Raw genomic sequence first — 125,850 nt, 5'->3', positions numbered from 1 at the left:
ATAGGGTGAGGCTTGATTAGGGAGTGGTTGCAGGTGAGACTGTCTGTTAATGTAAGGAAAGGCTTGATTAGGGAGTAGTACAGGTGAGAGAGTCTAGCTGTGTTCTAAATCGTCCCCTATTCACTCACTCACAATTCCCTATATAGTGTTCAGGATATAGTGCACTATATAGGGAACAAACAAACGAGAATTCGGACACTACGCTGAACATTTCTTAACGTGCGTCAGTAAATGCGCCGGGTATTTGTGCGACGCAGACAGATGCGCCCATATCATGTAAACAAGCTTGGCACTCACGAGGAAAGCTGGAGGTTGTATTGATGTTGAATGTCATATTTCCTTGATCAAGGATTTTTTTCTTAATTTTGAATGTTACATTTTCTATGTTAAATCCCAAATAAATTGTTGACATTTCTAAACGAAAGCCGGGGACTCAATCATTAAATGTATTCGTTTTTGCGGTTATTCAGCTTCTTCTTCTCCTCCAGAAAAACACGACCGCATTGCATTGTGGAATACGGGAGTAACATGTAGGGAACATTGTATGTGCACTCAAATTGTGGGTATTTTAAGTGCACTATATAGTGCATGAAATTAACCACTGAGAATTCGAACACCACTACAAAATGGCGAGCACCCTATATAGTGCACTATATCCGTGCTAGGGAACGATTTCAAACACAGCTTCTGTTTATATAGGCTGATGGTTGATTAGGGAGTAGTTCAGGTCACATGAGACTGTCTGTTTGTGGAGGGGGGAGTTTGATTGAGTGGTAGCAGGTGAGGCTGATGGCCAAACCTGTAGCAGCTGTGCAGAGTGGTATTGATCATTAAGAACCTCACCCAGCCTCTGTCCCTGTCCTTGGTGCTGAAGTCTCTCCCCAGCCACTGTGGTGGTGCTTTTGCAGTCTGGTCACTCAAACATGCACACACACACACACACACACACACACACACACACACACACACACACACACACACACACACACACACACACACACACACACATACACACACACACACACACACACACACACACACACACACACACACACACACACACACACACCCGGATAGCAGTATGCACACCACCTCGCCGATTCTATCACAACTCTTCAATACAATAGTAAGCACTGACCACAGTAGTATACCATGGTATACACTATATGAAGCTACCACTATGCACAGTAGTTCACACTGTATATACAGCCAACCCTATATACAGTAATATACAGGGATCAAGTGAGCAATGCTTACAGGTGAGCATTTGTGTAGGCTTCTATTTGTACGCATCAATGGACCTGAGTGAAAAGAATCCAGGCGGATCAATGTAGAGAGAGGCAGAATACTAATACACACACACACACACACACACACACACACACACACACACACACACACACACACACACACACACACACACACACACACACACACACACACACACAGAAACACACAACAACAACTGGAACACTTAGGGTTTGGGTTAGGGTTACGATTAGGGCTTCTCCTTTCAAAGTCATTCAAAATTAAACATGCGGGGAATACAGCAGCAGATAACCCAGATGTGTTCCATTATGATCCATGTTTCACATTAATAAGACCGAGAGATAAAAGGGGTAAAGGGAGAGATCAAGGGCCAGAGAGAAAGAGGCGCTAATAGTGAGAGGGAGAGAGACACAGAGAGACACAGAGAGACAGAGAGAGAAATAGAGAGAGCAGACTATGCTCTCGTTCACTCTGGTGTTGCCTGGCAACCCTCGCTCTTTCTCTCTCTCTCTTTCTCTTTCTCTCTTTCTCGCCCTCTTCCCCCCTCCCCCCAACCATGGACACGCTGCTCCCTGAATGGACTTGTTCTCAGCCCGGACACGTTAATACCTAATGGGGATGTGGCTGAGAAGTATAAGGGGATGGATGGAAATCTGTAACCTCAACCTCTGAATACAATGATTCAAATCTCGGACGGGAAGAGCGGCCCCTCTAATGCGAACGGGAGAAAAATCACATCCCTTTTTTCCTTCCTTATTTGGTAAGCAATGCTGACCCCTTGTGGATGTGTCAGCACAGCGTGACAGTGTGATTGGAATATATACTGTCAGTCAACAATAGTAAACAAAATTCACCGTCATAAATTAGACTATGTGAACTGTTTGAAATGCACCGTTTAAGTGTATGTTTAATGTTGAAAGGAAATACATTTAATTCATGCCGACATTCTTGTTGACAAGATTTTTGTTGACAATGATTCCGGTATTGATTCAGGATGATCACAAAGATAGTAACAATGAGGAAGTTGATGATGATGAGGGTGATGAAGTGATGATTCCTTATCTCACCTTGGTTTCTCTGTGGGTGCATATCGATGAGTGTTGGAACACCTTTCCCTTGGTGTGCAGGTGAGTGTTGCGTATGGAGACCATGGCTAACTGTCTCTGGATCCAGGACAGCTCCATCTGAGACTGCTTCAGCAGCTCCTCCACGTTCCCATTGGACCGGTAGCCTCGCATCATCACCTGCAAATAACACTCACTGACACACACACACACACACACACACACACACACACACACACACACACACACACACACACACACACACACACACACACACACACACACACACACACACACACACACACACACACACACACACGCATGCACATTTTCACATCCGCAAACATGCATGCACATTTGCACATAAACATGCACACAAACACACACATGCAAATATATAAATAAGACAATATGAAATCATTCCTTTAGCAACGCTTAGTGCAATAGCTGAAACTAAACTTTGATATCCAGACAAATAAAACACTGTATGAAATACATACATCCTCATACACACTGGGTTAAAACACCTGCTTGTGAAACTCAGCAGCCTAAAGTATTGATGAGCTAACAAAACTGTTAACAAACTATACCCAACTTCTGAGCAAAATAAGATGGGATTTATTAATCAACAACAATGCACAATATAACATGCTACATTCCTGTACTCAAGGTCTGCAACCCACGAACAACAGTAACTGCATTAAGAACAGCAGCATAGCCTTCTCTTTTAGACATTTGTGAACAGATAAGATACAAAACAACTATATCCTACATTTAAAATTAAGAAAAGAACACTCACGTACTTACTGCATAGCAACTTCATCTTCCATGTATACAACATTTAACCTAACTTTTAACTTTTACATAATTCTACGTTTATTTATGTACGCTACGGTACATGAACAAATCAAAACCAGACTGAAATCACAACTTAATGTGCTCATCTACCATACTAGTCAGTCTATATGTTTTCATCGGCTGAATGAGATTATACTTAGTGTGTTTATATTCCTGGATGCCTGTGTGTGTGTGTGTGTGTGTGTGTGTGTGTGTGTGTGTGTGTGTGTGTGTGTGTGTGTGTGTGTGTGTGTGTGTGTGTGTGTGTGTGTGTGTGTGTGTGTGTGTGTGTGTGTGTGTGTGTGTGTGTTTGTGTGCGTGCTTGTGTGTCTCTGTGTGTGTATGCGTGTGTACGTGCATGTTTGTGAGTGTGTGTGTGTGAATGGGTTTTTCTACGTGCGTGTGTTTGTGTGTGTGTGTTTGTGTTTTTTCCATTTCCACTCAGTTACATAAGAGAGGATTATTTTATCAACGCAATCACAGAGACTCAAATTGAACCTAATCCTCCACTGACGCCACATGTACGCACAATCACACACACAAATACACAGACACAGACACAGACACACACACACACAGACACAGACACACACACACACACACACACACACACACACACACACACACACACACACACACACACACACACACACACACATACAGACAAATCCAATGATCAATGCTTCGCTTGAACATGGATTGTTTTGTATGAAAGCGGTTGACAGGGTTAATACATTTAGAAGATAAGTCATATCAACATAACATACGCAACATGGGAAGTTGTATTAAAATCTGCTTCGATCTCTTTGGTAAGTGCGGTCTTCTTTCTGCATGATTACTTTATTTATATGACTGTAACTGTAAGAAGAAACGAAATGAAGGAAATCTGTCGCAAATGCTGAAAGAATAGCACTGAGTAAGAGCCTTGTCGACCCAGAGATAACGAGGTGAAAACCGACTGAGAGGGAGAGAAAGAGACTGTGTGAGATCAAGACTGCATACAATGCTCCTGTCAGAAAATACCAGTCTTAGCAACACGACATTAAGCACTGTTTCCTAAAACAAGCCTCACCCTATCGTCGTGCCGACACACTCCCTCACTCACACACTTCCTGTTATAACTGCACTCATAAACACTTCCCCCTGGAATGACTCAACTCACCGCAGACGCCGGCTGCTTCTGCCCCCCTGCAGGGCACTACGGGTAACAAGAGGGAACGCGGAGCAATGAGAAGAACAACAAGCAGCAACAACAGAGGTCAGGTGCTCTGAGGATTGATGCACAAGTGCCCCTTCTCACAGTGTCCTCTGGAAACACTAAGAGCTGCCTGAGAGTCGGTTGTTCCTCTTAGACGTGAGGCAGGGAAGCTGCATTCCGCCACAGCACTGTTGCTGCATGCTAATATCACAGTAAAGACATTAAATAGTGATGAAGAAAGATAGTGGTCTTGTATTTGTGTATGTGTCAGTGGGGAGAGGGGGGGGGGGGTGAGTCATTGTGATGCTCCGGCTCCTGAATGCATGATATATTATTGAATAGAGGCGAGCATATTTTCTTATTGCCTGTAGTGAGCATACTGCTCAACTATTCAATGATATGCAGTGAATACATTCTACATGTTTTTGTGCAGTGAACATTTTATTTGTTGCTCTATGCCAAACACCTCAAAGGATCTGATCAATCAAAAGACACCTCCTGCTTTCTCCAGCATCCTTACGATTCATCCACACCAGAATACAAGGACTTTGTAAGGTTGCATTGCCCTCGCCTTGTTCAGCCATGTTGTGATGCCGAGGACCACAGCCCCACACCACCACACCGGCCCCCCGGAAGGATCCAACCAACCTCTCAGCTCCCTGTTTTAAGGGCCACCGTGGTGTGCGAGGGGCCTGCACACACACTAGTGCCTACACACACCCTCGTAAAGGGAGGGTCTCTTTTAAATGATGGCAAACATTCACTAAATGTTCGCTAGTTTCCTAGCACTTTTTTTTCTTTTGCTTGTTTCCTAATTTGTGCTCAGGAGGGTTCCTAACTGAGAAAAGTATCTCTTGGGGGTGGGTGGGGGGGGGGGGAGTCTATGGGGAGTTAGGGATGGGACAGAGTAAGGAGGACAGCAGTTTCAGTTCAGGGAAGGGCCTCCTTACAGTCTTCCACAGCAGCATTGGAGCCCCTCCATGCCTTGTCTTGCGTGGGGCAGCTTTCTAGATGTTGAATGGGTAACAGGTGTATCCCTTGAAGAGCAGACCTTCAGGGCTGGGTCTGCTTCCAACCATAGCCTTGGTGAAGGTCTACCGGCTATTTTGTAGTTTGATTTAGCATTGGATTGTTTTATTATAATGCTTGTTTACTGAGCTCTGTATTTTTTGTATTATTCATGTTTCTTATGTTATTTCATTCATATAGTTTTGGTATGTAACCTCAGATTGTATTGGTGTTGCAGCCTGGAATGTAGACCGGAAACCTTGATATGATTTAGTTGCAATATCCATCTATCTATCTGTCTATTGTCCCTCTGTCTTTCTGTCTGTCTGTCTGTCTGTCTGTCTGTCTGTCTGTCTGTCTGTCTGTCTGTCTGTCTGTCTGTCTGTCTGTCTGTCTGTCTGTCTGTCGACAATAAAGCACAAATTCAATTAATGAAGTAGCATTGCACCATGACTGTTTAAAGCTGTATAATTGTATATCTAATTTTGCAGCATGAATAAGAAAAATATATAGATAGATGACTTTAAACCAAGACTAAACACTGTTTATAAAAAAAAATATCTTACCTGTTTATTTGTGGTCTGACTTCTGTTTCTCTCATGCCTTGCCATTTCCTTTTTGTTCCATTCCTGAGCGAATGAAACGTGAATCCTTTTCTCTCCGGCCACCAGTGGACTTCAGGTTTGTTTGAGAGCGAGGATTCATGTATAACTCATGCATATCTCCCGGACATCCACGTTCTCTTTAGCCCCACCTCCGCTAGATAAAGGGTCAGTGTGTATTTTAGGCAGTAGATCTAAGTAAGTAAGCACAGTACCGGGGGGGTTTAGAGTCACTCAGCTCCCAAAGACGTTTACACTCTCTGTCCTCAGAGAGGCCTGCTGTGTGAACACATGGCCTACGTAAGAACACAAGCCCAGACACACAGGGAGGAAGAGGGTAAAGAAAAGATGAAAAGAGAGAGAGAGTGCCAGCCATAATGTCGTCACAGTATCTAAATTTGGACCTTTCGGATCCCCTAAACACTTTGTGCGATTTGAATCTATGCTGTGTCATTTGTGTGTTACTTTATTATCGAATGGTGAAATCCGACAAAATAACTGTCAAATATATCATCACAAATAAATTGAAGTATCCAACCTATGTGACAAAATATCAATATGTTAATTTTCTTTCAACCTTTTTATTTTCTTTCCTATTATCTATTATCTATCTATCCATCCATCTAACTCGAATAATTACCCGATACAGGAGAGATACATATGGGAAAACAACCGTGCCAGCTACCCTGACCACGCTGCAGTGAGTTCTTCAAGTGAACTCTAAGAATAGTCCCTGGCCCTGTCCGTGGTAATATGCATTGAAAAAGCTGAAAACACAACTCATACGGCGATGAGGACAAACCAAACCAGTTGATGTTGCATGACAGTAAATATATTTTTCTTGTATTTAATTTTTTTAGATATTGAAAAATATATATATATATTTATCTATGTAGCTAAGCCAGACTGCTGCCCACACCCCAGTCCAGTTATCCACAGTGCTCCGAGACCGTAAATGACGTCACAAGTGCAACTCGGAAGGCTGCGGCCTCTATGAATTCTCTTTTTTTGCACAGGAAATTTCCTTTCCTCACGAGATGATCCAGAAGTACTTGAAGGAAAGGTGGTTTGGATTCTAAAAAGGCTAAGGAAAGGAGCCTCGATGCATCAGCAACATGCAACATGCAGCAACATGCCACCGACAAAGTTTACAGACTTCACGCGAAGACGCATGCGAGACGCGGTAAAGCAGAAGAAGAGAAGAGAAGAAAATACAATTGATAATAATGGATACCAATTCCAGAAACGTATATTATTTGAAATTAATTCATTTATTGCTAGTAATTAAAGGGAGCCATTTGCAGTATCGTTTTTACCATTAGAAACCATATTTTTATCATTAGGAACCATCATTTTCCCCTGAGACGGCAGAGATCCGCATCTACCTCTGACTGCTTGCTTTAAATGACGTAAAAAGTGTCGATTTTTGCGTCATTTAAAGCAGGAAGTGTAAAGGGGGGGCTCTAAAAACTACAATCACATTACAGATCAGTGCCAGTGGCTGGGATTTAGGGGTGTATGGTATAAACAGTATAGAGAGCACACCAGTGTGTATTTGCGCTACGGTATGGATTTTGACATTTCTTCCCCCAATTCCTTCTCCACCATGCCGGGTGCAAACCGCACCCGACTGTACCCGGGAATTACATTACGCACCCTACCAGACCCGCTATAATTTGATGCCGACGCCCGACCCGCACCCGAAGGAAAACATCAAATGGAACGCTGGGTAATTACACTATCTGGTGTTTGCCATGGTGGTTTAGATTGCTGTGCAAAAAAAGCCCATGATCCACTGTGGACGGTTTTAGTTGACTCCTCCGCTCCTGAAAAACATATCCAGACCAGCGCTGTTCAGGCGTCCGACCCAACCCGCACCCTTGTCCCACACAGTATTATTTTTCACCCGTTTCATCCAAATTGTGCGGGTCACCCATCAGGTACCCGAACCCTTGCAGGACTCTGGCCGAGATAACCCCCACTAGGAATCTTTACTTGTTCTGGAAGTACCAGAGACGTACGAGAACCCGACGCAGTCTTTAAATCCTAATATCATCTGGAGGCGCACACAGCTTTTGGCCGTGATATTATATATAAATATTATATTATTTAGATATAGAGCTCCGGGAGTCCGCAAATGGCAACAATCACTTCTCCTCCATGCTGCAGTTCCTTCTGAACTGCAGGGAGTGATCGCTGATTATGTTACGTCTCTCAGGGAGTGAACGCTGAATGGCATTGTAGGAGTTGTCGTATTTAATCCACATGTGCCAAAAAGTCACTGTCTGCATTTTCTCGGGTCAAAAAGTCACCAAATTAGATATTTATGTTACTATTCGACTACATATATGACCCACTTTTAATACATATTCATGTCAGGTGAAATTGTAATTTAAGCACACAATATACACCGTAAGAAAACTAAATGCAGACATCAACATATTTAAGAAAGACTACTGGGGGCAGTTAATTCCAATATCTTAAGTTGAGCCTCTTTTTTTCCACATGTGAGTTGGGATTCAAGTGGCCTTAAATATTCCCGTTGGCCAATTCAAACCTAGGTGAATCTCACTGGTGGCGACAACCTGATTGAAATCAATACGACAAGAACGCATGGATTGAAAGAGTGCTTGTTGTAGGAGAAAACTGTAGTTCCACACTAGAGACGCTACAGATAGCAATTCTCACTGTCGCGCAATGACGTCAGTTAGGACAAGTGGAGTAGAATTCATTTTAAACAGTGCTGTCTTTTCCTATGTTTGAAAGAAAGCACCTTTTCATCTCTACTTAACCCAATTACTTTTTCGACAAAGGTTAAAGAAAGGAGCCATAAAGAGATTTGACTATTCGTAGCGGCCTCTGGTGTCCGAGGCATCTGGATCACACCATTAACTTGATCGATGTTTTCTTTCATCATTCGCTCGGTATCTCACTATGGGACACGCCCCTCGCGCTGTCCCCCAGAAGCAATTTTACACTACGCCAGTCGTGACTGGCCAACAGACGTGACGTCTGCTTGCAGAGGAGGGACTCCCTCCTACTACATAAGTCCCGTTGTCACGTCATCTCTTCAGCCTTTAACCTCTTCGCTCCTAGAAGCAGCTCTCGGACGGAAGGTTTAGACGGCCTAGCAGACTGTCCTTAGAGCGGGCTCCCCCCTCGGTCACCAAACGCCAGCCTACATCACTACATCTGACCTCTGAGAGGCTAAAGCTAGACTGTCACCATACAGTAGCTGCTCGTACCCATCTCATGAGGACGAGGAGGAAATTCCTTTGCCCCGTGCGCCAGCTCCCCGAACCCGGCCGTCAGCATGGACCTCCACGAGGCATGCAAAGGGGCAGCTGCGAGGCTGAACATCGAGTGGCCTGAGCCCCCGGTGGAGACCGCCCCATCTCGCTACGAGGGCAAGCGACTCCCAAAGGCAAAAGCCTCAACCGTCGCTGCTTCCAGCCTTTCCAGAGTGCCTGGATGAAGCAACCCGGTCTTGGAGCAAGCCTCTCTCAGGGTGTTGGATTGGGCCGGTATGGAGGAAAAATGGGTTCTCCCACCTGCCTCCGGTTGAACCACTGCTGGCGTCGCACCTCCACCCCACGCAGAAGTCCGCAATGACCTCGGCGAGCCCTACACTGCCGTCCGAAGCGACTCCTTCCACTCGTCACAGGCCGATAAGGGCTACAAGGCGATGGCCACGACGGTGAGGGCACTCAACACATCATTGCTGCTGCTACCTTACCAGGAAGAGTTGGAGGTCAGCATGTCAACGTCACCCACCCCAGCCCTGTGGGATGAGCTGTGCGTCGTGACGGACCTGTGCCTGCGCCTTCACAGGAGTGCTGTCCAAGCGTCCAGCTGCTCTGATGGTCGCCCAAGAGAGAGCACGCTGGTTGAACCTGTCCAGTGTCTTTCTGAGGGAGAAGTCCCAACTCCTCAACGTGCCTGTGGACCCTCCTCCAAGCGCACAGCAGTGTATGTGGGAGGAGGCGCCAGGTGGCCGTGCGGCTCCTCCGGCTACTCAGGGAGCCTTGAAGAAACGTCGCGCCGCCTAGGGCGCTGCGGCCAGGGGGGTACGGCAAGCCCGGCCGGACGCCATCACCGTCCCCCCTAGATGTTTCTTTCCAAACCCAGTTCCAGGGCGGTTACAGAGGGCATGTTCAAAGCCCTGCAAAAGGCGTGCAGAAGGGGCGTTCGGCCTTCACAGTTCACGACCAGGCAAAGAAGAGAAGGGTCGGACCTGCAGAACGCTCGTTGGAGCCTCAGCTGTGTCTCACAAACACACGCGAGTCCCCCTTCCCCAACAGAATGTTTATCAAAAAAAATTGCCAGCGCGCATCAAGGTTCCGAGCCGAGGGCACAGCTTCATGGGAAAACAGAAAAAAATTAAAACAGAAAAAAGGAACAGAATGCAATAAAACGGTGCCTGGCGGGCATGAGCTCTGGTGCGCAGCCCACCATGCCCCTTCGGCCCGGCACGACAGCGAAAACAATGAAGCTGGGGCCGCTGTCTGGCCGGGCTCCACCGTGGCGTGCATGTTTTGCATCAGATTGGGTTATAAAAACTGTAACCGCCGGCTATAGGCTCCAATATGCGTCCACGTCTACCCGTTTCAACGGGATACTGCAGTCGCAGGCCTGTGGAGAGAAATCGAATGTTTAACAGAAATAAATCACCTCTCTAAAAAACAAAATGGCAATTCTGCTGTGGTGTTTTAGAAAAGGCAGGTCGGCAAGTCAGGATCGCTTGTTTCTCATTTTAATTTGTAATGGTTCAGTATGATATCTATGAAGAAAAAGGAGGGTGGATGCCCTGCCTGGAGCGTTCTGGCCCCTTGGGCAATAAGATGACTTTAATAATAAGGAGGCGTGGCCTCCGTAATGTGCTCTGATTGGCTAAGCATGGTGCTGAGCTCCCGCCTCCTGGATACGCGTGTAGTTGGTGCTGACCTCTTGTGGCTTTGTGTGGGAATTACACTTGTGTTTTTGTCCTCGAGTGTCTGGGTTTCTCCGACACCTGGCCTGCTGGTATCTTCAGAATTGATGCCTGAATGGATGCACATGAGCCGGACGCCTCCCTAGTCGCCAAGGACATATGTGGCCAGTTAGTATGCGTCACAATTCCCTCCTTGGTCATCACAGATGACCAGTCTACAAGCCATATTGAAGTATAAAATATAAGGGGAAATAAAAAACGTCATGGTTACACTACCATGCAACAATCATCAACACCGCCAACTCCCTATTGGAGAAACCACGTCACGTCCCCCAAATGATGGAACGGTATTCACCTCGGTGGGTCACATGGAATACACAGTGGGCTGCAAGCCTCACTCAACAAGGAAGCAGTAAACATACAATCGTCACTAAATCAGTAGCCATAAAATAATGATGTCATGAAATCATCAATCAGAGATTCAAAAAAAGCACACATATCGGTTAAATCATAAAAAACACATCAAATAATTGTAAGTATGTGTGACACAAAATTTTACACTTTCAGCGTGCATTGAAAGTCAACACCACGAAAATAAGTGAATAAGTGAAGAATACATTTTAGGTTTAAAAAATCCTTTCAGATTTGCATGGATTTTGAAGGATTCAGGTGATCTTCATGTATTGGTGGGCTGTATGCATGTGGAGGGTTTTGGACATTGTTGTATTTTTTGCTCCTGTTTGCTGTCATCAGGTCCTCTATTCATGAGACCAATGTTCGTCCCATTTTGTCAAGGGCGCGGCTCACATGGAGAGGTTACTAGCAAGATCACATGTGAGCCACCTCCTGGCGTCCAATCGTCAGCTCGCCCGTACCAGAAGTTAGGAACATGTACCCAACCGTCCAACCGGATCAGGTCGGGCCCCTCTGGTGGATCCTCGTCTGTGTTCACTGGCTCATACTTGATCTCCATGTAAGCTTGGATGGCACCTGGCGCTCCTTGAGCGCTCACCGCAAACATTCTCTCCATCCATCCAGTGAAAGGATCATTAATGCCGGAGTTCTCTGCCAACTCTAATCTGAGGGACTGTAACCCTGCCAGTGCCCTCGCAACCAACCCCTGTGTTGTTGGGGATGAAAGTACAACATGTCGTCCCTATCATCCCACACACCCCTCCTTGCTCTGCCAATAGCATATCCAAGGCTAGCCTATTCTGATAGGTAATTCGGGTGGTGGCATCTAATTGTTCGATTGGTTTTATTTAAAGATAGTTAAGGTTAGGGACTTCAAAGTTGGTTGCACCAACGGTGTTGTTAGGAGGGAAGTAGTGAGAAATTAAATCAAAGTGTTGATACTGTAATCCAACTTTTGACTCAATCAAATTGTGTAGATTGAGAGGTTATTCTCTACCGGTGCATACCACAACAAACTTGCATATGACTTATTCTAATAAAGTAAAACCCAGTTTCATCTTTACGTATTATAGCTACACGAGTCCCTGACCTGTTTATAACTATTTCCAAAACAGTTTTGTTCATCTTTGCAAGTCCCTAACCTGTCTATAACATTGCAAAAACAGTAAAATGATTATATTTATCTAGTTTTTCGTTGGTCAACATCAAATCGATACAATATTTCCATTTTCTAATCGTAACTGACTTGAATTCTCACCGTGTGAATTCGTGATCGCCCACTGTCCCGAGACCTACATGGCAAACTCTCCCAGGACGGTCCACCCGTTGCCGCCGTCACCACCGTCACTTTGCACAAGGCTCTGACCTCCTTCATCACCTTTCTGCAGTCCTTAAAGCTACCCGTGCTGCTGGCTGCGGACAACGCCAAAAACAAACTTGTAGGCCTACTGGACAGAGCGCTACTTCAGGTGTTCCCTCACCGATCAGTCTCAGCAGTTGGGCTCCAGATTTTTGGACACCTACCTACTCAGTAAGGCGCTCTTTTTGGGGTTAGACAGCTATCAACAAAAGGATCTGTCGTACCCCTTCCTGGGAAAAATCGACATTGCCAAGAATCCATTGAGGGGTGTAACGGCTCTGCAGGGGCTGTACAGTTGTTGGAATCCTGCCCCAAGAGTCTGTGACTCAAGGTTCATTCTAGTTCATTCCGCTAGATCTAGTTGGTATTGTTGTTTAATGAACAAAGCTCAAAATCAAACAATCTTTGTTAATTGTCTCATGAAGGTCAATGGATGGCCCTATTCCATTGGTTTGTCTCCCTGTACTCTCCCATAGCCGTAGGCCTCCCTGTAGTGGGCTGTAGAGCACTCTAAATGTGGAGTTAAAAGGGTTAGTAATAAGCCCCACTAATAAGTTGCCACCTCACTATTCTTTTCAATTAAGAAATGTCGAACATTATAAAAAAGAAAAAACGGAGGAAATGTTAAAGGCACCCAGTGCAACTTTATGTAAACATTCAATGAAAAATAAACATTCAATTTCTAGTCTTTTTTACACGTAGTAAGTTTCAATAACTCCATACCATTACATATCGACATTCAAGGAGCAAAGATGAGACGTCGTTGTGTGGTGAGAATTGATAGAAAATCGTAAACAACAACAATCGCCGGTGGGGAGAAGCCATTTTTCCATTGACTGGAAGCCTGCTTTATTTATTGTAGGTTACAAAAAATAAAGAAAATGGCGGCATTGTTGTTGTTATCGATTTTTTATCAGTTCTCACCACACAGCCGACGTCTCATCTTTGCTGCTTAAATGTCGGTATGTAATGGTATGAAACTTACTACGTGTAAAAAAGACTAGAAATGGAATGTTTATTTTTAAGCCTCGAAAGTTGCACTGGGTGCCTTTAATATACCCAATTCAGGGTTCACAATCATGTTATAGATGCCTGTCTGAGAGTCTCTCCAAAGATTTGTAGTTAATTTCACAATTTCAAGTCAATAATAATAATAGCAGTTGCAAGCAACCATGACGGGGTCATACAGTATGACCGTATTGCCGACAGTATGACCGTATGACCGACAGTATAACCGACAGTTTGACCATATGACCTTAGGCTATGACCGACAGCATGAACGACAGTATGACTGACAGTATGACCGTATGACCGACAGTATGACCTATTTTGAGAAATAGAAGTCCGTACGTGGAGGTATGCTGAGCTTGGTCGGTATGGTAAGATGGCATTGGTATGCCTTAAAAACTGGTTTACCGGAAGTTAACATAACAAAACAATCAACAACCGTGTTTCTAAAGCATAGTTTCAAAATCCATTGTCAAACTGACGTTTGCGAAATTACGTGTGTACCTCTGGCCCAGCCTGCATTGTAGAGAGGCTGCAGTTCAGAAGGGAGAACTTAACGAATGCATCCATTTCAGATATAGGCTTGAAATTTGGCATGGGTATACTATGGAATCTACCCTTTGTAGCCATATTCGACAGCCGAGCATGTGTGTTTTTGACGCAATGTAGAGCAGTTTAAACATCAGAGATATGCATTTATTTCACTTTGAAATGTATGTCTCTGGCGTCTTTAGCCTTCTTGCTATGTATTTCACACCATCCAACGCTCACCTGGTACATGTGTGACGAGTTTGCAGCTTCCACTTTTAACACCAAAATAGTTTATGTGTGGGTGTTTGGTCAAGTAGTAGCCATTGCATGAAGTCTAAATGATCTGACTGTATGGGTTGTGATGTGAAAGTTGTTCATCATGACAAATGGTGCATGTATAACAAGTTTCATGCATGTTGCACCTTGGCAATGCACCATAAAGCCAACTGCCAATAACCGATACGACGAAGAGGCCATGTTACAGCAAGATAAATATTGTCCTACGCAAAACACTGCAACAAGAAGTTATCGTTTATGTTTGTTTACTACTGATTGCAAAAGATAAAAACAAATATTTTGCGATATTCAAGGATTCTGATTTGTGTAACTACTGCGTTACTATGTGATATCGAATCAATCAAATCGAAAAAACAGCTTGATATTGGTAATATTCACGGCTTCAGACTGATTTTGTGATGAAGGCCAAAATGATGAAATTACAAATAAATACATAATTACAAACACAAGTACATAAATAAATGGGTTGCTTAGTATCTTTATATTTTGTCAAATTCCATGTATTAACCCAAATAATTTATTGAATACATAATTTGGCTACAAAATATTGTATTTAGAAACAAAAGGTGTGTACGTTGCAATTTAATTTTTTTGGTATAAAGTGTATTACCCGAGTTGACCACGGGGAGAAGCAGTGAGCATATTGGCTACCAATTGACCGCTAGAGCCGAAGACGCTTCCTGTTATGCTCTGATCAAAAAAAACATGGCGCCGGCCAAGAAGCGCAACGTGTGTTCCAAAACCACATCAGCCAATGCTGCAAAAAAGGCTAAAATCGACCCGAGTTTACAAGTTCAACAAATTATTGACAGCCGAAAAAACGCTAACGATGTTTTTGACGTTCTCGATTGTCTCCAGGTATGTTTTGGTCTGCAGTGTGTCCATTCAACGTAGGCAAATCACTCCCAACAATTGAAACATACATGCTTCACTCAATACTGCATTATATGTGCTCTGTAGACATGACATTAACCACAAATTCCCACTTTTATTACAGTCAGAGAAAGAAAAGGAAGTCATATCTGCCATCAATGCATGTTGCAATTTATTTGTTGCTCTTCTGGAGAGAAAAGACCTGTTCATTGGGAAACTTATTGATGAAGAAGCGATGTTGACTGGTGAGTTGGTTTGTTTTTCTCTTATAATCTAGAAAATTAAGAACTGCATATTGCTAAACAAATGATGTGTGGCTGCAAATGAAATGTCCTACTCAGTTGTTTAACGCATGGGAGTTTCTTCAACACCTGTATGTAGAAGAATAGGCCGAGTCCTCTTGTTTCTGAGGGATGTTTTCAATTGTCTAATAGGACCGAACCCCCACCGCAAACAGCTGGTCTCAGCTGGAGATCACGCTAAATCATACATCATGTATACGTTAAATGTTCATGTGTGTTTTTAACATGGTTAGAAAAGGATTGTTGCTGCTATCTGTGGAAAAAAAACATAACATAGGATTACATTTGTAACAGATTCAGGGTTTCCTCAATGTTCGGGGCTTAACCCACATACCCACCGTGTGTGTCCATGTTTAACAGGGGAACACAATGCCCAAGATAAGTATTCCATGTTCATGCGGCATCGTTACAACGACTGTGTGGAGACGTTGCTTGAGCACCTCGTCCACAAGTCTTACGGAGTTAAGGTGAGCTGAAAAGTCTTCGGATACTTCAAGAAAATATCCCGTAATCTGGTAGTTGCGTGGTGTTGTGCTAATGCAGTTAGTCCTTTACAGGAGTGTGCCCTCGTTGCCCTGATGAAGCTGGCCGCTGCGGAAGGACAGTACCCTCTGGAGGATTTGGATTGGAGCGAACACGTCAGCTTTCCAAGAACACTTATTCTGGTATATTTATTCAAAAATATATTGCTATTCAAGGGAATAGTGTGCATATCTATAGCAATTTATTTTATAGACCGATATACCTACGGTACTAGTTAATTCCAGGCAGTGGTCGGGAGGCTCTGATGATACTAGTGCTGCAACGATGAGCAGATTAATCAAGTCGATTCAACAGAAAACTTATCAAATTATTATCTTAAAATTGATAAATGGTTTAAGTACAAATGACACATCATCACTTGCTGTTGAATTCAATAGTACAGTGTTCAAATATTTGGTTAATAATAATCCTTATAAAAAGGAATGGTTTAGTTTTTCTCGGCTGCTTGTCAGATAAAGCAAGGCCCGTCTAACACTGTTATTTGCGGTCCTAAATTACACTATGTTGACCCTGTGTTTCCAGGGGGTGGTTGGAAGGCTGCTCTCCAAGGCAGAGGACAACACTATGCTGATCTCTAGGTTCACGGAGTACTTGGAGATGGTGGACGTCCGCTACTACGTCATGAGCTCCGTCCGGGTGAACGTGGGCACGGTCATGGTTAAGAGCAAAGGGGTAGGTAGTAGCCTTGTGCAACATTGAGAGGAGGCGCACGTACATTGTGTGTCAGGCCGTGGATCTTTTCAGATTGTCAGTCTAGCGCCCATTCGCCTCTGGCTTTCTGCTAAACCTTCAGCGGTTTGCCGCTAATTGCCGTCGCATCCACTGTTATATTTTTGACTGCTTGACAAGGTGCTCATTTGGCCAAAGAATCGTGTCAGACTGGGGATACATCAGTGATTTTCCGTGATTGTGTCATCCGATACAAACGCATCACGCCGTTGTATGGCCACAAATAACAAATGGGATTTGGTTACAAGGTCTGAACGTTGTGATTGGTCCGATAATTAACAGCAATTCCACATTTATACCTTACCGCGACACTGCTGGCGCTTGAACTTAGTGCGATCAAGTCTCCGCCTGAGCACTAGGAATAAATATTGGAACAGACCCTTGTTGCTTCATGTTCTAAATAATCCTGTTATGTCCCACAGGAAGTGATTCCCGTGTACCAGAACAACGTGTTTACGTTGGTGTCTAGCATCATCATGCCGAGCCAAGAGTCTGAGCTCACAAACTTCATGGTCAAACAGAAAGGTTTGTACATAATTACTTGTTTATTGATTCTACAATAGTTATTAGTTCTAGTTCTTTAGTTACTTTATGCTTCAACCAGTTAAGAACAAATCCTACTACTACAAAACGTATTTAACTTGACCTCAATACCGCTTAATGTAAATAATATTGGTTACCGGTTTATATAAATCATTCATTGTTTTATTTCCAACCAGATAAGCATTCTGAGTGGAAAGCAGCTAAATTAAACGTGAGTATACCATTCTTTCATGTGTTGCTCAATAGACTAATTCAAAGCATTCACATTCAAAGCATTCAAATGATTGCATATCGTCAAAGCAACGATATGCAATCATTTGACTGGGAATCGCTGGACTTGTGTATATATGGAGTTGAGAAGTGGTTTAATTCAGAAGAGGTTGAACAATAGTAACCCAAGGACACCATGTGCTTCTACATCTCAGGAACACAAACGCTCCTTTGAGAGGATGTGGCTCGGATTTCTAAAGAATAAGGTATGCACCCTTATTCAAACATCTTTCAGTTTCTATACTTTCTGAAGGTAATAATAATAATAATAAATGAAATTTATATAGCGCTTAATATGGTACTCTAAGACGCTTTACATATTAGCCTATCAAAACTATGTAAGACAGACTAGGAATAAAAGAAAAACAGAGGTTAAACATGAAGAATAAGGTGGGAGTTAGGTGGGGAAGGCTAGTGTGAAAAGGTATGTTTTGAGGGCAGATTTGAAAGAAGAGAGGGTACAATGTATATACTATATTACAAGACAGTTTATCTTATGCTGTTTCCCATCTGTTTGCTGTAGTTGCCAAGCAACATGTACAAAAAGATCCTGGTGATTCTCCACGACTCCATTCTCCCTAACATGAGCAACCCAACGTTAATGATTGACTTCTTGACGGCTGCCTATGATGTCGGTGAGTAACGGCTGAGGAGTGAGCACTGTAGAGCAACTTCATCATGTCTACTTATTCAGAAACCGCCTCCATTTTAAGAGTCCCCAAGGTATTATATATTTTTTAATGCTCTGACTAGTTCTGTTAACCCCAGCCATAATGTATGGCTAACCTCTAAATTGCAATAACCCCATTACTATGACATCTTTTTTAATACTTTTACTCCACTTTTCTTCGGTCTTGAAACATCTCGATTCAAAGTAATTTGCTCTAATGTTATATCTTTATACAATGCTTTGGAAGTATAGGAAAAACAACTGTGATACCATCTATATTAAATTAACCTTATCCAAAATGACCAGAATTTTACTTTATTCCATTGAATGTGCTATGCAGGAGGAGCAATCAGTCTACTAGCCCTCAATGGCCTGTTTATCCTCATCCATCACCATAATCTGTAAGTATCTTCTTGTTTAGATCCATGGGGAATTATAAAGATCCATTCAATTCCAATTCCCTGCCTTTTAATGTCCAAACAGTGATCAGGAGATGATCTCCTTGTTGTGAATCTATAGCACTGGCTGCTGTGTTCTATGTTGCTCATTATACGTTCTGGTGGAAAGCACACCTCGGATCCATTTCCGGTGCCAACTGTGTTAGAATTACTGTATTTGCAATAAAGGTTTTTCTTATGAAGAAACACAAATAGTCCACTCATGGACATCCGTATGAGAACTGTCAATTCTTGCTTTACGGGATAATGTGTTATATTTCAGAGATTACCCGGATTTCTACAAGAAGTTGTACAACTTGCTAGAGCCCTCAGTGTTCCATGTAAAGTACAGGGCTCGCTTTTTCCACCTCGCAAACCTCTTCCTCTCGTCCACGTAAGTTAAAATTTTTTTAGAGTTCTCCCATAACAATCCTATAAACATGAGTTCAATTACATAATACATTACATCGACGTTAACAGCATTGTGTATTAGGATTTTTGTATTGTTTTCTGAGTTCAAACCAGCTACAACTCTATTCTAAATGGAGACAATCCTGTTAATTAGTTGGAAATCCACACCCCATTCTGTATGCACCTGTACCATATATATTGTCTTTACCACGTACATATTTTTTATCATTACCCTATTGTGTATATCAACCACATGTATGTCTGTTTTATAAACTGGATGCCTGTGCCCCCTCCAGCCACTTACCGGTGTACCTAGTGGCGGCGTTTGCAAAGCGCCTGGCGCGCCTGGCTCTCACGGCGCCACCAGAGTCCCTCCTCATGGTGCTTCCCTTCATCTACAACCTCATCCGCCGCCACCCCTCCTGCAGAGTCCTCGTCCACAGGCCCACCACCGCAGACGGTAGGCGCGGGTCTTCAGAGGGGCCTTTAGCGTCCCGGAGGGACTCTTTATCGAGAACTTTCTTATTGGTTAAGGTCTGCGCTTAGTTAAGCTTGGTATAGGAGTCGGCGCTTTTGTTAGGAAATGTGTTTGAAGGATTGGCTTCCACGTTTTACGCCTCGTGCCCACTGCCTCCGTCCGTTGACTGATCCCCATTGACTTTGAATGGGGACGGACGCGCAATGCATTGTGGGTCCGTTCTCTCCGTTGGAGCCTTCGGCTCTGTCAAAAAGTTGAAAAAATTTCAACTTTTTCGGCAGCGACGGATCCATCATCCAATCGGATCGTGTATGCAAATGTTCGCAATGTCTCGGGCTCTGACGACCCCGGAAAGCTCCCCCATCCGTCAGCCGACGTCCTTTGACTGACGGTGCAATGGGCATGAGGCGTTAGAGAATACGTAGTCGAGACGTTAGTGAGCCAACCGGTGTTCTTTTGTTACAGAATCTTGTGAGGACCCGTATTTGATGGACGAAGAGGACCCTATCCTGAGCCATGCCTTGGAGAGCAGCCTTTGGGAGATAAAGGTGCGCGCATGCTCTTCAATGTCCACGTGCTTTAGATCACAAGTGGTACTTTTCCCACTAAATTAGCAGTATGTACATTTAAGCCCTACGCCAATGTTTTTGTATTTCCCCGCAGACCCTCCAGAGTCATTACCACCCAGATGTGACCAGAGTGGCCTTGAAAATTAACAAGCCTTTGTCGGTGCCAGAGGAGGACATAGATCAGCTGTTGGAGATCACGAATTTTGAGGTAATGTGGCATTTGATGGGAGTCAACATTCTTAAAAGGAATGGTACAGGCTGAAAAGCTTTGCCGGCTTATCGTTCATCTTTTTAGTTATGTCTGCATATTGTCAAACTGTTCTGGCAGTGAACCAAAAATAACCAAAAGTTTTTCCATCCTTTTTAGCTAATGGAAAGAGACCTGAAAGCGACTAAGAATGTTCCGCTGGAGTTTGAACCGGCAAAGAAGCTTCTCCAGGGAGGAGGGGGCATTCTTGGTCAGCACTTCTGCCTGGAGTAGGAGTGTGTTGGTGGTCCTTCTTTTGAAACGAAAACCTTTTGGGGTCTTTCATATCTAGCCCCCCCCGTTTCGAGAACATTTTGTAGGAACTGCTGTGGAATAAATGCTGTCATCTTGCACCTGATTTGATCTGCAATATTTCCTATAATTCATTCCATTTAAAGGGGACATATTATACCACCAGTTGTGAGTGATTAGCCTTACAAGCAGTTTGGAAAATCTGCCCCATATGACATCACTAGTGGGCTTGTCCACCTAGATCAGTCTACCAGCCTACCCAGTGGACTGAAGTAAACGTTGCTCATCTATCCAGCACAGATCTCGGTGGACACGCCCACTAGTGAAGTCATGGGGTAGATTTTTCGAAACGGCTTGTAAGGCTATACACACACCCCTGGTGGCATAATGTCCCGTTTAAAGTTTTCTATTTTGTTATTTTGAAATCAATCTATCCAAAATTAGAAAATCCAACATTGCCTCCCTGTGCAAAGATAAGTCAGTGCAGAACTGGCTTGGTTCTAGGCAACTGAAACCACAAGCCTGTTCAAGAGCGCAAATCCTACTACCGAATGATCTTGTAAGTGACGGTCCATTATACAATCTTCATTGGGTTTGTTGTTCCACATTTGAGTGACATGATAAATAAAATTGCCTTGAGTAAACAAAATCAGGATTTAACAAAGAAGGCTTCTGTGTAAGTCAGTTGTAAGAGAACAGGTTTTTATTCGACCGCACAAAATTAAATCACGTCGTTCACCAAAATAAAAATAAACTTGATATTGGTCTAATCGGATTCATTCCCCACATCATTTTCCTGTAGAAAAAGAAAAAAAATAAGCAAATGAACAAATTGCATGTAGATAAATAGATCATGTATCTGCCTTCGTCCTGCCCTTTATTTATCACATTAAAACAGTTACCTGTTTCTGGTCCTTCTCCCGGCGATCCGCCGCCGACGCCTCGTAGTCATGGATGGGAAGGGAGGCCATCCAGCTGATCATCGAGTGCTCTTCCGACTCCGTGTCCACGATGCTGGGGTAGATGTGGGCCTTCTTGAAGCCCTTAATCGACTCCTCCTCCGCGGCCCAATCCAGGCGCTGGTGGAGGCCGTCCCCGCCGAAGCGCTGGTTGTAGCGGTCAAAGTGCACCCTCTCCAGCACCAGGCCCAGTCCAGGGGCCCGGGGGATGTCCACCTTGTCGTTGCCCCAGCTGCGCTCCAGCACCTCCTCCTTGGCATAGCCCTTGATCACTGCGATCACCAGGCCGATCATCTTGCGGATCTGGTGCAGCATGAAGCTCTGGCCGCGCACCGTGATCACGGCGAACTCTGAGTCGCCGCTGAGGAAGGGCTCCTCGCAGGACATCTCCGTGATGTAGCGGCGGGCGCTGGGGTCCTGGGGGCTTTTCTGCGAGGTGAAGTTGTGGAAGTTGTGCGTGCCTTTGTAAAGGGAAAAGAGCGAGTTGGCTCTGGTGAGGGTCTCTGGGTCCAAGCGGAAAGCGGCCGACTTCTGGGTGTCGTAGTCCTTTGGGGCAAAGGCCACAGTGGGAAGCATGTAGGAATATGTACGCGCATCACAGTTGTTTTTGGAGTTGAAGCCTTGGGTCACTCGTTTGAAACCTATGGCAAAAAGAAAAGGCAAAACGTTTAAAGGCATATACACATTATATTCATTTAATCAACTTAAGTAGCATTGTGTAAGATTGAGCCGCTCCTAGTGAGTAGACATCCAGAAATCAACCAATTCAGTCCACTAACTGGTGTCACAAATGTGTGACTCCAACTATCGTAACTCATCTGTGTGGCATGAGTAGGACGACTTTTGGGAGTGTCAATGGTAAGATTATTTTAAACAAAAAAGCTAAAGGTAGGTTTTTATTTGTAGAATATATCAGTATAGCATGTTCAACATTGAAATCATTATCAATTAGCATTTAATACAGATATGTTCAGGTTATTTTAAGCTAAGATCTAGTTGAAATGATACCCATCGTGAATTTAAAACGCAGGTCAGCCATATTTTAGAAGGTTTTTTTGCCATTTGTTGAAATAAGGCTTACATCCCAACGGCAATCAATAAATAAAGTCCTGATAAAAAAAACCTGTCCAATAATTTCATCCAGCCTAAATGAAATAACTGCATGGTCTGGTTGTCGCACTTATTGTGCATGGCCGGTGTCTACCGCAAGCTAGGAAGACCGTTTGCTAATAGCGAGCTTGTTATGGTTTTTGAGGGAGGGCTGATGGGAGGGTTGGCAGTCTTTCAAAATCTAGCTGACTGGCTGGTTTCTCAAAATTGCCTACCCTAGCTTCAATAGCTTTAAATGACATCATGGTGCGTTCTGATGTGAACATCTGTATAGCCAGAGAAATCCAAGTAACGGTTGTTTTCCATTAAGTGCCAACTAGTCACTCAGTACTACGACATTTCCCAGCTTGTGCCCAACTTTATGAAACAAATTGTGGGATCCCAGTAAGACCAAATAACTAACTACTACAAATCAACGCCTGAGGATTTGAACAAATGAGTGATGGATGGTTGTTCAAATTTGTCCACCAAACATCTTAAAGATGGAGATAGTATTTCAGTTGTCTAAAGTAGTTTAACATTTCGATAACATGCACATTTAATGAAAGAGCGAAATCTCACCTAGAATTCTGATTTGCGCAGGAAGATGCTTGTTGATATTTTCCATTATGTCTTCAATCAACCGCAGCTTAAGTGACACCACCTGGCCTGCTGCAGACACACCCTGACAAATATAAATGTTCACGCATTAACAAGTGTACCACTGTAGACTATTGAATGTAATACATGAAATGAATAAATCAAAACCAAATATTGTTAAATTCATTGACTCTTTTGTAAATACAAATTAATTTAATCAATTAACAAATTAATTGTTGAAGGGCTGGATACAATATTTGATTACATACCTTATCTGTTCTTGCACATCTTTGGAAAGACATTTTCTTCATTTCATCTCCATGGTTTTCAGGAATGCAGCCCGATTTAATAAGAGCGGAGACTAACTCATCTTCAATCGTTCTGAACTGCGAGGTTCCAGTATTTCGCTATAATACACAATTTAAATAAATACACTTCATCTGATTATTCTCGATTGATCTTAGAGTTTGGCTACATACCTGCATCCCATAATATCCTTTTCCAGAATACGCCACGAGTAGAACCACCTTCTTTTTAGGATACTTCTTTTCATTGTCAACGTTTTCTTCTTCTAACTTGACCTTTTTTGTTATCTGCTCATCTTCAACAGAGATTGCCTCCTCGTTGACTCTTTTAGTTGACATCGTGGTTAGCAGCTCCCCTTGGCTCATCGTGCAACGTGATCTATGTTGGAATCCTGCAATCAATAGACAATCTGGTCAGGCCAATTCTCCTTTATCTCTCCATATGACCAGTATATTTAGTTTTTTTTTTTTACCAATTAAAAGTTGAAGAATATGAGAATTAAAAGAACAGCCTACTGTCATTAACAATAAACAGGCGAGATTAAGACCGTGTATTGATTTACTCACCTTTGTAATTGAAATGCAAGAGTTGCGCGTTAGTTAAGGCACGAAGAAGATGTGGTATTTTCAGCATCACTCATTTGGTGGCCATAAGAGACATTCAACAGAATGATGATAACGGCTGGGCAAGTAGTTGCTAAAGGGTGGATCGTTTATAAAATATTCTAAATGAAAAGCATTAACACTGCTCCGTATATACTAAGTCCAGAAAAAATGATGGCGGTCCCTAAACACAAAACATAATCTGGTTACCAATAAGTTCCCAATGAACTTATAGTATACTATCTAAAGCTAACATTAGCACTTGCGGCCACAACATTCACATGGCGATGGCAGCATTCAACTTTGACCCCTGATGGAAATATCGCGTGATTTACTGTAAAATGCATTTTTTGACGGGATTTCATTGCTGTTTGACTGGACGTGTGAGTCAATGCCATATATGTTTTATAAGAACAACGGTCTAAGCTCATATTATACGTAATTTTCGATGTTGGTACAATGATGATCATTATAATAACTATCAATAATGTTGTTGTTACTGATAAAATTGTCAAGTGCATAGGTCTACTTTGATTGAAAATAAAGAAAAGTACTTCTCTATTAAACATGCCTTATTTTAGGCAAGTTATTGTCTTATATGATCATACATGAGTTATGTAAATATTATAATAACAGGTAATACCTCTATATAAATATATACATATCAAGCTATACCATAAACTTGCTTTTCTTCTTAATTTTACTTCCAATTACATATTATAGCCTATAGAGTGTACCAAATAACTGAAAGTCCTTGGCAAGGTAAATTATACTATATTTATCTCAAAAGTATTTTGTTGCAGTAGCTTAAGGAGGGTTAGTAGAATACACAACGGGAGGCTAGGATATAGCTTCCACTCATTATGGCCATGTTCATTACAGAAAGGAATCCATGTGTTCAGTTCTGGTGACTCACTGTTGACATCACAGTTGGTCTATGTGCATACCATACATGTAGAGTTCAGTAGTTATTTTGTGTTGTTATCTTTGTCCACTTGGGAGCAGCAAAAGGAAGCAAAATAGAATAAAGCAACCTCCCTGTCTTATAGAAAATAACTTTGTTAATCAATATTATGGGGAATCAATCTACACATTTAATTAACAGAACCCAATCTGCATACTCTGGTTAATGTATTTAGTTAAACAAATGTACAAGTGATCGAACACTAGCGTGCACAGTGGTTTCCACCTGAAATAAGTGGTTCAAGAACACAAGAGAGGATCCCTGCATGGTTGAGTCACTGTATCAAACATTTATATGTAACCTTTGAACTTTGCTCTGGGATGAGCTGACTTGTCGGTGTGATCCATGGTCCATACACCTTTATATGGTTATCTGTTTCTTCTGCAGAGCACGTCGTACCAAACATAGACCTGTTGTACTATGGGAAACTTTCGCAGTGCCGATCCATTAAAGCACTTGAGATACTTTTGTATGCAGAGAATACCGTTTAAAACCGTCATGTCATCGTTTTCCTACTCCATTCTGTCCGCATTCTGTTACTCCTTGCCGTTTCGCTCACATATTTTAGGTATTATTTGTTTTTTTACCGAGAAACATTAGACTTATTACAGGTTAGTTATGGCAGTATTGGTTGTTGGACAAGACAAGGGCATATTGAGGATATTTTATAACTAAAAATGTTTTACTCCATTTCAGTGTTAAGTCAAATGTAAATGTATTTGTAAAGCACATTTAAAAAACAACAGTTGACCAAAGTGCTATAAAAAACAAAGAAACTACAATAAAACCAGTAACAATCATACATTTGAGACAATGATAATAATATTAACAATAGTAATAATAACAGTAATAACAATGATAATGTAGGCTAGAGGTTGCATCATATGCAATGAATCAATGTGCAAGCAGGATCAAAAGACTAAAAGATGAGATGAAGATGAGGTAAGGTTATACTGAATTAAAAGCAATAGAGTAGGTTTTAAGATTTGATTTAAAAATAGCTACAGAGGGGGACAATTTAATAAGCAGTGTCAAGCTATTCCAGTTTAGGGCCAACGGCAGCAAATGCCCTATCTCCTCTAGATTTGTGTTTAGTTTTGGGAACAGCCAGTAAGAGCAGGACAGAGGATCTGAGACTTCTTAGTGTATTGGACGAGTAAGTCTGATAGGTACGTGTTTTTTTTCATTTAAGCATTTAAATGTTAGTAGCAGTATCTTAAAATGTATTATATGGTGGTCAGGGAGCCAGTGAAGGAAAGTAAGTAGTGAGTAAGCAGTATAAATGCTGAATGACCACCAAGTAGCCTATTGAAGCATAAAGCTATGCGATCTTTGTCAATCAACGTTATTAAAGTTGTATCAAAATAGCTTTCTAATAAATACTCTTAATAAAAACTGTCTGTGAATAAAGTAACAATATACCAGCTACCTAACCCTTTGAAGTTGAGCTGAAGTTTTAGATTTACGTGAACCGTTATGTGTTCAGGTCCAGAGCCTCTTAAAAAGGGGAAGAAGAGACAGTGACAGGTCATCATTCCAGCTTTCAATCCCATCTCTTTCGATTCAAACTTGCTATTGGATTTGTTGGTATTAACAGAGCAGAGGGATGGGGACATTGTCTTATTTCAGTAACACTGTTTGACCCCTTAAGGTCCTGGAATTTATGACTTTACACATCATCATATTTAAAGAGACCCTATTTTACCACCAGGCGGGGTGTGATTGGCCATTAAAAAACGTTCAAAATTGTCCCTGCCCTGTGACTTAGTGACATCACAGGTAGTTGATGTGATAGATAGAGGAAGCCAACAGTTGCCCTTTAACCAAATTATTATGTAGGTATATATACGATTTTGTAATAAATGTAGTAATTTCATGTTTAATTTTGATAATGGACAATTACAAAATATGCATCAATATTATTAGAGAGAGAGAGAGAGAGAGAGAGAGAGAGAGAGAGAGAGAGAGAGAGAGAGAGAGAGAGAGAGAAAATAATGGGATTTCCGGAATTTCCAGCCAATGAGCGGATTCCACATGCGGACACGAAGCACTGCATGCGACGCACGCGAGAGGTGCAGCGGAGAGATGCGATTGGTGCCCTATACAAGAAGACTCGAGCGATTCCGCAATAGTCAACCACAGCGGACGGAGAGAGAGAGATCTTAACGGGAACTTAACCACATGTTTAAATGAGCGTCTTGCGCACATTATTTAGGATCACATATTCACAGGAATATCCTGTCGTCGTTGTGGGGATGTGAGGATTCAACCATTTCTGTCAAAGATAGAAAAACGCAACCGGCGAGTTATCCCAACAACTAGCTAGCCAGCGTTTACTTAGCTAGCGTGCTAACCGTTAGCCCTCAAGCTTCGCAACCACCATTCAATTTCGGTCCGGACTCCAAATCAGCCGGCCATCCCGTGTCGGTGTCCAAAGAGCAAGCAAAGTGTGTTGCGGGACACTTCCAACAAAGCGACTGTGTCATTTAACGGAAGAAAGCGCCTTCAAAGGTGAAGGTTGGAGGCGTAGGACGAAGGGAAGCGGTGTCCTCAAGTGACCATTCACCATGGACAACGCACACACAAAGACGGTGGAAGAAGTTTACAGCTTCTTTAACGTTAATGAAAGCACCGGTCTGGGTCTAGAGCAGTTCAAGAAACAGCGAGAGAAATATGGACCCAACGGTAAGGATTGGCACTGTGGGTCAAAAGTGAATGAGTTAGAGATCCCTATCGGCCATGACTTGGATGTTTAAACGGTGACATTCTGTGCTATCCTAATTGTCAACTCAACCGGCACGATTTAATGTGGACGTTGCATATTGTAATACTCTGCGATGAGAGGTCCGACACACCGGCGCTTGTAGATGTGTCTTACTTTTTAAGTTTCTTAGATTTGTGACAACTCAAACCAATGTAAAATGATAGCTACAAATGTATTTATGTCTTGTCTCTCTTTTGTCCATGGGGTGAACCGCAGAATTGCCAGCGGAAGATGGTAAGTGCGACACTATTTTTAATTAATTTAAAATAGATGGTATTCTGAATAAATTGTTTTGAATGCTGATGTATCGCAATAAAATGTCTTCTTGTATAGGTAAATCTCTTTGGGAGCTAGTGGTTGAACAATTTGAAGACTTGCTCGTGAGAATCCTTCTTCTCGCTGCCTGCATATCTTTTGTAAGTACATATCTTTTGTAAGTACAAATATTGTGTTATTTCACTATGTGAAATGTGTAAACGTACTTCAGTACACTGGTTAACAGTGACGGCATACCATTTCCTCAAAAGAGGTACAGTTAGTTTTGTGAGGACAGAAAAACCTGGCGTTCTTCCAGATTGGAAGTGTAATTCAGTTTATCAGACATATTAATCTCATTGACTACGTGTAGAAAACAATCTATGAGTGACCTGGACAAGGAGTTGGAAGGATCTAAGATATGTCCGGTAACGGAACATGGATGATATCTGAAATTCAAATAGTCACATCACATCCTACCTCCACTTTTTCTATTTTGTCATTGTGAGTGCACTTGCTCTGGTAGCATATCGTTGGTAAATGATCATCAAGGCATTCATAGAAATCACTTTCATGTTCAACCAGTTCAAATCGTAGTATGTTTTGGCTCTAAGGATCTGTGGTTTGGCTCTAAAGAATCGACACCCACCACACTAGTTGGGGAACAGATCATCAGTCATAATTTGGATTTCTAATCATCTTTTGAAATTAACCGATTTCACTCTTTGTATTATTAAAAGAATGCTGCGTGAATTGTTAGTAAAAACGAGAAGCGACTGTTGACTACTCACTGTTCCTTTTTATTGTGTAATACTCACGCATGCCATTTGTGCCTTATTCATGATAGTGGTTTGTAATGTCAGCAATAGCATCTGATTCATTTTGGTGGTGATTTGGTCAAGGTCTTTATTGTGTATTCCCACTTCAACACCCCAAGCTCTCAGTACTAAGCTGAATATGTAGTCAATCCCCAGGGCAAACTGTCAACTGTCCTTTGTGCTCCACCTACCAGTTAAAAAATGCAGGGTAGAGTTTTCTGTACCATAAATAATTGGTTGAATCAAATCTTGACACCAGGAATTATTATTAGAATTCCCAATTCTAATAAACGCTGAAAAATTCAATATGATTTGCGATTCTGTTTTTTATGGAAAGCCTGAGGCGGTTTGGAAAATAATAGTCAGAAGGTAATGCTATCCTGCTAAATTTCAGAAAAATAGACGTGTTCCTGGAAGTTAATTTGACTGGTTTGCCTTGTGTTGTACATGCTGTATTTGAAAAGGGCATGTACGACATGATCTTAGAACCTTTGCCATCCCTTTTGTATTTTGTTTGTATGCAAGCGTGGTAGTGTGAATAATGCATCCTTATTAAAAATGTCAATATACATTTCTTTATCGTTTTATAATACAGTTGATCTACTATGATCTTGTGCAGTTCCACTGCAATCAATTTCAGAGCGAATTAGTATTTGTATAATTCTGTGGTCTGAACCATTTTTCCTGTGTAGGTTCTTGCTTGGTTTGAAGAAGGAGAGGAGACCGTCACAGCTTTCGTGGAGCCCTTTGTGATCCTCCTGATTCTGATAGCAAATGCTATTGTAGGAGTATGGCAGGTATGCATACTTTTTTCTTCTTCTATACCTTACTTTTTCTTTGTTCAATGCACAAATATGACAGACTGCCTATAATGCAGCCTCTCTCTTATCACAGACTTGTAACTGCACCACTCAGTCTCTAAGGCAGTGAGCTTGCGCAATGGCGACTAAACACAGATTCTGGATGTCCTTCCCTTGGTGGGCACTGGGCAGACAAAGATACAGCCATGGGAGCTGCTAAAAACTTGTTTGTAATATAGTGCATGCATGTCAATCGATTGCATACTACCGAATGTGTCTATACCGCAGTATGGGATGAGTTGAACAGAAATCATGGCTGATTTACATCCTTAAAAGTTCCTAGGAATGGTTCTGCCTTTCAACTTTAGTTGTATCCACATGATAATCAAATGTAAGTATGGGGTAGTTAGTTTGAAATAAGTGTCTTTCATTTATCCTGTTATGTGGGATATACTGGAGCACTCGAAGGCAACCCTTGCGAGAACTTGCAAACTCCAAATTGACATACCAGAGTGGAACGGCCATATATTCTATTTTGGTATTCCATAATTGCAATCAAAGCTTGGAATATGTCCAGTTGGTCCAAGTCCACCTTGATGCTGAAAGGCTAATGAGCTGATCCCTCATATTAAGCTCTCCAGTCCCAGCTGTTCATCTTAAGGGAAGCTATCACTGCCTAACTATGTCTACAACAAGGAGTGCATAAGGAAGGACCCGGAAAATAATTTAAAATATAATTGAGAAATTGAAAATGGGTTTCACGATACCATTAGTTTCCCCAAAGGGCTCTTCTTTGAGTTGTTGCCTTGTGCTTGAATTAATGTGATGGCTGCAGTGTGTGACTGAAAGAATAGAGGGAGAGAAGAAGGACATATTAATAGACCTCATTTGAAGGCCTGCGGGTCCACACAGCGTTCCCCATCCAGGGTAAGGATAGATTTAGTGTCCCAACGGACCCCTCGGGGCAGAGAGACCAACCTTATACATTCTGGTTTCCTTCTCTCAGTCAACGAAAGCCCTTTTCTGTCCTACTTTCGCTGGCCTGGGTTGAAGTGGTGTTATTAATTAACCCTGCTGACCTGGGACATCCTAGTCTTAACCATCCACTGACATGGACCCTCTCAAATATAAATATTATAAAGATGACTGCTTTAGTGTCCGTCAACTAACAGGCTGCCTGAAACGGACTCTTATTCTCAAGTTTAGTTTACAAGGTACTTGGGCTAGCCTGACTACCTTATATCAAGCTTTGGATAAACTATAAAAAAAAAAAAAAACGGAATTCATTGTGCTTATCTTTCCCTGCGTGAATTGCAGTCAGCGGAGACCTCTGCTGCAGTATCATGTCGATACAGTTTCAACCAATCACAATGATACCTGAGAAAGAATCGCTAAGAAAGGGCGCTCACTGGGTTCAGCGGTGCGTGTGGGCTGTGAATACTTGTAATGTATACTGCAGGACTGCTTGCAGTATACATTCATTTTAAATAAAGCATTCGATTTATTGATCGAAAAGTCAGAAAACGTACCTAATATTTGAAAGTTCAGCCTCAGCAAATCGATTTGCGTGTCTTTGTGAAATGACTAAATTATTTTTAATGCCTCGAACATGTTCTTAAGCCACTGAAAACTTGAATGTTCTTCAAAAGAAAGTATATGGATGGCCGCTTCCCAGAAGGTCCTCACAACCACCCAGAGCATTGTAGTCCTGTATTTTATGGGTCCATTAAATGGTTTTGCTAATAATATTGTGTTTCTCACAGCAAGCAGGGTAGTTGCAACAAAAGCGGTGCAGGAGAATGATAATGGCAGCGAGGTAACATCGGCAGGGGCTTTAACCGAATACCCTTACGTTTCAGATGATGAATGGATTCTAAACGGATTCTAACTGGTTATCGGCAGTTCTATTGACTGATGTGTCTGCACAGACCTGGTCGCTGGCACTTTGAAGACCCTTTTTATTTAGTTTTGACACTCGGATAAAGCACGAGCACACTTGTCATGAACATGACTGGGCCCAATATTTGCAGACTTGTTGTACAACCAAATGAGGGATGTTTAAGTGTTATGACTGGAGTATTAATTAGGCCAGTCATGCATGTGGGAGTTGAGATCCTGTAATGAAGTGGTGTCCCATTTAGGCTTTGTTGAATCCTGTGATCTACATTGTGGCACGAAAACCAGTAATTAGTCCTACATTTACATAAATAATGATCTTCCAGTCTTACCGGCTTGGGTGAAGCAAATTAAACAAATATAGACCATCCGACCCTGGCTGTTATCACAATGGTTTTGCTAGTGTATGGCTACCCACAAAACTTAATGTATACAGTGTATAGGTATATACTAATTCTTAATAATAGGCAACATTTTAACATTACAAATTGTTGTATTAAAAAATAAGGAATGAATTTCAAATGGGATTATAGAGGAAGATTGACAAATCTAGTCCATACGTTGAATCCAACACATTTTTGTGGTTTCGTTTCAAAATCTTGCTGTCTTCGCTACTTTCTTTACCCCTCTCGAATCTTATCCACATCACCCTTTTTAATTGTTTTTTTAGGAGCGCAATGCAGAGAATGCCATAGAAGCGCTGAAGGAGTATGAACCAGAGATGGGGAAGGTTTACCGCCAGGACAGGAAGAGTGTCCAGAGGATAAAGGCCAGGGACATCGTGCCTGGAGACATTGTGGAGATTGCTGGTAAGATATGTGCTTTTAGACCAATGGGAATTGTTGCTGTGTGGTATATTATCTTGACTATCGGAGGCCTTGTAACATGTTAAGGGTGCCCAAAACCTTAACATTGATGTACGGTCTTACTTATCCCCTAAAATATAATCTTTTGCATCTGTAAATAAAAAAACATTTTTGCGTTATCCCCTGAACTCTGTTGCTGCTTGATCACCTGAACTCGTAGCCCGGTGGAGCACAGGTCAGCTGAGAGTAAGAAGAGTCTTGATGATGTATGACGGCATTGCTAACGTTCAAAGTGGCCTGTCATAGCAAGCCTCTGGGATACATTTGTGGTGGTTGAGCATGAATTCTTTTTTGCTTTATTTTCCAGAAATGGTTAAACTCTAGATGTAGTATTATGTGTTGAAGGGTTAAAAGTTGGTAGCCAGATTTGGTTGGCTGTCAACCATTTTGTCCTTAATAGTTGCCAACCAGGGGAACCTATTTTTCGTGGTTCCTGTTGAAGGCAAGCCAGTTTAATATCAGGACTTCTCTGATGCATGGGGGTCCCAGGCAGGCTTAATCCCTGGGTGCCAGTCTGGCAACCACTCCTGAATGTTTGTATTGGGTCTAGTATTTTTCAAACACAGCTTTGGCTGAGTCAGAGCTGGGCGCTCCTTTCCGAGATAGCCTCCTTAAGTACTTAAAGAACTGTTTTTTTTTAATGCGTTTGTTCCCTCATATCATTCATGGTCTATTTTTGGCTGTGTTGCCGACCCACTGCTGAAAAAACTCACCTGCATTTATTAAGGTGTCTTCTGTAGATAATTCCAGACCAAGATCTGTAAGTAGGCCGTAGTGGCCTGACAAAACCAGGTTATGCAAGTAAAACGGATAGTCATATCCATTTAATGATGTAGACAGTCAGTAAAAGAAAATAAACTACCCTTTTTTTTTATGGGAGGAGCTTGACACTTGGTTGAATGCAGTTTGCATTGTTATCTGATTGTACTTGACGTCACAGTTCAAGGTGTAAAAATAAAAATAATCGTTAATATGGATTTATGTGGCAGGCACCTTTTTTTTTTTTTTTAAATGTGACGTCAAAGACTGTTATCTGTCACCCTGTTAGTGGGCCGTAAAGTTTTCTGAATCTGAATACGTAGGTGTTCTACAGCAGACAAAGGCACATGGTACTCTGAGAAGCCTATTCCTGGAAGAAAGAGGTCCCAGTACGTTTACCCTTTCAGTCGTTGAAACTAGAGAACTCCTCACTAACATGCTGCCCAAAAAACACTTTCCAGGGAGAACACCATATAAGGTGGCCTATAACAAACTAAAATGACAATGCATAATCATTTGGATGAGGCTGTTTTTTAAGCTTTATATTGCACAATAATCATGCCTGCTTAAAAGGCTTCAAGCCATTTAAAATGTGCATCCATAACGGTAAGCTATCATTTTAGGTTGATATACAGCGACCTTATTTGGGCCATTGGACTGAATTCATGTGAGGTAAATGATTGGGAAAAAATATGTTACAGAATTTGCAGGAACCAAACTCTAAATGGAGAATGTGCTTTTATTTGAAGCAGACTCTCTTATAACAGGTATTATTGACCGAGACCATCTTTCCAAATTTCAATATTCAAACGGATGTATTTATATATTGTGTGTTTCTTTGTTGAATTGGCTCCACACACACAGTCTTACAAACTCCTTGCTTGGAAGAACTAAGTGTGTTCACTAACCACGAGAGTTAAGCAAATCCCATTCATGTCATTCTTTTTCAAATTGCATAGCATGAATGCCTGGCTACAAATAGTTTTTACCGGTTATCTTTCCCCTTAAGAAATCCTTGGGAGAACCCTAGAACAGTTGTAATAAATAGTATTACCTCCAGTACGTTTTTAGTCTTTCCACACTGCAGATTTCTTTGTCAACCGCTCAGTCAACCTTGACGATCGAATGGAAGCTGTCTGTCAAAGTGGTATCTCACCGCAAAACTAATAAAGCATAACTTGGGTATTTTAACATTTGGGCCCAGCCATTAAATATATATATTTATAGCCACATCCAGTTTTGTTTTTTTTACCATCTTGGCTCCAACACCGCCTGGTTGGTGGATTTATCTTCTCAGAGGTTGTCAACGTTCACTTTGTCGCCTGGGGGAATAGAAAGGCAGGAAGTACCATTTAGAAAGGCCACAGATTTGGAATGATAATTAATTTGTCCTCCAGATGGCCACTCTTTTCCCATGTGTTTAAAGAGTGTCTGATAAGTCTGTCTTCTGTCCTCAACCAAGTTATCCATCTGTGTTTTATCTCTGTTGCCGGTCCCTTCCTCTTGTCCCCGTCTCTTGTTTTAAGCCTTGGACAATCACTCATTAACTGCATCGCTCACTTTGACTTTGCACATTTTTTACTTCACGGAGCCCCCAGTCTTCCATGGGAAACCCATAGGGGTTACCACTGTTGCTAACCGAAATCAAATGAAAACATGCACACAAAGTGTGATGTCTATTTGTGTAAGCTGGAGGTTGCTCCGATGAACTTCCTTTTCATGAGAACAGCAGGAGAGTCCCTTGAGTGCTGCAGTCTGTGCGAAAAGGACCCAGGAAGCTGTAGGCCTATGTGGTAGCATGGTCATAAAATAAACCGCTCTCTGAAGTTTGTTTTTTCAAAAATGTGTTCATGCACTTGTCGTGTCACTGTAACCTCCTGGATGTGTGGTTCTAGTTTGTTAAAATGTGCTGAAGTGTATCAGTTGGTAGTGGTGGTTCCCATTGTGTCAGGTGTCTATGGTTGTTGCAATGGTTTTCTCTGAGGCAGCCTTTCCTAACGGCAAGTCTGGAACACAGTGTTGATTAACTGTCAAGAATGCCTACCTGTCAGGAAGAGGTCTTGATCGACATGCAGGCACGACCAATCACGGCCCGCACAGACAGTAATTGCAAAAACAGACTGGTGAAACAAATGTGATTCACGGCAATTGGTGAACGCTCCAAGGATAAGATAAAACGGCCCAGTGAATAGTCTGTGGATGTAACCAACGATTGACGTCAGGATGGGTTAAATGTTGAGGAAATGCAAATGAACACAATAGGGTGAGCAGCGGTATTGAAGTGGTTGTCCATGTCATGGTTGCTATGTTAACAGATGCCTATGTGGTAGCAAGGGAGATATTGGACCCCTAGGAGTTGTGATGAGTCCAAAAAATAATAATATTGCGTCTTGACAAGCGCCTCATCTCTGAATTCTGCAAAGGTCACATGTAACGGAATCTGAAGCCCTCCACACAGTTTAAAGGTCCTTGCATTCAAACAATCAAGTCTTCCTTAGGCCATGCAGCCTGGGAGCAAGAAACATTTGAGGTGAACGAAGCGGAGGAACTGGCGGTATCTTTTAGGAACCGTTGTGAGCACATATTTTGCAGAAAAACGTTTGATAGTTTTCATAAGTCCGCTGTTCTTTTAACCGACAATGTGACATTTCATGTAGTAGAATCAGACCACAAAGCTTTTAAACCATGCGTCATTAGAATTAGGGATGTTGGCTATTAGTCAAATAGTCGTAAGTCATTGCTAGGGAAACTAAAAATAGAAGTCGGTTACAGAACTAGACGTTTTTTCTTCCTGACATTGTGTCCTTGTAGACTCGCGGTCTAGAATGTGCTCTACTTCAAACAGAAAATCATTGGATAGTGCCACAGCCATTTCATAAAGGGGTTATCAAGCAAACAATAGGGACATTTATTGAAAGAAAAACGTAACACAGAAAATTACATACAGGAAACTGAGTCCACACCAGGAGAATGGTGTAATTTATAGGCCTTTCCTCCTAAAAGACACGCAATGCTGAGACTTCACTCATTTTGCACCCTCTTCCTCCCTATAGAAAGCTTCTAGAAAGAAACTTTTTCCAACAACGATTCAACCATTAAAGACTATGTTCCTTAATTGTTCAAAGATTCGAGTTCATACATACTATACAATAATAAAACATTGTACATTAATGGGGAAATCCACGAGGTTGCGCATCCTTTTGTTGTTAATCCTGTTTGGATGATGATACTGCCACATTGGGCCTAAATGGCTAATTTAGTTGTCATTTTCATTGTCAGCTAAAAAGTCTGCTGTAAAACGGAGTGATTACCTTTTTTAAGCTGGTTGGTCTTTCCTGGTGTGTTTGGAAGGAGCATAATTTACCATTGTTTGTGAATATGGGGGTTTTGTCTGAAAACCATCAGTTTTGAGTGAGAAGTTCTTTTCACAATGAAGCTTTTGTTATGAGACTCAATCGCAATCTTTGTTTTCCCACTTTGTCACATGCTAGCAAACATCAAGTTGTGTTTTGGTATGACAAAGTGTTTGGTACTCTTTCATGACAATGTATGTGTATTGCATGTAGAACTCATGCTCTCATTGTCAGTAAATTTAGGTTAGGCTACGCCTTGACCCCCTTTCTGAACTCTTGGTTATATTGGGAATGTAATTCACTGTTACTCTTGGGCCTATTACCTGAGCTTTTTTGTGGGTTAATTGTCATGGCAGAGAATATATAACTAGTTTATATAAGCACTCTCCCGTGGCTCCAAAGCCTGGACGGTCTGCAGACTGTATATCTAGTATGATGGAGGTTGGTTAATGACGATGTTTTTGATAGCACCCAAGCTAGAAAACGCCCATATTTGGTATTAACCTTTTCATCACTAGGCCCCTTTCTCAGGGTTTTGTTGAAAATAACCTACCCAATTGTAAATGGAGTATATCTCCCCAATTATAAGGACTTTAACGTGTAATCTGGCTAACAAAAACAAGTTAGCAGCTGTGAGATTATTTTGCAAGTGAAATAATCAGTTTTGGATACTACTTGGTAAGACTGACTAAAGCTTGAATACAATCAATGTCATGCTTTAAAGTGAATACCACGTAGTTCATTATCATTAGGCAGCCCTGCGGTTATGTAGGTCCATCCATAGCACAGCGTCTGATTACATCTGAAACTAAACCCAGGGCTACGATATGAAGCCAGTAATGTCGATGAAAGTGTAGTAGGTTTAGAGTCTCGAATTAAATAAATCCACTGTTAAAGAATGCATACGTACAATACGCATGCGTCAATTAAGCCAGTTCTCTTTAATATATTCTGTGAATTGAACACATGTTGATGGAAGTTGGTGGAAGAATGGTATTTTCTTCAAATGTATGAATGTGACCGTTTCGTTGAGCCACCTTCGAAAGCCAGTGGGAGACAGTGATGTCCAGTACATTAAAATCTGTTCCTTGGCAAAAACCATTCCGCGCTCAAAGTTGTTCCTCATCAGTGGATGCCAGTGCAGTATCTGAGCATCCAAAGCCCGCACCAGGTCAGGTGGTATATTATTTCATAGAGTTTAATATAACATTTAAATTGACTTGCTGTAAGAGCCCACAGAATGAGGGAGAGGTTGGCATGTTTTCAACATTTTCTTCTTCACTCTGACAGTCTAATTTGGAGGAGGCAGTGTTTGTGTGTGAGGTCGGATTTCGTTCCTGTTTGATAGAATGAAACCTAATTTTTGCCCTTACATAAATCACAGTCGAGAGCCCCTGTACCACGAAAACGGTAGACGCACCATCCATCTGAAATGGCAAGAAGGAATGGTTCTCACAAATAGTGTACTGAAACTTCAGGCAGTGTTTTCTAATCTGTTTGAGAATTCTCAATGAGAAGAATCGTAAGGAGTATATATCAGCCATTTAACACCCTCGGGAATGGAAGCGGTTTCCTGGCCTCAGAACCTCCATTTGAAAAGCCCTGCCCCCCCCCCCACTCTCTTGCTGCGCATGCATTACAACTGATCAAAATAGTTTTCCCATTTTTGGACTTGTGTTCTGCAGGTCTTCTCTAATCCCTTGTTCTCGCTTCTCCTCTAATGCAACCCCCCTTACGTGTGTGTGTGTGTGTGTGTGTGTGTGTGTGTGTGTGTGTGTGTGTGTGTGTGTGTGTGTGTGTGTGTGTGTGTGTGTGTGTGTGTGTGTGTGTGTGTGTGTGTGTGTGTGTGTGTGTGTGTGTGTGTGTGTGTGTGTGAGAGAGAGAGAAGGTCATTGCAGGGGCCTAGGGTTTGGTTTACATGCAGGTCACCACTCTATCCTCTGTGGAGAGGGCTCTTGCCTGAGCTCCCTGGCTGATGGTTTTATTATTGTTTTTACCTTGCTGCTTTTAAAAGCTGCGTGATGCTGTGAGCAGAAGCTTACATTCTACTCTGGCACATCTTTTGAACCGCTTCACTGTTTGTTTCTGGTAATTAATTAAGAGGAAACTGCGACATTTGTTGACTCATGGTCTGTATCAGAAAAAGTAGTGTACCAAAGAAGATATTGGTTGAAAGAAATTAGACCTACTCTTTGAATCTGTTGGTCAATGGGGAAAAAAAGATTGCATCTCTAGATTAACAAAATTGGGCAGAGATCACTGAGTGCACCCTACTCTACCTGCTAGCATCGCAATCATGCAAGTGCTGTCGGAAGAATAAATTCACGTCTTGTTCGTGTTAATAAGTTGAGATAGTAGTGACTTTCTTAGCGTAAAAATATATTTTTTTGGGATAGTATCCCGAATGACAACTAGCTTACCCTCCTTATCGGTTTGATTATGACATTATCAAGGGGGGGGGCAACATAATGCCTGGTAGCTGATATGTCTGGTAAGGAACCTTTAGCCTATGCATAACATGAAAGGAATTGTCCTCTGACGGGTTATCACCTCCACTGTCTATCCTGGCATGCCCCAGAGCTGCTCTGCAACTCTCAAACAAAGCTTACAAACGTCCCTGGCTTGAATAGGCCCCCTTGTCTTTGTCCGTCCCGGGATGTGCAAACGCATGTATGGAAATCGAGGCGCTGTTTACATTGAGAACTCGTTTTACTGTGATTTACCCCCGGCCTTTCTGTTAGTGGAAAGAATGAGTGGCCATCTATTTCCGTCCACTCCGGGTCCAGTGGAACATTAATATTGTTTTATCCATTGCTCACAACGAGCCGCACTGTAACAGATAGTTTGATTATTTTATTACTCGCAAGAAGCATGAGCTGTCCCCACAACGCCGGTGTTGCCGCTGCCAAGCCTGCTGTTGTGTTTGTGTGTGCACGGGCGATTTACTTGCCTGCGTGTCAAAAACTATGCTCAACAGTTGCTGTTTACACTGACAGCCTGGCTGCACGTCTCCCCGTATTTTAAATGTATTCCTCACTGCGTATTATATTGTTTAGCCCCTCAAGAGGAAATGTCTCTTGTTCTTTATGTTGCACTTGAATGACAAAAAAAAGATTTCTCATTTGAATTTTTCTCTTGGTTTACAGTTGGTGACAAAGTGCCCGCAGATATCCGGATATCGTCTATCAAGTCCACCACACTGCGTGTGGATCAGTCTATTCTCACAGGTAACCACTTCCTCCTCTTCTTCACTATGCATGCTACAGGTCTGTCGGGCGGGCCCTGTAGATCGCACTGGGCCAGGGGGTGGATTTCACTGAGTTAGCTTAAAGTCTGTGGCAACCAAAAGCAGCAGCACAACACATTTATTCCAGCATCTTAAACTGATGCAAGCAGCAGAGTGGGAGATGCGTGTTATTTATTTTGCTTTTGTTTGTTTTTTTAAAAATCTTGATTAAATTTTTAGTCGGAATCGCCTAGCCCTACCTGTTGCACTCTGTGGTCATCATTACCGATAAGAAAAAGTATTGAGGCCGATGAAAGCAGAGATGAGAAGACGGACTGTTGAATACAAGATGGATGCAGGGATGGGTTGGCTGTTGGTGGCAGCGATGTTGCCACAGGAGGTTTATGAAAATCTTCTGCACCGCCTTAATTGGTATTTTAGTGTTTTCCTTTCTTCTTCCCTTTCATGGCCATATCGTATAGTCTGAGGCTATCTCTGTTATCCCGTTGGAGCAGTGTGTTCCTTGCACGGGTTATGACACACACTGTGTCTCTCACACTCTTCCCCCAAAGCCTGCTGCTGCTACTGGCTGTCACATACGCACACACACACCCTGTGTTTTCTTTGCGTTTTTCTTTTTTAGGTTTGCACAAACGATTGTAAGCATACACTAGTCATGATTCATGAACACATCCCATGACTTGAAACTACGAGAGTATCTATAAGCAAGGCTCGGCTTATTCATTCTGCTTTATGGGAAAGTAACTGGCTACTCACCTGCTTTCATGGAAGATGAGCCCGAGCGATTCCCAAAATAATTGTCTATAAACGGCATGTTTATAGACACATTTTGGGCGACCGATTTGCTCTGCACAATTCCAAGCAAATCGGTGGTTTGAACGTTGTGCAAAGCGCTGAGATTGCACGGCAGGGACATGGCTTTGTGAGACAATTATGTCAAGTCTCCCCGTTTTCTTCCTGCCCAAGTCTTATTTCTTGCTACTCCCTGCAGGAGAGTCCGTGTCCGTCATCAAACACACGGACCCAGTGCCGGACCCCCGTGCGGTAAACCAGGACAAAAAGAACATGCTCTTCTCGGTGAGTCCCCTCAGCACCAACACTGGACTGGGTTCACCATCCTCCATCTCCTCCATCGCCGCCCATTTGTTCTTCCCTCTCTGTCTGGCAGTAACCCAAACAAGCCCTCCAGATCATCTCTATCTACTGGGCTTGAATTTATATAATTAAGTCTTAATTTGCCTTAAATACAACCCGTAAGAGGCCTTGCACTGTAAAACATCACATCTTTGTGAAAGCGTATGTGACAGTGATAAATATGACTTGTGTAACTTCTGACATTTGTGTGTGTGCCTGACCTCAGAATTCAACAGGTTCTAAAGTGTTTTGGCAAAACTGATAATAAAAAAAAACGGTTCTTATATCTCTCGGCTACTCTCTCCTCGGCAGGGCACCAACATCTCCGCCGGAAAGGCCATCGGCGTTGTTGTAGCGACGGGTGTCAACACAGAGATTGGCAAGATCCGTGACGAGATGGCGGCCACGGAGCAGGAGCGCACGCCTCTGCAGCAGAAGCTGGACGAGTTCGGGGAGCAGCTCTCCAAGGTGACCTTTTGATTTAAAAAGGTTGAATCCAACAAGTCAAAATGTTTCCCATACCTTTTGCTATTTTTTTTTTTTTTCAACAAAGATGACTTCTTACTTTTCAGACTACTCCACTGTACTGTAATGGCAATGGATTATTAATTATCAATGTATTTAGTCAGTAGACTAAAAATAGAATACAAATATTGAATGGGCAGAGATCTTAAGTCCCTCCCCTTTCGCTGTCCCTATAAACTATATGTATGGTAGTGGCAAGAGACCATTTGTAATAATAAAGCGCTGTCATAACGTATACATTTCCTCTTCCAGGTCATCTCGCTGATCTGCATCGCGGTGTGGATGATCAACATCGGGCACTTCAACGACCCGGTCCACGGAGGCTCCTGGATCCGCGGCGCCGTCTACTACTTCAAGATCGCAGTGGCTCTGGCCGTAGCGGCCATCCCAGAGGGTAAGCCAACACATCTGAAGAATAGGTCTGAAGTCTCGTTCTGTGTTTTTAATATTATGGTTTGCAACGGATGGCGTTGCGATGCGCTCCAAGATGGCATTTCTGATGCGTTCAAACCCAGAGCCTTCTCCAGCGTTTTGAGGTGTTATACTTTTGTGTTGTTTTCGTCGTCCCTTTTAAAATATGTTGCTACACCGACGACGTCTTTGCCAAGGTGTCCGTTAGTTTGGACCTGAGTAAATGTTCAGTAAGTTCCGGCTAGCAGTCTTCCTTAGGTTGGGCGAATTCAAAGGTTAGAAAACGGAGGGTTTGACTTTCTCTTATATTCTATGAAATCATAGCATTTTTTGAGTAAAATATATTATATTTAATTTATTTATTTTTTTCAACCTTTAATACATCGCTCTGCAAAAGTCCTCCAGCCCCTTGAAACTAATGGATGAAGAAACCCTTTACTCATTAAGAACACTCGGTGATCGTCCGACCAATGAGAATTTGTTGGAACAAGGGCATATCTCCCACTCTACCAGAACGAGTCAGCCCTGCTTGTCTCACAGCCCTGGTTTCTCTGGCGGTCTCCGTCCAGGTCTGCCTGCCGTCATCACCACCTGCCTGGCCCTGGGCACCCGCCGCATGGCCAAGAAGAACGCCATCGTCAGGTCCCTGCCCTCCGTGGAGACCCTGGGCTGCACCTCGGTCATCTGCTCCGACAAGACGGGCACCCTCACCACCAACCAGATGTCTGTCTGCAGGGTAAGAGATGGACGGGTCTAGAGGAGAGCGGAGGGAAAGCAGGCAGAAAGTGACCGTGTTGAACATTGTGAGATCTGAAATTTCTCGTGTGTTCCAATCCAAAACGCTTGTCCTGTTTTTTATTTTTCGTCCATTTCGCAGTGGACAGCTTTAAGAGTTACTTTTAACAACCTTGTTATTTTCAAATAATGATGGCCCTTTTCTGTTGAGCGGTGGCAGAGGTCTTGACATGCCCTTCTGTGGTGCGATTCTCACATCGTCTAATTCCCAGTTGGTAGTCTACTCCGTACCAAGAGGTAAATGGCCCGACTCACAGCATTTGTGTTTCACTTTATCGTCCATTTGACGGCATTTCCCCAGACCCTTACTCAGTCAGACCAATCTCATAAATTGGCATGAATAGATGATCTGCAATGAAAGATAAATTAGCTTGGGGGGGATTTTCCAAAACATAATTTAAACGTCTTCACAAAAATGGTGGTAATGGCATTTTCCTCTAATGCAGATTCCAAACACTTCATGTAATTGATTAGTCTCTCAAATGCTGTGCATCAGAAGGAGCAACTGTTGGCTGCGCCGCTGCAGCTGGAGAACAATCAGTTAAGAGTCTTAACTTTTCGCTGAGCGATAAAGCAAGCCTGACAGCCTTTCGCTGACACCAGGGCTTTATCCCCAGGCACCATTGACGTTTAACGGCTAATAAAGGATAGTGAAAGCTGTTAGTTTGTATGCCAGCCTAATTTAAATTAGATTGGAAAACCACATGGCACTAAGGTCTCAGGTTGTTTGATTGGATTGGATGTGTGGTGTAATGTTGCCTTGACTCAATTAATTATCCTGCGCAGATGTAACGTATATATGGCCTGGAGGTTGATGTTTAAATGGAAGCGCCACCCCCCCCCGCCCCCCGCCTTAATTTTCTATGAGATGATGAAAAAAAATCTTTTTAGGCTGGGAGTTCAAGGGTGTTGGTGCGAGAGGTGTTATCCCCATGGCAACTCTGTGGTAAAAAAATATTAAAGCTAGCACGCATGGCATGAACATGATAATGACCGATCGTGGATGTGAAGTGTGCCACAAGCTGTGGCACCATTACCATTCTCGGAGAAGGGTCTTCGATGCAGCCAAGAGCATAAACTGCTCCCCAGACGCAGAGCTCAGCACAGCCCTGGCAGAAGCATACCCTCTCAGTATTAGTGAAGCTTGGAGCAGAGTATAACGTTCAAAAACTGTTGATGGAGGCTGGCATAAAGGCAGGGCAGTAATCGATCTCCAAATACGACTGAGGTCTTGCGTTGTTAAACTGTTCAGGCAATCCTAGTGACGCTCTTGCTTTCTTCGCTCTTGCTGAAACCATTTGAAGCATAAGACGTATTTTAATCTGAGAAGCCTTCCGTTCAGTTTTATGTTCGTCCTCAACATCGTTATGCAGTCTATTTCGGCTAAAAACCTTTTTAATTTATGCGTAAAGTGCTACACTTTCCAAAGGCCCTGCCGTTCTTTTATTTGGTCAACCCTGGCACTCAGTGTTTGTCATTAAGTTGAAGTCCCCCCAAAGCACTGAGTGATCCTATCAATATTTTTCTGGGGAGATGGGCTTTCGACGGAATCAAGGCAAGATTGGTCTTCTGAGGCTATCTTTCATAGTTAAATCGATAGATAATCTGTTAATAATACATAACATAATTTACTTTGTTAATTTCCCCCCTCTAAAATCTGGATTGTATCGATCAAAAAACATATTGGCTACAGATCTATAATAATAGTCAAATGTCCCCATGGTATAATTCTTTATCGCAAGAAATTATATTCTAGCTATTCCCTATTGGCCGGAAAGGTTCAAAATGAATTAGGGTCCATAAATGGAAATTGACCAAATGCTGTTTCCCCGATAACAAAGGCTACAAATGAAGCCATTAATAACCTCAGACTGGGAGCAATCCTGTTCCTCTTTCATTTAAACATTGAAGAGGGATAAAAGACCTCGTTCACTGTATATTACCCGTTGTGCATCTCTTGCCTTTTTTCCGTTTGGGCCCATGTCGGAAAAAAAAAAACTGATACGGGTCCAGGAAATGTGGCGATTATACTAAGCTTCAAAGTGGTTATTTCAGTATTTCTGAATACATTCCCTCCACCTCATCTCTGAAACACTGCTGATCAGTATGCAGCAGTCGGTCACTTGCAGCAATACCAGCAGTGGTTGCATAACTGACCTTGAGGTTTGAGATTTATTATTTCTCTTGGTGCGTGCGTGCGTCCCTCCCTCTCCTTACACTCAGTATGCCCTATTAGGATGTAGTCTTTTAGAAACGAGTTACACCTGAAGGCACAGCGAGCCTTCCTTGGTAACAAGGTGTCTCAGTGCTGCGAGTGGCTCAGATCAGAGTAGATTCACATGTTCCACTCTGCTGGTTCAACATGCACTCATTTTTTTAAATGCTGCATAATCTTTAACAATTCCAACCACACCCCCTTTGTCTCGTCGGTACGATGGGGTCTCAGGGTAGTGAGTGTGTGTCAGGGATTTTAAAGGGCAGGTTGAGGTCCAGCAGCTTGTATTTTAGATGAGTACCGCGTCTTGTCCCCTCCTGTTCTACCACTCTCTATTCATTGCAGCCCACTGCTAGTTGTTGTGTGTGTGTGTGTGTGTGTGTGTGTGTGTGTGTGTGTGTGTGTGTGTGTGTGTGTGTGTGTGTGTGTGTGTGTGTGTGTGTGTGTGTGTGTGTGTGTGTGTGTGTGTGTGTGTGTGTGTGTGTGTGTGTGTGTGTGTGGGGGCAGTAGGGTTATCCCTTACAGCCCACTGTGTGTGTGCCTGTTCCCTTTTTATACTGGTCTTATATCCACGCTGTAGTATCTATCTCTTTTTCCATTCCTTCCATGTTCATATTGCGCTGCATATGCTGTCCTGTCATTGCAATCATGGTTGACCACTGCTTATTACACACATGCAAGCTATTGTTATAGCATAGCACACTGTAACATGTTCATATATAGTGCTTTAAAAGCTCAAATATTTATTTTGGATTCACAATCACAACCTGCTCACAGAGCAATCGTGAAGGTACAGATGAATGTACATCCAATAAGCAATCCCTCACTAGCCTATAAGACTGCCCTGTCTCGGTCGTTGGCCTTATTTTGGATACGTGCTCTGTGTGTTTTTGTTCCAGATGACATTTATTGGGCCTGCCCACCCGGGTGCTCAGTGTCTGTTGAGTTTCAGCCTCGGCGCTCTGTATTGTTATTCTGTTGACGTCCTGCCTGCGCCGCACAATGCTCTGCTGCTACCTTGTGGCTGTAGACTGCATCAACCTGCCGTGTCTCAACCTTTCCATCTGAATGCTGGGGACACAACCTACCTGGGCCCAATCAGCCTCCTCATAGTATGGGATTACCTAACTAAATGTCCTGACACAACAAAACGCTCTCTCTCAATCTCACTAGATGTTCATCATGGACAAAGTAGAGGGGGATGGTTGCTCTCTCAAAGAGTTCACTGTGACCGGCTCCACATACGCCCCCGAAGGACAAGTGTAAGTATCCAACTACAATCTATACTTCTTGTACATCCCAGAATGTGTTTTTACTGTAAGAAGTGGACCGGCTTTCTAACATGTGCTGGCTGTCTAGGTTCCATGATGGTAAACAAGTCCAGTGTTCCCAGTACGACGCTCTGGTGGAGCTGGCTTCTATCTGCGCACTGTGCAACGACTCATCGCTGGACTTCAACGAGGTCAGTTCCTCCTCGCTGAATATTAATAAAGGATTAAAACCCTTTTTATTACATTTTTGCTCAGCCAATTACCGTATTTTCCGGACTATACGTCGCTCCCGAGTATTAGTCGCATCAGTCAAAAAATGCTCCATGACGAGGAAAAAAACATATATACGTCGCATCGGTGTATAAGTCGCATTTATTTTTAAACATTTAAACAAGAACATTTAGTCTGGAGAGACTGAATACAATTGCAATAGCAATATAGGTGTGTCGGTCCCACTCGTAGTTCTGAGAGTATACCGAATTCAGTGACACCGGGATTCCACCGGACGCGTATGCGCCGCGGTCCTAAACCTGAGCGCACGATCGGGAGGTGGAAGTTTAGCTTTAGATGCCTTCACAAGTCCAGCGGAGGGCTCCAGTTTTCGCTGGCCAAGTCATGCGCTGTGATATGTGTGACAGCTATGTTGCACAACATTGCAGCTAAGGCTGGGGTAGCTTTGGTTGAACCGGAGAACATTGAGGACGATGACGACGAGAATATAATTTATTCGGTGGTGCAGTAGGCTTGCAGCGTTCAGTTGTAGGCCTAATGAATGACGGTGCCATCTTGCGGCCGAAGATTATGTACGCACAATTTTGGCATATAAGTCGCTTCGAAATATAAGTCGCAGGGCAAGCCAAACTACAAAAAAACCGCGACTTATAGTCCGGAAAATACGGTACATAAAATGATGTTTTGGTGCTCGAGCCAAGGGGGACATGATGTGATGTTGTATGTTGTGTTTGTCTCCAGGCCAAGGGAGTGTTTGAGAAGGTGGGAGAGGCCACGGAGACAGCCCTCACCTGCTTGGTGGAGAAGATGAACGTGTTTGACACGGAGCTCAAGGGCCTGACAAAGATTGAGAGAGCCAATGCCTGTAACTCAGTAAGTAGAGCAAACACCTGTAACTCTATATAGAACCAACACCCGTAAATCTATATAGAACCAACACCTGTACCTCTTTATACAGAGCCAACACAGGTAACTCTGTAAATAGAGCAAACACCTGTAACTCTGTGTATAGAACCAACACCTGTAACTCTGTGTATAGAACCAACACCTGTAACTCTGTGTATAGAACCAACACCTGTAGCTCTGTGTATAGAACCAACACCTGTAGCTCTGTATAAGCTTAAGCTTGCTTTAAATTCTACTTATTAAACTAAATAAGATGGTCGATTCCAAAGAGTTCTTTGGTAGCTCTATAAAAGCCCATTTCTAACTGCTCTTGTAATGACTCTCCAGGTGTTCAAGCAGCTGATGAAGAAAGAGTTCACCCTAGAGTTCTCCAGAGACAGGAAGTCCATGTCTGTGTACTGCACCCCGAACAAAGCCAGGGCCTCCATCGGCAAGATGTTTATCAAGGTAAGATATGAGCAGTCAATCATGAATCATTAGAGTAACCATATCCATTATCTAGAAATGTGTCGCTCCATCTTCACATTTTGGTTTATATCGATTCAAGCTTAATTATGATTTGTGTGAGAATGTATCGCCTAAATCAACAATACTGCACTGCTCTGTTTGGTATAAGTGCTGTACAAATCGGCTTGGTACGGCCGTTTATCTGAACATTCCTCAAAAGAGTCGGAAAGAAGTCTTTAGCTGTTATATCGATTAAAAATGATCTGTTCATCATTAAAGTCCATTGATGTCGGTCTCTCTCTGAAGTTGTTAAAATATTAAAGGCGCACATCTGACTCTCTTCCCCTTTTGTGTTTCTGATCCGACCCCTTCCTGCTGTCCATCTCTAGGGAGCTCCAGAGGGCGTGATCGACCGGTGCACCCACATCCGCGTTGGCAGCAGCAAGGTTCCCCTGACCGCCGCCATCAAGGAGAAGGTGCTGTCTGTGATCCGGGAGTACGGCACCGGGCGGGACACGCTGCGCTGCCTGGCGCTGGCCACCCGCGACAACCCGGGCAGGAAGGAGGCCATGGCGCTGGAGGACTGCAACCGCTTCGTCGACTACGAGGTGGGAGAACGCGCTTGTTTATGTCAACCGCTTCTGACTTCCTTGGGTTTTTTGGGGGTCTGTAATTGCAAACTCTGATAAGGGCGGATTGTGTAATTCCCGGTAACAGACGAATGCATTGTTGAAGGCCAGTGATCAAAAGCTTGGATAAAGAGTGGACCAGCATTTGATTTGGGCTGATTTATAATCACAAAAATTCTGAAAAGCGTCTCTGATCCCAAATTCTGAAAAATCATAGTCCCAACCTTTCCACGACGAACCGATTCTACCCAAAGTATAATCGATCGTCTGTTCCAACGTTGGAGCAAACAGAGTATTCCCTACGCTATGCTATATTTTTTTGATTGGAGTGCGTTAGTGGCAGCTGCTACCTAGGTCCATCTAGCTGAGACGCGGTGGGACACTGTAGCTCAGCAAGTTTTCACACACAAACAAATCTATTGAAATAGAAGTTTACATTTTTACTCCCAAGCATGTGGTACACTAGTCCATTCATTCTCTCGGAAAAAATCTCACCCACCAACTTGGACCAGGCCAATAAAGTGTTGCTTGGCCCACCCCTCATGCCTATACATGCTCTCTCTTCCCCCAGACCGACCTGACGTTTGTGGGCTGTGTGGGCATGCTGGACCCCCCTAGAGCAGAGGTGGCTGCTTCCATTAAACTGTGTAGCCTGGCGGGCATCAGAGTCATCATGATCACCGGAGACAACAAGGGTGCGTACAGTCCTGCCGTCCGACCCGTCCCAAACCCCCCCTCAGTTTTTCCTAACCATACCTGGGCCTCCACAGGGACCGCCGTGGCCATCTGCAGACGCGTGGGCATCTTCAGCGAGGACGACGACGTCTCCAGCATGGCCTACACCGGCCGCGAGTTCGACGACCTCACGCCCGCGCAGCAGCGCGAGGCGGTGGTGAAGGCTCGCTGCTTCGCCCGGGTGGAGCCCTCCCACAAGTCCAAGATCATCGAGATCCTGCAGTCCTACGATGAGATCACCGCCATGGTAGGCACTGAGACGCGTTGGTGGAAGTACACGGTGGATGTGGTTCGGATACTGTGAACTTTTGAAAAGATGGCATTCGATTTTATGGATCAGCTGTTCCTATGCTTTTTTGGCCCGTGACCCCATTTCTAGTTCTGAAAAATGTTTGTGATCCCAAATTTAACCTTTTTTGTGCATGTGCTTCAACTTAAATAGTCTTTACCCAATCAACATCTACCGGTAATATCAATGTCCTTGTGATGTGATCTCCTCACTCTACTACACTCTAGGTGATTAGTACAGGTTTGCTCGCGGCTTATGCAGTCAGTTCTTATATAGAGGACGTCTATGAGATTTTTTATTTTTTTATTTTTAATGTATAAAAAAATCTATAGCCTCTGCCAGCCATCTCCTGCTATCCTATATGAATATCAGGGGAGCCCAAATGCGGTCACGACACTATTGTTGGGAACCACTTTTAGATATGAGGGAGACACATTTTTATCATCCATCTATCATACTCATTCTTAAACTGATGATCTTAATATACACTGTAGAACCCTAGTGTACATTAAAGCTCTGCTCACTCGAATGCTCTTCTCTCTCCAGACGGGCGACGGCGTGAACGACGCGCCTGCGCTCAAGAAGGCGGAGATCGGCATCGCCATGGGCTCCGGCACAGCCGTGGCCAAGTCGGCCTCGGAGATGGTGCTGGCCGACGACAACTTCTCCACCATCGTGGCGGCCGTGGAGGAGGGGCGCGCCATCTACAACAACATGAAGCAGTTCATCAGATACCTCATCTCCTCCAACGTGGGCGAGGTGGTCTGGTCAGTCCTCTCACCCACTTTCGCTGCTCCACCTTGATTTGATTCCACCTGAACAGCGGGGCATAGAATAGTCTGTTGGTCATGGTGTCCGACCCCCAGCCCAAACGTCCTGGGTCCAATCCCCATTGTCCCAAGCATAACTGTAGGCTTCCTTGATCAAGATGAACTGAAATCAACCGGCTCCGTTACGTCATTGAAGTCACTTTGGATCCATGCAACCAGCATTTTACCAGCATAGTAAATTGCTGGTAAACATTTACGGTTACGCTGGAATACAACTGAAGATGTCTGTCTTCTGATATTTTAGGTGTAGTCTGGAGTGTGATCCGGGTTTTTACACAACGTGTGTGTGTGTGTAACGGTGCGTGTGCCATGCCTCCACAGCATCTTCCTGACCGCGGCCCTTGGCTTCCCCGAGGCTCTCATCCCGGTGCAGCTGCTCTGGGTCAACCTGGTGACGGACGGCCTGCCCGCCACCGCCCTGGGCTTCAACCCCCCGGACCTGGACATCATGAGCAAGCCCCCGCGCAATGCCCGCGAGCCCCTCATCTCCGGGTGGCTGTTCTTCAGATACCTCGCCATCGGATGTGAGTGGGGAGTTGGTGGTCATTGTCAAAGGGGTTATGGTTGCACCGTTTGTCTGTTTGTGTGCTCTCTGTGAAACTCAAACCTAAGGGTATAAGAAGTATTTGCTGCAATGCCATTAAAATCCAACTAGTAGCCACCTCAGTTGGATCAATAGTGCTGTGCTTTTGTTGCTTTCGTTGTTCTGTGTGCCTTTGTTGACCAGTGATGTCCGCAGTGGGATGTATCTGATTCATTAATAGTTTGGTACGGATGGGTTTTAAAGTGCGAGTGAGATTATTTTCATTTTTATGTTTGAAAAAAGTTCAACTATGATATATCAACTGATAATTATGTAAAAGCACAAAGGGCAAACCTAAGGGATTTGTTGGTGGGAATCTTGGTGGGCAAAATCGTAGACTTTAATCGTGACTATAAACGATTTTACGGGTCAATTAAATGGAGTGATGCTGCGTGTTCACCTGAGCACTGCTCGGGGTGGCCTCCTGCTCATCAGACCCTGTTCTAAAGGTCTCACCGTGCGATGCACCTGTGGTATGATATCTAACCGACTCTGCCCCTCCAGGTTACGTCGGCGCTGGCACAGTCGGAGCCGCTGCCTGGTGGTTCGTCGCTGCCGAGGACGGGCCCCGGATTACCTTCTACCAGTTGGTACGTACCGGCCATGACCAGCCGCTCGCACTCAGAAAGCTGTCTTACCGTCCACCACTATGCCTATACTCTTGGGCATACATTTTTACATGCATACGTTTTTTTTGGCGTTCATGTATATTTAAAATATTCTTTGTGAATCGAACCGTCTGGAAGATATAATTTTTCCTTGCTGTACTATGTGCAACGACAATAAAGATAATTAATATTATTTTCTATTGCATAGTCTTGTGTGTACTCTGCGACTCTAAACCCCGCCTCCCCACAGAGCCACTTCCTGCAGTGCGGCGCCGACAACCCCGAGTTCGAGGGCGTGAGCTGTGAGGTGTTTGAGTCTCCGTATCCCATGACGATGGCCCTGTCGGTGTTGGTCACCATCGAGATGTGCAACGCTCTCAACAGGTCAGCAAAAAAAATACCCGACAAAGCAACAAACTCCTTGACCAGTGCTGTGTCTGCCATTGAACCACCTTTTAAATCGTTTTTAAAAGGCAGTTTAAGAGAGAACCACTTGTACCTTGTTATTTGAGTGGCGGTTGTGTTCTGCTTCCAGCGTCTCTGAGAACCAGTCCCTGATGCGCATGCCTCCCTGGGAGAACGTGTGGCTGCTGGGAGCCATCTGCCTCTCCATGTCCCTGCACTTCCTCATCCTCCACGTGGAACCACTACCGGTATGTCCAGCTTCCATCCAGCGGACTCGATGTGGTCGTTGGGGTACTCTTCCTCAAAGAGATGGGGCCTAGCTTTAAACTCTGCAAACCTAACTTTACGACTTTGACGTCATACTGACAGTTTTGTGACACAAGACTCTTGACTAAGCAAGCTTTATACCGCAAGCAACGTTTCGTTATGGCAATGCTAAGCAAATGAGTTGTGAGCAACATCCCTAGTACGGGGCCGTATTGACTTGCGAAACACCAGCGCTTAAAAATGGGAATAACTGGGAACGCGGTAGTATGTTGACGACCCCCCCGTGCACGTTTGACGTGTGAAACACCTTTCCGCCCCTTCGCAGATGATCTTCCAGATCACCCCCCTCAACCTGACCCAGTGGCTGATGGTGCTGAAGATCTCCCTGCCCGTCATCCTGTTGGACGAGCTGCTCAAGTTCTCGGCCAGGAACTACCTGGAGGCCGGTAAAGAGCAGGAGAAGCCCAAGGGCTGCCGCTTTGCTGCATGCATGGAGGGCATCTCCTGGCCCTTCGTGGCCCTCTCCATCCCACTGGTGCTATGGATCTACAGCTCTGACACTAACATGGCCGACATGTTCTGGTCTTGACTGACTCGAGCACCCCAGCACTGAGTTTTCTTCCGACACACCTGCCCCCCCCCCTCCTCCCTTCCTCACCACCACCGCCCCACCCCACCCCTACCCCAGTCTCTGCCTACCTATGTGTGCATAGCTAGTATGTGTGTGTTTTGTGTAGGAGTAGAGTGTGTTTGTGTAGAGCTAGAGCGTATGCTTGTGAATGTTTGCTGAGTGTTCACGAAAAGGACCAAGTTTAACACACACAAAAACGACGTAACCTATTATCTAAAATCGTGGCAATGAGAAGTTATTTGTTAATTATTTTTATTTTATTTGGATAGATGAGGCTCTATAGTGGGTTCACCAATGAACATCACTCCCATAGCTGTGGACGTATACGCTGGTTCAAACGAGAAAACAATGTATCAGGTTTTGTGTTTGTTATTGTCAATATTGCCTTTTTTTAAATGTGTATTTTAAATGATTTGGGAATATTTTTCATCTCATTTCACTACAGTATCAATTGCAAACTCCTGTGTTATGTTAAGTCACCCTTTTCATACAAAACTAGATATTCCTCAGCAGTACATCGACCTGTACAGAGATTTCACACTATTTTATGCAACGGTTTTTGTTCTGTTTTTGTATTGCTTTGGTTTCTACCAAGCGTGGCTTATTAAGAGCGCCTTGATTTATTTTCTAATGTTAACCATTGTGTCTTCAGTATAACTTTAGAAGTCTTTCAGAGCCAACGGACAAAGATCGTGCGGCGAGAAGGATGGGAAAGGTTTGGGGAGTGAGTGGTTGAATGCGGGAAAACAAATGGAGACATTAGTTATCCTCTAAAAAAACTAAACTAAACAAAGGAAAGCTGCATGTTCTGTGACCAAGCATGAACTGTATGTGGTTTCTTCATTTATTATTTTAAATTGACATGCCCCTCCACCCCTCCCTTGATAATGTAAAAGCTACTTCCGTGGATGTTAAGTGTTTAAAGAAGTATAATTTGAAAAGCCAGTTTTTCTGCAATAGGCAGAGCACAGCTACCTCAGTACGACAAATTTTGCTCCTTTATAGATGCCTAATACGTGGCATTCCACAGTCGATATTTAACAGTTCGTTCAAATGACAGTATACGATATGAGGTGTGCTCCTATTGGCTTGTGCAGAAAACAAAATCATCCTAGCCTCAAGCCTTTTAAAAAGAAAAAAAAAAGTATTTGTTATTGTTATTTTTCAACTACCATTAACTTTATTTGTGTTAAGAGACTGGCCTGGATATGGTTTAATAATACTAATTTTGCCATTTCTTGACGGCAAGGGGTTTGATTCAAAGGAGACTGTGTTCAAAACTGCAAAAAAAAGAAATATATAAAGTACTCTAAATATAAAACTTGGATTGCAAGTGAGATCCCAAATGTATTTTCCTCCATCTTCTATGAAAAATACACTCATGAACCCTTTGAATCAAAGTGTTTTCTGTCTTCATTTATTAATTCTATAGGGGTCTAAGATTATTAGGGTTTTTGTATGTCCATACAATACTGGAAACGGATCATGCACAGACTGATGAATGATTCACCTTTACTTGACACAAACAGGACTGGCAGGGGCTATTTGTAATTCAAAATAAACAGATCTAGTGTATTTTCACCCTTTCCAGGGGTTTAATATATAGAGATCTGTACTGTCCTAACCCTTTTAGTATCATGTACCCTTGCGTTGCCTCATTCCATCCACTCACAACCTCCGAGTGCAAAACGTATACTTCTGTACATAAGTCAAATACCCTCGGGAACAGCATGGTTTGGTGGATGCCTGGGTTTCTTTGCATTGTGTGTTTGGTTTACTACTCACAACTGTGATTTCTTCTTCAATGCCTTCCACTAGTGGGCCCCTGTCACTTCAGTGAGTATATTCCCTTTATAAGCAAACACCGTATACATATGACATTACACGATGTACCAAACACCAGACGCCTAACGTTACACCAGCTGAAGTCCTCCACTTTTTTGACCCATACTATAAACCACTGAATGATGCTGTATGGTACATGGTACTTTTAGGTAAAATTGAATTGCGGTTTAAAGGCCCCAATTTTGCCAAAGGGTCCCCTTTACCGACACAGCAACACGGTGTAAGCAGCCACCTGATAACTAGTCGGTCAGAAGCCTCTTTAGCTTAGTCCCATCTCCATCACGCTTCACTCTATTCACTTTTTTTAACTTTTTTTTTTTACACCTGCTTAAAATCACAATGAGTATCCAGACTGATGTTTGTTTTTTTGGTTTAACCAAATTGTATCAATGGAAGTTGATCTAGTTTGACTAATTGTGTGTCATTCCATAGGTTCGTTCTCATAAAGAAGTCCATTCCATGCACCGAAGATGCAAACGTCCAATATGGTAAACGGCATACATGTCAACACTGTCATAATCAGCAGATGAAGGAACATGTGGTATGATTGTTTTTCACCGTTGGCTTTCAGAATGAAGTGCTGCAACGTGTTTCCCTGTGTTACCTGTTCCCACATATTTACCCCACGCATGTTTTCCATTTATCCGGTTAAATGCTGTTTTGATGACAAGAGTATCGCGTACAGCCTACGGGGCAGTACGCAAGAACCCTGACGTTCATCCTTGCATGAAGAACGACTAAAACCTTTCCAAATTCTCGACTTAAAGGACACTGTTTTTTTTTGTGTGGTTAGTTTTATATTCTTGTAGGCCTACTATACACTGTTGTGCACGCGCTTTTAGCTGTAAGTATGCTTGCGATTTATATTTATAGATTATCTTGTACAATGCAATAAAAAGGTACGTGATTGGTTTTACAGAGGAAGATACATCGTTATAGGTAACCACTGTTTTTTTTATAACAATGCGTTGAGGACTTTGCACAAAATATTTATCATGGAGAAATGAACGACTTGACTTGGTTGAACAAAGAATGACGGATGGATGGTGATCACTGATCGACTTAACCTTTAGCATTTGAGATCATTGACACTCCTTCATCGGTGTCTTGCAATACAATACTGTGGGTCGATTGTTGAGTGTACTCTTGTCTGCATAGTTTTCCACCATACAACTCAAAGCGCAGTAAAACCTATTGGAGAGAAGGGTACCTCCTCACGACCTTGTCAAAGAAAAATATCAACCGTATATGTAAAACGATCATTATCTGCGCCTAACAATGATTGTCCATGCATTACTGCAATTGTTCCAGGTAAATAAAAACCTTTATGTCTCACTGCCGTGTTCCGTTTGTCCTTTCACCTATAAGTCATGTAAGATTAATAAAAAGGGCCTACAATGATTGTTTTCGAGTACGTCGTTTGCATTACAGAGCGGTAATCGATTTTAAAGAAATGTAAGCGTTCCATTATAACTGTCCCCCGTAAATGTGATAAAAGACCCATTTGTCAAGATCATTGCACTGTCGCAACTCAACCACTAGGAGTCATTGTTGAGTCAGATTCCACCAAGCACTACCTGCACTTAATAACCTGAGGATGTGGCTCGTCGACAAGCACTAGTTGAATGGTATTTTAGTATTTTGATCTTGAGACATTTGGAGCTTAATCCTATACTTCTGTAAAAGGCGTAATACCCATCTAATCTTAAATCATTAATAATGGTGTAATTATTTAGAAGTCATGCAGCCTATATGTGTTTGGAACATCTGTGAACGTAACCCAAGGTAACGTAGTTCATTTATAATTATCGGTAGCCTACAAAACACAGTCGAGAATAAAGATTCTTTCAAAAAATATAAGCAGTAAACTGAACCCTTCATTTCGATTTGTTTTGTTGTGAAAACAATAGAAAAAAAAAGAACTTCAGGTAATAACCAAACACATTTTGCCCTGTCTCTTTAACCAGCAAGACTGTCAATCATATTTAGTCTGGTCCCTCCCATTTCTTGCAGCTCTCTGCTGCTACACTGAGATGGGGACACACACAGCACCATCACAGCCAAGGAAATGTCTGTAAAACCACATATATCAGGATGGGCCACTGAAATGGGATAAGACGGCGGAAGAAAGACCAATTCTTCCAGGATATTTGAACGCGAGGCAGACTGGATAATCTTGATTTTTCTGCGAAAAGTGATTTTCTTGTCGCTTATTGCCCCTTTCTCCAACATTCGCCTTGGACGTTGCTGGTAGGTACAAAGGGTTTCAGAAATACTGTGTTATGAATGAACCGTGGGCAAGTAAATGGCGAACGGCCGCATCGGCTATGTGGTGTGAAGTGTTGATGAAGAGTAAATAAATAAGGAGCCTTTTGGTTTTACTTCTCCCCACACCACGCTACAGTCAAAATCCAGGTCTGAGCGAAGACAGATGCTGTCATTGTGTTGCGTCTGAGATTTTTCTCTCTACAGATCGCTAAGGGACTCTTTTTTTTCTTGGAATAATGCACGACCAACGGGAAGCCAATTCACATTTTCCCGTGTTATACACATCCCCCGATGATATTATACACAGGCAGCCGCTCACTTCTGCTCAGATTTATTATTGCCACTGCGAAACCGCGGATAAGTGTAAACAGTTAGATTGTGCAGTTTGGATCGGATTTGCTGTATTGTAATTATTGTTGGGTTGTGGGATTTTTTTTTCTTCCGTTTCGATACCGATTTCCCCGTGTCGAAAGCAGGACTGTAAGCGACCGACCGTGCAGCCTACCGCTGACATCATCCCCGTGTGGACAATGGTGGAACCGGTGGGATTCATTGAAGCGTGGAAAGCTCAGTTCCCAGAGTCTGAGCCCCCTAAAATGGAGTTGCGGTCTGTGGGGGGCATCGAACAGGAGCTGGAGAAATGCAAAGCCACTATTAGACGGCTGGAACAAGAGGTGAACAAGGAGCGTTTTCGCATGATCTACCTGCAGACTCTCCTGGCCAAGGAGAGGAAGAGCTACGACCGTCAACGATGGGGCTTCCGGAAGACTCCGATCAACGAGGGGGGCGACCCCAATGCCACACAGGGTGCCGACTGCCCGTCCCAGCAGCCACACATGCAGGAAACCGGGGGAGTCGGCGTGGTCGGTGGCACCGGGGAAAGAAGCCGCTTCCAGCCTGTGGCAGAATGCGGGAGGTCCAAGCCCAGACCCCCTCCGGCGAGGAAGTCGGCCTCCCACGGAGACGGCCTGGAGCTCCAGTCTGCGTTTGAGGTCCCCCAGCAGGCAGAGTCCTGCGACAGCCTGGACGGCCTCTCGCCCTCCAAGCAGCAGAGAGGGGGCGGAGCCTCGGTGTCCCCGCGGAGGCCCGGTCTGACTCCGGACAAGGACCTCCCCGTCGACCCCAAGGACAAGCTGGGCATGGGCCTCGGCGTGGCCGCCCTGCGGTCCAACTTCGAGAGGATCAAGCGGGCCAACTCGCACTCGGCCGGGGACGTTGCCAAGGCGACGGACAAACCGATGCAGCAGCAGCAGCAGCCGCCGCAGCCGCCGCCGCCGTTCTACACCAACATGGAGTTCCACCACGACCGGGGCCTGGTGCGGGTCAACGACCGCGAGGTGTCGGACCAGATCAGCACCCTGGGCACACAGGCCATGCAGATGGAGCGCAAGAGGTCCCTGCACTCGTTGCCCGGCAACCTGGCCACGGCGGCGGGGGAGCTCCGGACCCGGCCCGTGTACCGAGGGCGGTCCACGGAGAGCACCTGCGGCTACGACGCCGAGTACGAAGACGGGGAGCCCAACCCGCGGCACCCGGCCCGCGCCAACGGCGGGAAGCCGCCGCCGCCGCCGTGGCAACCGTCGGACTTCCAGGTGTACTCCAGCGTGTACGTGGGCGGGGTGATGATGGGCGAGGGCGGGGGGGGGGGAGGCGGGGCTGGGGGTGTAGCCGTAGGGGGAGGCGGGGTGATGATGAGGGAGCACGGAGGGGGAGGGGACGACCACCTCCTCACCTGGCCTCGCCGCTCCTACTCCCCGGGGAGCTTTGAGGACGCGGGCGGCGTCGGCGGGGGCGGCGGCGGCGGCGGCGGCGGCGGCGGCGGCTACACGCCGGACTGCAGCTCCAACGAGAACCTGACGTCCAGCGAGGAGGACTTCTCCTCGGGCCAGTCCAGCCACGTCTCGCCCAGCCCCACCGCCACCTCCGCCAGCACGGCCGGCACCACCGCCTTCCGCCGGCCCTACCGGGAGAAGAGCCGCTCGCCGTCGCAGAACTCCCAGAACTCCCAGCACTCGTACGACAGCAGCAGCCCGCCCACGCCGCAGTCCCAGAAGCGGCAGCACCACCGGCCCCAGGGGGGCCACGTGGTGATGTCGGAGGCCACCATCGTCAGCGTGCGCAAGACGGGGCAGATCTGGCCGCCCGCCTCCCACCATGACGGCGCCCCCCACGGTAAGGCCGTCCCCCACGGGGACGCTTTTCCCGCTGGGTCGTTTGGTTGGTTTGCGGTGGATGTGTTCCTTGTGTTGAATCTGTGAAAGTGCTGCAAATGTTACAAGTAACTAAATTGTGTCCTACCTGACTCAAGTGCTGAATGTCTTTTTAAAGGGAAATGGATCACAGTATACTAAGGTGTGTAGGAGAACCAGGGGTAAAATCCTATATTTTTGACAGTCTCCACTGCCAGTTTGTGAACGTTTACATTTGGCCTTGGTGAGGGCCTTTTCGTGAGGTCAAAGGGCCTGTTTAACGTCAGGATGAAGGGACACCGGTGGCGAGGTGTGTGTGTGTGTGTGTGTGTGTGTGTGTGTGTGTGTGTGTGTGTGTGTGTGTGTGTGTGTGTGTGTGTGTGTGTGTGTGTGTGTGTGTGTGTGTGTGTGTGTGTGTGTGTGTGTGGCTCCGTCTGAGCAGCAGTTGATTTGGATATCCACCTACGAGAGAGGGTTAAGCTTCCCTTACAAAGCTCATACACAATGCCGGTGTTAAAAAGTATCTCAAATGGGTTGCAACCGAGGGGGATAAACCATCCCACCTTCTTCCAACTCTTGGCACATAAAGCCTTTTTCTATATCTCAGTGTTCCTGTTAGGGCTGAAATGGGTTCACCTACACTTAATAATACCTTTGTTACATCCTACCCTCAAGAGATCTTTTTCCCTAAAACCTATAAAATGCTTTACTGATAGTCTGTTCTAATTATATTGGCAGGCTAGTTCAAGTGTGTGTGTGTGTGTGTGTGTGTGTGTGTGTGTGTGTGTGTGTGTGTGTGTGTGTGTGTGTGTGTGTGTGTGTGTGTGTGTGTGTGTGTGTGTGTGTGTGTGTGTGTGTGTGTGTGTGTGTGTGTGTGTGTGTGGTCTTTGTTCCCTCAGGGACTTTATTTTATAGATGATGTCACCCAACACAATCACAACCTGACCTGCAGAAAGAGCAGAATTTTTAAACATGTTATTTTCAACAGCTCAATGTGTGATGTATTAATGCCTGTGACAATTAGAACACCAGCTTCTTGGCTTTCGGCGCCTGTAAGGCTCTGTTCTCCATACTGCTCTCTCTTTGGACTCTGAACAAGTATCCCTGTAATACCTAGCTCATCAGCTCTGAGCACGGTGCCTTGCAGAGTCCAATTCAAAACCTCCCACACTCCTTCTCTCCTGTTCCACGCTCTCCGAGCCATTAGCTGGAGCGATCAAACCTCTAATTTACTAGCTCCCTACAAATAGAACAGCAGCTCGTAGTGGCCTAGCAACGTAGCCTGGAGCTACATGCATGGGCCCCATGCCCGGCTAATTTACTGCCAGGTGAACTTGGCCCTGATCTTCATAGAGGTATCCAGTATTCAGACCACTTAAAAAGAGATGAAACGATGAGTGGAAGATCAGATGTTTGATTTTAAAACATTCACCCAAGGTTTTTTTTGGATTTGTTTTATGGCAGATGGAATAGAGGAGCATTTTTGGAGAGGGGGGGGAATTGTTGAAGGAGGCAGGGGTTAAAGAGAGGCACAGATGGAGGGAACACTCCCGTTGCATAATACACACGCACGCGATGGCAACCATCAACACATGGGTGACTTCATCTAGATACTTCTGCGTGATGACCAGGTGCTAAGCCTATGTTTTCAAATGCCACACAGTTAAAAAAAAGTTCTTTGTGGATGAATACATCACAAAGCATGTAATATTACATAGCAGTGGTTATTATATGCTTACATAATAAACCATTTCGACCCTAGATAGCACTAGTACTTCTTAACCATGTGCACCCACTCGTCTGAGGGCTAAAATGTGTGAGGTTGTGACTACCAGTGCGCTGATGCTACCGACACGTGGGCTTAAACGTGCTAGAGTGCAACTCGCATATGACTACCAGTGTGCCGATGCTACATGGTGAGAGAGCTAAAACCTGCTTGAGTGCTACTACCATGTGACTACTAGCACATGCCATGGCTCAAACGTGGGTCTTCTATGGGACAACCAGTGCAATACGCGAGAGAGCTAAAATATGCTACAATGTGACTACAAGGGCATGGATGGAACACACACTCTGGGGGCCTCCCCCCCGCGGGTATCCCCCCCCACCGCCCCCGCTTGCCTCTCATATTTTTCTATTTATTTAATTATATTTGTACGTGGCTACACAGAACAGCTGTTGTGTTTGTTTGTGAGAATACGCAGGGAAAGCCCTACAAGATTGAGAGACCTGTTTTATTTTAAAGACATTTAATACATCTCCGCCTGCCTTTAAAGAATGATAGACCCTGATATACACACAGACAGAACCCAGGTATAGTTCACAGTGGTGCTGTCATGACTGCTCCCCTCTCCTTCAAGCAGAGCCTTTCTATTTGGCGAGGTTTGGTGCTTGGGTGGCGTGTCTGCGGGCCTCAGCCTTCGCCGGCCACACCTTCTCGGACATTTGGTCCCGTGTCTTTTTTTTAATGGGGATCTAGCACGAACGGGAGCCCTCTTCCCCTGCGAGTCATTTTGCTTTGCACGCCTGGGGTGTGTCCGCTTGTTACATTTCTACGTGTTTCTTTAACTTACACGGCCCCTAAAATAGCCGTGCTTGTTATGGTTACATGTGGCATCGCACCGGTGTGAGTTTGTCTGACGGAACCTGAAGAAAAGGAGCTTTCATACAACACTGCCATTACATGGGTGGCAGCAGACTGTATAATGTTCTATTTGCAGCGATTCACAACATACCTGTGGGCGGGTTACTGCAGGACAAGCCTGGCCTTCTGCTTCAATGGCCACATTGTCCATCCCCTCCGGCCGCTGCTGAGCCCTCGGATTGGCTCCTTCATCGTGTGTGTGTGTGTGTGTGTGTGTGTGTGTGTGTGTGTGTGTGTGTGTGTGTGTGTGTGTGTGTGTGTGTGTGTGTGTGTGTGTGTGTGTGTGTGTGTGTGTGTGTGTGTGTGTGTGTGTGTGTGTGTTTGTCCCTGAGGGATTGTTATTTTATTTTGAAAGCTGATGTCACCAAACACGTTCACATCCTGACTCGCAAAAAGAGCCACCAGACCTACGGGTAAACTCTCACCACATGTGTGTAAAATATTAACGACTTGGTCAATTAGGAGTCTCTTGGCTGTCACGGACTGTAAAGCCTTTCTTTATTTTTCAAATAGAAACACTTTGCACTGCTGCTGTGTGACACAACCATTAAGTCGTCATTTTCGAAAGCGGGGATGAGGGAGATAGTTTGTGACTACGAGGCAAGTAGAGATGTTTTCGCCATCTAAAGGGGCTTCAGTGGTGGAGAGGGTGGGGGAGTGACCGTAGCAGGAGGTAACCTAGTTCCCAGGCGTTCTCATCTCACGCAACGCCGGGAATGGGGTACCTTCTTGGCCAGAGAGAATGAATGGGTTCCCAGCATGCTCTTGAGTCAGCGTTGGCTGTTTTAGGGTACATGGTTAAAGAAGTGCACAGCATCATTTTCCACTGCAAGTCCATCATCCTCCGCTGGAGCAGATAGGCTAATTCTGGAGGTAATCCCAACATTACCACTGAATGTCTGAATGCGTGTACTCCAGTCCAGAGCACTGGACTGCAAAGCAGGATGTGGGGTTAGCGAAGGTCATGTCAGGTTGAAGCATGGGTTTCACTGTCCACAATGGTGGTTCCCTTTTTCTGACACTGAAAACCCAGGATCAACTCTGGGTTTTTCACTAGCTGGTTTGGGAAAAACCTGGGTGCATTTAACCAGATGGAACCACGGTCGTCATGGCGATCTTGCGTCATCGTGGTTGCTAGGCTTACTGAAGCCAGCTAAAGAAAAAATACCCTGGGTATGTTGAACTCGCTTCGTGGTATAGATCCCAGGTCAGACGGAGCAAATCTATTTATCAACATCCCTGGAAAATGTTGGTGACTTGTTTCCTCTTGTGACCCGTGTGCCCTGACTCTAACATCCGCCATTTTGGCCCCGAGTTCAGAGCCGGTGGTGTCCCAGTCGTTTCGATAGGCTGCCGTAGCAGGAAAATTACTAGCTGGCTTACATGTTTAACCGCTCCTCGCAGGCATTGCCTGGGTCTTCTGGGTTTTCTGCATTTCTGGAGACATCTCTGTGAGCTGTTCATCTCAGGAAGTCCTCCCCAGAGACTGGGCTCAGCGCAGGGGTCAGAGTTCAAACCACAGAAACCGCTGACAGTGTTGGATGTGGAACCAACATGGCCGCATGGCATCTGATGTTAACGTCAAACAGACAAACCTCCTTTAAAGTGGTGGCCAGTCTGGTTTAGAGAGATCTATCTAGATCTCTGTCTAGTCATGTAAAACACTCCTCCTTTATCCCTAATCTCCACCCTCTAGTCTAGAGGATTACAAACTGGATTAGAAACTGGCTAACAATCAGATCAACATTAGCCGTCTTCCTCAGCTAAACATTTCACTAATACATGTTGTTCTAGTGTGTGTGTGTGTGTGTGTGTGTGTGTGTGTGTGTGTGTGTGTGTGTGTGTGTGTGTGTGTGTGTGTGTGTGTGTGTGTGTGTGTGTGTGTGTGTGTGTGTGTGTGTGTGTGTGTGTGTGTGGACACTTAATGGACACCTAATCTGTACTTAAAGGAGGTGTAAAGTGATTGGGTTTCACTTAATCCTTAATGTATTGAATATGAACGGCTTTCACCAAAATCTTGGAGCTAAATGGCAGTTAGAAATGGCAGAAGATTCAACAGTAGCGGTAACCATGTTAAGCTGTAAATACAGCTTATTAAATTAAATTAGGCTTTACCCTAAACTGTAGGTATGCACCAGAGTACGGTGCATAGATATAATTTCCATGGCAACACTGAGGTGATTGGTGATGGGGGTGGAAGTCCTCGCGACACTCGGCTAGCAGTTCTAGCATTGTGTACCCATTCCACTGTCAGAAGACCACGCACGCCGAACACACGCGCACACTCACGCACACACACACACGCACACACACTTTAGCTAGCAGTGTTACCCATTCCACTGTCAGAACACCTCCCATACCTGCACTCTTTCCAGTCCCTTATTACCTGCTCATCTTCCATCTCTTTTATCTAGCTTTTCTATAAATATAATTTACAGCCTGCTGCTATTCCTCTGACACAAGCAAACATCTATCACACACGCACACACACGGATGCAGTTCAATGGGCATGTAAAAACACAGACATGAATCTGTACATGTAGCCACTAACTACAAACCTTCCTTGTCAAACCTTCATCTTTCTCTTATACGATGTTCTCTATCTATTCACTGTGTGCTATTTATTCACTGTGTGTGTGAGGCTGTGTGTGTGTGAGGCTGTGTGTGTGAGTGTGTGTGTGAGGCTGTGTGTGTGTGTTTATTGGATGAGCTGATGCAGATAAGATGAGGATACAGGAACGGTGTGTTTTGAGGCCGTAAATGGGAGCAGAGTCAATGAGTAACGTGTTGCAGCTGAGCGCTATTGAGCACAGAGTCACGGAGCAGGTTAGGTAGGTCACTGTTTAAAGTCTTGTCTGAATCTTTACTTCAAACATAGGTCGACAACATTCCTGTATTAATTTGGGCTAACATCCTCTGCTCCCAAAGTTGGGTCTGGAAGTATCGCGGAGGAGAGGCGCTTGATGAACGAGTAAACGAGGGGAGGGGAAGGGGGAGGAAAGAGTAAACAGGTTGGAATTTCTGGAATTTTATAGTGTGTACACGTCCATACACACCATCTCTCTATACTGCATGTGAAAGACAGCTGTGTGAGTGGGGAAGTGGAGTGTTGTGGGGGCTGGGCTAGAAGATGGGCCCCGGCTACCCCTTATCAGAGTACATCACATCTTTATGTTCAGAAGGGGAGGAGGAAGAAGAGAGGCCGCAATACACTAGGGATGCACCGATCCGCTTTTTTCACCTCCGATACCGATACCGATATCTGAGGTTTAGTATCGGCCGATACCGATCCGATACCGATATAGAAAAACAGCGCGAAATTATGGCTACAAACTGTAAGTTTCATTGAGGGGAAAAGACTGGGATCATGAGACTTGACTTAAACATTTCCTATTTAAAAAAAAACAAACAAATAAACAGATGTAAATTAACTGAATTACTTATTTATTAAATAATTATGCACCAGTAAAACAATTGTAATCATAAATATATATTGTGACTGGTTCAGTCAGTGCAAACGGATTCAAAATACAATGTAAAACAAAATAAATAATATAATAATAATAATTTCTATAGTTTAGTGCAAATAAAAAAAAAAATATATATTTTTTTTAAATATGGATCGGGCCATTTGTCACCGATACCCGATCTAGAAATGTCTTCAATATCGGTACCGATACCGATACAAATATCGGATCGGTGCATCCCTAAATACACATGCAGATGTTTATTCAGTTTGGTGTAGGGAGCAGTCAGCAGGATCTTTGTAGACCTCCTGTTATTTGTAGAAAGACGGAGAGAGGGAGAATTGCTTCTTAATCTTTTCATACGTGTGGTGGCAGAGCTAGCCACACTATTGATATTTTGTGTGTAATTATAAGTGTGGTTGCAAAGCAAGCCCAATATGGTAACATATTCTAAGCCCAGTATCTTTGGATACCTATTGTGTTTCTAGAAATTCCTCCTGTTATAATTCTGGTCTAAAACACACAGCTCTGGCCCCTCATCCACTCAAACACTCGGGACTTGACAAGTGAAACACAACCGAAAGGAAGGAGGTCTCCAAAAAGTTTGGTACCACTTGACCACAGGGGGCTCTATATCTGGCGTTCCAACCCTAAACGGCCGTGCCCCCCCGCCCTGTTTGAGGAACTGTTCTGAAACTTGGTAGAAGGCCCTCATTTGACGTAAAGTGATCCATAAAGTCGAGCTGGTTTGACGTTTCTGTAGCTTGAAAGTTTTGGAAAAGATTGACATTTTTTGGCTTAAACCCAAATGACAAACAATTTGGTAAACATCCTCCCTAATCATGATATTTTACTTATATTAGCCTTGCTAGCGTTAGCATGTTAGCATGCTGATGGGAAAAAAACTGTGCATGCGAAGAGGTGGCTCATGCAACTTCACACGTCTTCTTCAGAAAATACACATGGCGACAAGTCTAGTTTTAGTTTTGCTCGGCTGTAGTCAAAGCCTAGAGCCACTGTGTTGGATGCGGCCGCTGTACCTCCCTACTCCTTCCATCTGGCCTTACCGCCACCACAAACCAGCTCTCTCCTTCCTTCTGAACCCCCCCCCCCCCTCAGCTCTTATTCTAACCGGTTCCCACCACAAACCACCTCTTTTTCCTCTTTCCATTCGCTCACTGAGTTTAAATGCCATTTACAAAAGTAAGAGGGCCAGTAGTTTGAAGTGTTGCGAACGGTGCACCTGCTTGTGTATCCAGAAGGTGTTTTTTTTAAGGTATCTCTTCCGGATATAGTTCTGTATGTCCTATTTTCGAAGTGGACCTGTGCTAGTTTTAGCTTGTGGAAAAGATTTAGGGTTGTTTGGTTCCCATATTCAATATTTTTTAAATGTTACCGTTGGTGTTCATATTATTGATATTGAGTAAGGCTTTATTATTTATCTTCAACATGTTCCTCGTCATGAATTTGCCTTCTCCATAAGCATTTCATGTTGAAGTCACTTCTTGACTTGGACAGGTCTGTGTTTTTTCTGACTCGTTCAAGTGTAGTTTTTTCTGGTCCTGCTTTAGTTTTAAACGTCTTTTACAATGCATTTCTTCTCAGCAAGTCTTTAGTTTGTCCCAATTCACAAGCCTACACATGAACAGCCGTTGAGTAGGTGATGGACTGTGCTGAATGTATGCAGGTTAAACGGTCAACCAGGCTGTTTGTAAAGGTGAAGTTTTGACGTATGTGGTTCATATGTAAACACGTCAATTATGCGTACCAGGAATGTTGCTGGGTTAGCATTCCTGTTTATTGTTTCCATAAGGTACAGCTTTGGGGTTCAACCCGCCCTGGACCAAAAGCTGATAAAAAAGCTGCTGTATTATGAATAATTCATATTTATAATGCATTATTAATCAATGCATTATAATTGTGTTTCTCGGTTTGTTATCGTGTTTCCATCTCCCCATAACATATGCATTTAAATAGATGTTCCCAATGTGCAGCCTCTGATTAATTTCGACAAATCAAGAAAAGAACACACGCACACACACACACACACACACACACACACACACACACACACACACACACACACACACACACACACACACACACACACACACACACACACACACACACACACACACACACACACACAGAGAGAGAGTTGAAAGGCCGCTAAGTATTCAATATTTATATTTTTTCCTACCGTGACACCAACCTAACCCCCCCTGAAAGAAGAGGGGGTCTCAGGAGGGTTCTTCATCCATTATTGAAGCCTGCAGCCCTCCTCTTGCTAAACTGGATCTGAGTGTGCTGCAGGGGTGTCATGTTCCCTGCCATGAGACACAGCACTGGGTCACAGCCACAGAAAGCCACTCTACCATGTCCAGAAAGAGAAAGACACACACGTATACATAGACACCCACACACATGTTCTAGTGTTTGTGCGAGTAACTTTTGCGCTAATCACTTTGGCTGAATTTTTGGGTTGGGATCCGCTAGGTTCGATTCAAATTGGTGGTCCTATGCAATGTGTCCGCTCACTTGTCCTCAAAGTCCTGTCCATAAAGGCACAAAAGAACACCCGATGCCCCGGGTAGGAAAGCTGTTGTAGGAGATTCATGATGGTCTGGGTCTTGGACAGGGGAGATGTTGCAGATAAATGATTCCTGTGGTCTGTCAGGGAAGTGTTAACTTATTGGATAAGGGAATCCATTCTGATGTACCTCAACGCAGAAAGGCCAGAAATGTGAAAGGGTAAAAATATCATTATGACTAAGGCCTCGCTACATTTTATTTCATATTTAGGTTATGGTTTGTGTGACCTTCAAATCTCCTTCACAGACCTCAGCCTAGCCAGTTACACCACTCTTTACATATACTACATCATGACTCCTATGTTTCCTTGCTGCCACCTATGGAAGTCTGTATTTTGCAGGAGGGGGTCTTGCACCTTGCAGGACAGGTATGGAACGATAGCCGACGAGTGTCTGATCTTCCAGACCCAGGGGAGTAAATACCGTTCCGCTACGCAGCATATAGACAATTTGTTGTTGTGCGGAAATCTGGAGCACTGGGAGTCGTTGTATCCAATTTCTGTGCGTGTGGAAGATGCGCAAACGTTACCCAGAGGTTTCGTCACGAGTACGCAAGCTAAGCTATAAAAGTACTGTGTAAGGCGGTTATTTACATTGTACAAAACGGATATTTAAGTTGAGCATATGCAGTACAATGCAGATTTATTTATTATATATTTTATCATATATATATGTATTTATTAGTTTTTATCACATAATCTGGCTCCGGTTGTTTGGATAAAAACATGAATGTAAAATCTTATCCCATCCCCAGAACTTCTTTCACTGCCCTGATACTTGCACGCAGATACAGTAAACGAGAGGGAAGTGTCTCTCTTTCTGTTCAATACACTTCGCCGCCCTCGTCGTGTTAAATGTTTCATGGCAGCCGTTGTCTTTCTGTTAACGGTACTAACGGAAAGTTAGAGGACTCACCGTGACGAAGCAGTGATTTTAATGGTCCACACGGTCTACATCTCCTGCCTTCACCCTGCATGCCCCCCCTCTCCTCACACATTACCTCCCTCGGTCTTGTTCTTATGTTCTCAGTGTTATGTTGATGTATTTAATGTGGTGCTACATGATAAATCACACAGTTGGCAGGCGTTCTCTTTTCGCTCTCGGTCTCTTGCTCCCTCGATTTTTTTTCAGCCAAAAATACAGCCCTCGGTATACTTGTGCATTGGTCCGTTAAACTTGTATATTTGCACTCTGTGTGCCTTGGGCTTGAGGCATTAATGTGTGGCCTATCAATACTCAATACAATTGGGTTTTATTGGGCTTTCTGCGTTATATTGTGGATCGATGGTGGTTATATCAAATAGCATTATGCATATCCTCTTTTCTTCTATCGTGGCTAAAAGCTCCTATTGGATTTAGTTGGACTTAGATGGACTGGTTCTATATTTGGCCCCCAATTTTCCCTAGCGCTTTTACTCCCAAGGTCAAAAGGACACCCTAGCTTAACTAGCTGATATTTATTTGACAACAAAAGCGTTAGACAGGCATTCAGGAACTTGCCAAACGTGTAAAGGGGCCAGTGAACCCAAAAAAACGGGGTTATAATTCTATGTTTCTGCCATTCCTCGCCAACCAGTTTATGAACATTCTAGTCTGCTCCGAGCTACGCTCCCGTTCATTTGGTGATGACAGAGTGCCTTTGTGGAGGCACTTAGAGAGTATGTGTGGATGTGTGGAGCTCCCTCTTGGGAGCGGTTCAAGTGGTGGGCCGGGTACAAGAGGGCTCAGCTTCTCTAACACTCGTAGTATAACGCCATGGTCAACATGGCTCATTATAAAGCGCATACTCAATGACGGGGAGCCAAAAACGGTGAAAAGTAGCTGAGTCGTGACCGTGAGCCGGAACTGTGGGACCCGCGTCCTTCCTCGTACTCCCAGGGGGGGGTTGACCGGGACTATACTGCTATACTGGTCCTAATACAGTTCGATCTGGAAAGGATATTCTAAACGGGAACAGCAAACCTTTTATAGCTGTTGGCTGGGAAGCGCTTAGTCATCAGAGGAAGAAATACAGTCTCTTTTTAACTTGATGTGTTCTGGACTTCCCTGTCTCCAGCTGATTCATTGGTGTGTGTGTGTGTGTGTGTGTGGATGTGTGTGCGTGTGTGTGCGCCTGCGTGTGCGCACACAGTTTATTTGTGATTTCCTATCAATCTTCTAAATTATATAAACGCCTGTGAGATGCGCGGCCCCCAACCTCTGTCACAAGACATCCAGAGCGCACGGGAGTCTGCCCGCGGTCGTAGCGCAGAAGGAGCGGAACGCGCTGAGCTTGGCCCCGGGGCCGACCACGGCAGCCGCAGCAGAGGCGGCTTCGCTGTGGTCATTAAGGGCCCCGCTGAGCCACCCCCCCCCCCCTCTCCTGGCCCGGGCGTGTGAGTGCCCGGGCCAGGTACAGCGATAACATTGGACTGTCTTCACCGGTATTTTAGGCGTGTTCAAAGGCCTAAGGCTTAGTTATGGTTCCACGTCAACACAACGCAAGGGCCTGACGTGCGCCTCCCAAAGATGTTAACCTTGCGTCGAGGCGACGCAGCATCAAGGGCTGTGATTGGTCCGCTCTCTAAAACCCGACGCCGAGCCAAAACAGGTTCAAGAACTCCGTCGAAGCGTCTGCGTGGTCATCGCGTTGCGTCGACGTGGAGCCGTAACGGAGCCTTCAGCCCCCAGGTGAGAGGCAAGATGGATGACCACCACGTGCCAGGGGGTATCAGCTCGGCCAAAGGAAAAATGCATGATTCTTCAATCTCCATTCCGTGCATGCTTCTTTTACAGCTTGTTGGGTGGACCCTAGTCGGTAATGAGAGGGAGAGAGCGAGATTAACTGACCACATGGGGCTTTGGAGCCCTCTCCCACACCCCTCCCTGCTCATGTCTTTGTTTGCCTTTTTGCCATTTTTTTTTTTACCTATTCTCTTTGTCCCCCTTTCCCTGTCTCTCCTCTCCTTTCCTGTTCTTTCTTTCCATCGCGCTCCCTCCCTGCTCCTGTCTCTCCGTTTCACACCCGGGCACACACACACACACACACACACACACACACACACACACACACACACACACACACACACACACACACACACACACACACACACACACACACACACACACACACACACACACACACACACACACACACACACACACACACACACACACACACACACACACACACACACACACACACACTCTCAGGGCTTCCTGCCTCTCCCATTGTCGTCTTTGATTGACTGGTCCACTTATGGTGGAAAGTAGGTCGCGTGACGACTTTGTCCTATTTAGTTAGTTATCGCTTGAGTTTGACAAAGCGTGTCGTTTTGTTCTTGAATAGAATCTGTGTCTTATCTCCCTCTGTTTCACTCTCCTTTCTCTGTGCATCCCTCTCTTGTCTATATATATATATATACTGTAGCTTTCTTGATCAATTAAATCTCTCTCTCTCTGACTCTGCCTCACTCTCTCTGCCTTTTTAAGGTGTTTGAAAGAATATAAATGTTTTAAAAGGACAGGATAACCGTCTTGCATTAATACACTCAGAACTGTTTCAAATCTCTCTGTCCCTCTCCCCCTCTCTCCCACTCTCGTTCTTTCTACCTCCATGTCTCGCCAACCTCTGGCAGACTAATCACTGTTTGTTGCCTTGGGCTCCATGCCAGAAGTTCACAACTATGCCCTCAAAGGTTACTTTTGTCACTCCAAGTGCCCCAGTAGCATGCCTCACTGAATATGTTAACATTGCACATTACTCCGTGCATGCTTGTTAATTTTTCAACTTAAAATGTAAGAGTATGGTCTTTCCTGCTCTGCCAGTTAAGTTGACATATTTACATCCCGTTGTAGTGCATTTTAGGCCATGATTTATCTATTAACATCTTCTTTAAACCAGGTTTTGTGTTGACATTTTTGCTTACAAACGGTACCTACTATTTAACTTAAATGCCAGTGCGTGACGCTGACCATTTGACCATTCAATTTGAGCATTTGTGTATTCTGTTGCATGTTATAGCAACGCTTAAATCAATTGGGATTGAACGACTTGTGTATAAGTGAGTTTCGGTTGTCTATTGAGACTTAAGTACAAGTGCTTTCACAGCACATGCGTGAGCTCAGCAGCAGCTAGCTCAGCCTGCCTGACTCGTCTAATGACTTCAACTATGAGGGGAGGAAAAAGACACACAGGCAATAAAAAAAAAAGCTCTGTCTGTGTCACATTAGTTGTAAACAAACCTCCTCCATATTTAAAATGTCAATATACTCTGTTGCGCTGCTTTGTTTACATTGTGTAGTATAAACAGTGTCATAATTATTCACCACGCCCTGGTTTTGTTTCCTTGAAACATGTTAGACTGCTCTGTCTGCTTTCTGTCGTGTGTGTGTGTGTGTGTGTGTGTGTGTGTGTGTGTGTGTGTGTGTGTGTGTGTGTGTGTGTGTGTGTGTGTGTGTGTGTGTGTGTGTGTGTGTGTGTGTGTGTGTGTGTGTGTGTGTGTGTGTGTGTGTGTGTGTGTGTCTAAACTTATTATTTGACCAGTTCTTCTGCTTCCGTTTCCACATGTGTTTTCCAGTTGGGGTGAATCACTGCCCACTCTGTGCTAGTGGTCCCTGGTTGTTCACTGATGTTTATATGTAAGTAGGCCCCTGATAACAACTTGGAGAATGTTATTTAGCAGATGGTCCAGTGACGATGAGGATGATGATGATGGTGATCATGTTATGACTCAGCTCCATACCCAGACAGATACGGGAGAAGGATAAACTCATGCTGCACATGAGTCTCAAATGTGTCTCGAGCCCTAGTCTTGCGACCATATTTTTAAGCTGTTTTTCACAAAAAACAACTGTGTGTGTGTGTGTGTGTGTGCGCGCATGCGTGGTCATGTACATGTATGAATTTGTGCCTATCCATATGTTAGTGGCTACATGTCCTGATTCATGTGTGTGTGTTGACATGCCCATTTAAGTGTCTATGTGCACGTGCATACGTGGTCATGTACATGTATGCATACGTTAGTGGCTACATCGACAGATTGATGCCAGTTCTCAGTGTGAGCGAGTACATGGGTGTTAGTGTGAGCCTCCGACCACGTGGTTCACTCCTCCTCTCTCCTGCTCGCCCTCCCTCCAGACGCTCTCATGAGCAGATTAATGGAGCATGCGGACCCTTCAGGGAAATAGTTTGTTTGTTGCTAAAAATACTCTTGTGATAATAGGCTCTGCTCTTCTCTCGGCACACACTCATGACGGTCGGCATGTATGTGTCATGTGTGTATCATCGTATTCCTCCTCGATTTGCGTGCATGACTCCCACGAGCCACGCACATCTTCCAGATGGTCGTATTGTAAAGAACACATTGTCCGTTGTATTATCCTCCCGACTTTAATGGGGTAACGTAGGGGACACACGATGGTGAAAAACAAATCCGCCTTGCCTTGTGAAATTGGATTAATGGAACTATAAATGGAGAGATGCAGTGTATTGGGGAATTGAACAGGGAAATGTGATCTGTGGTGACGTTTCGTGAGCCAGTCGATAGGATTTGATACTGATAGTCGCCTCCTGCTGCTTACGTCATTGTTTATTGTTCATTTTCCATTTTGGTTTACTTCCAGTAATCTGATTTGGATGGACCAAATTCCCCAGCTCTGTACTCTGCATATGTGCGGTATTGAATCTTTATTTCTAGTATTACATTGGAGTAGCATTTGGCTGAATAAAGATTATTACAATACATATTTATCCTCTTTCTGTATATTCCATTATTATAAGCCAAAATGATCTAGATTCACAGTGATGCATAGTGGGAAACGCCCATACATACTATATTCTTGAATTGTACTTGATGCCTGTTTTTTTATGTAAAAAATTGTGAATAAATTCTGATTCGGCTGAACCATAAGCTTGCACACCAACGTAACACTATGTTGATTTGCATGTTAGCAATCAGTGCGATCCATTAGTTTCCTCCTATGCATGAACAACATGGAGAATTGTCAACCGGCGTGTAACCTCTGTATGTGCGCTGTTGTAAAACAACAGAAGGAATAGAGCTGAATGTAGCTCTTTGTTTAGCACAGGCCGCTGTAGTGTAATCATGTGTAAGTGTTGCTCTTTGGTTGCATAATGACTTTCTAGCTATCATTCATTCTCCTCACTCACACACACACAAACAAACTTCTATCTCCACACATCCCCGTGTTCTGTCTGTCTCTCGGTCCCTTCGGCTGTTTGTTGTATTGCTGACTCCCAAACTAGCAATTTGTTTTAGCTACAGGGCTGTACGGTAAACAATGCTCTTTGTTGAATGGCTTTTTGAAGAAACATAAAAAAAGGCTCCCGGGTTTAAATGTACTTCTGAAAACGATTACACAATAATGGATAAATAAAAAATATAACGGATGGTGGAAAGTAACGATTGTTCGAGAGCGAGGCAAAGAGATGATAAAAAGTTTGAAGTATCACCTCCCCTCACATGATAGCAAGATCAATCTCCCAAAAACATTGAGCGACAGAAGCTAAATGCCGATAGAAAAGTATTCTCTTCTGATCTACATACAGTATCTATCTTAATGCTAATATTCAATTAACCAAATTGGTGTATAATGGATTGTAGTCTTGACAATCTGGCTATGTCATCAGTTTCCCACTGTGTGATGTGTATCGCACAGCCTTTTGTTTTTGCCTGTCAATCACAAACCGGTTTTGTATGCACGCTTTCAAATACCTCTTCAGTTAACGGCGGATTTCCGACGATGTGTAGAGGGAGGTGATGTGGTAGAGTTACATTAGTTTCACACCACACACGCACACTGAAACACACACCAACAGACACACACACACACACACCACACACACACACCAACAGACAGACTGGTCGCATATGCCTGATTCATTATCACAAGCTCTCAAATGGCGGAAAAGTGAGTCCTTTGTTCTCCCTGGTGCCACACGTCTTGTGCCACTCTTCCTCCTCCTCTCCCTATTCTGTCCTTCACTGTTGGGTCTATCTCCGTCTGATTCCCTTCCTCTCCTCACTCTTACATCTGCTCAGCCCTTTTCCTATGCTTCCCTTGTAGTTGATTAGCTCCTCTCTGCTCTCGTCTTCAAGTGTATTCTCCTCCCCGTCTCCTCTGCTGAGATATGGGTCACCTGGAGTTCAATACAGATTCTCCACGGTCAAGAGTCTTTGTGTGTTTGTGTGTGCGTGTCTTGGTAAGCATTGGTATTTATTTAGTGGCAAAGGAAATATTCACGTAAGAGAATGTTTGGCAACTGACTACTCATTTGGAAGACACAAGGACAAATCGAGGCCTCAGATGATTTCTACTGTGGGTGTGAGGGTTGGCGGGCGGGCAGGCGTATCTTTAGCCCTTGAGCGACTCCGTTCTTGGCATGTGCTAAGCGTGTGGGACCGCGTTCACCAGAGCTGCACATCTGTCTAATGAGCGGCCTTGTGCTGCAGTGGACCATTACAGCCCGGGCCCACCCCCACCCCCACCTGCATGCCCCGCAGCTGACTTTTACACCCCCGGACACTAGTGGGTACACACACACACACACACTAACACACACACACACACACACACACACACACACACACACACACACACACACACACACACACACACACACACACACACACACACACACACACACACACACACACACACACACACACACACACACACACACACAGGAACATGCATCTAACAATAAGTAGAAACCCAATGGTATAATAATGACAGGCATAGTCCAAAGTCCTAGAGTGCTCTTCTCTGATACATTCCCAATTCTTTACTCCATCTTCGTGTTGCATGTGGGGTGTTGGGGATGACCTTTCTGAACATTGTGTTTGGAGCGCACAAAGTAACCTACTTTGTTTAATCGAGGCACTTGGGTGAAGTGTAGGGAATATGTTGGTTAGAGGTACCCTCTACTTGTAACCGCTGTTCTTTAGAGTTTGGATAAACTCGTTTTAGATCTGCGCCAGGCGCCTTTGGAAGGAGGGTTAAGTGGGCCACTGGTGTTGGTTCTTTTAAAAGCCTTAGTAATGGTATAATACACTGTGCAAATGCTCACACAGGCTTTCCGCAGCAAGTCGACTCATGACTCGGACAATGCTCGATTTTAACAAGTTACGGTCTTTTTAAATCTGTTAAATGAAAGCAAATAAAATACGACTTTGTTTTTAATTCAACTTTCAGTTTTAAAACTCCAGGTAACGATGATGTGGATCAGATGTGGATCCAGATATACCTTCGGAAATGTAACCATAACCAGAAGCTTGACATTTAAAGCCAGCCCTCCATTCCATTGAGAAAAGACGAGTAATTAGAAAGAAAATTCAGTGTCTCAGACCTCTGCCCGTTCTTTATAGTCGGCTGCATTTACTCTGACCTGTTAATGACCGGCTAATGAGTGTCCATTGTCGTTCAAATTGTCTAAATTAGCATCCGTGAGGGGGTCATGTAGGCCATGCATTCTGCAGGGAACAATGTTTTCTTTGTCTTATATGTATTATATTGCATTTTGCGACAGAAAAAATGTATCCGTGCTATTGAGCAAACTTCATTTTAGGTTTAACTGTGCTTTCCTTTGTACATGTATAGCGCTGATATGTTTGTTACATGGTAAACCTTCCTCCATCTCATCTTCCTTTGAAAGATCTCGTGGGAGAATCAAACGTGCAATCGCCAGGGAATGTCACCGATATATGAATATATTCATATCTATAACATACATCATCATGCATAATATATTCAATATAAAGTACCTCACAACAAACGGAATACATAATGCAAATCCATGATTGTCGGTACAATGCAAATATGTTTTCATTGGTGCCCACGTCAGAAAGAGTTGGTGTGTATAGATGGACGCTATGAGACAATAGGGTCCATCCACTCCCATAGAAACGGGCTAGAGTTAGATAAGGTGTCTAAGGTTTCCCCAGCTAGTATGTAACCTGCACTGCTACATCCCTCATCAATCTACAGCGCCAGAGAGAGGAGGATAATGATAGCGAGAGAGGAGGGAGATACGAGGAGTAGAGGAGGGGGAGGTGGAGGAGGAGGAGCATTCAAGTGGTAGGGAGGACTTTTTCAGTAAGACAGTATTTTGGGCACAGGAATGTTTGAGTCACAGATGCAGGCCAACGTTTTTCATGTTTTTTAAAGCGCCTGATCTCGAGGAGCACTTTAGTTACCATCACACAGTGAAACCAGGCAGAAAACATGAATCTCCAAACGTCTGTCTTTCGTTGCTCCGGGGCCAGTTAGAGCGAGTTTCTACCCATCAAAATGTGATCTTAAAAGTAGGAATTGAAATCTCGTCATTTCCACCCCCTGGGGGGCGCAGATGAAATGAGATGAGTCGTTCTGTTTCTCCCCATACTTCATTCTCCGCTGTTGCTCCAAATGTCTAATGCAGCCTCCATCTCTCCTCATCTTTCTCCAAAAGTCTAGTTTGGCTTCTGTCTCTCCTGATCTTTCTCTAGAAGTCGGGTGTAGCTTCTGTCTCTCTCATCCTCCTCTAAAAGTCTAATGAAACCTCTGTTTCTCCTCATCCTTCTCTAGAAGTCTAGTCTAGCCTCTGTTTCTCCTCATCCTTCTCTAGAAGTCTAGTGTAGCCTCCGTTTTTCCTCATCCTTCTCTAGAAGTCTAGTGCAGCTTCTGTCTCATCTTTCTCTATAACTCAAGTGTAGCTTCTGTCTCATCATCTTTCTCCAGAAGTCTAGTGTATCTTCTGTCTCACATCATCTCTTTCTCCAGATGTCCAGTGTAACCTCGTTCTCTAGTCTCATTCTTCTCTAGATGTCTAGTATAGCCTCTGTTTCTCCTCACCTTTCTATAAGTCTAGTGTAGCTACCCCCTCTTATCATCTGTAGCTCTAGAAGTCTAGTGGCCTCCATAACTCCTCTCTCTAGATGTCTACTCTGCTTCCCTTCTATTCCATACCCATAATGTGCTTTATTTTAGAATTGTATTTTGCTTTTCTAGTATACCTGGTTCTGTCTTGTATCACTCGCAGAGAGTTGTACATTTGGGGAAAATGTTGGACTGGAGTGCTATTTATTATGGAACAGATGTATAAATTAATTATGATGTTTTCTTAATCAACAACACATTTAGAGTGTGTGTGTGTGTGTGTGTGTGTGTGTGTGTGTGTGTGTGTGTGTGTGTGTGTGTGTGTGTGTGGGTGTGCGTGCATGGCGCGGCTGTGCTTTTCTGCTGAGGACAGGAAGACACTTTGTCACCTTAAAGACACACAAGCCATTCTGCTCTAAGCACCCCAGCGGTTCTCTGCTGGCTGTGTAGTTGCCACGGAGACGAAGGTCCTGGTCTGTTTCCGTCCTGTGCATGCTTAGCTGGACCTGGGGGGGTTGTGATGTTATGAGAATCCTCCTCCTTTATCATACCACACATTGCAGCCGGCAAAGACACTGAAACCTGCACTGTGTTTTGCAGCCCGATACATTTTTTTTTTCAACCTTAAAATGAAAGGCATCGCGCTTATTCACCACATTGTTTATTCATTATCATAGATTATTTACGCAAGATAGTACATAAAAATATCTGGATTTGAGATTCAGGGGAGAGATTGGCCATACCCTTCCGGAGTCTGACAGTCAAAGGAATAGTTGAAAGTAGGATAGTGGAAAAATGTGTCGGTGGAGGATTCAACCCTTTGTTTATGCTACTAATTATCCCGTGGCCTCATTTTGATGACCCGAGTTCCCAGTTGGTTCCCACTCTCGTAGATTGCCTGTCTGTCTCTGTCTGGCTGTATGTCTGTTTGTGCCAATGTATATTTCGAAACTCAAAGCATAGTAGTATACTAGCTCTAGGTATGCATGCTAGTATATTATAGGGTAGAAGGTTACTTCACTCTAGATTATGTGGTTTTGGAGCCAAGGCAATCATGATTGCACCCAGAAATTCAAAGCAAACCAACTTAGAGTTGTAGGTCATGATTATAACATATTTCAAGGGTGTATACTTGGTTATTATTTAGCAATTGTGCACAATATATCACAAACAGAGGACTGTCATAATGTGGCACATGGATTCAGTTTCATAAAAATCAAGTCAGGCAATTGCTGAAATTAAGCAAGAATTGGTTCTACCTGTAATAATTAATCAATGATAAAACAAATCATAATTGGTACCATTTATATTTGAAACCTAGTATGTGAGGATTTAGTTTTCAAACTCCAATTTCACATATGAGAGTTAGAACAGCAACGTTGTTGTTCTTGACAGCAACGCAAATCCTACATTGTTTTTGCCTGTACAAACCACTATAAAATGTGGCATGTGTGCTTTAACGTGCACGTATACTGGTGTGTGTGTGTGTGTGTGTGTGTGTGTGTGTGTGTGTGTGTGTGTGTGTGTGTGTGTGTGTGTGTGTGTGTGTGTGTGTGTGTGTGTGTGTGTGTGTGTGTGTGTGTGTGTGTGTGTGTGTTGGCTCTAATCAGCGCATAGGAAGTAGGGAGATGGAGAGTGAGGGACTTTGGTTTTATCATTAAAAGGCCGGTCTGAATCTGTATTCATATGTTTATTTCTGTGTTAAATGTTTCTGCAGTGTCATAGCCCTCTTACACTCAAGGCCTCAGAAGGTCACCGAATAACACAGACAAACACAACATGTTTATCTTGACATCCATGGTAACCGAGGAAACGTTGTCCCCTGGAGACAGTCTTCTGTACAGTCCATTTAGCAGAAGCACATGTGTGTCGCCTAAGCAGCTCCTGCATAAAGCGAGTCTCGTTCCGTGGCCCCGGGCAACGGGGATGCTGGGACTTGTGTTGGAGCAGAGATTAGGGGGCAGATTAGGACCGTGTCTGGCTGGATGCCTTGCTGCTGGCCATTGATAAGACCTGAGGGTAGCTGGGCTGGTGCCAGGAGCAGAGAGAGAAAGGGGTAGAGACATTTCATTGAAACTAAAATAGTATGTATTAAACTCCGGAGGTTGGAAGGCTGGATCCGTCAACTGTTTTTGTGATAGGCTAGTGTTAATACATTGGTAAACGGAATCAAACGACTATTTTGAATATATTTCAGATGGATACAATTACAGATGATGTGTGCTCTCACTGCAGGGTTGCGGTGGACATGCGTTCTGTTTTAGTGATTGCTAAGGACTGTCTCTTTTGTTTGAGTGTTTGCTGAGCACCATCTTGGTGCATTAGTGGTTGCTGAGCTTCATCTTTATTGGCTGAGCAGCCTCCCCGGCAACAAGGTAACAAGGCCCTGAGGGATAATAAGCAGGTGTACTGTGTGGTTTGTGTATTGCAAGAGAACGCAGAGAAGGTTCACACATGGACACGCTATGGTCCGTAGTGACTCACAATAAGTGTATTCAAACGTGAAGGTACGACCCAAAAAGATGTCGAATCACACGCAAACATAAAATTCAACAAATTAGCAAACTGCTTCAAGGACTTCATTATTGAAACATAGATGGAGAATTCTTTATTTATTTTTTATGGGCCAAGATGTGTTCTGAACAGATGGGTCTGCAGCCTGCGGTGGATGATGTGTGTAAGGTTCCTGCTGTCCTGTTGTCAGTGGGGCCCTTGTTCAAACTGGTAGAGCCTGGACGGAAGAAGTGTGTGTGTGTGTGTGTGTGTGTGTGTGTGTGTGTGTGTGTGTGTGTGTGTGTGTGTGTGTGTGTGTGTGTGTGTGTGTGTGTGTGTGTGTGTGTGTGTGTGTGTGTGTGTGTGTGTGTGTGTGTGTGTGTGTGAAGATAGATGTGCAGTATATATTGTATTCCCTACCTCTGTCTCCCATTTAAAACAAAAGCAACAACAATACAAACTACTAAGGGCATCTAGACTACTCGTTCCCAGTTAAAGAAACAACAAATCCATTGTATAGACTTCTTCCCTCTCTCTCTCTCACTCTTTCTCTCTCGCCCTCCCCCACTCTGTCTCCCCCTCTGTGTTTTATCTGTTGGTCAGTGTCGCGCTCCGTCTCCCCCAATGTGTTTCCGTCTGCTGACCCAGACACCCGGGGCCAGCCCAGCGCCGGAGAAGTTGCCGGGTTAGATTAAAGTGCCAAGGTCCAGCACAGGGAGTGTTCAGAGGCCCCAGACTCAGACACACACACACACACATCCAGACACGGGATCTCTCCAGGCACACATCAGCTCACATGAGATGGCCCAGGGTGCTCACGATGCATTATAGAATCCGTCAGGAGGCTTAAGTGCGTCTCCTGATTTATATCCGCTGTGACACCAAAGACCTGATGCTGCATAGAGACGAGGGAGCGACTGGCTGATTGTATTAGATCTGACTGGCTGGCTGATTATTTGACTATGTGGCTGACGGGCTGGTTGACTGACTGATTGATTGAGGGACACAAAGTGCCCGATCAAAGACGCGGAACAGAAATGATTACGGGAAAAAGAGAAATAGCTAACAAGGAAGTTTAGCTTTTGTGTTAAGGTGAAAGGATCCACGTGCTCAGAGCAGATGGAGAGTAGATGTTTCCCATCTACTTTCTTATGCGCCATTACTGTGATTATCTTCATCAGAACGAGAGAGGGAGAGAAGGTACCATTTACGTACACCCGAGTGCATCCACTTTAGAGTCTAGACCCATCACAGTGCATATAAAAATAAAAAAAAGTCACATAAAAACAACCTCTCCTCCACCATTCACGAGGAAAGTGATTGAATTCCTCATCTTACATTACCGCCGTTGCTCGTAGTAACGGCGGTCCCGTAATGAGCCCCTCTCTCCCTGTGTTTCTACCCAGTGTAGAGCCGGGCTGATTTACAGTGTTGTATTATTAATCAGTGTCTCTGTGTGAATTTGCAGCAATTGAAGCACTTATTCCACCGTGCCACCCACCCGGCACTACCCCTCCCCCGTGAGGCTTTGGGGGCTGGAGTAATGACTCTCTCTTAATGACTTAGAGCAGTCGACGGAAAGACACGTCGAGCACTTATTGGGGGCTTTAGCTGGCGGATACGAGGTTGGCAGGGGGGGGGGGGGGGGGGGGGGGGGGGGGGTACAGAGACACGCACTCACTCACTGACACACAGACACACACAGACAGACAGAAGGACAGACAGAGAGAAACAGACAGAAACAGAGAGAAACACACACACACACATACACACACAGAAACAGAGAGAAACACACACACACACACACACACACACACACACACACACACACACACACACACACACACACACACACACACACACACACACACACACACACACACACACACACACACACACAAACGGAGAGAAACACACACAAACACACAGAAACACGCACGCACGCCCACACGCACGCACGCACGTGTGTGGCCGTCCTTGTTTCTGAACTCATTTTCCCCTCTGTTCCTGCTCTCCGTGTGAGAGGCCAAGTGTACCCCCCGTGTGGTTGTTTTCCTTTCCTCCCACTGGTCTGTCTCTCATCCCTCCCCCCTGAAACAAAGAAATTAAATCAAACGGTAATAATCTCCCTTGCTTTGGCAACCTTCCAAGCCTTCCACCAGAAAAAGGATTGCTCTAAATGCTTCCACAGAGATAATCGACGGCCCGGCTAAAATGACCACATTGGCTTTGTTATTAATTGCTGTGGCTTTGGTTTAAAGTATCAGGCAAAGCGGTGAAGAGCTTTTTGGAATTTGTATGGGATAAAGAAACATTTATTCAAAGTTTCTTTGGATTGAAGTAAATACATTTTTGCAGGGATGAAAAAAAGAAGGGTAAGCCAACTGTCTTAAGGGTAAGATGGCTAGTAGCCACATGCTGATATTCACACACAAAAAATGGCACTCATATTCAATAAATCCAGTGTGTTCCCTAGGATTGAGTCGTAGCAGCGGTACAAAAGTAGTACTAAAGTACATACAATACATTTGTGCACAGGGAAAATTGCCGTCTAGTTTACATATCAGATGTCCCAAAATGTAAGTAAATACACTTTTAATTAACATAATAACAAACAATATAAATATTTTAAACAATTATTGAACATAATTGGAACATAATAATAAAACCAAATGTAATCTTTTAAACTTGAATAACAATAGATTATTATTAAATCTATCTTAAACAAAGCCTCAGTGGTGGGCCAGTTGGCATCCTGCCGGAGAGCATTTAATCTTTCGAGGGTTCTGAGAAAAAAATCTCTAAAGCACCCCAAAAGGGAAACTCTTTGGGGGGCCATTGATACTCAAGCGCATACAACTGGCCAGGTTTGTCTATGTATCCGGTTTATCAGGTCAGTCTTCACCTGTAAACATAAAAATAACAAAACAGGCGAGTGGATGTGGGACTCATGGGGGTGTGTTTCGAATTAATTAAATTAGTTATATTTTCTTCTCAAGTATCCTAACCTAATCATATCTATAAATATATTTTGAATTGATACATGCAATTCATGGCACCACATCCACAACTAATAACCACAGATGTCACAGATGTTTATCAAATCACAAACAAAAAGCCTGTCTCCCCTCCCCAGCTGTGCTCTGGAGCCAGCTTCACTCTCATTTCAATGGCTTTGTATTTTCCGTAATTCACCCCTTTCTCCCCTCATCTCCCATCCCCTCAAATCGGGATTCAATTGACTCTTAATTGGATAATTAGGAGGTGTCCAGAGTCAAGGGAGGAGACCCGCACACACGCGTGCACGCGCCAGCGCTGACTGCAGAAGGATTTACTGTAGCTCCTGTCTAACGAACACTCGCAACTGTGCAGTGTTAAATTTCATTGTGTAGCGTCTTATCCTAGCTATCTTTGTTATGTACGGGGAATGGGTTAACCTAGCAATTGTAAGTGCTTGGCACTTGTTTCTTATGAACATCTTTACCGTACCGACAGCGATAAATTGTTGTCTTTCTTTCTGCGGACAAATGTTATTTAATTGTACGTCGCTTTGGATAAAAGTGTCTGCTAAATGCCCTTAATGTAATTGTAATTGTTAAATGTTTTCAGAACATAATTTAATAATCAGACCATGGTCCTGGTATATGGTCTTTAGAACTACGGGCAGGCACACAGTTTTTCCATAGGTTTCAATAGACAAACCCACTTGGTCCTATTACAAGGGGCTCATGTTGGGTTTTTCCACAGCTACTAATCACATACATTCAAGAATGTTGTTTCATTTAACCTAACTTCAAACGTTCACATAATTCCATGTGCTGCATGTCTGTGTGCTTTAAAAGGCATGCGTGCTGACATGGTGTCATGGTTACGAAATCCTGTTTTTAACATTGTGTTTTCCACCTGCTTTTGGAAAATGACCACTCCCGAGGGTGTGGGTGTGTGTGTGTGTTGGGTGGGGTGTGGGCAGGGAGAGAGGGGGGAGAGAGATACATGCAGAACATTCACAACAAAGAGGTTTTTGTCAGGACATGTGGGTTCATTAAAAGGTCAAACCGCAAGGAAAACGACCAAAGGATACTTTGGTCGCCATTATTAGCTTTTTATTTTATCCACGTGTTCTGTAGCTCTTTGGTCTAATGCTGTGGTTGGATCCCCCCCCCACCCCCCCCACCCCCAGGGCTTCTCTACACACATTCTTGGTTTGATCTCCTGCATTTCTGGGCTCAGGGCCGTAGCGGCACAACAGTACTGCACCGCCACAGTTATTGTGTCATGAAGATCCTTGCTATGCTAGGACTCGATGATATGCTGTGGTACGCATGCAAATACACAGTAGAATTGCTAACGCGTTCATTTCAAGCCAAAGTATTTATGTTATTTGACCAAAATAAACTAAAGTTGGGAATTTTAAAAGCTTTTTTTGGTAAGGCAACATGAAATACCAGCTTTTGTCTCTTTGCATAGAGAGTGGTTGGGTGTTGTGTAGCGAGGCACTCGCTAACACAGACGTTCTATATTTCCTGGCCTAAATACTCCCAGAGGGCAGTTGGTTAAAAGAGAATTATTCACACACACACACACACACACACACACACACACACACACACACACACACACACACACACACACACACACACACACACACACACACACACACACACACACACCAGCAGACTGTGGGTGGGTTAAAGGTCAGACTAGCCCTAGACACTGAGCTCTTTCTTACTTGCTTGCTTTCATTCCTAGTGTAGCAAACATAATTAGTCATATTTAATTTTAAGTGAATGAGCATGGGGAAATAGATTCTTGACCCTTAAATGTGGGACGAGTGAAAACGAAGATGCAGAAAATATGCTGTTTGTTGTGTGTGTGTGTGTTTGTTTGTTTGTGCTGGAGAATGCGTATGTGTCATTACGCTGAAAATATGGCCTGAGTCAGCTCGAACGTAAACCCGCCCAGCGTTCTCTGAGGAACGGCATTCTTGAGCGAGTAGCGGTGGGAGGAGAAGATCTCCATAATGTCTTGTCTGACATTTGGAGATTTACACGTCTTGTGCTGCGCACTGGCTTCCTGTGACTCACTCCTCTATTCTCTCACTCCCACGCCTTTGAAGTTTCCTTCCTAGCCTATCATCTAATCCGGCTAAGACTGTTTTACTAGAACCGCAAAATACAGGCTGGTCCTTGACACGACTTATGACGAATGTTTTGTGGGTTGGCTTCAGAAGAAAAGGAAGACAGAAAGTTGAAGTCTGATGCTAGAGGATGTGCGGGAATGTTTCTCATGTTGGAAAACAACGATGTTCTCTGAATACCGTTCATTCAGTCCCACAGCATTCGCTCGTTGAACGTGTTATTTTCCTTAAAGTGATTATAAAACACAAACTGTATAATCCTAAACTTTAACTAAAACGTCTGGGTAAAATATGCAAGAATAGCTCCGGTCTTAAATTTAGAAAAGAAGCCACATTTCTCCTCACCCCTCCCTCTCCCTACTCTCGGCACACACCGGCCATCCTCAAGGAGGGAGGCCTAACTGCTAGACCTCTGTGGCCTTAAGGTTAGTCCTACGGGACTCAAAGGAGATAAGCTGGCTTCCGGTTTTGCAATATTTCTGTTATCTGATGTAATAATAAACCAATAAACAATATAAAAAAGATTAGCTTAAAACTATCGATTTCCTTCAATCCGGTTTATTCTTCAATGAATGAGTCACAGTCCCTCTCTCTCTCCTCCCCCCCCCCCCAGACGGCCCTCCGAGCTATGGCTACGACGTGGACCGCGCCGAGGAGCAGCGGCGGTACCACGACATCCTGCCCTACATCGACGACTCGCCCTCCTCCTCGCCGCACCTCAGCTCCAAGAGCCGCAGCAGCCGGGACACGCTCTCCTCCGGCTCCCTGGAGTCCTCCAAGTCGGTGAGGGTCCTCCAGACAGGGGGTCCCACCACCTCCTGCTTCAGACAGGGGGTCACACCACCTCCTGCTTCAGATAGGGGGTCACACCACCTCCTGCTTTAGACAGGGGGTCCCACCACCTCCTGCTTTAGACAGGGGGTCACACCACCTCCTGCTTTAGACAGGGGGTCACACCACCTCCTGCTTTAGACAGGGGGTCACACCACCTCCTGCTTTAGACAGGGGGTCCCACCACCACCTGCTTTAGACAGGGGGTCCCACCACCTCCTGCTTTAGACAGGGGGTCACACCACCTCCTGCTTTAGATAGGGGGTCACACCACCTCCTGCTTTAGACAGGGGGTCACACCACCTCCTGCTTTAGACAGGGGGTCACACCACCTCCTGCTTTAGACAGGGGGTCACACCACCTCCTGCTTTAGACAGGGGGTCACACCACCTCCTGCTTTAGATAGGGGGTCACACCACCTCCTGCTTTAGACAGGGGGTCACACCACCTCCAGCTTTAGACAGGGGGTCACACCACCTCCAGCTTTAGATAGGGTGTTACACCACCTCCTGCTTTAGATAGGGTGTTACACCACCTCCTGCTTTAGATAGTAAACCACCTCCTGCTTTAGACAGGGGGTCACACCACCTCCTGCTTTAGACAGGGGGTCACACCACCTCCTGCTTTAGATAGGGGGTCACACCACCTCCTGCTTTAGACAGGGGGTCACACCACCGCCTGCTTTAGATAGTAAACCACCTCCTGCTTTAGACAGGGGGTCACACCACCTCCTGCTTTAGACAGGGGGTCACACCACCTCCAGCTTTAGATAGGGGGTTGCACCACCTCCTACTTTAGATAGGGGGTTGCACCACCTCCTACTTTAGATAGTACACCACCTCCTGCTTTAGATAGTTCCCCACCTCCTGCTTTACTTAGGCTAGTACACCACCTCGAGCTTTAGATCGTATACCAACTCAATATTTAGATAGGATCGTACACCGACTTCTGCTTTAGATAGTACACCACCTCCATCTTGGAACCCAAATCCCAGCTGTTGATGGTGAGGGGCCGATGGTAGTTGTAGGGTCTGTTGAAGATCCTAAAACCCATTATGTCTACACCCGCCATTTGTGCAACAGCTTTGTGCTGAGAATGTTTACATTCACTGGCATGGTCATCTTTACATTAGCTCCCCTGTCATTGTGGCTCCCTGCTTTATGCTACAACTATTCTCAGAGAGCATTCCCACATGATGACAGATCTCAGCTTTGACTTTGTTAAGCTGCATGTGAGCGGGGGAATCTTCTCTCTGAGCTCCACCACAGGCACCACACACTCTGAGTAGTGGGCCTTAGAACTGGGATAAAACGTTCATTACATTTTGGATTTATTCAATACATATTTTGTAGAAATGTCCATGACCTCAAATTGATCAATCATATAAAATAATAATACTGGCTACAATAATAATAACAATATCTAGCATTTCACTGCGGAAACGGTTTCCATGGTTTCCGACATCTGGCGTTCCTCAACGGTTTCCATGGTGAGGGTGAACACATGCCACCTGCAGGCTGCCTTAAGCAGACATCAGCAACATCCAGCCTCCACCCCCCCACCCATCACAAGCTCCAGTCCTCAGTGACACTGAGCTGCATTTATTAATTACGTCATATTTGTTTGAGAGAGGACCTATGAAGGAGTTATGAAACATTAGGCCAACTGCCTGAGATGCTCGCTTCCTCATGACTATATAGGTGTCAACTCAATACATATAATGCCACAATGTGTGGCATAATATAATATGTGGCAGTATAACACACAATACTGGGATCTGACACACACACACACACACACACACACACACACACACACACACACACACACACACACACACACACACACACACACACACACACACACACACACACACACACACACACAGCCGGATATGCTCTGTGGGAAATGACTGCCGTCTTTGAGTCGCCCTCAGTTCCTCCTTGACCCATCCTCCCCATCTCATCCTCATCGCGATGAGTCAGAGCCCCGAAGAGCACTGATTGGCTGAACGGCAGCCAATGTCAGCCGCTGTGTGACGTCATCGACATGAGTCATCACCGCTGATGATGAGGAGGAGGAGGACGATGATGTCATTTTCCCGAATGCTCAGCTTCTTCAGCTTTGCTCCGACAGATCCCCTCTCGCTCACACCCACACGGCCTCACTCGTGTTCTAATTAACGTGCAAATAAGCCGCACTGTGACCACACGATTATAATTGCGCAAACGATCGCCTGACTGTGGATCTGTTACGACCGTGGGTTAAGACTGCTTGTCCCAAATTCTTTATTATCAATCTCAAAATGTATCTGCCATTGGAACGTGTGGGCTTTTCCAAGCGCTCGTGCATTAACGAGAAGGTACAGATAAATAGACAAAGAGAAGTCGCACCCCTTCTGTCTTCCCTCCTCTGCCGAGATGTTGGTCTGCTCTCTGCTCCTCCCCTGTGCTTTATCGCCCCGGCTGCAGCCCCTCTTCATTACCAGACGCTGAGAGACGGAGCCACCCCCTGGGCTCACATGCAGCGCTCTTATGCAGCGCTTCTGCATATTTAATGATGGGGGGGGGGGGGGGATGCCTTCACAAGGCAGCAGCTTCTTCCTTCAAAATAAAAGGGGGGGGAGCCGAGATGCAGCATCATGACACGTCAACACGTTCCCCCCAGAATAGGGTTAGGGTCCCATCATTGATTTTCTGACATCACTCTGGTCCCGCCAGAGCTGCGTGGGTCAAAGGTTTAACAAGGGGATCACTGTTCTAACAACTGTTGTCCTCGTTTCTCTTAAAGGCCGTACCCAGCGTAAGTCAGGCAGTATTATTTTGTGACTCTTAAAACCTAGAAAAACGGGTTTTACGGCGTTCTGACACCCACGAGTCGTCACCGGCAACCACACAGCGCCCCTGGGGTTGCCGTGCAAACATTTCCGCTGTTCAATTTCCTTGAACTTTTCCAATCACCTGTTTTCTTACCGGTACCTAGAAGTAGGCCTACTCTCATGCTATTGAAGTCGTGTGGCTTGGGAAACATTTGGACATCACTGAATCTCTGCCGTAACCTAGTCAGACTCGGACCGATCAGTGGATCTGATGAAAGCCACTGACGTCCAAGTAGCAATCGTACCCGATACTGTAGCTTTTAGCCTTTTTGTGTTATCAAAGTAACACTGCCAATAAACTATTTGTTCATAAAAATGTGAATCTGAAGCAGTTTTCTCTACCAGCTCTGATTCAGGCCAGATTCAGATCTAGCACTATGAATTGAATTGCATTTATTCTTCCTCTTAATCTTTGTTCAGAAAATTCAGAAAACATAGCGATTATCGGAAGCTTGAAACTAGATATTCGGGTCAGCCCTGGCTTGGACATATTCTTGGCCGTACACACACAGTCAGCAGGCAGAGAGATCAGATGAGATCCGACTGGATCTAGCGTTGAGCATCAGGGCCAGATCAGTGTTGATGGGATTCTCCTTCCTCAGGAGAGCAGTGTTTAGAGTGTTGCTCCGTGCTGTTTTGTTCAAGTCTCTTTCGGTGTGGAGCCTCCAGGCACTGTGCTTTGCCATCGCTCCAGCGGACTGAACACTGTTTGTATCGATCTCTTTGTGAACATAATCTTCCTTGTAGACACGGGAAGGAAAAAAGAAGGAATATCACATTTCCCTCGAATTGGATTACCTCTGCTGTTACTGTAAGCAGCTCATTGAGTTTAGGAGGACATGGTTTTAAGTGTGGTCAGAAATGCTCTATTCTTATGTGGGATGTACACAAATGACACCACAAACACACACACACACACACACACACACACACACACACACACACACACACAGATGCACACACAGGCACCCATTTGGATGTGCATGTTCAGCAAACAGCTGGGAGCCCTATTTATTAGGTTTTTACCAGTGTGATCTTAACACAGAGTGTCTCGTGAGTTGCAATGGCGATAAAAAAGTAATAGGCCGAGAGATGCAGGGGGGAGCCCTCGAGGTGAGAGGGAGGGAGGGAGGGAGGGATGGCCGGGGTCTTTAACACCATGAATAAACACTTTCCGTCTCCCTACCACAAGCCAATCACAGGGCTGCGCTTTATCTTTCATGTATTTTATTGCGCAGCCGTGGAGTACTACCACTACCAAGTGGGGAGGGGGGGGGGCTATGTGTATTTATGCTATTATGCTATTGTACTATTTGTGTTTGTGTGTGTTTTTGTACGGGTGAATTGTTGTGCCTAGTTGTCTCTAATTATTCCATTTCTATAGAGACCAAATCCGCCTTGCAACACAAACTGCCCCAAAGCTTGTGTATATTGCAGTACAAGACAAAACTCGGGGTTAAATAAGGTTTCTCATATACAATTTTAACCACTCGAGCTCACACTGCTGAACAGCTACATGGGACGTTAACACAACGATGCATAAAACATGACGTCCATAGGCTGTTTCATTTATTCAGAAGCGTTCCTCTCTTACGTAAGACAAAGAGGCCGAGTTTGTGGTCTGCTCAAACGCCGTACTGTAGCTCTCCAGACGCTTATTCTTTTGTCTGGTTGGATCATCAATAATGGAGGCCAAAGGCAACTGATGCTAGTGTTTCGCTTCCGCTATATGGATTGACCTGCCTGGCTCAAAGCCGGCCAAACCAGTCCCCTCAGCTGGATAACCTGTTCGCAAACGCCAGCGTTAATGATTAATGGTCCGTCATTATGAAGTATTTCATCCTGAATACCGTAGGGCATTTGAGGGGATGTGTTCTTATTATTACTTCGCATTATTCTACGCATGAATAATGTATTGTCACTCTGCCAGCTTGTTTGGGTTTGAACTTGGAACAAATTGTTTCGGATTACCTTGATAGAGGGGAACTTTATGTATTCTTCTTGAGCTGGCCTTTTTGAGACGTACCAGCCATACCATAATGTACACCATCCACTATATACCAGAGGTGTAGCAGTAGCTGCTTATCTTACCTTGAAGCTATATGTATGTTCCCTTCCTGCTATAGCCTTTTCGGGGTCTATATAAAGTATGGAATCGGGTTAATTAAGCTTCCTACTTAGATACGTGCGTGTGAAGCCAACGAAACCCTATCTAACATTGTCCAATGCGCACATCCATTAAAGTACCACACACACACACACACATGCACATAGAGCTTACTCCCTTCTGGTTAGAGTCTTAAGCTGGAGAATTATTCATAAACTGCACAGCCTTTTGAGTTTTCCTCTCTCACGTCTGTCAGCAGTGCGCTCACTGTCCAGAAGGCGGAACGTTCGATTACACAGGAGATTTCCTAGACTTTTTTCCTGGAGGTATTTAGATGTGTACTTAGCCTCCCCCTTGTTTTCCCGACTTCGACTTCTGCAAACTTGGCACGATGCTTCCACGCCTGAGGTCGGATACCCTCCCTCTTTCACTCTCTCGCAGTGTACACAATGCTATTTATATGTGCCCTATCAGATATTTATCGTGTGGGTGAATGCTGCGCTCTGCAAACGCTGCTTGTTTTGCACAACTTGGGAGTCCTTCATCTGTACTGTGTTGTTATTGTAGGGGCTTAAGAGAGTTTTAATGACGTCTGGTGTGTCATTGAACCTTTTGAAACGGAGGAAAACGCATGTTGAGGATTCAATTTAACAATATTGTATAACACCATTCTAATCTCTCTCGCTCTCGCTCTCTCTCGCTCTCAGGCGGAATGTGACCTTGAGAAGGGCCTGGAGATGAGGAAATGGGTCCTGTCTGGTATCCTGGCCAGCGAGGAAACATACCTCAGTCACCTGGAGGCCCTCCTTCTGGTGAGACCACAACCTGTTTTATCTCTTCTTCTTATTTAGTCTATTAAGGCCATCAGTGGCCCTCTACGGTCACCACACCTGTGTTCCTGCTGGTTGGCTTCTCCTTGTGAACAGCTTTGTGGAATTACCAAATTGAATTCCTTACTTAATACCCCGTTTGAACTTTACTTCAATTTCCATGAGGATAGGATAAAAGTTACTTTTTCTTCCCTACCTCTCTTGCCCAGTATGTCCCCATACTCTGACCCCTGGTTCCATTGCCAAATCCCACACCAGTCCTTACTAGAAATAGGGAACAACAAAATAAACTACTACATAAACTACAGCACAACTACTGTTTATTGTTTATGAGTCATCGGCTTTCCCCACTCTTAAATTGGTATTTAAATGTCAGGTCTCTGTCCAACCACGCATTTCATTCGTCAATATTGTACCATGTCCCATAACATATAATTTCCTTATTATCACTGAGACCTTGTTAAGCCTGGAGGTCATTGTTCCCCTCATTAATACAGCCCCCCCCCCCCCCCCCTTCTAATTTATCTTCCTTTAACCTGCCTAACCCAGCGAGGATAGGTGTTAGACTTGATCATAAATGTTCTCCTATCTCGTCCCCACTCTCTCCGCAGATTTTTACGAGTCTGATTAAGTCGTTTGATTTAACACCGTATTGGAATGGGGCCAGTCACTCTAAGAGTCTCACACTTCACTTAGTGTTCTCGCTGGCTCGAGCTCTCACTAACTCGAAATTAATGGAAGTTTTGTGTGTCTGACCACAAAGCTTTCCAAGGTTTTCAAAGCTCCCCTTCCGAGTCCTCTGATCCTATTAGATCCCTTGTTTATTTTAACTCTGAATCTTGTACCCTCAAGGATCAGAATGCATCATAATAATGCACAGTGGTGGGCCCTACCTCATCCATCAGGGGATGCAGAAGAGCCAACACATGCCTTGTTCATGTGTTCAAAGCATCACCAATAACAGTAAAAACTCCAGGTCCCTGTTTAATGTGGGTCATTCAGTGGCCCCCTAAAAATCTCAGTTGTCATCACTGACAACCTTGCTGATTTAGTGTAACAGCTTTCCTAAAGGCTAACTAGCGTGAACAATGATGTTTTCATAAACAACAACTGTACGTTTTTGACAAGTTTTGACATTATAATGTCAAAACTTCAAAACAAACATGATCTTGTGTATTTTAGGTCAGCCCTTTATTTTTAAATGTGCAACTTGAACCAATCTTCAACACAAGTTAACCCCGAGCAACCCCACAGCACACAGAGGTAACCTCTTTGCTGCCTGTTCCCTCAGCCCATGAAGCCACTGAAGGCTGCGGCCACCACCTCCCAGCCAGTGCTGACGGTGGCCCAGATCGAGACCATCTTCTTCAAAGTGCCTGAACTCTACGAAATCCACAAGGAGTTCTACGACAGCCTACTGCCCCGGGTTCAGCAGTGGAGCCACCACCAGAGGGTTGGGGACCTCTTTCAGAAACAGGTACGTGTGTGTGTGTGTGTGTGTGTGTGTGTGTGTGTGTGTGTGTGTGTGTGTGTGTGTGTGTGTGTGTGTGTGTGTGTGTGTGTGTGTGTGTGTGTGTGTGTGTGTGTGTGTGTGTGTGTGTTTGTGTGTTCTAGCCAGCCTGGCAGCCATGACATGAGTTATTTTCCTGGTGTTCCGCAAGGATACGTCCTTGGTCTCCTTTTGTTCCCGATCTACATCCATCCATTTGGCTGCATTGAGGTTGACATGGACAGCACAGAGGATTCCTGTCTTGCTCCCTGGGTGACCAGGAGATATCATTTATCTTGGCGGCCCTCCTGTTAAATTTTCCCAGCCTACAACCTACCACCTCAAAAAAGACTTTTGGACACTGAATATACCTCCTCAGCGCCAGCTGCAGAGCCGTTATGCAATGCCTTTCATAATCTCCATGCAGTGCTGCTGCAATGCAGTTTACATGGAAATAACCTTGTATGAAGTAGTAGCTCCAGTGTGCCAGTGAGAAAGCCCTGCATAGAACACTTTGACAAGTACATTGTTCGATTTTTGCTGCATTTAGCTTTCGGATGACAAATCTAACCCACCAAGATATTTATACTCATGTCCTCTCGTAGTCCACTCCCCAGTAACGTAAAAAAACAGGTCCAGCCTGTAGTGTCTTTTCCCAGGTAGGTTTTTAAAACTAAAATCACGACGGTGAGACTTCTGGTAGTGAATGTAGGAAAATAACACACCAGAGAAGGTACCTATTTTTATATTCTGCTCTTTTCTTGTTTCGCCAAGCTTGTTTCTTCTGAATTGGGACCAGAACAGTCCAGTTTGTTACTCTAGAGTTTTCCTTACAAACATGAGCAGTTTCTATGGATCAATGATCTGCAGAACAGCAGAGGACTACAAGCCTCACAGTACTACACTACAGACAACAGTGAACATCCTCCCAAGCCGTCTTACCTCTATGGAGTCTGTAGCCAGGGATAACTTTTAACGTCTAACAGTAGCGGGGTCCCCCCATCACCACGCTACAAACCCCAAACCCTAAACCAGTCTCTGATGGACAGGCTCGAGAACCTCAAAAACAGAGAGTTCTGAAGGTGAATACTGAACATGAGCGTGTGCTGATGCAACGGTTACTCTCTTCAACTCACCAAATAGGTTGACGTTGTCTCTTGGATCTCGAACGCTTTTGAACGCTGGGGAGCAAGACAGCCGGGCTGCTAGGCGCACTCTGACTGCTAGTGTATCCTCAGCTGGGAGTGTGTGTGTATATATATATATATATATATATATTCAGCCCAGGCATTCTCAATTCCAACTGGTTTATTCCTCATCCCCACTATCATGCGGTCCTCGCTAGCTGCTATGGTAACCGCCTGCCTCCTGGGAGCGTCGCCACGCCAACAGTGTGTTGTTTCCTTAGTCGCCCACTGACGCTTGTTTCCATTGTTGTGTGTGTGTGTGTGTGGTTGTGTTTGTGTGTGTGTGTTTATGTGCGTCTCAGTTATGTAAGACTCATATTATCTCTGCCGTCCTGGCTTCAGTTACTCTGCAATTATTTTCACAAATCAGATTTAATCTCAAATCCGGCTGAACAGGGCGTTTCTCTTTATTTCGCTTCATGTTTGTTTTTTGAACAATCACGTTGCTCGATCGTGAACCTGTAAGGCATGTAATTGGCTCATTTACAGCAAACACAAACTCGGCCAGACTTGGAAAAACAGTAAAAAAAACCGGGCAGACTGACCAATGTAGAAATAAAGCTTCTGCAAGCTTTGTTTACTTGTGGGTTTTCGGTCGAATGTCTCCGGAAAGAAACAGCATTTTTTTTTTTCAACTCTGCCTCGTCAGTTTTCGGTTTCCAGTCCAGACTCTGAACATAACATATCACAGTAGAACCGTTTGATCTGAGACGACCTCAATAAAATCATTATTTTTAGTGAATGTGTGACCGCCATATCATTGTAGTTGTGTCTGGTGACCCCATAACGTTGTGTGACCTCCCACGCTCTCTCTCGCCGTGTGCCAGGCCAGCCAGCTTGGGGTGTACCGCGCCTTCGTGGACAACTACGAGCTGGCCGTGGAGACCGCCGAGAAGTGCGGCCAGGCCAACACGCAGTTTGCTGAAATCTCGGAGGTGAGATGAAGGGTTATGTAACACTTGGGCCGCAGAGGAAGCTTTCACCTGAGTGCTTGTTCCGTTTGGGGGGGGGGGGTGCTCTATATATTTTTTTTCAATCATACGCAATCAAGGTTTGTCGGTTTATAATAATTACCTGCACTTGTTAAGTGGTAGTCGCTATGGTTATGTAAGAACATGTAGATATTGATGAGATGGGCATCATAAGGGAAGTGTAGGACTACATTATTATTATTTTTTTAATTTTTTAAACACCAAATCTAATACCTATTATTATAGTGCTATTTGAGGACTGATCTGAATGATGAGCAAATTCTTCCTGTCGCTGGATACGATAGTATAATTGAACCAGGGCCTGTAGTTTTCCTAGTAGAAGCTGCTGGGAAGCTGCTTTCCGGATATACCTGCAGAATTGTTTGGCCTTGCACATTATTTGGATTGGATGTTCGCGTCTGAGAGAGGGTTGTGTTTCTTGGACACTTATGTATCAATAATACATATACATGAAATTTTTCTTTGAACATACCCAAAAGGCAGTATTCAATTTTGGGTCTTCTTTCACTGTTGATATAGTTTTATTTTAATATTACAACTGATATGCTTAGAATAGAGCGCTGTTGTGGATTTAGTGGGCAAACGTTTCGTTTAATGGGCTAGAAGTAAAAGTTACAGGCACTCATTTAAAATTTGTGAATCCAAAACCTCATGAATTTACGGTTGGAAGACCTCATAGCCAGTCGTCAATCCCAAATCGAGATCATATCAAACCTCTATTACCCCTCATTACATTATATTCCTTCATTTTTTTTTTTTTACGAGGATAATAAACATGCTTAGCGCGGCCATGTATGCCTGATTTGAAACAGGGCATCCATCACACGCGGCGGCCATGTTAATGAACTCCGAGTGGGACGCCGATGGCGGCGGAGAACAGCTGACGATAGCGCTATCCATCTGTACCCCGTACACGATCGTGGCCACAGCCAATCCATAATACCACCAGTCCTTCTTTTTACTACGGCCTTAATCACTCTGAACTCTGCTCTGCTTACGTGCTCGTTAATTGACCGTTCGCCGCGCACACGGGCACACGTGCACACGTGCACACGGGCACACGGGTCTGTGGTGATGAGGTGTGCATACAAAATAGAGGCTTTCCAGCTCTCGCTCGCTGCGTTTCGGTCAGGGCTCGTTTTTAATGTCAAGTGTGCGCTTGCCAGCATGTGGTCCACAAGCCTGTGGGCTTGTGATCTGATCATACTTCTGCATAGTGATGGTCATATTCATGAGTATGAATATAGTCATTAATATATTAATGTATACATAAATGTATGCCTTTTGGTGCACGCGTGCACTTTTGGTGCCGTGCTCTACCAGAAGGGAATCGAACCCCCAACCCCTAATAGGGTTAGTGTCTTGTTCTACCAGTAAGAAGCAAAGTCTTCCCTAACACAGTGTCGAGGGTGGACACAACAGCGGGAATCAAACCCCGTAACCCTAGCAGGGTAAGTGCCTTGCTCTACCAGTTGAGCGAGATAGGATCACTATCACCCTGTCATGGACAGTTTTTTGAAGTGATGGTTTGAACTGAGATGTGTTTTTCCCTGCGCGCTCCTCCTCCACAGAACCTGAAGGTGAGGAGCAACAAAGAGTGCAAGGACCAGTCTGCCAAGAACTCCCTGGAGAGTAAGTTCCTCTATTCCCCATGATCTTCAAAATTATGATTTCAGGTGTGAATACTTTTCCTTGAAAATGCATTCAATGCAATTTAAAGACCTAGATATAGGCTGCCATTTATTTTTTATTTATCAGTGATTAATTGTTGTTATTTCATTGTTTCTCCAAAGCGTTGCTGTATAAGCCGGTGGATCGAGTCACACGCAGCACACTAGTCCTCCATGTGAGTATGACCAAGCACCATGACGTCATTCTCTGCATCCATTATGGTGATATCCGTTCATAGAGAGGCTCGTTGGATTGGCGCCCAGTCAACCCTCACCTCACCTCGCACAAATAACATCAGTTCAGATTTGATCCTCGTTTTGCTGTTTGATTTACCGATTGTACCGCTTTGAAACCAACGATTGTACAGGATACCATAATCAAACATACATGGTTTACTCTCGCCTAGTAATGTGGATATTCACTACAGATAAAAATAGTAGTGTGTGTGTGTGTGTGTGTGTGTGTGTGTGTGTGTGTGTGTGTGTGTGTGTGTGTGTGTGTGTGTGTGTGTGTGTGTGTGTGTGTGTGTGTGTGTGTGTGTGTGTGTGTGTGTCGTCTTCAGGACCTGCTGAAACACACGCCAGCCAGCCACCCGGACCACCCCCTGCTGCAGGACGCGCTGCGCATCTCCCAGAACTTCCTGTCCAGCATCAACGAGGAGAGCACCCCTCGGCGACAGTCCATGACCGTCAAGAAGGGAGAGGTGAGCGCCTCACTCATGTACTACTCATTCATTCATTCATTCCTTCATTCATTCCTTCATTCATTCATTCATCCATTCATTCATTCATCCATTCATTCGGCACTTCTACCCACTGCCATTAACTGGCACTACAGTCACAGGTCATTAAGGAACTGGGAGGGGTAAGGCATCTTGCTCAAGGATGCGTGTACTGTATGTCATATGGCTTTGGACCTTGGGGATCGAACCTAGTACCCTTTGTCCTAGTATCTGCATTCTGGGAGTAAGAACCCGAGACACCTTAGCCACCCTAGCTTAGCCACTACGCTAACCTCCCCATGTGCTTTTTGTGTTTCATCGATTTCTCATCGTGTGCCCGCAGAATATTACCTTTTTTGTGACTCAGGCCGCAAGGATTCTATAAACTGTGTTATTAACACTACATTCTTCCACAATGTCCTTGGTTTCACCTACACTTTGTGTCATTTCTACCGTGACACACGTACCTTAATCACCTCACTGGCCAACATGTGACCTTGAAGTCCCGACCAATGAAATGCCTCGGTGGCTGAGAGAACCCCATAGGGCTTTGGAACACGTGCCGAGGCCTTATATGGTCATGATAGAATCCCTGTAGCCCAGTCTTTTTGGGAGCTGCTCCGCTGTTTATGCTCTAATGGTGTACTGTGCGTCAGTCATCCCTTAGTCACACACACGCACGCACGCACGCACGCACGCACGCGCGCGCGCGCAGGCATGCACGCACACACAAGCGTACAGACATACACTCATTAAGCACACACACACACAGAAATATGTGCATGCTCACTCTTTCTCAGACACACTTTCCCTGAATGGATGAGTGTTGATTGATAGCATGCGGGACGGAACTTCACATAATGCTCTGTAATGTGCCACCGGTCCGCTCTGATTGGCAGATCCCTACTTAATTATTCATGAAGGGATAGATCATCATTAACCCCACATAGACATAATATATTCTCTCTGTGTCACCATTCCTTCTCTTGTGTTGCTTTCTTGTCTCTCACACGCGGTTTTCTCCTCATCGTACACAGACACAAACACACTCTTACAGACAGACAGACAGACAGACAGACAGACAGACAGACAGACAGACAGACAGACAGACAATAACTGAGTTGATAATAGGGCAAAGAATCTGTTCTTAAGGTTCTGGGTCTGCAAGTCTCATGTCTGCACACATAGAAAACAGAACAACCCTGCATGTACTGCATATGACAACCATGCATGTACTGCATATGACGACCAAACATTTACTGCATATGACAACCATGCATGTACTGCCTATGACAACCTTGCATGTACTGCTTGTATCTGTTCCTACTGTATTCAGCGCAGGGCCTGCTATGCAGTGGGCCATGACTGCTGACAGAGCACAGATCCTCACGCTTACAAGCACACAGTCTATATATAGATTATATCGTTTTCTCCTCTTTTCTGTTCATGCCTTCGTGCACACACTCAGCCAAGGTTCTTTGAGCTGGTCAATATTTAATTGGTACTGTGGGGGGTGTGTGTGTGTGTGTGTGTGTGTGTGTGTGTGTGTGTGTGTGTGTGTGTGTGTGTGTGTGTGTGTGTGTGTGTGTGTGTGTGTGTGTGTGTGTGTGTGTGTGTGTGTGTGTGTGTGTGTGTGTGTGTGTGCTGCTGTTACTGCTGGCGCTGTGCTTGTGTTCTGCTGTCTCATTGAGGATGTTTCTTTTCTCAATGGAGATGTGATCAGACCACAAACTATCAAATATGGACGTTTTGTCCGGGACTCCTCACTCATTGGTGTCAATGGGGCTGCCGGGTTAGTTTTTCTGTTTGTTTGGAAGGGGGAGGAGGCGTTATTTTTGCAGAAAGGTGTGGGCTTGGCAAGGCGGCGAAGAGAGCGTCCAGGCAGAGCTAACCGCCATGACCCGCCCACCTACCAAGTGAACATCTTTTTACCATCTGGAACGAGACCGCTAACATTTGGGATTATTTCAGCACTTATTTTTATCTTATGTTATGTAAAGCATAACACTGTGTTGAATATACTTACTTAGTTTCCACATGAAGAAAATGGTTAGCAATATACATACAACAGGTTTATTTTGTTGTACAAAATACGTGATAATGCTTTCAGAAATTTTTTTGCATGTCCGTTCCCCACAGTATAATGTAACAGTTTTTCACAAATTTTAAGATGAATTGAGTTTCGAGTAAATTACAGAGTGTAGCAATGACCATGATGCACGCCCTCCAGGTGGATGCCACACTTCCCCTAGATGGCTTTTACTGGCTTCCTCCTTGCAGGGTCGTGATGTTGAAAGCCGGTTGATTGTGGAGTTTGCGACTCTGATACATGGAGATGGTGCTCCATGCTGACCTGTCGAATTCCTCCGTGCGTGTGTGTGGTGTTGGCTGGTTCAACCTGTGCACTTTAGTTGCTCAATGTACAACAGGCTAGGGCTTGCTTAAGGGATTGTTTTGGGTAATTGAGGATATTAAGTCTTGTTTATCACAGCCTTACCTGTAGAATCTTCTGTCTCTCCATGTGTGATTCAGTCATTTAGCAGACTGCTAATTCAAATACATGTCATTAAGGAGCAGGTAGGGCTCAAGGCATCTTGTTCACGAATGCCTACAGGCTGCAGACATTAGAGGTTGAATAGAGTTCCTGCAGCTAATGCTCTATCCTGCCCTCGAAACACTGCTTCTTTTGGTTCAAACCCTAATTTTTTTTTGGTTATTCTTAATTATCAGGCAATGAATTAAACGGGCAAAGGGGCTTAGCACTTCCTGTCACTAATTATCACATTCGACCAAATGGGTTGATAATCATGATCCCCTCAGAAATTAATATTGAACAAGCGTCAAGTGATTTACGAGTGTCACATATTATATATGTGTATTATATATGGTGTTCGTTTGGGCTTAACTTGCTCAGCCTATGCAGCCCGTAGACGACAGAACTAACCTCTGAATTTGGAGCAGTGTGTTAATGTCCCAGGAGGAACAGAAATACCATTTAAAGGAGGAAGTCTTTCTGGAGGTATTGGCAACGGAGTGTTTACACCGGATATTTTCATTTGAGATGACCGTGGTTATTGAAATGGCTTGATGGATCCAATGAAACCCGAGCCATTGTTGTTCCGCTGAAAACAATGATTTTGTTCAATATATAATGTTAACATATCCTTGGCACTATTGAAAAAAGAACTTTTAATGGTTTTGTGTGGGGAGGGACGCTAGAGATTGAGCCCAAGGGAGCGTCAATAATTTACAAGCACGCAATTTAATAAAACATAAATTCACCCAAGAATGAATATAAATAATTTCACTGCCTCTATGATACTTCGTTTTGGGTGATGCATTGTTGGCTTGTGGGAGGGAAGTCGAAATAAAGAGGCTCGGGGCTATGCTGTCAATCTCTGCAATTCAGAGGAGCTCAATGATTTAATGATAAACCTGTTTGCATCTCCTTGCCACGCGGCCTATTCCATAGCTTAACTGTCAGCCATGTATTAGCCGTTAGTTTTTTTGGGCTGCCACCCAACTTCAGCACCAACAACTGAACGAAAGCATAGACAAATGACCTTCATGATGGTCTGTCATTCAAACTTGCTATTAATGCCATAAGTATACAACGACAATCATTCCATGACTGCCCCCTTTTGGCCAAAGACTATACCACATGCTAAATTACGCATTTACGTAATGTAAGCTTTCAAAGGTGCATTTTTGTATATTCTGCCATCAGTGATATACAATAATGCCCATAAAACCAATATTCTCCAATGTGTTTGCGGGACTGAATACCTTAACGGTGTGTTGATGAGCTCGTTGTCCGTGGCGTCTGTAGAACCGGCAGCTGCTGAAGGACGGCTTCATGGTGGAGCTGGTGGAGGGAGCCAGGAAGCTCCGGCACGTGTTCCTCTTCACGGACCTCCTGCTGTGCGCTAAGCTGAAGAAACAACTGGGAGGGTGAGGACATCGGGAAGCTCATGCCTCATACCATCATGTCATATTCTCCCAGTTGGGCCAGTTGTTTCTTTGTCTCCAGAAGGCGACAATAAGTGAATGCTGAACATGACATCAAAACCAATTGAGTTATGTTTTTTGTTAAATGTTTTGCCGTCGTCGACATTAGTATTCTTTCTCTATTTCTCTGCCTCTCGGCTTCCTTCGCTCATCGTTTTGTACGACTTCATTTATAATTTATCGAATGTATCAGTTGTCTCCCTCTACCCCCTTCCTGTTTTGCATAACTCACAGTAAAATACAGCAGTACACTGTCTCCCTCCCTCCCTCCCTCCCTCCCTCCCTCCCTCCCTCCCTCTCAAACAGCAAAAGTCATCAGTTTGACAGTAAATGATACATCCTTCTCTCTTGGAGGGACACACACACACACACGCACACGCACGCACGCACACACACAGTTAAAATCAACAGTACGACAGCGAACGTTCAATCTCTCTATCTCCGTGTCACCCCCGTCCCAACAGTAAGAGCCAGCAGTACGACAGTAAGTGGTACATCCCTCTGTCGGAGCTGAGCTTCCAGGGTCCCGAGGAGTCGGAGCCCCTCACCATCCCCCAGGTGCCCGACGAGGAGCTGGACGCCATGAAGGTGAAGATCTCCCACCTGCGCAGCGAGATCCAGCGGGAGAAGGTGGGTCACGTGAGACCGGTCACTCACTCAGACACAGAGACGACAGGCAGCACACACACACAAACGGATGAACACGGAAACCATGGAGACGGCTCTTAAAGGTTGATCCGGGGCAGATAGTCATTAGAAACCCAACGGAAACAAAGTGAATCGCTTCTTATCTTTATAACGTCCCCATACAGTATATTAGGTATTCGTTCTAGGGTGTATTTTTTCATTGAAATTAGATGTTATGGATCTTCAGATATGAAATGTAGCTAGATTATTTATCCTAAATTAGTTGCAGGCTTTTTTCCAGTGTTCATGTCGCACACGCGCGCACAGGCACTCACTCATACTCTATCACTTACTCACTAACTCAACTCTCCACACACACACACACACACACACACACACACACACACACACACACACACACACACAGTCTTATAACCCTGCGGTGTGTGTGTGTTCCAGAGAGCCAACAAGGGTTCCAAGGTGATCGAGCGTCTGAGGAAGAAGCTGTCGGAGCAGGAGTCCATGCTGCTGCTGACCTCCCCAAGCATGGCTCTGAGGGCGCATAACCGGAGCGGCAAGGTCAGAGGGCACCCGCACACTTCCTGTCTGAATTGAATAGACCCACACACTTCCTGTCTGATTTGAATAGACCCACACACTTCCTGTTGATAATAGTCCCACTCGCTTCCTGTTGATATAGACCCACATACTTCCTGTCTGGTTTTAATAGACCAACACACTTCCTGTCTGGTTTTAACTGACCAGCACATTTCCTGTTGATAATGGACCCACACACTTCCTGTAGATAATAGACCCACACACTTCCTTACTCTATTATCATTGTGTGTGTGTGTGTGTGTGTGTGTGTGTGTGTGTGTGTGTGTGTGTGTGTGTGTGTGTGTGTGTGTGTGTGTGTGTGTGTGTGTGTGTGTGTGTGTGTGTGTGTGTTTCACTGGTGGCTTAATCAAGGAGTCCATTTACTTCAGTTAACTGTGTTTTGTCTGTTCCAGAGTTACATATTCCTGATTTCGTCCGACTATGAACGTGCGGAATGGAAGGAGATGATCAAAGAACAACAGAAGAAATGTACGATTTAAATTCATTGTTTGATTTATTTATTGCATCGTGAGTCATTTTCCTCAACGGACGAGGTCGTCGGATGGCTTTGTTGCTGAGAACAATAAAAAGTAACGGGGCATGAATTTTTCCAATAACTAAAGATATTATGCTTAGAGGAAAAACAATATGCAACCCGTATTATTTAATCCACAAAATTCTGCCACAGACTCTTTGTTTTATTTCAATCTCCTTCAAACCTCTCAAACAAACAGAGCTTTGGTGGAAATATACCACAATTAAGTCTCTGTATAATTTACAAAATAGTGGTTCTCTCTTCTTTGGAAAGATAAATGATTATTCTGATAAAATTGGATGATTGGGGTGCTTTCATTCATAATATATCGTATCATTATTATAGTCTGCTGAAATCTGTGAACATATGAATGTCGTGCTTTCAATCACAATATTTCCTAGTATTAGTGTGTGACCGTATGGACGTTGTGTTGGTCCTTCCAGGTTTGAAGAGCTTCTCTTTGACCTCCCTGGAGCTTCAGATGCTGACCAACTCGTGTGTGAAGCTGCAGACTGTCCACAGCATACCACTCACAATCAACAAGGAAGGTGAGGACAGCATGCACACCTATATACAGTATATAAAGGTACCAAGGGGATCTATAAAGGTACCAAGGGGATCTATACAGTATATAAAGGTACCAAGGGGATCTATACAGTATATAAAGGTACCAAGGGGATCTATACAGTATATAAAGGTACCAAGGGGATCTATACAGTATATAAAGGTACCAGGGGGATCTATACAGTATATAAAGGTACCAGGAGGATCTATACAGTATATAAAGGTACCGGGAGGATCTATACAGTATATAAAGGTACCAAGGGGATCTATACAGTATATAAAGATACCAGGGGGATCTATACAGTATATAAAGGTACCAGGGGGATCTATACAGTATATAAAGGTACCAAGGGGATCTATACAGTATATAAAGGTACTAGGAGGATCTATATACAGTATATTATCACAGTACAAGCAGATCCATTGACAGTATATTACAGTACCAGGCGTTGTACCACAGTACCAGATGGATCTATATACAGTATATAACAGTACCAGGGGGTATATCACAGCACAAGGTGGATCTATATACAGTATATCGCAGTACAAGGTGGATCTACATACAGTATATCGCAGTACAAGGTGGATCTACATACAGTGTATTAAAGTACCAGGTGGATCTATACACAGTATATAACAGCATCGGGTCCTTACATTTATGCATTGACTCCCAAACACTTTTCCTGGCCACAGCTTTGAAAGTTGATGTCCCCATGGACATTGTCACAGAAGCTCTTACCCTCTGTTTCCCCTGACTGAGGGACCCTGCTCTACTTTCTTTCGGGGTAGTTGGCGCTGTGACTGTATAGATTGGATAGAAAAACCTATTTACACTGGCACACTTATCTACTGTCTACACATGGTTTAGCGCGGGATTGTTCATTATGAATTGTTAATTGCGACAGCGACTGCTTCTTCATCATACTCTGCTCTGACAATAGGCTTTCTTAATACTTCCCTCATTGTTTTGCGATTAGGTAGAGGATTAAAAGATTTAGAGATTAAATATTTTGAAATTTTGGGGAAGATTTTATGAAAGCTCATGATGAGCTGTTTTTACTTTTTGCTTATGTTTCAAGTCAAGTACATTTAAGATGTCCATCTCTTAATCACAGTTGCTCTTTGTGTGTGTGTGTGTGTGTGTGTGTGTGTGTGTGTGTGTGTGTGTGTGTGTGTGTGTGTGTGTGTGTGTGTGTGTGTGTGTGTGTGTGTGTGTGTGTGTGTGTGTGTGTGTGTGTGTGTCTCCAGAGGATGAGAGTCCTGGACTGCACGGCTTCCTGAATGTAATCGTCCACTCGGCCTCCGGCCTCAAACAGAGCCAGAGTGAGTCACACCGACCTCATCATAGCAGCCAATAGATAAAGAGTCAACCCCAGTGTCAGATATATCAGTCTAGGAGCTTTACCTCATACAATGGGACTACCAAGGTCACCCAATTACAATTATTACTAATTAACTTATCCATGATAATCATAATAGAAACATCCTGTTGTAACAGCTGGTCCATGTGGCATTGTGCTATTCATTGTGTATACATTGTGTATATTATTTCTCTATCTTCTGACAAATGTACTTATTGTTATTCATTGTGTACCGTATATTGTTTCTCTTTCTTCTGACAAACGTGCTTATTGTCTGTTGCTTTGGATAAAAGCGTCTGCCAAATACCCTAAGTGTAAAGTTGAATGCAAATGTAATTGTGTATCTCCTAGATCTCTACTGCACCTTGGAGGTGGATTCCTTTGGCTTCTTCCTCAACAAAGCAAAGACCAGAGTGTACCGCTACACCACCGAGCCCAAATGGAACGAGGTGAGGCGTCCTGTCGTCCACAAGCTCAGACTAGGATACGCTTTTCAATTCTTTTAAAGTTTTTAAGTTTTCTTTAAATATAAATCGACGTCCCCCTCTTACAAAAGTGTTTGCTTTAATCTCTGCGGTAACAAGCTGGTCTTTTTCCAGGAGTTTGAGATAGATCTGGAGGGCTCGCAGACCCTGAGGTTGCTGTGCTACGAGAAGAGTTACAACAAGACGAGGCAGAACAAAGACGACTGGGACAGTGCCGACCACATCATCGGGAAAGGACAGATCGCGGTATGGCATAACATCGTCTGTCTGTCTGTCTGTCTGTCTGTCTGTCTGTCTGTCTGTCTCTGTCTCTGTCTCTGTCTGTCTCTCTCTGTCTCTCTCTCTCTCTGTTTGTCGCTCTGTCTCTCGCTCTGTCTGTCTCTCTGTCTCTCTGTCTCTCTGTCTGTTTGTCTGTGTCCATTCGTCTCTCTCTCTCTCGCTCTGTCTCTCTCTCTCTCTCTCTCTCTCTCTCTCTCTCTCTCTCTGTTTGTCGCTCTGTCTCTCGCTCTGTCTCTCTCTCTGTCTCTCTTTTGGTCTCTCTCTGGCCCAACGCCACCATGAGTCATAATGTCTGATATGCTGTTATGTCACTTAGCATGCGATCCAGATTATGATTTAAAGGGGTTGATGGTGTGTGTGTGTGTGTGTGTGTGTGTGTGTGTGTGTGTGTGTGTGTGTGTGTGTGTGTGTGTGTGTGTGTGTGTGTGTGTGTGTGTGTGTGTGTGTGTGTGTGTGTGTGTGTGTGAGATAAGGTTTTCAGCTGAATTGATGAATTAGCTGGAGGGTTGTGAATCGGATTATACTGTTACATGTCGGTCGTGCTGTCTTTAGGTTGAAGGCTATAAACCGCAACAAACTGACATATTGTTAGTATTATATAGTAAAGTAGGCCTTTACCATGGGCTGTTTCTAGTTATTTCCTTTCAATTTATACAGTTTGTTTCTCAGTGGAATACAAAGACTGAAAAAGACAGAATTGATGAATGGTCATTGCATCTTAATATAGTTTGTGCAATCTGTCTGCACATGGTGTTCATTCATATCTATCACCTTCTTAACCCCAACCCTTACCTGGCTTGAGTCCTAGATTTAAGAAAAGGAATAATTATCATGATAATAATAAACAGATTAATATCATCATACACACTGATAATTAATATCAAAATATTGTGGCGACAACAATTCTTTATTTTATATTTAATACATTTATTAATAGGTTTTCTTATTTTACCACTTGCACAGTTGTCCCTCTCCAGCATTGTAACTGAATGATCTTCTTTTCTCTTTGTATTGCGGTTGTGTTTCTCCCAGCTTGACCCCCAGTCCCTGCAAGGCAAGGACTGGCAACGGACGGTCATTCCCATGAATGGGGTGAGTCTACACCACACCACACTGACCTGTCCGATCTGTACTTATCTCTCATATGGTAGGATTACCATAAGCACCTAAAAAACGTCCCATCTATAGTCCGACACTGCGGCCAGTCTTTAGCATATGCCATCCGTTACACGCCTGTTCATCCCTGGATAGGGCTAAACCCTGCTCTGTGTTACTCCTCTGTGTGCCTTCCCTTGGTTTCTGGGAGTTTTTCTGTGACTAATAATTGGCTAAGGGTCCAAGTCAAGCCTTCCGCTGCAAGTCTTTCGGCCTCAAGTCCTACGAGGCTATTCCAAGTCAAGCCTTTCTGACTTTGCTTAAGTACTGGCGTTCAGCCTCAGTGTTTGCTATAGTAACATTTGAGATTCTGACGTGGGATAGTATCGTTATTTTTTTGAGTTACAAAGATATTTGTATTAGACATTCAACAGATATCCTTCTGCTATATTGAAGCAATCTAAAGCAGGAAGAGATAGAGACACTCTGCAGTGAAAGTCCTGGTGGGTCTAGCGGTGTTTACAGATGGGCTGCCGAGATGACAGCTCTATACTGGGTCAAACTAGTCTCCAGAGAGACTTGAGTCTCAAGGGTTCAATTCTCAGATAAGGCTCACAACTGGAGCGTTTCCCAGTTTTTGCGTCACGAGGTCCAAGTTTCAATCTCTGCCCATAATGAGAGAATAATGAGAACCACTTCCAGTGACGCTTGGACTAACTTTGCTGTAGATAGAGAGCCAGATGTTGGAACACAATAACAGTATAAAATGTATCAAATATACATTATTTACAAAATGATGTCCTCTGCCCTGTCGTTTACCCTCACACCTCTACCATTGACATATTGGATGAAAATCTACTAGCTTTACCAAGAATTACATACAGGAGCAATTTTTGTCGTTTTTATTTCATTGTAGGACCACCCATTCACATTAAAGTGTTATAGATGCCCTTGCATTTGGCGACCCCCAGTGGCGACAGAGTGAACACCAGCTTCCACAGCAGCAACGTGTTGGGTTAATGAGTCCAATCAGTGGAAAACAAATAGCTCACCCCTACAATTGATTCAAACCTCTCAGGATTTCCTTAAGAACCTTAAAAAGCTGCGGTGGGTGTTGTGTTTTCATCTCTCCGTCTCTCTCTCTCAGATCGAGGTCAAGCTCTCCATGAAGTTCACCAGCCGGGAGTTCAGTCTGAAGCGCATGCCTTCACGGAGACCCATGGGCGTGTTTGGAGTCAAGATCTCCACGGTGACCAAGTGAGTCTGGAAACCGTTCCCCTGCTGTCGGTGGCAAATGCAAATTGATCCAACATGTGTGTCGGATATTACTCCTGCATCCCATGACCTATATATTCCGGTGTGCGTCCAGACGGGAGCGCTCCAAGGTGCCCTACATAGTCCGTCAGTGCCTGGAGGAGATCGAGAGGAGGGGCATGGAGGAGGTGGGCATCTACAGGGTGTCCGGCGTGGCCACTGACATCCAGAATCTGAAGGCCGCCTTCGACACTAGTGAGTCTGACGCCTTGTTTTTGTGCCCTTTCATCGACAGACACGTTAAGGGAACACACACGCGCACACACACACACGCACGCACGCACACACACACACACACACACACACACACACACACACACACACACACACACACACACACACACACACACACACACACACACACACACACACACACACACACACACACACACACACACACACACAGACCCACCAACTGTGATTAAGAGATGGACAGTGTAAATGCCCTTGACTTGAAACATTAGAAAAACGGCTCATCGTAAGAACGGACAGCCCAGTAAAAGGAGATTAGCTTCCCCTCCCCACCACCTTTTCTTAACATGACCCGTTTTGCTAACAACAGACCACAAAGACGTGTCGGTGATGATGAGCGAGATGGACGTGAACGCCATCGCCGGGACACTGAAGCTCTACTTCAGGGAGCTGCCCGAGCCCCTCTTCACTGACGACCTCTATCCAAACTTTGCGGGAGGCATCAGTAAGTCCCGGGACGTTGTATTGGTCACGATGGTGAAGAAACCATTGCTTCTAGAAATCAATGAGTGGATCAAAATTTTTAAAAAAAAAGAAAAACGATATTCTTGTTCTTCACTGGGGATTGTTGAAAATGGCTCACAGGAAGTAAGCGATAGAAAATTTGAATGGTTAGTAGGAGGGATTGGAGTGGACCATCCAATCACAGCATCCGCCCCTAGACTAACTGTGTTCTAGTGTTATGCGTTGGTCAACCCGCCCTTGTGTCTCCCTGCAGCCCTGTCTGATAGCGTTGCCAAAGAGAGCTGCATGCTCAACCTTCTGCTATCGCTACCTGAGCCCAACCTGGTAACCTTCCTCTTCCTGCTGGACCACCTCAAGAGGTACGACTGCCTTTCCCCCTCATTTCCGTTCAGTCTCTCTCTAAATAGGTGTGACTGTGCGTACCAACGGTTGATGTTTACCCACAGGGTGGCAGAGAAGGAGTGCGTGAACAAGATGTCCCTCCACAACCTGGCCACAGTGTTCGGGCCCACCCTGTTGAGGCCGTCCGAGAAGGACAGCAAGATCCCCACCAACCCCACTCAGCCAATCAGCATGGGGGACAGCTGGTCCCTGGAAGTGATGTCACAGGTGAGACCAGTGTAGTCTCTAGTCTCTTCTAAGGGGCTGATGCTGTTTTAATGGGCCATGGTCTCAAATGTTTCATGGGTTGCATGAACCTTATCAAATATTAATGTTTGCATATGAGAAAATCATTGTTGACCAATCTTGGATTACTGGTTCTGCAATTGAGTTGATGTTCTACCTGTCTTGTGTTTCTTCAGGTCCAAGTGCTGCTCTACTTTCTCCAACTAGAAACCATCCCCACACCGGACAGTAAACGGCAAAGCATCTTATTCTCCACCGAAGTGTAGGGCCAAACCGTCTCCTGTCTCCGATATTTCCGAGTATGAAGGAGTGAAACAAACGGACAGACGTTTGGCTCAAACTGAGCCTCTTATAGTATATATATATATATATATATGCATATATATATATATGTGGGTGTGTGTTGTTTTAGTAAAGTATGTTTTTTAAATTGCAAGACTAGATTATGCGATCAGATCTTGTTGCTCCACAAGCAATGGGGGCGGGGGTTGGGGGGGGTGTGTGGGGAGGGGGTCGCAACCACAAGAGGGCACCATTGGGCCAGGAGAGTCCCCCTTTCTGTCCCCCTCTCCCCCCCCACCAACCCATACCCTCAGCTTAGGTCCTCCTCCTGAGAAACTCTCAGTACTGTACATCACAGCCAATACTTAGTTTGATACTCTGTACCTCCAGTGAAGACGTTTGGATCTGCCTTTTCCCCCACCTCACTAGCGTACGTCTCTCTTCGTCGCCTCCGCTGTTGACCTTTACTGCATGTACACTGGTGTGCCCGATGCAATCACAATTTGCTCATTCCAAACAAAACATCGTTCCTGAGTAGGTTAGGCCTCTCTATCCATTTTTTTGTTGGAGACCTTATGGTCCATACCGCAAAAGCTTTAATGCAATGTACACAAGTGCATCTGCATTCCTAATTTGACACGTGAGTAAGTTATTTATGGGAACCAACCACAGAGTTATACCAAGGAGTCTGATCTTCATCTTCATCGCAAAGAGCCTTGATTCTGTATTGACGAGTCGCTGGTTCAGGCTTTTTGCAGGTGCTCGCACTGTTTTCTCATTGTTGTCAATGAGAAAGCGGCGATGAGATGGACCTGTGCTACCTGTGGAAGTCCTGGAGTCCTCATCTGTCCATTACAGGGGTAGGGGAATGAGTCGGAACATAATGATTTTTTAATACAGTAGAATCAGACAGCCTTTTCCTTGTATATTTGGATACTGTAGAATCTGCCTTTTCAATGTATATTTTAGTTAGATGATCATCAAATCGAGTGTTCAAATTTGTATTAATGTCCAAAAGTCATGTATGATTGAGAGGTTCCTGATGAGCTCATATTTTCTATCATTTTTTTTATATTTTGGACAATATTCTATGTTTTAATGATACATTATTTAAAAGCACCACTGGAATCCAAACTTTTGAAATATAAAAATGTTTACAGTGTAAGCAAACAAAGAACAGAGGATTTAGGACTTGAATAACAAATTGATGAAGCAATACAACAAAACAATACGAACAAAATGCATCAGACCACCTGCAATAACTCCAAACAGAAATAGAAACTCTATCCTCTTCTTTGTTTTGATTTTTTATCGAGTACGACTTGTCCGAGTATTCCCATCACCATGCAGGATTAAGCCTTGTTCTTATAGAAACAAACTTAGCTGTTCATCCTAGAAATAAAGTTTAATTAACATAACATGACAACCCCCCCCACACACACACACACACACACGCTTGGTTTGATATCGTTCTGCTGTTGTGATGATGATAAAATCTTTTTAGCTGCTGGGTCAGAAGTAAGCAAGCAGTGCGTTTCCCTTCCAGAGAGTATCATCCATGCAAGCATGACATCGTATCTTGACATCACAATGCAGACACTCACACACACAAACGAACACAACCTTAGATCATTGTTTTGTTATTATATACGTGTCCACACAAGTGCACTCCTGCAATTATGGAACTACTGTTTTTTACTAGTGGCCTGAACGCTTAGCAGTTATGTTCATGAAAAGACCATATCTATCTATTCTTGAAGTGATGTATTTTTTTGGTTTATGGTTGCATGTGCCCTTTAATTGGTTTCTCACTCTGCCTAAAGTTCACTAACTCACGGTCCAAGGTGAGCTCTTTAAACATTGTGCTCACCAGATATTACTGTACCTTGAAATTAACATGCAGGCATGTTTCGTTTGTGAAGATTTTGATTAATCTTTTTTTCTTTTTTTTCTGAAGAGGACTTGACAACATAGGCCTATGTTCTACTAATAGCTTTAGATGATCTAGTGACTTAATGAGGAACTGGTTTACACTCTGCAGTATGCCCTGCAATGGCCCATTTGACGTGATCAATATTATGTTCAGCTGATTATTATAACTTGTTTTCTTCGTGCAAAATTCCACTCTGCAAGGGAATGATTGATAGTGACCAAGCATAGGCTATTATATATAGCTGTGTGTGTGTGTGTGTGTGTGTGTGTGTGTGTGTGTGTGTGTGTGTGTGTGTGTGTGTGTGTGTGTGTGTGTGTGTGTGTGTGTGTGTGTGTGTGTGTGTGTGTGTGTGTGTGTGTGTGTGTGGCGCATGTGTCTGTGCGTTGCCGATAGGTGTGTCCACAGGAAGGAGGAATTAATGCTATACATGAGTAATAAATAAATGCTGTATCATTTGGTGGAGGTCGAGAAATCGTTACTTTGTTAAACGTATCAACCAATATAAGTCTTAACACTTTCACAAATTGTCAGTTGCTTAAACCCTTTTTTTTGTGGATGAAACTATAACAAAGGAGCTTAACAGCCCAAAGGAATTGAAAGTTGTATCATATTATTACTGACTCTTTATTACTTATCTTAGGTTAGCCATAACCTGGTCAAATCCAATATTTTCAATGTTACAATAATTTCTAAACTTTTCTTATTTATTGCCTCGTATGGCCGCGGCCTTACGTAAACTTCATCCACTCGAATTAAATAACCTGGTCAAGGTTGCTCTCATAGCGCCTCCCGAATCATATGGCAACAACACACGCTCTGAGGAAGCCTCCGAGCCTTATTCTTTTTAACTGTTAATTAATCGCATTTTCGACGTAGCTACTATCTCCACACAGAAACATTGACTGTCATAAAGGCTCCCGCTAGCGTTCACTGTCTGCTGTGGCTCAGAGCTGCCCCGCTGTGTACCGGTGATGGGGGGGGGAAATGGTATTCCGTCTGTCATATTTCTGGCAGCAAAGAGCGGTAGTCGTTTGTTGACTAGATACCAAGCGACAGTATAGCGAAGAGAAGTGATGCTTTGAAAGAGTGGCACCGCACCAGTGCCCTGAGTAGGCGGGGATACCATGCCTTTGTGGTGGACACCCGTATTTCAGTTTTTTGTTTGGTATGAGTGAATTTATATTCTGGTATGGTCTGAACTCGTAAACTGTGTTTGTGCTGCTTATCTTCCTAATGGGACTATAATGCTGTAGATTAGGACCTAAGCATTGCATTTTTTTTCGACACTAATTCAACAGGATATCTTGCCCAAGGCCTTGTCTCATCACCTTACATAAACATGATCTGTGTCTTTATTTTTGTCCAAATTATGTATCAAGGGGGATATATATTTGATTGTTTATATATAAAATAACTCATAGTATACATTTAAATTAAAACTAGAACTTCAGTCTTGTACGGTACAACTTTGAGACAACAGAATCCTCTGCCACTGTATGTGAAGGAGACATATTGTCTCACTTCTGCTTATAATTTTTTAATTGTAAACAGTTCTATCGTATTTATTGTATTTAGATGGCAGAAACGTGTACATGCTTTAACCACTTGTATTCAGCCATGACTGAGCTTGCGCCTTCAGTCTTTTAATTTATTGTGTTCAACTGACTGGCCACTGTGACTTCTGGGCTCACTGGTTTAGATAACCGGCTAACATGGAGGAGGTTGTCGAGTCAATTAAATAACATTTCCTTGAGCTTTTCACTCCTCAAAACTCTTAACTTATCCTGGGAAGTTTCCTTGTAGAATATGTATTATACAAAAAAAATGTAATTTGGATGGGACATTTTTTATTTATTGTGGCTCCTGATTAAGTTTTAATCAATTGATGGAAGGTTGATCCTTGCTTGTATAGTTGTAGTTTCTTTTAAGTAGCCATCTGTCATTATCTGCTAAGGGAGGGGCAACTTTTACGTACTCTCAAATAAAATAGGGTTATTCTCAAATCAACCCATATTTTTGTCTGTTGAAGTGTAATTGCATGTGTCCTCCATACATCACCCCTGTACATGAAAAGTCAATATGCCGACATAATTTGAAATTAAGCAAACATATGGAATATAGCCCTCTATATAAAGCTACCATTTGAGTGTGGAACTGTGTATGGAACGAATTAATTTAATGTAAAAATAAAAATATCATCACATCAATACCCATATCACGTGTCTCTTGAACATCTTGCATACGCTACATGACGCCAATCTCCCTTTGTCTGCCATGTAAACGTGAGTTCACTACCGCTCATGAATAAAAGGCCTGGCTTCTTTTGTTCATGATACAATTTGAGATATAAATGATGATGGGATTTGTTTACTAGAACAGAGTCTTTTTTATTTTTTAAAAATGTCCTGTTACTGTTCCAGCATCAGTGCTCCTGTTGTAGAACTGTAAACAAATTATGTATTCTGAGAGCATCCATGTTTGGTAGGCATTTGAAGTCTACGTTTGTACACGAAAATGTTAAATAAAGATTTCCTGTATTTATGAAAAACCTTTTTATGAGTTTATTTAAATCAAAGCTATTCAAATCTAAAAATAAAATCTTCAATAATATATTGGGGGAAAAAAAGAAATGAATGCAGAGAGATAAATCTACAAAATAACTGAAGAGAAAGTCGGCTGAGCCATGCAATTTGTGACAAACAGAAGCGTAATAAAAGTGAACATAGACTTTTAAATTATATTCCAGTAAAAACAAGTGATAACAATGATGAACACCCCCTCCATATTTGCAAGAACTGTTTCAGGCCTTCTGCCCTCTCCAATTAGCTTGAACAATAACTGTAACCCGGTCAAAACGATGGATGGATTGTGTGATTTATTTTGACCCCTGATTCACGTAGAAATACATTGACGGACCTGACGGCGGACTTCTGCAAAGGTCCACGTCATTTTGTCAATGCAGGACCAATCTGAGACCCTATTTGTTATGGCTAATGAGTGACCTTGAATCCAGGCAGTCATACATATTCATGATGAGTTTCTGTCATCGATGTCGAACAATAACGCAATTATCTGCACTTTGTTTTATAAAATAAAAATATTCACAAGTTCCCCCACCTGGAACCTGCCTCAGCATCTCTACAGTGACCCCCGGTGGGGAGTCACTCACCTAGGAAACCCTAGCCACTAAATCAGCTGTGCAATTAGGATTTGGCATCCTCTCTGTCTGGGGGCCAGCCCTTAAGGACGCAGTCACCAAGTTGGACAGCAGATCAGGTATGTCTATTTTTGGAGCGGGCGAGCATATGCTGTGTGTGAAGTCATGTAACCCTGCAGCTAAAGCGGTGACTCGTCATCGTGTGGATCAGGGTTAGTTATCAGACAAGAGGCAATGCTAAAAGCTTGCTAGCTGACGTAGCCCGCCACCAGCGTGATCTTCAAACAAAACAAAATAAACACAGTATGTCATCGTTTAAAGTCCAAAGAATCCATTCCGACCCCATTGGCTTGATATATGTTTTATTATTATTTTTACAAAAAAATAAGTTTTAATGAGCGTCAACTACTTAATAGTAGTCTGGTACAACTCTACCAAACAACAACTCAGCACATTAACACATTCGTTTTCAAAGATTTTCTCTATGCTACTTCTCTGCTATGTTCACAGATACAATTCTACACACAAGCATGCTTTCTCTCTATCGATCTTTCTCTCTCTATTTTTCCTAACTCAACCATATACTTGTCTGTGGCACCAAAAAGGGCACCAACAGGTATGGTCTGGTCGGTTTCCAATCACCGAAACATAATTATTATGTAGGCCTATCTATTTTCAGTCCTAGTGAAAGTGTACACAAAACGGACACAACATTTTCTGCCAGAATATAATTGCCATATAAGATTATTAGGCCTAGGCCTACCACAATTAGGTCCAACCGCATTATGTTCTCTTCTTTTTTGTTACGGTTAGACTGTTCTTTCTCTGTCTTTCCTCTATATTGAAAAGTACCTTGAGCTACATTCTTATGTTTGAAATTTGCTACATAAATAAAGCGGACAGTTTAAATATATAGTTTCTGGAAGTTTCGGTTGCGAACAGTATAGGAGGCAGTACGGGGACATTGTTGTATGGACTTGAGGAGCCCCAAACAACACGATTATTTAAAGACTGAACTTGAGAAGGAGCTTAAAAAGAATCAACATTTTCAATATCCTGGTAGTGGTGTGACTGATCTGCAGCGAGAGACATAGTAAACGATGCCACGACATCCTCGTTCTAGTGCAGGGTTTCTCAAACCATGGGGCAGGCCCCTGGTGCACTGGCTTCTGAGCCAGGCCCCAAAATAAAGTCATATTATTGACTGTTTAAACCTGCGCCTCAAATTTCAGATTACTCTGAAAACGGAATGGAAACGCACACCTACTTATTTAGGTCAATGTTAATGTTGGTAGCCTACTTAAAGCCCTGTAAGTATTAGCTAACTATTTATTTGTAAAGTACAGCAGGGGGGAAATTACATGGTAATACTTTACAATAAGGGTATATTAATTAAGCTTTAATTGACAATAGTTAATTCAGTAATAAGCAGGCACGGCGCCAGGATTCCAGTTATGGTTTGGGTTACCCTCCTATTCGGTGTTTTAATGCGGTTGATACTGGGAAAAGATGTGTTCAACTGTACAGGATGTCATTGGCAGTGTTATCAGAGCTTGTCTGGCACTGTCTGCTGAACTTTTGCAGAAACATCAACAAAGACAAAAACAGTATTTTTTTTTTCAATTAAAAAATGAATATTTAGGCTATTTAATCACAAATTATGAGATTGTTTGCCGATTTTTAATAATTCTTGCCAAAAATTTAAATATATTAAACTTTTTTTTTTTGAAGAACAAAACTTTTGGGTGGGCCTGTTGAACAGTGGGTGGTCCTAGGTCCACCCATAACGCCGTAACTGTTGTTTATTCCATACTTATTATATGTATGGAATAGTTCACACTGTTAACTGGTCATCATAGCGAATTATAAAACGGACAGTTCCGGTACCTCATATCAATTGAGGAACTACATAACTTGGCGGAAGAAGAAGTTTTCAATAAATTATAACATTTTGTATTGCTCTGTGACTATTTTGTGAAATCGAACTAGGTAGAATAAAGGTACAGTTTTAGTAACCGTCTTATAAAAGAAGTGAATTGAAAATATTGAATTGTAATAAGGGTTAGGGGGGTAGTAATGGGCTACCCTCTAGCCCCCTCCTTCCAGCTTGGACTGATCTGCCAGATCGCCCTTCTGCCAGACGGTCACCAGGAAAGGGAAGCACTTCAACATCCCCTCCCTAGAGAGGGGTTTCCGGGGGAACACCTGGACACAGAAATCCGACCCCACTCCCTGGGACTCCCTGGGCGTAGATTGGTAGACCGACGTGACGTCATAGCGGAGGCCGCAGTCGTCGGGGAGCATGGTCGGACCCTCGTGTGCGTTCAGCGTCCCCTCGACAGGCCCAATCCCATTCACCGTCAGGTCCACGTGCGTGACCACGTATTGATCCACGGGCATGATCACAAACGCTTGCTGCAGGTGCTCCCCCGCCGTGCACTTTAAATCCAGCGGCCAGCAGTAATCCGTGTGGTCTTCAGAGGGGAAACTGGTGTTAGAATTTGCACACATTTTTGCCCTCGTGCAAAATACGTTTGATTAAATGCATGCAATATTATATTTTATTTGATTAAATCCATCACTGATGGAGGGAAACTACACTAATATCTCATCAAGGCCCTATCTGATCTTCTTTAGCCCTATATATTTTTATATATATATATATATATACGAGGGGGGGGGACAGTTGTTGAGGGGGGGGATGATAGAAATTTCTAAAGATTTTATTTTTTTGTGGAATCCTTACATAAAGCAAAATTTTTCAAAAACACATATTAGGATTGTTTAAGCATCAAAATCTAAACAAGGTGTGCCCCCATGTGGCACTGGGGCCTATTAGCTGTGGTTTACACAGTTTATAGCCAGCGACGGCCCTGGAGTGGATAAAGCATGGTCGAATGATTGGAATATAGTAACAACTAGACCTCTTTGCTTCAGCACCCGGCCAATCACTGTCGCAGTTATTAAAAATGCCATTCTTACTTCTCTGTTCTTCCTGCGAAGAGTCTTTCATCCGTATGCTCCTATTATCTCCCAGTTCCATGATCTTGGCAAAGGTCAGAACAGTGCAGTCCATCAGGCACTGAGTGGTCTCCACGATGGAGATCTGTCGAATAAGAGACTCTCGCTCTGTACATTCCATTGTCCCCACGGCAACCAGCACCAGAGACAGGCAGCCGACGTGCATCCATAGGCTCAGATATGTTGACATGCTGTCCAGTTGAAAACTATCCAGAGTATCCTAGAAAGCGGAAAATGGTGAAACGTTTTTTGGAAGTGCGCAACACCGTTTGAAGTTGTGACTCTGTTAGCAGAGGAATATATAGAGGGTGTGTCAGCATTTGTCTCTCTTTTCCCTTTAATAGCTTAGCTGCCATGGCAGTGACAGCTATGACATCATGCTTAACCCCCCCCCCCCCCCTATTGGAAAACACTGAAACACATTCAAAGGAAAGTCATGTTTATTTAAGTGATGAGTGCACAATTATCAGAGGTTATAACGGACCAGCTAACAAAGGTAGGTCCTTTTCAAACATTGCATAACATACTTAAGATATTAATGGTTTTGTGAGAGATATATGCTTATGTTATATATCTATAAATATACTGTGAAGGGATTAATAGAATCAATTTAGTGGTTTAAAACTAAAAAGTAGCAAGGTATTAAGCTAAAACAGGCAAGCAAACACTTGATCAAACACAATGGAAAAATAAATTCTGTGCCATAGCCAAGACTAGAGAAAAAAATCTTTGTGAATAGTTTAAATGGAAGACGACACCATGAGTTGCTTCATAAGCTTCATGTGTTCTAACTTGCTGTTGACAATTGCATGTTCCACATTTTCTGCTAAAAGAACGTGTACACAGCAAAAACACGATTCAATTATTTTCAGAAATTGTATTATCTATCCCAGATATATAATTATCTGTATTTTAAAAAAAGGCAACGCTTTATGCAGCTGAATAGCTAATGTGTTCTGCCTTTGCAGAGCACCACGTCCCTGGAACATTGCCATGGGAATGAGAGTGCAGATGAAGCTAACTCAAGCACAAGGGAGCAGGAAACATGGAAGAGCTGTATTATTTATGAAGAAAAAAAATATATAAAGTACAGCCTTTGCATTATGTTGGTTTAACGGTCAGTGCATCATGCATTATTGCTGAACATATACAAAGCTGACTTTGATTACGTTTAAAAAGCTTGTTCTTTGTGAAAGGTTATGGACTTTGGCGTGCTGCACTGTGTTCACATTTTTGGAGGGAACATTAGACCTCAGGGGGTTTGCAGGGTTTATTCCCTGGCAACTAATCAGATAGTGTTGTGAAATAAGACTTGGCTTTTAATAGTTCTGTGTACACACAGTATTAATAGTTAAACCAAACATATTCCTCACAATTATCCAACATTACAAGCTAATGTTTCGGCTAATCTGTATTACTGGAGGTATGTTCTGTTTGGCCACTGCGGCAGGTTCTCTATTAGTTGCCCTGCAATAGGTTATCTAACAATTGAAACGAAAGCTTAACCCATTTAAGTATCTTAAATGGGATCTTATCTTTTTTAATCAAAATGGACAAAAGAAGCTACCTACATTTCGTCTCTCAATGATTGACAAATTGATGTAGTCAATGTTTGTTCCTCCAACCTATTCTAACTATCCAAATGAGGGGAAAACAGAGATACGAGAACATGAATGTATAACCAAAGCACAGTTGAAAAGTATCAGCTTTCACAAAACTGCCCCCCATTTTTGGCAGATTTGTTTGGGGGGTTTACTCTTCAGTTGGCACTATGTGGACTTCGGCCCCACAGCCACACTGGCGGGTCAGCACCGCAGAAGAGATCACCAGGGAGTTGAGCTCGTCCATGTACACAATGGGCACCGTCTCCTTGGAGATTGGCTCGCAGCACTGGAGCTAAAAATGACCGTTGGAAGAGAGGGGTGGGAGGGGGGGGGGGAGGGTTGTGGGTATACATTGGCAGAACATTGTGTGATAGGGGAAAGTCTTGAGTGCTTTTTACCATTATTTCATTTATGATCAATGAGTTCATAACTACCGGAGACATTTCAGTTGTAGGATCTGGATTTGATTTGAATTAAACCGACAAAAATATGGTTCAGGTTTTCCTTTTTTATTTTTTTTGGTTTATTCAATGACCCATTTTCCAGGTTCAATTTAGACAATTGATAAAAAACGAAACCCAGTCGAAGCTGAGTGTGAACTGTACCTGCGAGGGGACGTCGTGAACGGCTACTGGTGGATGGCCTGGGCAGTGCACGTTGCTGGAGTCGCAGGGTGTGCACTGCACCACCGTGAAGCTCTCAGGGTAGATCACCCAGTTGTCCCAGGCCAGATCTGACACACACAGCAAACGAAATTGATTAATACTTCCACATACATCCACACATGTGCACACGCACACACACACACACACGCACACGCACACGCACACACGCACACACACACACCCACGGGTTGTACCTTCCAGGGAGATTAGAGATGCCACCTGGCAACACTGGAGGTCTGTGCCGTTGCCGACTCCAGGTGCCACTGCAGGCAAGTGGTCAGACGGAGCTGAACCTGAGGGAACAAACAAACTCATGAACCACTTCTTGTACAATTTAGAGATCTTCTAAAGTAGAGCACAAACTCAACTTATTGAGCAATAAGTCAACACAGATATTTTCTTTGTTAGAGTCATTTTTAATCATTTGGGAAAGGGAAAGGTTTAGTGGTTCGCCTTGGTAAGCCTCTGGGTTGCTAACCACAATGTTGCAGAATCCCTAATCTGCAAGGACTGCAATGGGCAGAGTAACGCCCATTTGAAAAATGTTTTGTTAGGGAGACATTCTACAGAAGGAAACAAATTACCGTTAGTGGATGTCTGCAGTGGTCTGGTCCACAAAGGCCTGATCAACCAGGATTCAGACTCGTGTGACATCAGACTTTAGAGAGGTTCATAGTCTGCCTTGTTAGAGAGATGCACTAACCCCTACCAGCCCATAAACAACATACATCTAATAAGTAATCATTGTAACTTTCTTTTTCAATAAAAGCATCCGCCTAACGACTAAATAGAAAAGTAACTATTATTTACTTTTACACTAATGTTGTGTTTGGGTTGAACATGTCCTGTTCCATTACCTGTGGTGCCCTTGGAGCTGTGGCCAATGGCGCTGAAGGTATTTTTCCACTGCGCTCTGATAGCCTCCAGCTGACCAATGGGCAGCTGGGGCTCCGCCCTCAGGTTCAGGGCCTTGAGCAGGTTCCTCCTGATGGATGGCAGAGCAGCCTTCTGGCACCTGCAAGACACAGCAACCCAGAACTAGACACAGCCATGTATTTTACACATGGGATCTAATCGAGTAGTGGCTTGATCCATTGCATTGAAAAGTCAACCAGCGGTCAAATTTGCAACAAGGTTTGGTGTGTTATAAATATCTTTCAAATGTATTTTTTGACCAGTATAGCAAACTTATCAATGTGTTTTTTGACTTGTCTCATGTAAACATTATTTACACTAGTATTGCCTGCACCGAATAGCGTGCTATTACATTTGAGATGTGCCCTTGACACCATGCAATCATCACCTCTGGCCCAATGCAATTTATAAAAAATAAATGTCAAAATGCAGATTGTAAAAATCCTGCTCTCCAACCACATCACAATAATGATTGACTGATCCGTCCGATAAGTATGCTTTACAATCTCTTGAGAATATGAACAAAAGCATGTGACCATAAGACGAAGGCATTTCAAACGCTAACCTTTGGTGTGCAGAGAGGGGAGCGATGGCGGGATCCCCTCGGAGGTCCTCCTTCGGCGTCTGAATTACGAGCGCCACCACCATGGAAGAGCCCAGCAGGACTGTCATGGCGACAAAGCTGAGGGCCATTTTTTTGGAAGTTTGGACGTGTAGTGTGTGATGGGCACAGCGGTGTCGATGCGGCGAGTGTCGTTGGAGGTATGGCGAGACCAGACGGGGATGCAGTGGTAGATATCCTTGGGTGGGGGCCTGGGAACCTGGCTTTTTATCTTCATTTACACCCGCTTGGCCTTGAGATGCTTAACATTGTTGTTTTAGCCCCCCTTTTTGGTGTGAAGTGGACGATCTGGCGGAGACAGAGAGAGACGGAGAACTGAAGATTGTGGAGGAGGAAGAGGGGGGTAAAATGACAAAGACCACACTTGTGTGGTATGAAAAGGTGATGATTGAAATAGGTGAAAAGTCACAAAAACATAAATATTAATTAACATCCAAAAAAATGATGGGCTATAGAAATGTATTCTTTTTTTCTTGAATGCCCTTGAATTGGGCAAATACATTTGAACACATTTTTTTGCATTGTGTATAGGTACTGAGGTTTCTCACGTATAAAAAGGCAATTTACTTCCTGTGCCCATATTGGACTTTACAATGTGATCCACTGGCAGCGAGGTCAAGGAATACACTTTTAAGCTGGAATGACTGATATTTTGCATCAGATCTTCGGTCCAAATTAAAGTCCAAATTGTTTACAATTCTTCTAGTGATCGAGAAAAGTCAAGAAAAGCTTTATTAACCCTCATAGGGTGTTCGTTTTTTTGTTACACAGGAGGTGCTGCTGGGTCTGGTGGACCCATTGCATTTTAGGCCTTTTAATTCAACATAATCTAACTTTTTTTTTAAATACTCACCAAATGGTTACTTCAACCCAATTGCAAGTAATATAAACAACACGTATGTTAAATTTGTTCCCTTTACCTTTGTTAAATCACATTTATGAATAGAGGTGCCACTCGTTTTTGTTTATTTTCGTATTAGCATGTAATAAAATAAGGAAATGCCTCATAAAACAGGCATAACTGGGAAATTATCAGCATCATTAGAAATTGAAACATACTCAATAACATCTGTCTGAACAACACATTAAAGCCTTTGAACACAGCCATTATACGTATATCAGACTATACCACACATGAGGGGCAGAGTCTCACTGTGTGTGTATTGCATATGTATTTTTTTCACTGGCTGCATGTATATTGTGTTTTATATTATTATGTATTATGTATATAGTGTATTTGTCTTTTACGTTTCGGAGCTGGCTGATGCTGATCCTCCTCTTCAAACTCAGTGTCAGACTCTGAATTTTCAGAAATGTTATCCTCACTTTCTGAAACTGTTTCCTCAGCATCACCATCAAAACCCTCTGTCTCTTCAAATATCAACTGTAAGGCAGTCTGAACAGAGAATCGCTCTGCCATCTTGATCAGTTGTGGTATGGAACCACGCTGACAGAGTGTCAGATCCCCAAGCTTGGTTCCCGCAAGACAGAGGGTGAAATGTGTGGGAATATGGGTGTAGATAGTGTTGGGTGCTCCACTGTTGCAACCTTGTGCGGGAACAGTGGGTGCACACTGTGGGTGCTCACACCAAGGGCCCATTCACCTGCTTTACTCTCCACACACACACACACACACACACACACACACACACACACACACACACACACACACACACACACACACACACACACACACACACACACACACACACACACACACACACGAGAAAGGGAAAATGAGGGTGCACAGAACCTATGATTTCCACACTTAAACTAGCTCCGGGTCCACTGGACCCGAACACCCTGTGTGTAATATAAATGTGATGGGGGGGTATACAGGGGGGGGTCCTTGAAAATGTTTTCTGATTTATGTTCCTCACAGAAAATGAGCCAAAGCCAATGAATCTTAGATCAAAAAAATAATTATTTGTATCACTTTTATAAAGCTAAAAACTGAAAACGGGTCCCACAGACCCGGACACCTTATGAGGGTTAAGCAATATTATGTAACATTGCTATTCAGGCCTGCCTTAACCTGCCATTGGGCCCTGGGGCTGAGCGGTTTCGTAGGCCCCCTGAGAGGGGGTCTTACAATGAAAATGTGTAAATGCCATGTGTCTAGAGTGCAAAACGTATTAGTGACCCTCTCTGAGCCACATAACATCACGATATTTATATTAGTAGATTATAGATGACCAAATAACTGAAGGAAAGACAAGGTGATTCTAAAACCATGTTCCATGGAATTTTGATTTAACTCCATATTGCCAAAAGAAAACATGTCTGCAGAAACACAAACACGCCTAATTACAGCATATTAAGAGTAGTAGTAAGTAAGTAAGAGGTTCCTCTTTGGCCTTGGCGGGCCTTGGGAATCCATATCACACACACACACACACACACACATGGGGCCTATCCTGAGTCAGTATAAAATCGATATATTAGTGCTGTCAAGCGATTAAAATATTTAATTGCGATTAATCACATTAATGCCATAGTTAACTCGCGATTAATCGCAAATGTTTTTTCTATGCTAAATAACCCTAGATTTCTTTGTCCCATAAATTTTTCTTTTTTTCTTATCAACATGGAGAAGTGCATCGGCTTGCCTTGTGCAAATGTTTTTTTATTGATAACAACATTGGCATCTACTGATCAAAACAGGACGATACAAAACAAATGCCTATAGTGCAATTAAACGATGAACATACAAACATACTGCCTTGACATAGCAGTCAGGCTACGGCTTCTTTGTTTTGAACCAAAGAAAAAAATAAAAGAATTGCCTTAATCGTGCGATAAAAAAATTAACGCCGTTAAAATTGGTTTGCGTTAACGCCGTTAATAACGCGTTTAACTGACAGCACTAATATATAATATATACTGGCTCATGATAGGCCCCGCGATCTGCATGGGCCCAAAACAATGTGATTTTTTGTTTGGGGCCTGCAAAGATCAGAGGCCTATCATGAGCTGCAGTATTTAATATATATAATATATGTTAAATACTGAAGCTCATGATAGGCCCCTGACCGTCGTAGGCTTCAGCCCAGGTAAGCCCGCGCATGAATCGATTTGAATCACAAGCCAAAACATTCCTCTAGAATGTGATAGGCTGTTGAGTAATTGTCCCCACGTGGGTCACTGGTAAATTGGGCCAATTAGAAGCCACAACAATTTATATCAAGTGATGGACAGAAAAGTCAACAAAT

General features: G+C 43.9%; 7 protein-coding genes across 8 annotated transcripts in view; 3 read left to right on the top strand and 4 right to left on the bottom strand.

Annotated features, from left to right (window-relative positions):
• Positions 1–2,507, bottom strand: part of rimbp2a (RIMS binding protein 2a) — a 70,139-nt gene extending 67,632 nt beyond the window's left edge. Inside the window, exon 1 of the mRNA XM_056587750.1 lies at positions 2,379–2,507. Within this exon, the coding sequence (XP_056443725.1) occupies positions 2,379–2,507 (129 nt within the window). The remainder of the gene's footprint in view (positions 1–2,378) is intronic.
• A 12,653-nt stretch (positions 2,508–15,160) lies between these two features.
• On the top strand, positions 15,161–23,027 carry noc4l (nucleolar complex associated 4 homolog). The gene is made up of 15 exons (XM_056588798.1): positions 15,161–15,376; positions 15,516–15,636; positions 16,054–16,160; positions 16,251–16,358; positions 16,759–16,908; positions 17,388–17,490; positions 17,685–17,719; positions 17,934–17,984; positions 18,302–18,413; positions 18,789–18,849; positions 19,169–19,279; positions 19,593–19,756; positions 20,240–20,322; positions 20,438–20,551; positions 20,711–23,027. The coding sequence occupies exons 1-15, from the start codon at positions 15,224–15,226 to the stop codon at positions 20,822–20,824; spliced, it is 1,587 nt and encodes a 528-aa protein (XP_056444773.1). The 5' UTR covers positions 15,161–15,223; the 3' UTR covers positions 20,825–23,027.
• On the bottom strand, positions 21,501–24,707 carry pus1 (pseudouridine synthase 1). Its single transcript, XM_056588799.1, has 6 exons — positions 24,363–24,707; positions 23,970–24,187; positions 23,760–23,897; positions 23,473–23,575; positions 21,745–22,442; positions 21,501–21,638 (listed from the first exon to the last, which is right to left on the bottom strand). The coding sequence occupies exons 1-6, from the start codon at positions 24,427–24,429 to the stop codon at positions 21,609–21,611; spliced, it is 1,254 nt and encodes a 417-aa protein (XP_056444774.1). The 5' UTR covers positions 24,430–24,707; the 3' UTR covers positions 21,501–21,608.
• Positions 24,708–27,401: 2,694 nt separating this feature from the next.
• On the top strand, positions 27,402–56,439 carry atp2a2b (ATPase sarcoplasmic/endoplasmic reticulum Ca2+ transporting 2b). 2 transcript variants are annotated; one of them, XM_056589341.1, is made up of 24 exons: positions 27,415–28,047; positions 28,343–28,360; positions 28,460–28,542; positions 29,892–29,996; positions 32,566–32,704; positions 40,020–40,100; positions 41,112–41,197; positions 41,567–41,722; positions 42,032–42,173; positions 42,760–42,926; positions 46,374–46,462; positions 46,560–46,662; positions 47,444–47,575; positions 47,936–48,055; positions 48,445–48,663; positions 49,256–49,379; positions 49,455–49,666; positions 50,255–50,475; positions 50,860–51,062; positions 51,626–51,711; positions 51,980–52,113; positions 52,265–52,382; positions 52,727–52,847; positions 55,310–56,432. In XM_056589341.1, the coding sequence occupies exons 1-24, from the start codon at positions 27,930–27,932 to the stop codon at positions 55,321–55,323; spliced, it is 2,991 nt and encodes a 996-aa protein (XP_056445316.1). In that variant the 5' UTR covers positions 27,415–27,929; the 3' UTR covers positions 55,324–56,432. The 2 variants fall into 2 exon arrangements, with proteins under 2 accessions (XP_056445315.1, XP_056445316.1); XM_056589340.1 differs by having other exon boundaries at positions 27,402–28,047; positions 52,727–56,439.
• Positions 56,440–56,875: 436 nt separating this feature from the next.
• On the top strand, positions 56,876–110,904 carry bcr (BCR activator of RhoGEF and GTPase). Its single transcript, XM_056589338.1, has 24 exons — positions 56,876–57,127; positions 57,622–59,317; positions 86,138–86,307; positions 92,048–92,152; positions 93,462–93,647; positions 95,674–95,781; positions 97,410–97,470; positions 97,632–97,684; positions 98,072–98,212; positions 102,060–102,181; positions 102,703–102,868; positions 103,325–103,444; positions 103,876–103,951; positions 104,441–104,545; positions 105,810–105,884; positions 106,274–106,371; positions 106,522–106,653; positions 107,719–107,778; positions 108,929–109,038; positions 109,151–109,290; positions 109,658–109,792; positions 110,066–110,171; positions 110,259–110,421; positions 110,616–110,904. Exons 2-24 carry the CDS (start codon positions 57,676–57,678, stop codon positions 110,703–110,705), a joined length of 4,164 nt encoding a protein of 1,387 aa, XP_056445313.1. The 5' UTR covers positions 56,876–57,127; positions 57,622–57,675; the 3' UTR covers positions 110,706–110,904.
• A 5,223-nt stretch (positions 110,905–116,127) lies between these two features.
• Positions 116,128–119,198, bottom strand: LOC130381197 (uncharacterized). Its single transcript, XM_056588666.1, has 2 exons — positions 118,794–119,198; positions 116,128–118,285 (listed from the first exon to the last, which is right to left on the bottom strand). The coding sequence occupies exons 1-2, from the start codon at positions 119,020–119,022 to the stop codon at positions 117,900–117,902; spliced, it is 615 nt and encodes a 204-aa protein (XP_056444641.1). The 5' UTR covers positions 119,023–119,198; the 3' UTR covers positions 116,128–117,899.
• A 56-nt stretch (positions 119,199–119,254) lies between these two features.
• Positions 119,255–122,926, bottom strand: LOC130381478 (uncharacterized). The gene is made up of 5 exons (XM_056589095.1): positions 122,582–122,926; positions 121,959–122,116; positions 121,296–121,394; positions 121,042–121,169; positions 119,255–120,728 (listed from the first exon to the last, which is right to left on the bottom strand). Exons 1-5 carry the CDS (start codon positions 122,707–122,709, stop codon positions 120,585–120,587), a joined length of 657 nt encoding a protein of 218 aa, XP_056445070.1. The 5' UTR covers positions 122,710–122,926; the 3' UTR covers positions 119,255–120,584.
• Between the last annotated feature and the right edge of the window lie 2,924 nt (positions 122,927–125,850).

This window comes from Gadus chalcogrammus, chromosome 4 (assembly GCF_026213295.1).
Source record: "Gadus chalcogrammus isolate NIFS_2021 chromosome 4, NIFS_Gcha_1.0, whole genome shotgun sequence".
Classification (NCBI taxonomy): Eukaryota; Metazoa; Chordata; class Actinopteri; order Gadiformes; family Gadidae; genus Gadus; species Gadus chalcogrammus.
This window is presented reverse-complemented; position numbering and strand designations above follow the sequence as displayed.

Bases quoted from the DNA above. Each gene is read 5' to 3' on its own strand.
- bcr (XM_056589338.1), top strand. From the start codon at position 57,676: ATGGTGGAACCGGTGGGATTCATTGAAGCGTGGAAAGCTCAGTTCCCA. The intron at 102,182-102,702 runs GTGAGGACATCG...CCGTCCCAACAG, and splicing joins CTGAAGAAACAACTGGGAGG to TAAGAGCCAGCAGTACGACA. The intron at 104,546-105,809 runs GTGAGGACAGCA...GTGTGTCTCCAG, and splicing joins ACTCACAATCAACAAGGAAG to AGGATGAGAGTCCTGGACTG.
- LOC130381478 (XM_056589095.1), bottom strand. From the start codon at position 122,709: ATGGCCCTCAGCTTTGTCGCCATGACAGTCCTGCTGGGCTCTTCCATG. The intron at 121,395-121,958 runs GTAATGGAACAG...TTGTTCCCTCAG, and splicing joins CAGCTCCAAGGGCACCACAG to GTTCAGCTCCGTCTGACCAC. The intron at 120,729-121,041 runs GTACAGTTCACA...GGTCATTTTTAG, and splicing joins TTCACGACGTCCCCTCGCAG to CTCCAGTGCTGCGAGCCAAT.
- atp2a2b (XM_056589340.1), top strand. From the start codon at position 27,930: ATGGACAACGCACACACAAAGACGGTGGAAGAAGTTTACAGCTTCTTT. The intron at 32,705-40,019 runs GTAAGATATGTG...CTTGGTTTACAG, and splicing joins AGACATTGTGGAGATTGCTG to TTGGTGACAAAGTGCCCGCA. The intron at 52,383-52,726 runs GTATGTCCAGCT...GCCCCTTCGCAG, and splicing joins TCCACGTGGAACCACTACCG to ATGATCTTCCAGATCACCCC.
- LOC130381197 (XM_056588666.1), bottom strand. From the start codon at position 119,022: ATGTCAACATATCTGAGCCTATGGATGCACGTCGGCTGCCTGTCTCTG. The intron at 118,286-118,793 runs GTAAGAATGGCA...TCCCCTCTGAAG, and splicing joins TTCGCAGGAAGAACAGAGAA to ACCACACGGATTACTGCTGG.
- pus1 (XM_056588799.1), bottom strand. From the start codon at position 24,429: ATGCTGAAAATACCACATCTTCTTCGTGCCTTAACTAACGCGCAACTC. The intron at 24,188-24,362 runs GTGAGTAAATCA...TATTGATTGCAG, and splicing joins CTTGCATTTCAATTACAAAG to GATTCCAACATAGATCACGT. The intron at 21,639-21,744 runs GTAACTGTTTTA...CTTTTTCTACAG, and splicing joins GGGAGAAGGACCAGAAACAG to GAAAATGATGTGGGGAATGA.
- noc4l (XM_056588798.1), top strand. From the start codon at position 15,224: ATGGCGCCGGCCAAGAAGCGCAACGTGTGTTCCAAAACCACATCAGCC. The intron at 17,491-17,684 runs GTTTGTACATAA...ATTTCCAACCAG, and splicing joins CTTCATGGTCAAACAGAAAG to ATAAGCATTCTGAGTGGAAA. The intron at 17,720-17,933 runs GTGAGTATACCA...TCTACATCTCAG, and splicing joins GGAAAGCAGCTAAATTAAAC to GAACACAAACGCTCCTTTGA.